Source organism: Melospiza georgiana, chromosome 24 (assembly GCF_028018845.1).
Source record: "Melospiza georgiana isolate bMelGeo1 chromosome 24, bMelGeo1.pri, whole genome shotgun sequence".
In the NCBI taxonomy this organism is placed as follows: Eukaryota; Metazoa; Chordata; class Aves; order Passeriformes; family Passerellidae; genus Melospiza; species Melospiza georgiana.
The window spans coordinates 7,651,699-7,774,170 of NC_080453.1; the positions used below are offsets into that span (position 1 = coordinate 7,651,699).

General features: G+C 49.9%; 3 protein-coding genes across 6 annotated transcripts; 2 read left to right on the forward strand and 1 right to left on the reverse strand.

The window, feature by feature from the left end:
- Positions 1-50,294: 50,294 nt before the first annotated feature.
- Positions 50,295-75,329, reverse strand: PTP4A2 (protein tyrosine phosphatase 4A2). The gene is made up of 6 exons (XM_058040298.1): positions 75,244-75,329; positions 63,561-64,267; positions 61,823-61,915; positions 56,186-56,316; positions 54,222-54,296; positions 50,295-53,274 (listed from the first exon to the last, which is right to left on the reverse strand). Exons 2-6 carry the CDS (start codon positions 63,654-63,656, stop codon positions 53,166-53,168), a joined length of 504 nt encoding a protein of 167 aa, XP_057896281.1. The 5' UTR covers positions 63,657-64,267; positions 75,244-75,329; the 3' UTR covers positions 50,295-53,165.
- A 1,847-nt stretch (positions 75,330-77,176) lies between these two features.
- KHDRBS1 (KH RNA binding domain containing, signal transduction associated 1) lies at positions 77,177-98,019 on the forward strand. 2 transcript variants are annotated; one of them, XR_009115544.1, is made up of 10 exons: positions 77,177-77,426; positions 81,936-82,063; positions 82,987-83,103; positions 84,926-85,072; positions 87,199-87,335; positions 88,481-88,697; positions 89,764-89,831; positions 90,782-90,840; positions 94,341-94,537; positions 97,343-98,019. XR_009115544.1 is itself a non-coding variant. In XM_058040288.1 (9 exons), the coding sequence occupies exons 1-9, from the start codon at positions 77,177-77,179 to the stop codon at positions 94,436-94,438; spliced, it is 1,221 nt and encodes a 406-aa protein (XP_057896271.1). In that variant the 3' UTR covers positions 94,439-95,791. The 2 variants fall into 2 exon arrangements, 1 of the variants encoding a protein (XP_057896271.1); XM_058040288.1 differs by lacking the exon at positions 97,343-98,019 and having other exon boundaries at positions 94,341-95,791.
- TMEM39B (transmembrane protein 39B) lies at positions 94,514-114,087 on the forward strand. Of its 3 annotated transcripts, XM_058040284.1 has the most exons (10): positions 94,514-94,537; positions 97,343-97,400; positions 103,803-103,987; positions 106,804-107,023; positions 107,261-107,344; positions 108,427-108,581; positions 109,979-110,315; positions 111,454-111,641; positions 113,362-113,482; positions 113,679-114,087. In XM_058040284.1, exons 3-10 carry the CDS (start codon positions 103,860-103,862, stop codon positions 113,913-113,915), a joined length of 1,470 nt encoding a protein of 489 aa, XP_057896267.1. In that variant the 5' UTR covers positions 94,514-94,537; positions 97,343-97,400; positions 103,803-103,859; the 3' UTR covers positions 113,916-114,087. The 3 variants fall into 3 exon arrangements, with proteins under 3 accessions (XP_057896267.1, XP_057896265.1, XP_057896268.1); XM_058040282.1 differs by lacking the exons at positions 94,514-94,537; positions 97,343-97,400 and adding an exon at positions 100,032-100,093; XM_058040285.1 differs by lacking the exons at positions 94,514-94,537; positions 97,343-97,400 and adding an exon at positions 100,962-100,994.
- Positions 114,088-122,472: the final 8,385 nt, after the last annotated feature.

Sequence of the window (122,472 nt, forward strand, 5' to 3'; positions counted from 1 at the left end):
GGAATTATTGCTGCGGTGCCGAGGCTGGGGAAAAAAGAGGAGAGAGAGAGAGAGGGAGAGACTTGCAGGGAGAGGGGAGGATAAAAATATAAAGGGAAGAGATAGGGAAGAACAAGATAAGTGGGTTTTGTTGCTAATGGAAGCTGGCACAGGGACAGAATCGCAACTATTAGAAGACAACACTCACTACACTACGAGTGGCTCTGAATGATCCTCTTAATTAACCACGAGCACAAAAGGAGCCCCTGCCCACCTCCAAAGCCGGCGGCGCTGCTGGAGGAGCAGCCACGGCTCCGTGAGGACGCCCACGGATCCGGGCCGTGCCCAGCGGTGACACGGGAAGAGCTGGCGACCCAATGGGGACAGCGAGAAGAGCTCCCTGTCCCCTCCTGCCACCTCGCAGAGGGGCTGGCAGCGATGGCAGCGCTGCTGAAGGGACACGATTCTCCCTCCCCGCCCGCCCCGCTTCCCCTCCATCATCTCCCAGGGCCGGATTCAAGCTGCGGATCCAGCGCGATGTAAAAATAACAGCCCGCCCTCCCACTTGGGAAATTGATTCCTTCGCTTCCCACCCGGCTCCGGCTTTAAATATCCCCATTTCCATGCAGATGGTGCTGCCTCCCTGCACCAGCCCGCTGCCGAGCCCGGGGGTGGCCGTGCTGGGACCTCGTCCTGTCCCCACAGAGCACCCGGAGGTGCCCGATGCTCCTTCCCGAGCTGGGAGGTGACACGGAGCGGTGGCAGTGCCAGGGAGCGCCACCCTGCCCGCCAAGGGAGCCGCGTTGGGGTCTCACCCCAAATCCAATCCCACAAATCCCATCCCAAATCCAACACCACAAATCCCATCCCAAATCCAACACCACAAATCCCATCCCAAATCCAACCCCACAAATCCAACCCCACAAATCCCATCCCAAATCCAACCCCACAAATCCCATCCCAAATCCAACCCCGCAAATCCCATCCCAAATCCAACCCCACAAATCCCATCCCCAGCACGAGGAGGAGCAGATGCCAGGGGTGGAGGGAGGATGAGGAGAAGCCACTTCTGGGGTCTCATCCCAAATCCAACATCCCAAAATCCAACCCCAGCACGAGGAGCAGCAGATGCCAGGGATGGGGACGGAGGATGAGGAGGAGCCACTTTTGGGGTCTGGTCCCAAATCCAACCCCACAAATCCCATCCCCAGGAAGAGGAACAGCAGATGCCAGGGATGGAGGGAGGATGAGGAGGAGCAGCTTTTGGGTCTCATCCCAAATCCAACTCCCCAAATCCCATCCCCAGCACGAGGAACAGCAGATGCCGGGGATGGGGAGGGGGATGAGGAGGATCCACTTTTGGGGTCTCATCCCAAATCCAATGCCCCAAAATCCCATCCCATCCCCAGCACAAGATGCCAGGGATCCAGGAGGGGATGAGGAGGAGCCACTTTCGGGGTCTCATCCCAAATCCAACTCCCCAAATCCCATCCCCAGCAGGAGGAGCAGCAGATGCCAGGGATGGGGAGGATGAGGAGGAGCCACTTTTCGGTCTCATCCCAAATCCAACCCCACAAATCCCATCCCATCCCCAGCACGAGGAGCAGCAGATGCCAGGGATGGGGAGGGAGGATGAGGAGGACGTGGGCAGCCGTGGCTGTGCCCTACTTTTCTAGGGCAAAAATCTGGAGAGGGGAAAAGCAGAGCTGTCGTGTGAGCGAAACCCGGCATCTGTGCCGGCTGGCAGAGCTCACACCCACGGCCCCCAGCCCTGCCAGCCTCCCCAGCAGGCCGGGAGAAGGGGGACAGGAGGTTCTGACAGGAATTTAGGGTTCTGTAGGGTCTCAGGGATGGGATAACGCCCCCATGGAGCCGGGGATGAGAGAGGAGCGGGGCCGCGCGTTGTAACTTCTGAGGGGAGGATGGGTTTGAAGAAGCCGCCGCAGGGCTCCCGGAGGGATCTCTGCCAGCTCCTCAAAGTGCTTTAATTCCTTCCCCTTAATTCCTTCCCCTCGGCAGCCGCGGGAGCAGCGGAGATTCATGGCAGCGCTCCCGAGTTATCCCTGCCTCGCCGAGCCAGGAGGCAGCGAGGGAGATGCGGAGCTTCTGCCTCGGCCAAAACCCTGCTCGTGTCTCGGGGCAGGGCCCGATGCCCCCCAGATTCCTGCCAAGAAGGTTCTGGGTTCAGAGCCTGATCCCACCCAGATTCCTGCTGGGAATATCCTGAGTGCAGAGCCTGATTCCCCCCAAATTCCTGCCGGGAATATCCCCCCAAATTCCTGCCGGGAATATCCCCCCAAATTCCCCCTGGGAAGATGCTGAGTGCAGAGCCTGATTCCCCCAAATTCCCCCTGGGAAGATGCCAAGTAAAGAACCTGTTCCCCCCCTTCAATTCCTGCTGGGAAGATGCTGAGTTCAGAGCCTGATTCCCCCCAAATTCCTGCCAGGAAGATCCTGAGTACAGAACCTGATCCCCCCAAAATTCCTGCCAGGAAAATGCCAAGTGCAGAGCTTGATGCCCCCCCAAAAACTGAGTGGAGAATGCTGAGAACAGAACCTGATCCCCCCCACAAATTCCTGTCAGGAAGATCCCCCGAAATTCCTGCTGGGAATATCCTGAGTGCAGAGCCTGATCTTCCCCAAATTCCCCCTGGGAAGATGCTGAGTGCAGAGCCTGATTCCCCCAGATTCCCCCTGGGAAGATGCCAAGTACAGAACCTGTTCCCCCCCTTCAATTCCTGCTGGGAAGATGCTGAGTTCAGAGCCTGATTCCCCCCAAATTCCTGCCTAATCCCCTCAAAATTCCTGCCAGGAAAATGCCAAGTGCAGAGCTTGATGCCCCCCCAAAAACTGAGTGGAGAATGCTGAGAACAGAACCTGATCCACCCCCCAAATTCCTGTCAGGAAGATCCCCCCAAATTCCTGATGGGAAGATACTGAGTGCAGAGCCTGATCTTCCCCAAATTCCTGCCGGGAATATCCCCCCAAATTCCTGCTGGGAAGATGCTGAGTGCAGAGCCTGATCTTCCCCAAATTCCCCCTGGGAAGATGCTGAGTGCAGAGCCTGATTCCCCCAGATTCCCCCTGGGAAGATGCCAAGTACAGAACCTGTTCCCCCCCTTCAATTCCTGCTGGGAAGATGCTGAGTTCAGAGCCTGATTCCCCCCAAATTCCTGCCTAATCCCCCCAAAATTCCTGCCAGGAAAATGCCAAGTGCAGAACTTGATGCCCCCCCAAAAACTGAGTGGAGAATGCTGAGAACAGAACCTGATCCCCCCACAAATTCCTGTCAGGAAGATCCCCCCAAATTCCTGCTGGGAATATCCTGAGTGCAGAGCCTGATCTTCCCCAAATTCCTGCCGGGAAGATTCTGAGTGCAGAGCCTGATCCCCCTCAAATTCCTGTTGGGAATATCCTGAGTGCAGAGTCTGATCCCCACAAATTTCTGCCAGGAAAATGCTGAGTGCAGAGCCTGATTCCTCCCCAAATTCCTACCAGGAATATCCTGAGTGCAGAGCTTGATCCCCCCCAAATTCCTGCTGGGAATATCCTCCCAAATTCCTGCTGGGAAGATGCTGAGTACAGAACCTGATCTTCCCCAGATTCCTGCCATGAAGATCCCCCCAGATTCCTGCCAGGAGGATGCTGAGTTCAGAACCCAATTCCCCCCCAAATTCCTGCTGGGAAGATCCAGAGTTCAGAGCCTGATTCCCCCCAAATTCCTGCCAGGAAGATGCTGAGTTCAGAACCCAATTCCCTCCCAAATTCCTGCCAGGAAGTTGCTGAGTTCAGAACCCAATTCCCCCCCAAATTCCTGCTGGGAAGATCCTGAATTCAGAACCTCCCCCAGCCTCGGGGTAACCAAAGGGAGCTAGTGACGGTTCTTGGCCAAATTTGGGTAAAAAACCCCAAGATTTAGAGCAGCTTCAGGGAAAAGGGTCAATGGTGCCAAGGGGAGTTCACAAACCCATCCCACCCCCGGGCAAGGCTCCGTGTCCCGGCATTCCCCGATCCCAAACGCCTCCCCGGGCTGAGGCTGGCAGGAAAATCATCATCATTGCTGCTGAAGGGAAGGAGGCAACAGGGCGAGCACAAACAGCATTTACATATCCTTAATTCTATTTTAGCACCTCCCGGGCTATTTCTGGCGCGGCAGAAACACAACAGGAGTGCAAGGCCAGAGAAAGGGCAAGGAGCGGGCTCGGAATGTGGGACAGGGGGAGGAAAATAAACCGCGGGCATGGGAATGGCTCTGTCCTGCTTTGTCACAGGCTCTGCTTTGCTCCTCAGCTGGGCGGGACAAAGGGACACGGATGTCCCCAAACACCGCAGTCTCGAGTGCGGTTTGAGGGTGACAATCAGCATATCCCGGCTTTCCCTGGCTGGGAAAAGCAGAGCTGGGGGGACATTCCCGCAGCCGGAGGGGACAGGCCAGGCCCGGCTCCGCAGCATCCTCGCCTGTTGCCAGGACAACGGGATGTGATGGAGCCTCCTCCTCCTCCTCCTCTTCCTCCTCCTCCTCCTCCTCCTCTTCCTCCTCCTCCTCCTCCAGCAGGGCCGGCTCCGGGGTGTTGGGATGTGGGGGGCCCAGCAGGCGGCACGTTTGGGGTGCTGGGGGAGCCCCCCAAGTCTCAGAGAACCCCCCAAAGTGCCACCTGCGCCCAGCGGGCACGGCGAGGGAGGCGGGCACGGGGCACAGCGGGATGGAAGCAGCCGGGACAAGCTCAGATCCCGCAGGATCAGCCAAGCACGGCCCCGCTGGCACAAGGCAGCGCCTCTGCCCCTCCGCCGGCGCAGGGCAGGGCCCGGGGGCTGGCACAGGGTGCCCCGTGCCCGTCGGGTTCCTGGAGCGCCGGGCACAGGGGCTGGAAACGCCCCGAGGCTCCCGAGCAGCCACAAAGGTGCAGCTCCGGTTCTGTGCTCCCGGTGCCATGGCAACCTTTCCCACTTGGCTTAATTACAGAGCGGCTGTGCCTCCGCGGGGGGGCCGGGGTCTGCTCCATCCCTGCTCCATCCCTGCTCCATCCCTGCTCCATCCCTGCTCCATCCCTGCTCCATCCCTGCTCCTTGTCTGCTCCATCCCTGCTCCATCCCTGCTCCATCCCTGCTCCATCCCTGCTCCATGTCTGCTCCATCCCTGCTCCTTGTCTGCTCCATCCCTGCTCCATCCCTGCTCCATCCCTGCTCCATCCCTGCTCCTTGTCTGCTCCATCCCTGCTCCATCCCTCCTCCATCCCTGCTCCATCTCTGCTCCTTGTCTGCTCCATCCCTGATCCATCCCTGCTCCATCCCTGCTCCATCCCTGCTCCATGTCTGCTCCATCCCTGCTCCATCCCTGCTCCATTCCTGCTCCATTCCTGCTCCATCTCTGCTCCATCTCTGCTCCATCCCTGCTCCATCCCTGATCCATCCCTGCTCCATTCCTGCTCCATTCCTGCTCCATCTCTGCTCCATCTCTGCTCCATCCCTGCTCCATCCCTGATCCATCCCTGCTCCATCCCTGCTCCATTCCTGCTCCATTCCTGCTCCTTGTCTGCTCCATTCCTGCTCCATCCCTGCTCCATCCCTGCTCCATCCCTGCTCCATTCCTGCTCCATCCCTGCTCCTTGTCTGCTCCATTCCTGCTCCATCCCTGCTCCATTCCTGCTCCTTGTCTGCTCCATCTCTGCTCCATGTCTGCTCCATCCCTGCTCCTTGTCTGCTCCATCCCTGCTCCATCCCTGCTCCATTCCTGCTCCATCTCTGCTCCATTCCTGCTCCATTCCTGCTCCTTGTCTGCTCCATCTCTGCTCCTTGTCTGCTCCATCCCTGCTCCATACCTGCTCCTTGTCTGCTCCATCTCTGCTCAATCCCTGCTGCTTCTTTGCTCCATCCCTGCTCCATCCCTGCTCCCCAGAGCCATCCATCCATCCATCCATCCATCCATCCATCCATCCATCATCCATCCATCCATCCATCCATCCATCCATCCATCCATCCATCCATCATCCATCCATCCATCCATCCATCCATCCATCCATCCATCCATCCATCATCCATCCATCATCCATCCATCCATCCATCCATCCATCCATCCATCCATCCATCCATCATCCATCATCCATCCATCCATCCATCCGTCATCCATCCATCATCCATCCATCCATCCATCCATCCATCCATCCATCCATCCATCCATCCATCATCCATCCATCATCCATCCATCCATCCATCCATCCATCCCATATCCATCCATCCATCCATCCATCCATCCATCCATCATCCATCCATCATCCATCCATCCATCCATCATCCATCCATCATCCATCCATCCATCCATCATCCATCCATCCATCCATCATCCATCCATCCATCCATCCATCCATCCATCCATCCATCCATCCATCCATCCATCCATCCCAGCAGACAAGAAGATCCCAAAGTGAATCCCAGCAAATCCTTGAGGATCCAAGGACAGAGATGAGACATCTCCACCCCCACGGGACATTCCCTGCTCAGGGCAGGGCTCCAGTGCAAATCTCTCTGTAATTAATTACACACAATTAACCTCCCGTGGCAGCTGACCCCGACCCCGTGGTGTGGGAATTAAGGATTGATTGATTCCAAAAAAATCCCAGAAGAGCCCTGTGGGAGCAGCTCCCCATACTGGGGCAGATCTTGGAGCTGATGTGGACATCCATGGCTGGAGAATCCCTGGAGAAATGCAATTTATGGCAATTTATAAAAAAAACGAGGTGGAAAGGAGCCCTCTGGAGCTGCAGAGAGCGTGAGAAATAAAAAAAAAAAAAATTTAAAAAAAGAGAGAAGGGAAAATATAAAAACCCAACCCAAGCCAGCAGCAGTACTGGGCTTCAAAGGTCACCTCTGGGCATGAATTTTAATTTCACACAGGAGTTTTGTTCATTTGTTAATTATTTTCAGATGAAAAGGGAGATATTCCTGCGGAGGGTGAGGAAAGGGCCACGGCAGCATTTGAATTTCAAAGGCGAGGCTGTTTGCAAGGAAAACACAAGGGGAGAGAAGGGAGGGAGAACTTGGGGAGGGGAGAGAGGCTGGAGAGGTCCCCCCTTGCCACAGGGACACGCTGAGGGCACGGAGGCTCCAAAAAAACCTTGGAATTGCATTAAAAAAAAAAAAAAAAAAAAAAAAAAAAAAAAAAAACCAACAAAAACCTTGGAATTGCATCCAAAATAAAACCTTGAAATTGCATCCTGATCCTCTTTCCAGGGAATATCGTGCACACCATGGAAACACTTCGTGGGTTGGAGCATCCTGATCCTCCTCTCCATAAACAGGAACACCCAGGATGAGCCCTGACCCCTTTAGAAAGCTCAGGAACGATCCCAAAACCAACTCCAAGAGGGATTTTTTGGCCTCTTTTTTTTGGAATCTCCATAGGTTTTGCAACCCCAGGAGGAGGATGAGGAGGAGGAGGAGGGAGAAGAGAAAAAGCTGTTGGAAAGCTCCAGGCAGGAGAGGGGCAGGGAACGAAGCAGGGAATGTTTTTCCTCCTCCTTTCAGCTTTTAGGGCAGCAGTTTGCTTTTTATGGAGCTGCACATCAACCACAACAGGGTGAACCAAACCTCCCCCACCTCAAAATTCCCCGCATTTCCCAGCATCCTGCACCCCAAATCTGCTCCCTCTGGGATGGAGCAGATCCGTGGGAACCTCCCTGGATGGAAGGGGAAGGGGGTCACCAACTCCCAGCCAGGCAAATCCCGCCTGGAATTTCTCCTTTCTGCTTTTCCTTTCAAGGCAGAGTCGGGAATTCCCAGGAAATCATTCCCCAGGAAAGGGCACAAGCAGTGATGGGGAAAAGCGAATTCTTTTCCCATGGATAAAGCAAATATTTCCCTTTTCCAGATAAAAGCGTGTATCCCACAAGAAGGGGTGGGAGGGAGGAATCCCAGGGGACAGGGAGAGCCTGAACAGCAGGGAAATCTCCTCTTAAACCCCCAAATCCTCCCCAGGGGCCCGTGCCTCAGTTTCCCCACCCAGCTGGGCACAAGAGGAAGATTAGGGCGAGGATTCATCCTCGTCGTTCAGCTCTTCATTTCCCACTGGAACTGCCAGGGGAGGGGATTCCACCCTCAGCTCCTCAGCCCTGCCAAATCCAGGGAAAAGCCCAATTTCCACAGTTCTGAGCCCATCCTGATCTCCTAAAACCCAGCGATTTTCTGCCTGAATGGGGAATTAAATCACGGAGGAGCGGAATGCAGGGAATGATCCCAAATCCCTGCACTGCTCCCATGTCACCCCTCCAAAAAGGGACAAAAAGGCAGGAAAGGGGCCTGGTGACCCCAAACCCCCTCTCCTGCTCACCCACAGATACCAAGAAACCCCAAAATCCTCACTCTGTATTATGGGGCTGCTCCTGGAGCTTCCCCATCCCAAGGGATTCGTGTCCCACTCCATAAATCAGCGGTTTTACCCTTCCCTGGGGGGGGTCTGGCTAATAAAGCAGCAATAAAATTATGGATAAAGTTATTAATGAAGAGAAGCAGCTCCCTTCTGGCAGCACAGAGATAGACTGGGAGATTCCCAGGTGAATTCCTGCCGCAATCCCAAAATCCCGGTGGCACCGGGGCTGGCAGTGCCACCACCCCGAGCTGATGCCACCCTCTGTCCCCACCCCCCCGGCACCTGCGCTGAAATCGCTCCGTATTTTTATGTGGCTGTAAGAAAACACCCAAAGATCGGCCGCATTTAAATGCAAATTGCGTTATTTCTGTCTCGAGGAAAAAAAAAAGAAAGAAAAAAAAAGCGTCATTAATACATTTTCTGCAATTTGGAGAAATCAGTGGCAATTATTTTTTTCATAACGAGCCATTAGCCAACTTTCATTTGAAGGGGAGGAGGGGAAAAGGGGGGGAAAAAAAAAGATTAAAAACCTCAAGGAAATCATTCAGTGACTGACACATTTCCTCGCAGGTCTTGGAGCTGCCTGCTCATCCCAATAATTACAAAGGGAAGGAGCTAAAAGTACTTCCAGGAGGAGGATGTGCTAAATTCCAAGTGTTTTTCCAAGGGGTTGATCCAGCACGATGAGGAGCATTAAACATCCTTGGGATAAATGGAAAAGGGACGCTGAGGGTTGGACATCAACCCTGAAACCACCCCAAAATGGCTCGTTATGAAAAAAAAAATAATTGCCACTGATTTCTCCAAAATGGGGTGGTTTTAGGGCTGATGGATGAGATTTTGGGGCTCTTCAGGGATAATTTTAGGTTGGGAGAGGCCTTAAAATCCGTCTGGTTTCACCTTTCACCATCCCAGGTATCACCAAGCCCCATCCAAGCAGATCTTGGGCATTTCCAGGGATGGGACATGCAGGATTTTTCCTGGAGCTGAGGATGCTGAGGGTCCAGAAGCTTCTCCAGCGTTTCCTGATGTTGGTGCCCAGACGTTGATGGGGTTGGGGTGGGATTTGAAGGGTCAGGACAGAGGGAAAGGCCTCGTGTGAGGTCTCAGGTATCCGGGTGGTGCCTGACTTTGGAACGAGCAGGTCCCCACTGGAATCGTGATCTCTTGCCTGCTCTGCTGCTAAATGAAAGGGAGCAGAGAGGAGAAAAGAAAAGAGAGATCCGTGGTGAGATTAAAGGGGAAAAGGAAAAAAAAAAAGAAAAAAGAAAAAAGAAAAAAGGGAAAAAAGGAAGGCGCCCGCTCTTGTTCGGATTCCTCGGGGTGAAGAGCGAATTTCCATAACGCTGGAAGTGCTCATTAAGCGCTGTTAAGTGACAGTCCCCACCCCCGGAGCGCAGCAGGGGTGGCTCTTTCCCCACCAGGAAAGCACATTCCAGCCTCTCCGGGGTGGGATTTGGGATAAACCAGAGGTGCCAGGCATCACCTTTTCGGATTTTCCTCATCCTCCCTCCCTTTCTCATCCTAAAAGGAGGCAGCAACCAAAGGAAAGAGCCCCAAAACTTCCCAAAACCGGGTGGGGAGTGGCAAAGTCAGAGCCACCAAGCTCTGGGGGATATCAAAAGTGGCATCAGAGCTTTGGCAATGCCGCCTTTCTGTTGGATAAAACAGGAAAATTCCTGAATTCTCCTCCCTGGGCACGCAGGAGAGGAGGCAGCAGCCCCCCACCCTCAGCACCTGGGGGCTGGGGTTACACCTGGGCCTGGTCCTGAGTCCCAGTGGCCTCCATCTATTGATATCCATTGATATCCATTGATATCCATCGATATCCATCAATATTTGATATCCATTGATATCCATTGATATCCATTGATATTCATCAGTATCCATTGATATCCATTAAAATACATCAATAACCATGGATATCCATCAGTATCCATCATAACCATCAATATCCACCAATAACCGTCGGTATCCATTGATATCTATTGATACCCATTGATATCCATCAATATCCATTGATATCCATTGATATCCATCAATATCTATTTATATTAATCAGTATCCATGGATATCCATCAATAGCCATCAATATCTATCAATATCCATCAATATTCATCAACAACCATCAGTATCCATGGATATCCATCAATAATCATCAATATCCATCAATAACCATCAATATCCATCAATAACCATCAATAGCCATGGATACCCATCAATATCCACCAATATCCACCAATACCCACCAATATCCATCAATTACCATCAATAACAACCAATATCCCCCAATACCCATCAATAATCATCAATAACCACCAATATCCACCAATGTCCACCAACACCCACCAGTACCCATCAATATCCATCAATACCCACCAATATCTCCCAATATCCACCAATATCTCCCAATACCCACCAATATCCATCAATACCCATCGATATCCATCAATACCCCCAATACCCATCAATACCTCACACTCCCACCCTCCCCACTGTCCCCCAGCCCCTCCCAGGCCAGCACCATTGGGGTTGCAGTGGGGTGTGAGCCCCTCCAGTGCTGTCCCCGATCCCAAATCCCTCCCAAGGCCTCGTCCCGTCCTCCCCACAAATCCCAAATCCCTCCCTAGGCCTCATCCCATCCTCCCCACAAATCCCAAATCCCAAATCCCTCCCAAGGCCTCTTCCCATCCTCCCCACAAATCCCAAATCCCAAATCCCTCCCAAGGCCTTGTCCCATCCTCCCCACAAATCCCAAATCCCAAATCCATCCCAAGGCCTCCTCCCATCCTCCCCACAAATCCCAAATCCCTCCCAAGGCCTCGTCCCATCCTCCCCACAAATCCCAAATCCCTCCCAAGGCCTCGTCCCGTCCTCCCCACAAATCCCAAATCCCAAATCCATCCCAAGGCCTTGTCCCATCCTCCCCACAAATCCCAAATCCCAAATCCCTCCCAAGGCCTTGTCCCATCCTCCCCACAAATCCCAAATCCCTCCCAAGGCCTCGTCCCATCCTCCCCACAAATCACAAATCCCAAATCCCTCCCAAGGCCTCGTCCCATCCTCCCCACAAATCCCAAATCCCAAATCCCTCCCAAGGCCTCGTCCCATCCTCCCCACAAATCCCAAATCCCTCCCAAGGCCTTGTCCCATCCTCTCCACAAATCCCAAATCCCTCCCAAGGCCTCGTCCCATCCTCCCCACAAATCCCAAATCCCAAATCCCTCCCAAGGACTCGTCCCATCCTCCTCACAAATCCCAAATCCTTCCCAAGGCCTCATCCCATCCTCCCCACAAATCCCAAATCCCTCCCAAGGCCTCGTCCCATCCTCCCCACAAATCACAAATCCCAAATCCCTCCCAAGGCCTCGTCCCATCCTCCCCACAAATCCCAAATCCATCCCTCCAGGTGATGGATGACCATGGGGTGACCAAACCCCCCTTCCCAGGAGGAGCTGAGCAGCTTCAGGCTCCTTTTCCCAGGATAATCCCGGGCCCTGGTGACGGTGATGGATGGAGCTGCCATCCCCGCTGGCCCTTTCCTATTGACTTTTTTTTTTTTTATTTTAATACACATCATAACCCTGGAGGGATCACAAACACCTGGATCAGCACGGGGAAGGGATGAGGAGCATAAAACATCCCTTGAGAAATGGAAAAGGTTCAGTGAGCATTCCAGAAAGATAGGGGTTGGACATCAGCCCCAAAACCATCCCAAAAATGCCTTTTTTATTTTAAAAATCAAACCCTGCATCAGCGCAGGGAATGGACGAGGAAAATAAAACATCCTCTGGATAAATGAAAAAGGGACACTGAGCATTCCAGAAATGGAGTAACAGCAAGAAAAGGGTTGGACATCAGCCCTAAAAGCACCCCAAAAATGCAATTTTTTATTTTAAAATTCAAACACTTGGATCAGCACAGGGAATGGATGAGGAGCATGAAACTTCCCTGGATAAATAGAAAAGGGACACTCCTGGATCCTGCCCCCAGCAGGAACCAAATCCCAGCTCCTGCAATCCTCCTCTGTCACTCATTGCCACCTCCCTCCACCCCAGCACAACCAAATCTCTTCCCACCCTCCCAGAACCGAATCCTGAGGGGATTTTTGGGGGTCCCTGGGGGTGTCCCCACTCCCCATGACTCCAATCCCTCATTTTCCAAAGGATCCAGCTGCTGGCTTTGGGTGAAACACATTTTAAGGGCCATAAATTCCACCTGGGTTGGCTGAGGATGCTTAATCAAAGCACCGTGAGTGATCTCCTCTCGGCTTTAGGAGATTTTTTCACGTCCTCTGGCGCTCCGATATGGATCCAATACCTCCAGGGCCGTAAAGATAAAAAATGGGATAATTGCAGTTATCGGGAGTTTTACGGGTGGGAAAATACAGGGGAAGCACCAAGCAGCACTGACAACTGGTTTTGGGGATGCTGGGAGAGAATCTCCTGCCATCCCAGCTCATTTTTTTTATTCCAAAAATCAAAGTTTTTAAAACGCCTTTCTGTTGTCCCATCTCTAGGTCAGAAAAGGCCTGATCCAACACCCTTGCTCATCCCAATGCTTTTCCCTGATAATTGTTTTTGGGGATGCTGGGAGAGACTCTCCTGCATGGATCCAGCCATCCCAGCTCCTTTTCTATTCTAAAAATCAAAGTTTTTACAACATCTCTCTGATGCTCCATCTCTGGGTAAGAAAAGCCTAATCTGAATCCGTCACCCTTGCTCATCCCAATGCTTTTCCCTGATAATTGTTGATGGGGATGCTGGGAGAGACTCTCCTGCATGGATCCAGCCAGCCCAACTCCTTTTTTAATTTCAAAAATCGAAGTTTTTATAACTCCTCTCTGATGTCCCATCTCTCAGTTACAAAAAAGCCTAATCCACCACCCTCGCTCATCCCAATGCTCTTCCCTGAAAACTGATTTTGGGGATGCTGGGAGAGACTTTCCTGTGCAGATCCAGCCATCCCAGCTCATTTTTTATTTCAAAAATCCAAGTTTTTAAAACGCCTCTTGGTTGTCCCATCTCTAGGTCAGAAAAAAGCCTGATCTGCCACCCTCGCTCATCCCAATGCTCTTCCCTGAAAACTGATTTTGGGGATGCTGGGAGAGACTTTCCTGTGCAGATCCAGCCATCCCAGCTCCTTTTTTATTCTAAAAATCAAAGTTTTTACAACATCTCTGTGATGCTCCATCTCTGGGTAAGAAAAGCCTAATCCGTCACCCTTGCTCATCCCAATGCTCTTCCCTGACAACTGTTTTTGGGGATGCTGGGAGAGAATCTCCCGCATGGATCCAGTCATCCCAGCTCCTTTTTTTATTTCAAAAATCCAAGTTTTTTAAACGCCTCCCTGTTGCCCCATCCCTAGGTCATAAAAATCCAACACCCTTGCTGATCCCAACGCTTTTCCCTGAGAATTCCTCGCACTTTCCACGCCAGTTCCTCCCCATCTCCATCCCCGAGTGCCGCAGGAGCTCCGCTGAGCCGCTCCCCGGATGAGGCACAGCGCTAATTAAAGCACCCCCGACTACAGCTCCATTACAATTAACAGACAATTAGCAGCACAAGCTGCCGCTCGGGAGCGCCGAGCAGGAGCTGGCAGCGACACAAACCCGCCGTCCCTTCCCGATGGGGATTCGGAGATCCTGGGGCTGGGAAATTCCGCCTGAGCTCCCGGGGCCAGAACAGCGCTGGAGCTGCTCCACCACACCCTTCCCTTCTCCCTTTTTTTCCTTTCCCTTCTTTTTTTTTTTCCCTTTTCCCTTTCCTTCATTTATTTTCCATCCCTTTCTGTTTTCCCTATTCCTTACCCATTTCCTTTCCCTTTCCTTCCTTTTTTCCCTTTCCCTTTCCTTCCTGTTCTCTCTTTCCCTTCTTTTTCCCCCCATTCTTTCCATTCTCTTTCACTCCCTTCCTTTTTTCCCTTGCCTTCCTCTTTTTCCCTTCCCTTCCTTTCTTTCCCTTCCCTTCCTGTTTTCCCCATTCCTTCTCCATTCTCTTTCCATTTCCTTCCTTTTTTCCCTTTCCCTTCCCTTCCTCTTTTCCCCTTCCCTTCTTATTTTCCCTTTTCCGTTCCCTTCCTTTATTTCCTATCCCCTCCCGTTTTCCCCATTCCTTCTCCATTCTCTCTCTCTTTCCTTCCTGTTTTCCCCTTCCCTTCCTTTTCTCCCAATTCCTTCCATTCTCTTTCACTTCCTTCCTTTTCCTTCCTTTTTTCCCTTTCCTTTCCCTTCCTTTTTCCACTTCCTTTCCTCTTTTTCCCTTCCCTTCCTTTATTTCCCATCCCTTCCCGTTTTCCCCATTCCCTCACCATTCTCTTTCCCTTCCTTTCCTCTTTTCCCCTTCCCTTCCTTTTTTCCCAATTCCTTCCATTCTCTTTCACTTCCTTCCCTTCCCTTCCCTTCCCTTCCCTTCCCTTCCCTTCCCTTCCCTTCCCTTCCCTTCCCTTCCCTTCCCTTCCCTTCCCTTCCCTTCCCTTCCCTTCCCTTCCCTTCCCTTCCCTTCCCTTCCCTTCCCTTCCCTTCCCTTCCCTTCCCTTCCCTTCCCTTCCCTTCCCTTCCCTTCCCTTCCCTTCCCTTCCCTTCCCTTCCCTTCCCTTCCCTTCCCTTCCCTTCCCTTCCCTTCCCTTCCCTTCCCTTCCCTTCCCTTCCCTTCCCTTCCCTTCCTTCCCTTCCCTTCCCTTCCCTTCCCTTCCCTTCCCTTCCCTTCCCTTCCCTTCCCTTCCCTTCCCTTCCCTTCCCTTCCCTTCCCTTCCCTTCCCTTCCCTTCCCTGGTTTGATTTCCCACTCCCAGTCCCTAAAATCCCAATTAACGAGTAATTAAGCTGCAATATCCCAATAAATCCTCCTTGTCCTTCCCTGGATGCCATCCCGGCGGGAGGGGACAGGGCCAGCCGGGCTCGGTGACATTCCCTTTTCCAGAGGTGGATTTGAGCCTGGCGATGGGTTGGGACACAAACCATGGGCTGTGTGACACCCCAAATTCCCAGGGGGGTGGCAGCTCAGTGTCCCTCACCCCTTGTGCACCCTCTGGGGGATGTGAGGAACCCCCCAGACCCCACCCCAAATCCCGCACCCCAGAGGCTGCACCCATCACATCCCAAAATTATCCTGGGGTTTTCCCCGCTCCATCCTCCTTCCCACAGCCCTCCAGAGGGAAACGGGATCGTGCCCTCTCCCTCCTGCCCCCCCGGGCTCCCCGAGGAGCAGCAGGCAGATGTTTGCTCGGTGCCAGTCTGCATCCTGCTGCATCCCATAATGGCATCAATTATCCCGAGCTCTCATCCACGGAGCTCGGCGTTCGCGGGGAAATGGAGATGGATGGAGCCGGGGCGCTCCTGGGGACACCGGGCTCGGGGACAGATGGGGAGGGCACGGAGCTGGGAGGGGCGGGGGCAGCCTGGGGCTGAGGAGCTCCGTGCATGGCCAGGCGGGCTGGGGAGGGACACAGAGCTTCCCAGTGCATGCCAGAGCATCCCAGTGCATCCCAGTTCATCCTAGAGCTTCCCAGTGCATGCCAGAGCATCCCAGTTCATCCCAGAGCATCCCAGTGCATGCCAGAGCATCCCAGTATATCCCAGTACATCCCAGTTCATCCCAGAGCATCCCAGTGCATGCCAGAGCTTCCCAGTTCATCCCAGAGCATCCCAGTGCATGCCAGAGCATCCCAAAGCTTCCCAGTGCATGCCAGAGCATCCCAGTGCATGCCAGAGCATCCCAGTTCATCCCAGTACATCCCAGTTCATCCTAGAGCATCCCAGAGCTTCCCAGTGCATCCCAGTTCATCCCAGAGCATCCCAGTTCATCCTAGAGCATCCCAGAGCTTCCCAGTGCATCCTAGTTCATCCCAGAGCATTCCAGTTCATCCCAGAGCATCCCAGTATATCCCAGTGCATCCCAGTGCATCCCAGTTCATCCCAGAGCATCCCACTGCATGCCAGCCCATCTCAGTTCATCCCAGAGCTTCCCAGTTCATCCCAGTGCATCCCAGAGCCTCCCAGATCATCCCAAAGCATCCCAGTTCATCCCAGTACATCCCAGTGCATCCTAGAGCATCCCAGAGCATCCCAGATCATCCCAAAGCATCCCAGTTCATCCCAGTACATCCCAGTTCATCCCAGAGCATCCCAGAGCATTCCAGTTCATCCTAGAGCATCCCAGTATATCCCAGTTCATGCCAGAGCTTCCCAGTGCATCCCAGAGCATCCCAGAGCTTCCCAGTACATCCCAGTGCATCCCATCTCATCCCATTTCATCCCAGAGCATCCCAAAGTATTCCAGTGCATCCCAGTTCATCCCAGAGCATCCCAGAGCATCCCAGTACATTCCAGAGCATCCCATTTCATCCCAGTACATCCCAGAGCATCCCAGTTCATCCCAAAGCATCCCAGAGCATCCCAGTTCACCCCAGGCTTCCCTCTCCCTCAGGGCCAGGTTTGGAGTCGGGAGTGAGGGGTGCAATGGGATGAAGGTGTCATCACCCCAAATTTCCCCTACAAACCCGGATTTCCCCAGGGGATTGTGCTGTCCCTGCTGCCCTACAAGGAGGGGGGGATCCTTTTTGCCGTTCCCGTTCCTATTTTGGCAGCACTGGAGTCAAGTAGCTCAATTAAGCAATAACTGCCTCTGTACAGCTGCCCACACAGCCTGCAGTAAATAATTAAATGCTGAAATAATCCAGCAGATGGGAAGCAGCATGGAGAGGGATCCAGGAGGAATCCTCCCTCATCCCTGCCCTGCCACATCCCCAGGACACAGAAACACGGGGGAACACCTGCAGGGGAAAATCACAACTCCCACTGTGTGTCCCCATCCCCGAGATGGGCAGCAGGAGAAGCAGAACGTGAGGAAAACGTGATGGAAAATTTTCACCCAGCCCTGGGATTGATCTGGAGGCGAAGCACATCCCCGAGCCAGCCCGTGGCTCCTCTCGCTCATCACCCGCATTTCATCGGCTCCAACGCAGGCCAGGAGCATCCTTGAGAGGCCTAATTAGCGCTGCTGATGGATAAATATTAATTACAAACCCTCAGGAATGAGGATCTGGCTTGGAGAGTGGAGGGTTTGGCACGGGAGCCCGTCCTGAGCGTGGTGCAGCAGCCACCAGGGTGGTTCTGCTGTCCTGGCAATTCCTGGCGTGGAATTGGCATCACCCCTGTGCCACCCTCCCTGTCTGCTCCCAGGGATCACCAGGGCAGCCTTTCCACCTCTCAAAAAATGAAGAGAACCCCACAAAAACCCTTTAATGTTCCCTAAAATCAGCTCCTGAGTGTGGTGCAGCCACCAGGGTGGTTCTGCTGTCCTGGCAATTCCTGGCATGGAATTGGCATCACCCCTGTGCCACCCTCCCTGTCTGCTCCCAGGGCAGCCTTTCCACCTCTCAAAAAATGAAGAGAACCCCACGAAAAACATTTAATCGTCCCTAAAATCAGCTCCTGCCCTTCCAAAATGTGACACAAGGAGCTGGCTGGGACGGGGGATGTTGTTCCAGAGAGATCCCAGCTTGCAGCCGTTCCAAAGGCTGCTCCAGCCCCATCCACCCCCAAAAAGTGAAGAGAACCCCACAAAAACCCTTTAATGTTCCCTAAAATCAGCTCCTGAGCGTGGTGCAGCCGCCACCAGGGTGGTTCTGCTGTCCTGGCAATTCCTGGCACGGAATTGGCATCACCCCTGTGCCACCCTCACTGTCTGCTCCCAGGGAGCACCAGGGCAGCCTTTCCACCTCTCAAAAAATGAAGAGAACCCCACAAAAACCCTTTAATGTTCCCTAAAATCAGCTCCTGAGTGTGGTGCAGCCACCAGGGTGGTTCTGCTGTCCTGGCAATTCCTGGCATGGAACTGGCATCACCCCTGTGCCACCCTCACTGTCTGCTCCCAGGGATCACCAGGGCAGCCTTTCCACCTCTCAAAAAATGAAGAGAACCCCACGAAAAACATTTAATCATCCCTAAAATCAGCTCCTGAGCGTGGTGCAGCCACCAGGGTGGTTCTGCTGTCCTGGCAATTCCTGGCATGGAACTGGCATCACCCCTGTGCCACCTTCACTGTCTGCTCCCAGGGATCACCAGGGCAGCCTTTCCACCTCTCAAAAAATGAAGAGAGCCCCACAAAAAACATTTAATCGTCCCTAAAATCAGCTCCTGCCCTTCCAAAAGGTGGCACGAGGAGCTGGCTGGGAGGGGGATGTTGTTCCAGGGAGATTCCAGCTTGCAGACGTTCCAAACGCTGCAAGCTGGAATACAGATGCTCCAGCCCCATCCACCCCCAAAAAAGTGAGGAGAACCCCACGAAAACCCTTTAATGTTCCCTAAAATCAGCTCCTGAGCGTGGTGCAGACACCAGGGTGGTTCTGCTGCCCTGGCATGGAATTGGCATCACCTCTGTGCCACCTTCCCTGTCTGCTCTCCAAAGGCTGCTCCAGCCCCATTCACCTCCCAAAAAATACCTCAGAGAACGCCACAAAAAACCCTTTAAAGTCCCTAAAATCAGCTCCTGCCTTTGCAAAGGGCGGGCAGGAGGAGCTGGCCGGGGGAGGGATGTTGTTCCAGGGAGATCCCAGCTCCCAGCAGGCAGCCAGAGCCTCCTCTCCATATTCACATTTCCATCACATCCTCCTCAGACAGCTCCACTCCACTCCACTCCACTCCTCCATCTGCTTAAATGCCACCTCCGAGAGGGATTGGCTCGGAACAGCTTCTCCCCCTCCTCGCTCTCCTCCTCAGGATTTGCATCCTTGAGCCCGGGAATTCGCCAAACCTTCAGATTTGTGGGGCCAGGAAAGATGTGTCAGCCTGGGGATGGGGCAGGGGGCAGGGGGTGGCCTCAAAATCTGAATTTCTTCATGGGAACAGCGGATTTTTGGGTCCAGAACAGCCTGGGGAAGGCTGAGGTGTCTGATCCCAATGTCACCGACTTGGGGACATCCCTGGGGAGGATCGAGGCCAGGAGTGATTTATTTATTTTCTGAGTGTGAATTGAATCTCAGCTGGGAACAGATTTTTTTTTCTTGCCAGATCCACCTGCCCAGTACCTGGTGAATCAGATGGGGAAAGTGATCCTGGGAATCAGATCAGGAAAGTGATCCTGGGAATCAGATCAGGAAAGTGATCCCGGTTCCAGATCCTTATCTCTGTTATCAGCTCCCGGCCCATTCCCGACCAGCCCTGAGCTTAATTCCTCACTCAGCCTGGCCCCATGGGGCAAAACACAATCCTGGCGTGAACTGGGATGCTCTGGGATGAACTGGGATGCACTGGGATGCTCTGGGGTGTACTGGGATGCACTGGAATGAACTGGGATGTTCTGGGATGCACTAGGATGAACTGGGAAGCTCTGGGATGCTCTAGGATGCACTGGGATATACTGGGATGAACTGGGATGCTTTGGGATGATCTGGGATGCTCTGGGATGCACTGGGATGAACTGGGATGCTCTGGTATGAACTGGGATTCACTGGGAAGCTCTGGGATGCACTGGGAAGCTCTGGCATGAACTGGGATGAAATGGGATGAACTGGGGTGCTCTGGGATGATCTGGGATGAACTGGGATATACTGGGATTCTCTAGGATGAACTGGAATGCTCTGGGATGCTCTGGGATAAACTGGGATGCACTGGGAAGCTCTGGGATGCTCTAGGATGCACTGGGATGTACTGGGATGAACTGGGATGCTCTGGGATGCTTTGGGATGAACTGGAATGCACTAGAATGAACTGGGATGTTCTGGGATGCACTAGAATAAACTGGGATGCACTGGGATGTTCTGGGATGAACTGGGATGAACTGGGATGCACTGGGATGTTCTGGGATGAACTGGGATGCACTGGGATGCTCTGTGTCTCTCCCCAGCCTGCCCAGCCATGCACACAATCTCCTCACCACCCTCACTGCCCCTGGACCCGCTGCCACCTCCATCCTTTGGCCAAACCCCCTTTTGTCACCTCCCGGCCTCTCCTTTGGGGTCCCCCAGGCCCGTGTCCCCCCTCTCTTTGTGCCGGGGACGTGGGGACAGCGCAGCTGCGGCTGGCAGGGGCTGTGACAGGGGCTGTGACAGGGATGTGACAGGGATGTGACAGGGTGTCACAGCCCCTCTCCCCACCCCCAGCACGGGCTGTCACAGCGCGTTTTTCCCGGGAGCTGCCGGATAATTTGCATCCGCCAGGACGCGGCTCCCGGGCCGGGATTGTCAAAGCCAATCTGCGCCTCGCTGCCTGCGGAGATCCCGGCGAGATCCAGGGCCAGCGCTCCGGGATGGCCCCGGCACCCCCCGCCCGCCCCAGGGGTGCGAATTGTTGGGAAGAGAAATCCCTGAATTCCGTAAGAATTAATAATTAAAAATGGACGTTGTACATTAGAGGGAAATCTTCGCGATCAGGCGTGTTGGGGAGTCTGTACCTCAGCCCGTGGGGAAAAACACCTAAATACCATAAGAATTAAAACTTAAAAGGGAGAGTTGTACATTGGAGGGGAATCTTTGGGATCAGGTGTTCTGGGGAGTCTGAACCTCAGCCCATGGGGAAAAACCCCTAAATTCCATAAGAATTAAAAATTAAAAGGGAGGGTTGTACATTAGAGGGTAATCCTTGGAATCAGGCGTATCGAGGAGTCTGTACCTCAGCCAATGGGGAAAAAGCCCTAAATTCCATAAGAATTGAAAATTAAAAGGGAGGAGTTTACATTAGAGGGGAATATTTGGGAAATCTTTGGGATCAGGAGCATCGGGGAGTCTGAACCTCTCAAGCACCTCAGAAAGGGGGGAAAAGCCCTAAATTCTATAGGTATTAAAAATTATAAGGGAGGGTTGTACATTAGAGGGGAATCTTTGGGAAATCTTTGGGATCAGGAGTATCAGGGAGTCTGAACCTCTCAAGTACCTCAGAAATGGGGAAAGAGAGAAGGGAAATGCAGTTGGGAAATTGGGATAAAAAGGAGGCTGCATCCTCCAAAAAATGTGAGAAATCCCAGGGGATGCCCCATGGCCTCTGCCTTGATTGGAATAAAGTTCCAGGACTCCTCTGTCTCCTTTTTGGCCACAAACCTCTGGTGTTTGTGGATGGATTTTCCTGACACAAACTCCCCAATTCCAGGGGATTTTGTGTCAGGAAATCAATTCCAGGGGAGTGGGGGCTGTTCTCACTTTGCTGTGCTATCTATAGCCCCCTCTGGATCTCTATATATAGATTCCATAGCTCCCAGCTAAATCCCTCCGCAATCAAAAAGCCATTAAATTAATTAACCGAGGGAAAGGGCTGGAGCCCCCGTGAAGAGCAGAGAGGTTGGTTTTTTTATTATTTATTATTTCTGTTATAAATAATACCCGGATTCAGGGCAGGTCAGCCCCAGGGGCTCCATGAGGAACAAATCCACGAATCCACCAGGAAAGGGCTGAGCCACCACCCCAACCTCGGCTTCTCCAGATGTTCCAGATGTGGAATAGAGCAGGGAAAGAGCTGCACTTCCCGGGATCTGCATTTCCATGGGATGGGTGGGAGGGCCCTGAGCCCATCCCCGTTTTCCCAGCTGAGAATTCCAGGGAGGTGTGAAGTGGTGACGATCCAGGAGCGCTGCCAGGCTCTGGAGGAGCCCCTGGATTGGAGGGAGAGCTCGGCGTGGGCCGATCCCCGCGGGTTTGTCACCAAATCCAAGCCCAGCTCGGCTGTTTGGGTGTGGGGAGTGTTGGCACCACGAGCTGGGCATCATTGGAGCCTTCCCTGGGAATCTGGGACAGATTTGGGGGTGAATTCGGTGAGGGGAAGGATTTGGGGGTGAATTCGGTGGGGGAAGGAGCAGCCAGGTGGGAAAATGGAAATGGGGAGAGGTGGAAATGTGGAGAGGTGGAAGCTGGGAGAAGTAGAAAAGTGGAGAGATGGAAAAGTGGAGAGATGGAAATGGAGAGATGGAAAAGTGGAGAGATGGAAATGGGAGAGATGGAAATGGGAGAGATGGAAACAGAGAGGTGGAAATGAGGAGAGGTGGAAAAGTGGGGAGGTGGAAATGTGGAGAGAGATGGAGATTGGAGATGGAGAGAGATGGAAATGAGGAGAGATGGAAACAAGGAGAGATGGAAATGGGGAGAGAGAGGTGGAAACGGAGAGGTGGAAATGGGGAGATGGAAAAGTAGAGAGATGGAACAGGGAAATGAGGAGAGATGGAAAAGTGGACAGATAGAAATGAGGAGAGAAATGGGGAGAGATGGAAACAAGGAGAGATGGGAGTGTGGAGAGAGGTGGAAACGTGCAGAGATGGAAACAGGGAGAGGTGGAAATGGGGAGAAAGATGGAAAAGTGGAGAGGTGGAAACAGGGAGAGGTGGAAATGGGGAGAAATGGAAATGGGGAGAAAGATGGAAAAGTGGAGAGGTGGAAATGTGAATCCACCTCACCTGGGCTTCCTCTGTCACCACCCCCACGTGTCCCCATTGTCACCTTTGTCCCCTCATCTCTGTGGGTCAGGGCCTGGGGGACCATGGGCAGGTGAATGTCATAAAGGGATTTTTGGGGCATTTTTGGGCTGGGCAAGGAGCAGGAACGACTCTTTGGAGAATCTCTGGCTCTCCCCTCTTTCCATTCATGCTGCCAGCTCAGCCTGGTGCCACCACACCTGTGACAAAGGGCAGGGACAGAGACCGGGGAGTGCCAGGAATGGGAATGCCAGGAACGGGAATGCCAGGATCGGGAATGCCAGGAACAGGAATGCCAGGAATGGGAATGCCAGGAACAGGAATGCCAGGATCGGGAATGCCAGGATCGGGAATGTTTCCCTCTGATCTCCCCGGCTGATGGATCTCCTGTCTCCCTGCAATCCCCGGCCGTCACTCAGCCTCTAATCCGCAGCCCTGGCGCATTCTCCTGCCTGACAAGGAGCTGACACGGTTTTCATTGCACTTAATCAGCTCTTTAAATTTAATGCCCCGATCGGCTCCATCTGCGGCGGCCGCTCCGCCCCGGCCGGGCCCGCGGGGCTGGAGGGCAGCGGGAGGGGGGAAATCCCTCGCTGGAATTTCGGGATTTCAAGGCTGGAGCTCTTTGAAGCAGCCAGAAGCTCCCCAAAAAAAAAAAAAAAAGGGAGGAGGTGCTGGTGTGGGCACAGGGATGGGAGTGGGAACAGGGATGGGCACAGGGATGGGCACAGGGATGGGCATAAGGAATGGGATGGGCACAGGGAATGGGCACGGGGAATGGGATGGGCACAGGGAACAGGATGAGGGCAGGGATGGGCACAGGGAGTGGGGATGGACCCAGGGAATGGGGATGGGCAGGGGGGATGGGGATGGGCACAGGGAATGGGGATGGACACAGGGAATGGGGTGAGGACAGGGATAAGAATGAGGGCAAAAATGGGATGGGCACAGGGAATGGGATGGGCACAGGGAATGGGATGGGCACAGGGAATGGGGTGAGGACAGGGATAAGAATGAGCACAAAAAATGGGATGGGCACAGGGAATGGGATGAGCAGAAGGAATGGGGATGAACACAGGGAATGGAATGGGCACAGGGAATGGGGATGGGCACAGGGATGGGGATTGCACAGGGATGGGCACAGGGAATGGGATGGGCACAGGGAATTGGAATGGGCACAAGGATAAGAATGAGCACAAAAAAAATGGGATGGACACAGGAAATAGGGATGGGCACAAGGAATGGGATGGACACAGGGATGGGCACAATGAATGGGATGGGCACAGGGATGGGCACAGGGAATGGGATGGACACAGGAAATAGGGATGGGCACAAGGAATGGGATGGACACAGGGATGGGCACAGGGAATGGGATGGGCACAGGGATGGGCACAGGGAATGGGATGGGCACAGGAAATAGGGATGGGCACAAGGAATGGGATGGACACAGGAAATAGGGATGGGCACAGGGATGGGGATGGGTAATGGGGACGGGATGGACACAGAGATGAGAATGAGCACAAAGAATGGGATGGGCACAGGAAAAAGGGATGGGCACAAGGAATGGGGTGAGGACAGGGAATGGGGATGGGTAATGAGGATGGGATGGGCACAGGGATGAGAATGAGCACAGGGAATGGGGTGGGGGCAGGAATGGGATGAGCAGAGGGAATGGGATGAGCACAAGGATAAGAATGAGCACAAGGAACGGGATGAACACAGGGAAGGGGGTGGACACAAGAATAAGATGAATGAGCACAAAGAACGGGATGAACACAGGAAACAGGGATGGGCACAGGGATGGGGATGGGCACAGGGAATGGGGTGAGGCCGGGGAATGGGATGGGGAATGGGGATGGGATGGGCACTGAGACGAGAAGGAGCACAAAGAATGGGATGAGCACAGGGATGCAGACAAGGCCGGAGCAGCTTCCCAGAGCCCCGGGAGCTGCTGGGATGCAGCCAAGGGCTCCCACCATGCCCAGCCAAGGGCTCCCACCATGCCCAGCCGAGGGCTCCCACCATGCCCAGCCGAGGGCAGTGTGCCCATGTGGAGCACTCAGGATTGAGGCTGGCAGAGTGGCACCTCCTGCTCCCCTGGCACAGCTGGGATCCCCAGCACCCTCTCAGTGCCAAATCCATCCTGACCCGAGGCTGGCACCTCCCTCTTGCAGAGATCCAGGGAACTGGGGGGCAGGAGCCATTTTCTCCCTTCACCTTTCATTGTCCTCCCATGCTAATGACAACAATGGGAATTAAACCTCTCGGGAGCAGCAGAACAAAGGCCTTGGCTGAGAGAGGAGATCAGCGTGACCGAGCTGGAATAACAAACCCTGGAGCAGCAGCAGGAAGGAGGAGCAGCAGGGATGGGGGGCCCCGCGTACCCCCGGAGATTTGCGGCTCATTCCGGGTGTTTCGCAGCCTTGTTACCGCTCATCCACGGCAGAAATCTTTGGGGAGGAACCTGCCGAGCCCTGGGCCAGCTGGCCGGAGCCGGAGCGTGCCGGCACACACGGACGGGCAGCGGCCCCCTCGGGCCCCCCTGCGCCCGGCCCGGCCCTCACATGCCGCGCTCCGTGCATGGCCTGGGATGCTCCAGCCTGCCCTACATTCCTCCTAAATATAGCCCGAAACGGAGCAGCCAGGTGCCAGGCTCGGCAGGGAACGGGGCTCCGGCCTGGGGTGCTGGGGTGGGGATAGGTGATACTGGGATGGCACTGGGATGGCGCTGGGATGGCGCTGGGACAGCACTGGGATGCCGGGGTGGTGCTGTGATGATGCTGGGATGCTGGGATCCTACAGGGATGATGCTGGGTGATACTGGGTGATACTGGGATGGCACTGGAATGATGCTGTGATGCTGGAATCATACTGGGATGGTGCTGGGATGATGGTGATTGGTGCTGGGTGATGCTGGGATGGCAATGGGATGGTGCTGGGTGATGCTGGGATGCTGGAATCATACTGGGACAGTGCTGGGATGATACTGGGATGGCACTGGGATGCTGGGGTAGGGCTGGGGTGGTGCTGGGATCATACTGGGATGGTGGAATCATACTGGGATAGTGCTGGAATCATACTGGGGTGGTGGAATCGTACTGGGATGGTGGAATCATACTGGGACAGTGCTGGAACCATACTGGGGTGGTGGAATCATACTGGGACAGTGCTAGGATCATACTGGGGTGGTGTGGGGTGATGCTGGGACACTGCTGGGACAATGCAGGGGTGATACTGGGGTCATGCTGGGGTGATGCTGGGGTGATGCTGGGATCACACTGCAGGGGCCGTGTTGGTGCTGGATCCCAGCTCCCACAACTGCTCCCATCCTGGAATTCAGCTCATCCTCTCCCTTTGTCCCTAAACCCCACAGAACAGCCTGTCCCCACTTGCTGCTCTCCCTAAACCCCACAGAACAGCCTGTCCCCACTTGCTGCTCTCCCTAAACCCCACAGAACAGCCTGTCCCCTGTTCCTGCTCGGCTCTGGGCCACCCCAATCCTTGAGGGGTTCACAGACCCCATCCCCAGGCAATTCCTGATGCTCCCACTCAGGGATTTTCCTCTCTCACCCCAGTTTTGCATCTCCTGCAGAAATCCCAGCTCCCCACCAACCCTTCCCTTCCCCAGCATCCCAAACCACCCGAAAATTTCGCGTTCTGGTCTGGGGTCCTGAAGCGAAACCTCTCCGGAAGCTGCCAGGGCAGGATCCGAGCCCCACCCTGGCACCGACACCCCCAGGGGGCACAGGAGGGGCTGGGGTGGGTGTGGGGCACCCTGGGGCGGGCTGGGCTCGCTTGGCCGCCCATGCGGGCGATAATGGGGCGCTGGTGCGTGAGCCGAGGCGCCGCTCATGCGGAAAGTGCAGAAAGGCTCGGGCTGCTCCTGCCCCTGCCCGCGGGCGGCGGCTGCGCTGGGAGCGGGCACGGGATGGGCACGGCCCGCAGGGCACCGGGGAGGTGGCACCGATGGCACGGCCAGCGTCAGCCCTTCCTCACTGCCGGCTCTTCCTCCCTGGCTGCTCTTCTTCCCTTCCCAGCTCTTCCTCCCTGGCTGCTCTTCTTCCCTTCCCAGCTTTTCCTCCCTGACTGCTCTTCTTCCCTTCCCAGCTCTTCCTCCCAGCCACCTCTTCCTCCCTGGCTGCTCTTCATCCCTGTCACCTCTTCCTCCCTCCCAGCTTTTCCTCCCTGCCTGCTCTTCCTGCCTTCCCAGCTCTTCCTCCCTGGCTGCTCTTCCTCCCTGGCTGCTCTTCCTCACTGCCACCTCTTCCTCCCTTCCCAGCTCTTCCTTCCTTCCCAGCTCTTCCTCCTTTCCCAGCTCTTCCTCCCTGCTGCTTTTTCCTCCCTCCTGCGCTCGCTGCCCTTTTGATCTCCGCGTTTCGTTCTCACCTCTCGCTCACCCCAAAAGCTGCCACCGGAGCGGCCTCTGGGCCACCAGAGCAGCCTCTTGGCCACCGACTGGCTCTGTCCTTGTCCCTACCCAGCAGTGATTCCACTCTCTCCTTCCCTCTCTCCAAAATTCTCCTCCTAGCATCGTGTGCGACCTCCCTGCCCAGCACGGGACATCCCCATGGATGCACCCAAGGGCCTTCCCTGCTCCTGCCCCTCTCCTCTCATTCCCCTGGCTGGGATTTTCCCCTCTTCCCCTTCCTCTCATTCCCCTGGTTGGGATTTCCCCCTCTTCCCCTTCCTCTCATTCCCCTGGCTGGGTTTTTCCCCTTTTCCCTCTCTTCCCTTTCCCCTCCCTGGGTTTTTCCCCTTTTCCTCCTCTTCCTGCCCCTCTCCCCTCATTCCCCTGGCTGGAATTTTCCTCTCCTCTTATTCCCCTGCCTAGGTTTTCCCCTTTTTCCTCTCCTCTTATTCTCCTGGCTGGGTTTTTCCCCTTTTCCCTCTCCTCTCATTCCCCTGTCTGGGTTTTTCCCCTTTTCCCTCCCCTCTCATTCCCCTGGCTGGATTATTTCCCCTTTTCCATCTCCTCTCATTCCCTGCCTGATTTTTTCCCCTTTTCCCCCTCCTCCTCCTCCTGCCGGGGATTTTCTCTCCCCGATCCCGCTGAGGGAGCGCAGCTGCCGAATGAAGGCAGCTCTTTGAAAAGCTCCCAAAAGCCCTGGCTCTGGCAGAAAGCTGATGTTCACCTTGAAAAAGCCATTTGCTGAAGGCCGGGGAGGCGATGCCCGCTCCGGTAATGGATGGCGCGCACACAAAAGCAGCAGCACGGGGGGCGGAGGGGCCCCGAGCCCTCCTTTGTCCCTGCGGCACCACCGAGGTGGCAGCAGTGTCCCCTCCCTGGCACCGAGGTGGCAGCAATGTCCCCATGGGTGTGTCCTGCTGCCCACTCTGCTCGAAATTGTGGGGTGTGCTGGCTCTGCGTTGCATCCCATAAAATCCCCACACACGGCATCCCCCCCATCACATCCCCGTTCTCCCGTCTCATCCCCCCCATCCTATCCCTCATCAAATCCCCTCTTTGCACTCGCCGTCAATCCCACCTCATCCCTCTCGTGGCACGCCCCAATATTCCCCCATAAAATCCCATAAATCCCATAACATTCCCATAACTCGTCCCCCTGTCATATTCCCCCTTTGGGTCCCTCCATCCTACCCCCATCCCATGACATTCTCTCTTTTTATCTCCCTTTTTTATCCCATCCCATCCCAAAACATTCCCCCATTTTATCCCTTTTTCATCCCACCCCATCCCATGACATTCCCCCATTTTATCCCTTTTTCATCCCACCCCATCACAAAACATTCCCCCATTTTATCCCTTTTTCATCCCACCCCATCCCAAAACATTCCCCCATTTTATCCCTTTTTCATCCCATCCCATCCCAAAACATTCCCCCATTTTATCCCTTTTTTATCCCACCCCATCCCAAAACATTCCCCCATTTTATCCCTTTTTTATCCCATCCCATCCCATCCCAAAACATTCCCCCATTTTATCCCTTTTTCATCCCACCCCATCCCAAGACATTCCCCCATTTTATCCCTTTTTCATCCCACCCCCATCCCATTGATCCCATCCCATGGATTTTCCTTTTCGGAGTCTACATTTCAGATTCTACATTTAGATTTTCAGATCCTACATTCCCCACATTAACAGTAGGGAAACAGCCAAAAAAAAAAAAAAAAAAGAAAAAGAGCAGAATTTAGGATTAAATTTTCTCCCCCAGCAGCCCTGAGGACTCAAGGGGTGGGACTGGAGGGAGTTTTGGGCTGTGAGGGAGAGGATCAGGTTTCAAATGTTTGAAATCCCGATTTCAATTGGAAATGCTTGAAATCCTGATTTCAATTGTAAATGTTTGAAATCCTGATTTCAATTCGAAACGCTTGAAATCCTGATTTCAATTGAAATGTCTGAAATCCTGACTTCAATTCGAAATGCTTGAAATCCTGATTTCAATGTGAAATGCATGAAATCCTGATTTCAATTCAAAATGTCTGAAATCCTGATTTCAATTCGAAATGTCTGAAATCCTGATTTCAATTCGCATTGTTTGAAATCCTGATTTCAATTGTAAATGTTTGAAATCCTGATTTCAATTGAAAATGCATGAAATCCTGATTTCAATGTGAAATGTCTGAAATCCTGATTTTAATTGAAAATGCATGAAATCCTGATTTCAAGTTGAGATGTCTGAAATCCTGACTTCAATTCGAAATGTCTGAAATCCTGATTTCTTCCTGCCAAGCACACACATCCGTGAGACCTTCTCATCAAGCTTCCGTCCTTCCCAACACTTTGGAAAGACAATTTCGCTTTTCCTCTCACCGGGAACTTGGTGAAAACTCCTGAAAACTCAGAATTGGGGCAGGGCTGGGTCTGTTCCAGGCGTTTTCCCCGCGATTCCCCCTCTCCCCCCGCAGGTGTTTCGCAGGGGAGAGCGCTCAGTGCATTAGCAGCGCTGTAATGAATAATTTATCCAGCTCTGGGACCCCCGGCAGCCAGCGCAGGCTGTAATTAAACTTTTCTCTGCTCCTCTTCCTCGCCGCCTCGGCCCCGCACAAGTTTGGACAAGGTGATCAATGAGGGGAGGGAATTGGAGCAGAAAAAGGGGCCTGGAGGAGCAGAAAAGGGCCCGGCCTAATGGAGCAAAAAAGGGAAGAAAAAAAGGGAATAAAAAAAGGATAAAAAAATGAATAAAAGCCCAAACGCGGCCGCTGACCCCTGGCTGAGTGCGCCAGAGGGAAACTGGGACCGGTTCCACCCGTGCTGGGTTTGCTGCTGGCACCAAAGATGCTCCAGGGATGCTCTTCTCTCCTAAATGCAGTTTGGAGCTGGAAATAATGGGGAAACAGAGTAGAATTTATTATTAAATTTTCTCCCCCCAAAAGAGAGCACAGTTTATTATTAAATTTCTCCCCCAGCTGCCTGAGGACTGATGGGATGGGGCTGGAGGGAGTTTTGGGGTCTGGGGAAGAGGAGCCACGCAGGTGATCACGTTTGAAATGTTTGAAATCCTCATTTCCAACCCAAAACATCATTAGCTAAAATCCCGTGGAGAGGGATGGAGAAAAAAAAAAAAAAATCAATCCTCGGTCCTTAAAAATGCAAATAACATGGGCTGCTGAATGTCCTTGTTTGCGGGTAATTGCAAAATTCTCCGACTCAATCAGCCAAAGATAAACTGTGTTATTTAGGAGCAATTTGAAGGCAGACGGATGGAAAACAATGGGGCGGATTGGGCTCGGGAATGCCGCCAGGATCCCGGCGGGATCAGCTGGGCCCCGCGGGATTCCCGAGCCGCCCATGGAGAGCCTGGAATTGCCGAAGGCAGCGCCCAGGGGATGCCCCGGCCCATGGGGAGCAGCATCCCGGTGGATATTCCCATTTAGAAGGGACCCACAGGGACCCCGACCCCAAAAAATCCCACCCTGAGCCTGTTCCAGGGGATGTTTCTCACAGAATTCCAAAATTTCTTCTTTCAGCGCCCTCATGGATGGGCCCATCCTGCTGCTGCGTCCCCGGAGGAGCTGATTTGGTTTTTAGGGAAGAGAAAGCAGAGAGACTCACCTGGCACATTCTGCTCCCACATGCCCCGAGTTGATTTTTTACTGAAGAGGACACAGAGGGAGCAATGAGCAGGAGATAAATCCAGGGATTTATAAAGGACGGTTTTCCTGGTTTCCATAAAAATCTGAGCTGCTGCCAAATGCTGGTGCTCCCTTTCCTGGACCCTCCTCTTTCCCTGGGTGTTCACATTCCCTGGATTCTCTCTTTTCCCTGGATGTTCTTCCTTCCATGAGTGCCATGAATGTGTCTCCTCTCCTGGCTCCTGACCTTTTCCAGTCTACTTTCCCTCCCCTGGATGTTCTCTCTTTCCTGGATGTCCCCTGGATGTTCTCACCTTTTCCAGGCTACTTTCCCTTCCTAGGATGCTCTCCCTTCCCTGGGTTCTCTTCTCCCTTCCTTGGATGTTCTTCCTTGCCGGGATTCTCCCTTCCCTTGGTGCCCTCTCTGCCCTGGGATCTCGTTTTCCCTGGGTGCTCGCCTTTCCCTGGATCCTCATCCCTTTCCTGGATCCTCACATTTCCCTGGATCTTCTCCCATCTTGGACCCTCTCCCTCCCTGAATGTCCATCCTTCCCTGGATCCTCATCCCTGGATACTCTCCCTTTTCTGGATCCCCATCCCTCCCTGGATCTTCACCTTTCCCTGGATCCTCTCCCTCCCTGGACCCTGTCCCTGCCTGGATCCCCATCCCTGGATCCTCTCCCTCCCTGGATCTCCTCCTTTCCCTGGATCTCCTTCCTCACTGAATCTCCATCCTTCCCTGGATCCTCATCCCCAGATCCTCTCCCTTTTCTGGATCCCCATCCCTCCCTGGATCTCCTCCTTTCCCTGGATCTCCTTCCTCCCTGAATCCCCATCCTTTCCTGGATCCTCTCCCTTCCCTGGATCCTCATCCCTTTCCTGGATCCTCACATTTCCCTGGATCTTCTCCCTCCCCAGATCCTCTCCCTCCCTGGATCTCCCCCTTTCCCTGGATCTTCTCCCATCTTGGACCCTCTCCCTCCCTGAATCTCCATCCTTCCCTGGATCCTCATCCCCAGATCCTCTCCCTTTTCTGGATCCCCATCCCTCCCTGGATCTTCACCTTTCCCTGGATCCTCTCCCTCCCTGGATCTCCTCCTTCCCCTGGATCTTCTTCCTCCCTCAATCCCCATCCTTTCCTGGATCCTCTCCCTCCCCTGGATCCTCATCCCTGGATCCTCACATTTCCCTTCTCCCCCACACCCCCAAATCCCCCCCAAACCCCAGCAATTCCACCCCCAAGCCCTTCCCCACTTCTCCCAGGTGCTCTCCAGGGAAGAGAGCACCAGCAGGAGCCCACAATAAAACATGGTTTGGTTTTTTTGTTTTGTTTTGTTTTGTTTTTTTTTTTTAATTAAAAAAACCCTCGGTAATTATTTCCCAGCCATCCCATTCCCTTTCCCGCGCAGACCTACAAGGATGTAAACACGACTCCCTTTAAACACATGCTTCCCAACCATCCATCACCTCATCCAGACTTTATTATGCTCCGCTCTCGACGTTATAAATTACATTTTAATGATAAATTACGCACTCCCGATGCCAACCGCGGCCTCCCGCAGCCGGCAAAAACAATAATAGATTTGTAGGAAGTGAAAATGGGAAAATGCATATTTATGAGGTCGGACGGTTTGGGGGGGAAAAAGGCAATTGTGTTCTGAAATATTTGGATTTATGGGTTATTTCCTGCTTTCAAAAGGCCTCTGTGGCTCCAAGTGCCGAGTCATTCCAGGGAAAAAAGGTGGGAATTGCTCCCGGGGGTTATTTGGGACAAAGCCTTGAGGGGCCGAGAAAATTCCAGGGGAGGTTTTGGGATTCCAGGGTGATGGGGCTGGGGCGGAGGCCGCAAATTCCTGGGGGGCAGAAAATGTCCAGAATTCAGGGAATGGTGGGGGAATAATGTGTGGGAATGGGATGAGGGGGATGAAAAAGGGGAATAAAAAGGGAGAATGGGGTGGGATGGGATGGGATGGGATCCATGGGATGGGATGGGATGGGATGGGATGGGATGGGATGGGATGGGATGGGATGGGATGGATGGGATGGGCCTGGGAACAGGGATCGGGACTGGGATGGGATGGGATCCATGGGATGGGATGGGATCCATGGGATGGGATCCATGGGATGGGATGGGATCCATGGGAGATGGAAGCAAGTTTTGATCAAAAAGAAAAGAATTGCCGAGTCATTACTGGATAACCAAGGAGGCAGAGGGTGTGTTAGTTATTAAGAGGGGGGTTTTTGGCTTATTAGAGCAAAGGATAAACACACCTCAAAACAAAAATATATTTTTACTAAGCAGAAAGATGGCATATTTATATTTGTACAAACTTTTGGGGTTTATTTTATTTAAATAAAACTTTAGATGTTTATTTTATTTTAGAATTTTATAAATTTCTGGGGATTTAATTTTATATTTTTATAAACTTTCAGGGGGTATTTTATTTCATAATTTTATAAACTTTTATTTCATAACTTTATAAACTATTTATTTTAGGGGTTATTTTATTTGATATTTTTATAAACCTTTGTGGATTTTTATTTCATTTTATTTTATGTTTTTATAAACTTTTGGGGGTTATTTTATTTTATAATTTTATAAACTTTTGGAGAATTTTTTTTTTTTTTAATTTTATTTTATTTTCTATTTTACTCCCAAGCTTGGAGCTGGCACTCCAAACTTCTGGATGGACACCGGACCAAGAGGAGGGGATGACGGAGGGGGAAAATGAGATTTAATTAAACATCCACCTTTACTCCTGTGACATTTCCGAGCCCGCCCGGTGACAGAGGTGACAGAGGTGACAACGGGCACCTCTCCCGTCCCCGCTGTCCCCACACCTGGCAGCAGCAGGATTATTGGGATTGTTCCCCTTCCCAGCCCCAGGATCACCATCCCCGAGGGATCTTCTGGGTTTAAGGGGTTTTACCATATAAAACTCCTTTTATTGGGGTTTTCTCAGGCGTTTTATCTCATTTTTATCAGGGGTTGTACCCTATAAATCTCCTTTTATTGGGGTTTTTAGCAAGGGTTTTACCTTATTTTTATCAGGCATTTCATCCTGTTTTTATCAGAGGTTTTGCCCTATTTTTGTAATGGGTTTTACCCTATAAAACCCCTTTTATTGGGTTTTTTATCAGAGGTTTTACCCTATAAAATCCCTTCTATTGGGGGTTTTATCCGGGGTTTTACCCTATAAAACCCTTTTTATTGGGGTTTTTGTCAGGGATTTTACTCTATTTTTATCAGGGGTTTTATAGGGCAAACCCCTTTTGTTGGGGTTATAGCAGGTGTTTTACCCTGTTTTTATCAGGGGTTTTACCCTACAAAACCCCTTTTTATCAGGGTTTTATCAAGGGTTTTATATTATTTTAATCAGGGGGTTTACCCTATAAAATCCCTTTTTTCCTGGGTTTTACCCTATAAAACCCCTTTTATTGGGGTTTTATTAGGGGTACAACCCTATTTTTATCAGGGATTTTATCCTGTTTTTATCATGGGTTTTACCCTATAAAACCCTTTTTTCATGGGTTTTACCCTATAAAGCGCCTTGTATTGGGGTTTTCATCAGAGGTTTTACCCTATTCTTATCAGGGGTTTTACCCTATAAAACCCCTTTTATTGGGGTTTTTATCAGTGGTTTTACCCTATTTTTATCAGGGGTTTTGTCCTATAAAGCCCTTTTTATCAGGGTTTTTATCAGAGGTTTTACCCTATTTTTATCAGGGATTTTATCAGAGGTTTTACCCTATTTTTATCAGGGGTTTTATCCTATAAAATCCCTTTTATCAGTGTTTTTATCAGAGGTTTTACCCTATTTTTATCAGGGGTTTTACCCTATAAAGCCCCTTTTATCAGGGTTTTTACCCTATTTCTATCAGGGTTTTTTAATAGAGTCCTGCCTCCAGCCCCAATGGGTTAAGCACGAGAAGAGCCCCTTTATCCCAAATATCCTGATGGAAATGGATCCCAAAGGAGTGACCTGGTAGCACATCCTGTCGCCCTGGCCACCAACCTCAAAAAAAAAAACCCTCCAAGAAAAAAAAAACAAATACAAAACACCCCCAAAAAACCCCAAGAAAACCCCTCTCAAAAAAAAGAAAAAAAAAAACCAAAAAAAACCAAAAAACACCAAACCCCTCTCAAAAAACCCCACCAAAACAACTCTCCAATAAAACCCCTAGAAAAACCCCAAAACACCAAAAAAATCCCCAAAACTCCCCCCCAAAAAATCCCCAAACCCCCTTCCCCAACTGCCTCCTCCTTTCATCTTCCCCTCAGCTGAACTTTCCTTCCCTCTAATCAAGGCCCTGCCATTAATGAGGCACCAAATTAGCCCTAATTAAAGGAACCTTTCCCGGCAGCAGCGGCGCCTTGGGGGGGGTCGGGGGTGAGGAGCCCCCACCTCAGGGGGGCAGGGGAGATTTTAAAAATATTTTAAATAAAAATAAAAGAGGTTTCGGGGTGGTTTTTAAAGTTTAAAAGATACAAATCTCACGTTTTCCCCACATGAATTTGGGGGTTGGGATCCACCCTCAAATCCCACATTGACCCCCATCAAATTTAATTTTTTAGATCCAACAAATCCAGCCCCAAATCCCACATTTTTCCCACACAAATTTGGATTTTGGATTCACTTCCAAGTCCGTTTTCCTTCACCAAATTTGGGAGTTGGATCCAGCCCCAAATCCCACATTTTCACACCCAAATTTGGGCTTTGGATCCAGCCCCAAGTCCCACATTCCCCCACTAAATTTGGGGTTTGGATCCACCCCAATCTCACATTTTCCCACCCAAATTTAGGGTTTGGATCCACCCCCAAATCCCACCTTTTCCCACCCAAAATGGGGTTTTGGATCCAGCCCCAAATCCCACATTTTCCCACCAAATTTGGGTTTTTTGGGGTTTGAACCCACCAAAACACGGATCCAGCCCCAAATCCAACATTTTCCCACCCAAATATGGGGGTTGGACCCAGCCCCAAATCCCACATTTTCCCACCCAAATTTGGATTTTGGATCCACCCCCAAACCCATATTTTCCCTCCCAAATTTATGGTCTGGGTCCACTCCAAATCCCACATTTTCCCCATCAAATTTGGGGGTTTGGGTTTTGGACCCACCAAAACACGGATCCACCCCTGGATCCCACATTTCCCCCCTCCAAATTTGGGTTCTATATCCAGCCCCAAATCCCACATTTTTCCCACCAAATTTGGGTTCTGGATCCACCCCAAATCCCACATTTCCCTCACCCAATTTTGGTTTTCAATCCACCAAATCCAGCCCCAAATCCCACATTTCCCCCACCAAATTTGGGTTCTGGATCCACCCCAAATCCCACATTTTCCCCACCCAAATTTGGGGGTTTGGATCCACCCCAACCCCCAAATTTCCCCTCACAGGGACAGAAAAGGGGCAGATGGGATTCCCCATCCCCTCCTCTCCCGGGGTTTCACTGGGGGGAGGATTTGGGATAATCCAGCCTGGAGGGAACTGTCTGGGGCAGAATTAATGGGGTTTTTATCCCCATTAAACACCACGTCTGGCAGGAATTAATTCATTTCCAGCCGTGGGAGATGAAAATTCCCCCATTTTTCAGGGGAAATCCGCTCCGCATGGAGAGGCCGGAGAAAAATCGCTCTGGCCTTGATTGAAAACGAGCCCGGCTTTGTTAAAACTGAGTCTAATTTATCTCTCCCTTCCTGCCAAACGTGCCTGGTGGGAATCCCGGGGATCCCAGGGGTTTGGGATTGGGGGATTTTGGGATCAGACTCTGGGGATTTGGGGATCAGGCTCTGGGGATCGCAAGATTTTGGGGTCGGGTTCTGGAGATTTTGGGATCAGGGTCTGGAGATCCTGGAATTTTGGGATTAGGCTCTGGGGATGCTGAAATTTTGGGATTGGGCTCTGGGGTTCCTGGGATTTTGGAATCAGGCTCTGGAGATTTTGGGATCAGATTTTGGGGATTTTGGGATCAGGGTCTGGAGATCCAGGGATTTTGGGATTAGGCTCTGGGGATGCTGAAATTTTGGGATTGGGCTCTGGAGATTTTGGTATCAGGCTCAGGAGATTTTGGGATTGGGCTCTGGAGATCCCACAGTTTTGGGAACAGGTTCTGCAGATTTTGGGATCAGGCTCTGGGGATCTCAGAATTTTGGGATCAGGCTCTGGGGATCCCAAGATTTTAGGATCAGGCTCTGGAAATGCTGGGATTTTGGGATCAGGCTCTGGAGATCCCAAGATTTTGGGATTGGGCTCCAGAGATTTTATGATCAGGCTCTGGGGATCTCAGGGTTTTGGGGTCAGGCTCTGGGGATCCCAAGATTTTGGGATCGGGATCTAGAGGTCTTGCAATCAGGCTCTGGGGATCCCAGAGTTTTAGGATCCGACCTTGGGGATCCCAAGATTTTGGGATCAGGCTCTGGAGACCCCAGAGTTTTGGGGTCAGGCTCTGGAGATTTGGGGATCAGGCTCTGGGGATGCTGAAATTTAGGGATCAGGGTCTGGAGATGCTGGGATTTTGGGATTCGGCTCTGGGGATGCTGAAATTTTGGGATCAGGCTCTGGAGCTCCCAGAATTTTGGGATCTGGCTCTGGGGATCTCAGGGTTTTGGGATCAGACTCTGGGGGGGGGCTGAAATTTTGCCAGGAGTGGCACGGGAGCTTTATATCCCTTCCCACCCCAAACCATTCCACCATTCCCCTCCTAACTTCTCCCCTCATTTTTCCTGCCCATTAATTCCTCTCTCCTCCCTTCCCTGCCCTCCTCAAGCTCCCCTCTCCCTCTGCAGATGCCGCCTCCATTATTAACTTTTCCCGTGCATCCAAGAGTTTGTTTTCCTCGCTCCTGATGGATTTTTAATTGGCCCGAGCCCGCCAGGGTGGCGGGGCCGTTCCGCAGGAATCCGATGCAAATGGGATTTTCTCCTTCCCGGGCTGCCTCGGCCGCTGCCAAATATTTTAAATAAATAAACAGGATTGCGTCAATGGAGAGCAGCGGGAGCCTCGCAGGTGCGCTCCGGCTCCAATTCCAGCCCTGAACACGGCGGGATGAGCCCGAGCTCGGTCCTAGGAAAGCCGGGAATGAGCTGGGAAAGAGCGGATTAATAAAGCTCAGCGTTAATGGCCCGCAGTGCAGGCGCTAATTAATGGCTGTTGGTCTCCAGGACCCCAAAAACCTCAGTGCCAGGATCCCCTGTGCCCAGATCCCAAACCCCATTGCCAGGACCCCCCCAAATTCTCATACCAACACCCCAAACCCCCATGCCAGGACCCTCCAAACCCCAGTGCCTGGACCCCCCAAACTCCAATTCGAGGATCTCCCAAACCCCTCAGCCAAGATCCCCCAAATCCCAGTGCTAGGACCCCCTAAATCCCCATTCCAGCACCCCCCCCGCCATCCCCGTGCCAGGCACGTCCTCCCCTCAGGGGTGCCCAGGGCCGAGTGATTGACAGCTGTCACTCAAAGCCATCCCTGGCTGCATCCTCCTGGCTGTTGAATATTCATGAGATGTTTTCCCCTCCTGTGGCCTCTCACCATTAACCATTCACAGAACGCCAGGAAAATGCAAATTCCGAGGGTTTGGCCCAGGAATGGGCACCTCAGGCCTGGCATCGGCCACCCCATCCTCTCGGGCCATGCCAGGGGCTGAAATGCTGGAAAAGGCAGGAAAATATGGATTTGTGCCTTCATCTTCCCGGATTTTGGGGGGCTGGGGGCAGTGGGACACCCAGGGGTGACCTTGGGTAATCATAATCCTCAGCACCCGGGAATATCCCTGAATTTCCCTGGAATATCTCTGAATGTCTCTAGAATTTCCCTGATTTTCCCTAGAATTTCCCTGATTTTCCCTGGAATATCCCTGAATTTCCCTGAAATATCCCCTGATATATCCCCGGAATTTCCCAGCCTGAGTCTCCAGGGCTTCACCCCAAATCCAGACCCAAAATCTGAACCCTCTCCAGGGCTTCATCCTGAATCCAGCACCCTATCCTGATCCCCCCAGATTTCATCTCTCATCCAGCACCCCAGGCCGGGCTCCCCAAGGCCTCATTCCTATTCCTGCATCTCAATTTTATTCCCCCAGGGTTTCATCCCAAATCCTGCACCAAAATTTGAGCTCGTCAGGGTTTTGTCCCCAATCCAACACCACAACCTGATACCCCAGGTCTTCATCCCTAATCCAGCACCCCATCCTGATGCCCCCCAAAGTTTCATCCTTAATCCTCCACCCTATCTTGATTTCATCCCTAACCCTGCACCTCAGATTGAGCTCCCCAAGGTTTCTTCCCCAACCCAGCACCCCATCCTGATTCCCCCCAAAATTCCATCCCTAATCCAGCACCCCATCCTGAATTCCCCGGGCTTCATCCCTAATCCAGCACCCCATCTTGATCCCCCAAAATTTCATCCCCAATCCAGCACCCCATCCTGATCCCCCAAAATTCCATCCCTAATCCAGCACCCCATCCTGATTCCCCCCAAAATTCCATCCCTAATCCAGCACCCCATTCTTATCCCCAAGGGCTCCATCCTTAATCCAGCACCCCATTCTGATCCCCCAAAATTTCATCCCCAATCCAGTGCCCCATCCTGATCCCCAAGGGCTCCATCCTTAATTCCTGCACTCCATCCTGATCCCCCAAAATTTCATCCTTAATCCAACACCCCATCCTGATTTCCCCAGAATTCCATCCTTAATCCAGCACTTCATCCTGATCCCCCCAAGGGTTCTTCCCTAATCCAGCATCCCATTCTGATCCCCCAAAATTCCATCATTAATCCAGCACCCCATCCTGATTTCCCCAGAATTCCATCCCTAATCCAGCGCCCCATCCTGATCCCCCAAAATTCCATCCTTAATCCTGCACTCCATTCTGATCCCCCCAAAGTTTCATCCCTAATCCCGCGCCCCATCCTCGTTTCCCCAGGATTTCACCCCTAATCCAGGGTCCCCTCCCGGTCCCCCAGGCCTCCATCCCTATGGAATTAACCCTTCCCACTCCGGGATGTCCCAAAAGAACCCAATAAATCCCTGATCAATCCCTGCCATCCCGCGGGGCACAGAGGGGTTGGGAGCAGAGGAGGAGGAGGATGATGATGATGAGGAGGAGGAGGAGGATGAGGAGGAGGCATCCCTCTCTTTCCCACGCTCCTCCCTCCCCAGCCCACCTTCCCGGGCACGTTTGATCCCTCAGGAGCCTCGGAGCGTTCCCTCCTCCCACTCCCTCCCGGCTCCTCTCTCTCAGTTTAAACACACGGACGCATGAAAAATAAATGTTGCCGAGGAAAGACAGCGGCAGAGGGCTGGGAAGCAATTAGCATCCAAAGAGGCGTAATTAGTGCTCAGAATGCGAGCGGCAGAGAAGAAATAAAGCAGCGTTCGGATGCAATCAGGGTCGTGCCTGAATTACAAACCGTTAACTGAATCGCTAATTAAGCGCGGGGTGTGAATCACGGCTTATTAAGGGCTCGGCGCGGGCTCTGCCAGCCGGGACCGCGCTGGGACAGACGGACAACACCGGGACAATGAGGGGACAGGGGACCGTGATGGGACAGACGGACAACGGTGGGACAATGAGGGGACAATGAGGGGACAGGGGTCCGTAATGGGACAGACGGACAACGGTGGGACAATGAGGGGACAATGAGGGGACAGGGGACCGTGATGGGACAGAGGGACAACACCGGAACAATGAGGGGACAATGAGGGGACAATGAGGGGACAGGGGACCGCGCTGGGACAGAGGGACAACGGTGGGACAATGGTGGGATAATGGTGGGATAATGAGGGGACAAGGGACCGTGATGGGACAGAGGGACAATGATGGGACATTACTGGGATCGTGGTGGGATGGAGGGAAAGCGATGGGACAATGAGGGGGCAAGGGACTGTGATGGGACAGAACAACAACGGTGGGACAATGAGGGGACAATGATGGGACAAGGGACCGCGCTGGGACAGAGGGACAATGATGGGACATTACTGGGATCCTGGTGGGGTGGAGGGAAAACGATGAGACAATGAGGGGACAAGGGACAATGGTGGGACAATGAGGGGACAAGGGACCGAGCTGGGACAGACGGACAACGATGGGACAATGAGGGGACAAGGGACCGTGATGGGACAGAGGGACAATGATGGGACATTACTGGGATCGTGATGGGATGGAGGGAAAGAGATGGGACAATGAGGGGACAAGGGACCGAGCTGGGACAGAGGGACAACGGTGGGACAATCGTGGGACAATGAGGGGAAAAGGGACCGTGATGGGACAGAGGGACAGTGAGGGGACAATGGTGGGATAACGGACGGTGATGGGACAAGGGGACAAGGATGGGACATTACTGGGATCGTGGTGGGATGGAGGGAGAACGATGGGACAATGAGGGGACAAGGGACAATGGTGGGACAACGAGGGGACGAGGGACCATGCTGGGACACGGGGACAATGATGGGACATTACTAGGACCATGGTGGGACAATGATGGGACAAGAGATAATGATGGGACAATATCGGGACAAGGGACCGTGATGGGACAGAGGACAATGATGGGACATTATTGGGACAAGAGATAATTTTGGGACAATGATGGGACAAGAGGCCCGTGATGGGATGGAGGGACAATGATGGGACAATATCGGGACAATGAGGTGACAAGGGACCGTGCTGGGACAAGGAACAATGGTGGGACATTATTTGGACTATGATGGGACAATATTGGGACAAGGGACCGTGGTGGAACAATATTGGGACCCTATTGGGACAATGATGGGACAGAGGGACAATGATGGGACAATATTGGGACAATATCAGGACCATGATGGGACAATGGAAGGTGATGGGATGGAGGGACAATGATGGGACAAGGGACAATGGTGGGATAATGATGGGACAATACTGGGACAATCGAAGGACAATGGTGGGACAGTGATGGGACAATATTGGGACAATATTGAGACAATCGAGGGACAATGGTGGGATGATATTGGGATTATACTGGGACAATGATGGGACAATATTGAGGCAATGGTGGGACAATGATGGGACAAAGGACCCTGGTGGGATAAGGGGACCCTGGAGGGACAGAGGGACAATGATGGGACAACAGGCCCAGGTGGGACAAAGGAATGTCACCCACATCCCACATCCCTGCATCTGCAAACCCTGGGAGCTGCACCCCTCATTCCCGTTCCCCGCACCCCCAAATCCCCGTGTCCTGCACCCCTGTGTCCCTGCACCCTCACCCCCATCTCCCCAATTCCCAGCCCCATTCCCATCTCAGCTCCCTCTCAGAGCAGGGAGCACCCAGACCCCAAATCCAGGGATGGGAACAGGAAGATGATTAATTAATCAATTAATTAATTATTCCTGATTTATCCAACCCAGCCAAAGGCCTGACGAGCTTCGCCCTGGCGGAGCAGCCGCCCTTGGCCTCCTCCTCCTTTTCCTCCCCAACCTTTTCCTTTTTTTCCTCCCCGGGATCGTTTTCATCTTCCCCTTTCCCGTTTTCCCCGGAGTTCCAGCACCACCTCCGAGCTCCCCAAATCCCCTCCAGCTTTTCCCTGCCGAGCTCCCAGGGATCCAGCAGGACCCTGTGGGCTCCCCAAAGCTTGGGATCCCCCAGATTTCCCGGGAATGGGGAGCAGCTCCTGGAGCAGGGATGAAAGGGAAGAGCTGAGCCGGGAAAGGTCCTGCGAGCACAGGCGGCGATCAAAGGGAGCTCATCCATTTTAATGAGAATTCCAGAGGGTTCCGAGGGAGAGGAAGGGGCTTGCCGGAGATCAAAGCCCTGCCTGAGGAGCTGGGGGGGCTCGGGGAGGGAGAGGAAGGCAGAGAGGGTTGGGAATAAAAGGATGGAGAGGCCGGAGATGCGGATTGAGGATCTGCTGGAGCTTCCCCAGAGCAGCCAAGGAATGTCCCTGTCACCAAATTCGGCGCTTTTCCCATCCTGACACTTCCAAATCTGGGAACAGAGGCCTCGGGGTGGGCAGGGACACTTGCAGATGTCCCCACTTGTCGCAATGGTGGGATGATCCCAGGAAGGATCCTGAGATCCCTCCTGCGTCTCCGCCCTCCTCGTCCCATTGGCACCTCCCAAAAAACCCCATCCCTCATTCCGGAGGGATTTTCCAGTGCCTTTTATCCCTGCCTGGAGCTCAGAGTGGGCTGGTGGCACTTGGCGATGTCCCCAGAGTGCCACCTCCTGTCCCTGGGGCTGTGCCCTTTGCCCAGCAGACATTTCCCGTGACTGTGTAAATAATGCCAATTAATCAAAAGGGGAAATCAAACCTAGCCTCGTCTATAATTAGATCATCCACAGGCTTGATTAATTATGTTAATTAATTAAGGACGAGCTAAAGTCCATCAGCGCTTCCCACACACCCCCAAGATCCAGCAGCAAATCCCAGCTCCTGTGGGACACCAAAAGCAGGGGCAGGGCCTTGGGGACATCCCCAGGCTGGAAAAAATCCATTGGGAGCAGGAGGGAATGTGGAGCTTGGAGGGGAACCCGGGATCAGATGAAGACGTGCAGCTCCAGAGCTGTTATCCCTCCCCAGCTCCTCGTGGACCCTTTGGAGATGAAATCCCTTCTTCTTTTATGAAATCTCTTCTTCTTTTTATGAAGGATTTATCAAGTTTTGTTTGGAAACCACCGAGGAAGATTCCCTGTTTGGATAAGCCTCTGGCTTGTGCTGGATTCGTGTCCCGAGCTGGGAGCTGGAGGATGCTCGGGAGCATCCTAATGAGGAGCTGCACACAGAGAAGTGATCCCACTGCTTTTCCAGGCCAGGAACTCCAGGATTTTTGGACAATTCCCTTTTCCTGACCCAGAAATGGGGCAACGGATGCCTGGCAGGGAATCCCAGAGCCCTGCTGCCCCTTGGGATGCAGGAAAACCCCAGGGAGTGCTGAAACGATGAAAATTCCTTGACCTTTTGTAACTTTGTAATTTTATTTCTTTTCCCAGAGGATGAATCCCAGCACTGCTATAGGGCAGAGACCTGGAGCTGCAGCAGCTCCACAGCCATGGAATAAAGCCATGGAATAAAGCAATTCCCAAATTTAGCCTTTTCTTGGGAATGGCTCAATCCAGCAGGGAGGGATGAGGAATAAACACGCCCAGAAAAGATGGGAAATGCTGGAGAGGGGCTGGGAAGGGCGGAAAAGGGGGTGCCCCACATGGGGGTCTGGTGTGTCCTTGTATGGGAATATCCATGGGGATCTCTGGGAATTCCAGGGGTCCGTCACAGAGCTGTGGAATGGTTTGGAAAGGATCCTAAATGGGTTGTAAAGGATCCTAAATGAGCTGGAAAGGATCCTAAAACCCATCTCCTTCCATGGACAGAGACACCTCCCACCATCCCAGGCTGGCCTTGGACACCTCCAGGGATGGGGCAGCCGCAGCTTTTCCAGGAATTCCTCCCCAATATCCCACCCCAATCTCCCCTTTCCCATTTTGGAGCCATTCCCCGTGTCCTGTCCCTCCATCCCTTGTTCCCAGTCCCTCTCCAGCTCTCCCTGGATCCTTCTCCTTCCTGGGGGAACATTCCTGGGGCATCCCCACGGCCTCCTCTGGATTTGCTCCATCAATTCCGCATCACTCCAGGGAGGATCCAGCGAGATCCTGGAGCTCCAGGGCTGTGCCCATCACCCCTGGCAGTGCCTGCGCCTCCTCCTCGTGCTGGAATTTCCTCATTCCGCTCGGATCCCGCCTCAGCGGCCGCCTGTGGATCCTGGAAGAATTAATCCCGACTGCTGCGAGCGCACTTGTAACCGCGGGCCGCTAATTAGGGCCCTGTAATTGGATCCAGCGCTGCCTGTAAATCCAATTACCTGGGATTAGAGCAGCGCCGCGGCTCCCGAGTGGGTGCGGCCACGCCGGGATCCTTCCCACTCCTTAAACTTTATCCCAGGAAAGCTGGGAAGGTCTCCAGCTCCTTATCACAGCCCCAAAACCCTTCTCTCTATTCCTTTTCTCCTGCCGAGATGAGTAAATATAAGAAAATTTTCCAGCTCATTATTACAACCCCAAATTCCCCCCAAATCCTTCTCCCCATCTCCTTTTTCCTGCCAGGTTGGGAAGGGTCTCCAGCCCCTTATCACAACCCCAAAATCCTTCTCCCCATTCCTTTTCTCCTGCCGGGATAAGGAAAAATAGGAAAGCCTCCAGCTCATTATTACAGCGCCAAATTCCCCCCAAATCCTTCTCCCCAACTCCTTTTTCCTGCCGAGCTGGGAAGGTCTCCAGCTCCTAATCACAACCCCAAATTTTCCCCCAAAATCCTTCTCCCAGTCCCAGGGAGGCTGCCAGAACGGCACAGATCCATAAAGATTAAATAATCTATATTAAAATAAATATATATTTAACTACACGGAACAATCATCGCCTTTTATTATCCGCAGATAAAACCTGGAATCGTTTCCCGAGGAGAACGAGGTAATTCTGGCTCAGCTTTTATGGAGTTTTGGGCTATAAAGAAGGGAAAGGAAAGGAAAGGAAAGGAAAGGAAAGGAAAGGAAAGGAAAGGAAAGGAAAGGAAAGGAAAGGAAAGGAAAGGAAAGGAAAGGAAAGGAAAGGAAAGGAAAGGAAGAAGGAAAGGGAAAAGAGAAGGGAAGGGAAAGGAAAGGGAAAAGAGAAGAGAAAGGAAAGGGAAAAGAGAAGGAGAAAAGGAAAGGGAGAAGGAAAAGAGAACGGAGAAAAGGAAAGGACAAGGGGAAAAGGGAAAGAGAAGGAAATGACAAGGAAGGGGAAAAGGAGAAGGAGAAAAGGAAAGGGGAAGGAAAAGGGAAGGAAAGGAATCACATCCTGCTGTGCCCACACCTCTCCTAGGACACGAGGGGACAGATCCGAGCCCAGGGAAGCTCAGCCCCTGTTCTGCTGCAGGCCCTGCGTTTCCCCCTGCCACAAATCCCCCCTTGGGAACCCAAACCCCATCCCGGGGTGCCCATCCCGCGTCCCAGAGCCCCCAAAGCCGCAGCAAAGGCTCCGGCCGCCCGCCGTGCCCGGGCTGCTGCTGCCCTCTGCCGCGGGGAGGCTGCTCTGGGAATGCTTCTCTGGGAATGCACTGCTGCTCTGGGAATGCTCCTCTGGGAATGCTCCTCTGGGAATGCTCCTCTGGGAATGCTGCTCTGGGAATGCACTGCTGCTCTGGGAATGCACTGCTCCTCTGGGAATGCTTCTCTGGGAATGCACTGCCGCTCTGGAAATGCACTGCTCTGGGAATGCTCCTCTGGGAATGCACTGCTAGTCCTGGGAATGCTGCTCTGGGAATGCACTGCTCCTCCCAGGAATTCATTGGTCTGGGAATTCACTGTTCCTCTGGGACAGCTGCTGCCAGGGAATGCACTGCTGCTCTGGGAATTCACTCCTCTGGGAATGCACTGCTCCTCTGGGAATGCACTGCTGCTCTGGGAATGCACTGCTCCTCTGGGAATGCACTGCTGCTCCCGGCACAGCCGCTGCTCTGGGAAAGGCTCCTGATGGGACCCAGCTGCTCCCAGCACGGCTCAGCTGCTGTGGGAACCATGGGCAGGCTCTGCGCCCCAAAAAAAGTGCTCTGGATCCCAGGACAAGGACGCTGTGGGATCCAGGGTCAGGGATGTTCTGGGTACCAGGATCAGGGGTGCTCTGGAGTCCATGGTCAGGCTGCTCTGCATTCCAGGACAAGGATGTTTTTAACCCCAGGAAAGGGATGTCCTGTGGTCCAGGATGCTCCAGACTCCAGGACGAGGCTGCTCTGGGATCCAGGGTCAGAGATGCTCCAGATCCCAGGGTCAAGAATGCTCCGGACTTCAGGACAAAGATGGCCTTGACCCAAGGGCAGGGATGCCCGGCCCTCCAGAGATGCTCCAGACCCCAGGACAAGGATGCTCTGGGATTTAGGACCAGGCTGCTCTGGATCCATGGTCAGGCTGCTCTGGGAGTTAGGATCAGGCTGCTCTGGATCCAGTACAGAATGCTCTGGGATCCCAGGACCAGGCTGGACCATGGAATTGGGATCTGGAAGGTGGAATTGGGGTCTGGAATGTGACATTTGGGTCTGGAATACAGATTTAGGGGCTGGGATGTGGAACAGGGGCCTGGCCAGGGAAGGGCCATTTTTCCAGGAGTTTTTCTGGGAACACCTGGAGATTTAACACCTGATGGATCAACGTGCCCACACCCAAAGCCACAAACCCCAACCCAAGGGTTACAAATTGAGGCCTGTGAGGATTTGTTTTTCCAAAAGGCAGGGGCTGAGCTGGCTGGGATGAATCCCAAAACCTGCTCCCAAGATTCCCACCCTGGGAAACCAGGTCACCATCTGCTCTGCCTCCAGCCCCTGGCTCTGTGACAGCTCCTGCCTCTGCAGGAGATCCAGGAGCTTCTCCCAGATCCCCATTCCAGCCCTGACAATCGGGGACACGAGGGCAGGGATGCTGCCAGGCTGGGGGATAACCAGGAAAATCCATCACACCCCTCAGGGCATTCCCAATTTCTGATCCTGGACGGGGTTTTCCTTGCTCTGATACCCGGATTTATTTTCTATCTTTCACCCCACAGCAAGCAGGCAAAGAGGAGATCTTCAGCCCTTCCAAACTCTGCAATTTCAGCCTTTGGAGGGAATTTTCCAGGAATTTTCCAGCGTTTTTTAACAGGAGGAAAAGCTGGAAAAGCGAGAGCCAGGGAGAAGCTGCTGCCCCTCTCAGGGAGCCTCCCGGGCCTGGCTCCAGCCCTGAGCAGCTCCAGGCTGGCTCCTTTCCATCTCCTGCTGCTTCCTGACAGCCATTCCCAGGGAAAAAAGCTGTTCCTGGATGTTTCACCTGCTCCGAGTGGCCCCTGCCTTGTCCCCATCGGTGGCACTGTGTGACAGCCCAGAGTGGCACGGTGCCACTCGCAGCTGGGATTTGGGATGGGATCCCACTGGATCCTCATCCTCCTGGATTCCTGGACCTGGCTCTGGTTCACAGAACGGTTTAAAGTGCTGAGTTTGATCCCAAAGCTCCTCTCAGGAGTGGGGGGAAAAAAATCAACAAATAAAAATCCGGAATATCAGAGAGCTCAGGGGGTGTTGTGGGGAGGAGGAAGCACAGGGAGGCTCTTCCTCCCTGGATGGAGCAGGAGCTGGGATCGGCACTGCTCCCCTGCAAGGTGTCCTTCAGCTGGGACCCTTCATCCCAGCTGGAGTCCTTTATTCCACCTGGAACCCCCTTATTCCACCTGGAACCCCCTTTATTCCACCTGGAACCCCCTTTATTCTACCTGGAACCCCCTTTATTCCACCTAGAACCCCCCTTATTCCACCTGGAACCCCCTTTATTCCACCTGGAACCCCCTTTATTCCACCTGGAACCCCCTTATTCCACCTAGAACCCCCCTTATTCCACCTGGAACCCCCTTTATTCCGCCTGGAACCACCTTATCCCAGCTGGAACCCCTTTATTCAATCTGTAACCTCATCGTTCCATCTGTTACCCCTTAATTCCACTTGTAACCCGATTTTTCCACCTGGAACCCCATTATCCCATCTGTAACCCCTTAATTCCATCTCTAAAACCCTTTCATTCCATCTGGAGCCCCATCATTCCACGTGGAACCCCTTAATTCTACCTGGAACCCCATTTTTCCACCTAAAAATTCCACCTTAATTCCACCTGTAACCCTATTATTCCACCTGTACCCCCTTAATTCCACCTTTAACCCCTTCATTCCCCCTATAACCCCATTATTCCACCTGCAAACTTCATTATTCCATCTGGAACCATGTTATTCCACCTGGAACCCCATTATCCCACTTGTATCCCCATTATTCCACCTTTAACCCCTTTATTCCCCCTGTAACCCCATTATCCCATCTGTAACCCCATTATTCCATCTGTAACCCCATTATTCCATCTGTTACCCCTTAATTCCACCTGTATCTCCATTTTTCCACCTTTAACCCCATTATTCCCCCTGGAACACCTTAATTCCACCTTTAACCCCTTTATCCCACCTGCAATCCTATTATTCCACCTGGAACCCCATTATCCCATCTGTAACCTCATTATTCCGTCTGTTACCCCTCAATTCCACCTGTAACCCAATTTTTTCCACCTGGAACCCCATTATTCCACCTAAAATTCTTAATTCCCCCTGGAACCCCGTTATCCCACCTGTAACCCCTTAATTCCCCCTGTAACCCCTTTATTCCACCTGTATCCCAATTATTCCATCTGTAACCCCTTAATTCCACCTGAATCCCCTTTATTCCATCTCTGCTTCACCTGCTACCTCATTATTCCATCTGTCACCACTTTATTCCATTTTTATCCCCCTTTATCCCCCCTGTAACCCCATTATTCCACTTTTTAACCCCATTTTTCCACCTGAACCCCCATCCCAGGTGCCCCAAAGGCAGCAGCTGTCCCCACTCCCCCCCCCCCCCGAGGGTGACACTTCCCATCCATCCCTGCATCCCGATTGTTGCCATGGCAACGCTTTGGGAAGCAGGGAGCTTCATTATCAGTTTCTCTATGGAATTCAAAAAAAAAAAGAAATAAAAACCCCTTCGGATGAAATTTTGTTCTCTCCCTGCTGCCTGAAATGTCCCAGATTTGTCCCTGACCCTGCTGTGTCTGTGGATTACCCAGGGCCGCTTCCCAAAGTGAATTTTCTGAAATTTCAGGGAATTCTGAGGGATCAACCCATCCCAGACTCGGGAATAAAGCACAGAGAGCTGGAAAAAAAAAATAAAAAATCCCCTCTGGGCCATTCCAAATGCGTGAATTGTTGTTAATTAAACAGCAATCAAGGGGAAAAAAAAAAACTTCCCCATGGGCTGGGATCAGTCCTGCTGAGGTTTTATTCTCTCACAGCCAACAGGGACAAAAAATTTGTTCTGGGATGGGAAAAATCTGATAAATGTTGGAAATCCAAAACCCATTTGCAAAGAGGAGATTTCTCCGATGGCAGCAGAGCAGAGCTGATCGTTGTCAGGGAAAAGAAACACCTGAAATTAATTTAAATAAATTAAACAGCTCCACTTCTGTGAAAAAAAAAATCCAGGAAAAAAAAGCACCTGAAATTATTTAAATTAATTAAATTGAAAAACAGCATTCCAGTGCTAAAAAAGGAGAAAATATTGGTGTTCAGGACCCCAAAATTCCCCTATTTTTACCCCAAAACAATTCCCCCATTCAGGTGCTGCCAGGTCAAGCTTTGTCCAGAAAAGTTTTGGCAACAGCTCCTGGGAAAGGTCAGAGCTGTTGTTTGGGTTGGTTCAAGGTAAGTTTCCACTTTATTTTTTTTAAGAGATAAAAGAATTTTTAAAGAAACTTTAGAGAATTTTAAAATAAAATAATTTAAAAAGAATTTTAAAAGAAATTTTAGAGATAAAAGAATTGTTCCGTTTGCCCTGTTAAAATCAGCTTTTCTCAGCAGCAACTCCAAACCACGGGGCACCAACTCTTGGAGACAATTAAACCAAATTAAAGGTGATTATTGACCATGAATGAGCTGCAATAAATGCATCGAGAGGCAGAGGAAAAAAGAGATTTTACTGCAAGAACTTTATTGCACCAGGTTCAAGAGCTGAGCCAGGAGCTGTGCCTGGGGCTCGGTGACACCCCCAGCTCCTGGGGACACCGGGACAATCTGCATTTCCCCCGCTAATTAAGGCTGGATATGATAATTAGGACATCACAAATCAAGGGGGGGGAATGAGGGGAGCAGCGGGAAGAATGTGAAGTTGTACATGGAGCATTTAAAATTTGGTTTATTTCATTGTTCTTCAGGAGGAGTTGGGGTTTGCATTCAGCTCAGCACCCTCCCCTCTAATCTGAATTCCAGAATTTATCAAATTGGTTTAAAAACCAGGATACCTTTGGCTAAAATTCCATTTTTTCCTTTGCAGAAAGGTTCATTTTATTTGAGTCCTCATGCTCTGAGGGTGGGAGGGGAAGGCAAAGGGCAGAATTGTGATTTCAGCACCATTTCCCTCCCTCCCCAGGGCAGCACCCACCCCAAAAAACACTCCCAGCTCTCCTTGATCCATGGAAAAATCAAAATATTCCACAGGGAGGAGGGGATTCAGCACAACCTGGAGGCAGGGAGGGTTTGGGGAACTCCCCTGAGGGGCTTTGACAAACACTGACATTTTCTGGGTCAATTTATAAAATCTCTGCCAAAGTTTGGATTCCTAAAATTCATTTTCTGTGTTCTGGAAAGGCTCCTGAGGGAGTTTGGGAAAAGGAGAAATCCTGGGAAAGGAGGATGAGGAAGGGATGGGGACGAAACCTGCTGCAGGTACAGCCCAAAAAACCGAAATTTCAAAACATCCTGAGGGAATAGGGCCTGAAACCAGGATCCAAACCCTTCCAAGGCTGGGTATTGTGGAAAAAATGTGGATATTATGGGAAAAATATGGGTATTATGGATAAAAATATGGATATAACGGAAATTTACCCACCAGAATGTGCAAGATCACTCCTGGGGCAGGGCACTACAAAAATGTGTCTGGTAGGAACAGCGTGGCCTGCTCCTAAGTCCCTTAATTTACTCACTGGCAGCCCCACAAAATCCAAATTTTTAGGGTTTGCTGATGAAGGGTGTCAGGATTCTGGGGTGGAAATTGGGATTCTCCCTCCCAAAAACCCCTAAAACAAATAAGAAGGCAATCAGAGGCTCAGCTAAGAAAATTCCCCCTCACACCAAGTGAGGCCTTCCCTCAAAATCCCAATTCCCTGTGCTCAGCAAGGTGGATCCAAACCCTTCCAAATACGGATATTATGGAAAAAAGATGGATATTATGGGAAAAAATATTAATATGATGGAAAATTATCCAGGAAAAGGTACAAGATCGCACCTGGAACAGCCAAAATCAAAAACCTGTTTGGTAGGAGCAGCCTAGCCAAAATGGCTCCTGAAATCCTTCAATTCGCACCCCAACAGCCCCACTAAATCCAAATTTTTAGGGTTTGCTGATGAAGGGTGTCAGGATTCTGGGGTGGGAATTTGGATTCTCCCTCCCAAAAACCCCTAAAACAAATAAGAAGGCAATCAGAGGCTCAGCTGAGAAAATTCCCCCTCACACCAAGTGAGGCCTTCCCTCAAAATCCCAATTCCCTGTGCTCAGCAAGGTGGATCCAAACCCTTCCAAATACGGATATTATGGCAAAAAGATGGATATTATGGGAAAAAATATTAATATGATGGAAAATTATCCAGGAAAAGGTACAAGATCGCACCTGGAACAGCCAAAATCAAAAACATGTTTGGTAGGAGCAGCCTAGCCAAAATGGCTCCTGAAATCCTTCAATTCGCACCCCAACAGCCCCACTAAATCCAAATTTTTAGGGTTTGCTGATGAATTGTGTTAGGATTTTGGGGTGGAAATCCAAAAAACCCCAATAAAAAAGAAATGGAGGCTCAGCTGAGAAAATTCCCCCTCACACCAAGTGAGGCTTCACTCAAAATCCCAATTCCCTGTGCTCAGCAAGGCTGGGAATGTGGACAGCAGCAAAAAAAAAAAAAAAATCAAAATAAAAAAGCCTTTTCCATCTTTCTGACAGAGAAATTAATTTTAAACCCTTGTCTGAATCGCCCCTCGCTCACCCAGGACACTTTGGAACATCAGTCTTGTGTGGCAGGATGGATTTTCTGTCTAAAATTAACATTTCAGCCGAATTCTTTGGGTAAAAATCAGAGTGACACACACAGAGAATCACACACACTCCCAAAAAACAGATTCACCACAGGGTTTAGGCAGTGAGGGTCCTGTTCAAGCCCCCCAGGAGTCAGAATTCCATGGGAAACATCCCCCAAAATCCCTGGGATGTGCCCAAAAAGGGGCTTAAGGCTGTCAGGCTGTTCCCAGCCAGCTCCTCCTCGTGTCCCTGGTTAAAAACCAAAAAATTTCTTTTTTTTTAAAGAGTTTAAAAAGGAATTCACATCTCAGGAATTCACATTCCTGCCTGGGGGTGCTTTTCTCACCTCGAGAAAATCCTTTCTGCACAAGGCAATGCTCTGCTGCTTTTCCTTAGACATAAAGTTGACTTTATTTTTTTTCTTAAAAAGTTAAAAATACAGAAGGTTCAGAAACTGCTTTTCTCCTTGCAGGTTGCAGCTTAAGGAGAAAACAATCCTTCACTGAAATGTTTCTCTTAATTGGCTTTTTTATTATTATTATTATTATTATATAATTTTCTAATTTTGGGTTTTTTTCCTCTCAATCATCATCACCCTTTTTTTTTTTTAAGGACAGAGGTTGAGGAGCACTGACTCCACCACTAATTTAATGACATTTTTTTTTCTTTTTTTTTTTTTTGATTCCAGATTCACATTTCCAGGTGCCAAGAGTCCAGAGAAGAGCCCCCCGCTCACTTCTGCCTTCCTTTTGAGATCAATATTTTGGTTTTTGTGTTTATTTATTGAACACAGCAGTGACCGTTGGCATCTTTGAAGCGTAATCTCATCTTGGGCCGGTATTTCTCCAGATAAAGCAGCTGTTTGGAATTGAAAGCTCCCCTCCTTTTCCTAAAAAATAAACCACAAAAAAATGTAGATATCAATGGAAAAAAAAAAAAAAAAAAAAAAAAAGCACCTTTATGTTCACTTCAGGCAGAGTAGTTTTAATTTTAATTCTTTTAATAATATTTTATATTTAATAATATTCAAAATGTATTGAAAGCTCCGCTCCTTTTCCTAAAAAACCACAAAAAAGATGGATATCAATGGGAAAAACCCACATTTTTGCTCACTTCAGGCAGAGTAGTTTTAATTTTAATCAACAATTATTTTAATAATAGTTTTATATTTAATAATATTCAAAATATAATAAATAATAAATATTATTGAAAGCTCCCTTCCTTTTCCTAAAAAAAACCCTCAAAAAAACCTGGATATCAATGGAAAAAAAAGCACCTTATTGGTCACTTCAGGCAGATTAGTTTTAATATTAATTAGTTATTTTAATGATGTTTTATATTTAATAATATTCCAAATATAATAAATAATAAATATTATTGAAAGCTCCATTCCTTTTCCTAAAAAAACCCACAAAAAAGGTGGATATCAATGGAAAAAAGGCACCATTTTGCTCACAAATTCATTTTCATTTCAATTAATATTTTAATAATATTTTATAATGAATAATATTCAAAATACATGAAAATATATGAAATAATCAATATTATTGAAAGCTCTCATCCTTTTCCTAAAAAAAACCCACAAAAAAGGTGGACATCAATGGTAAAAAAAAAGCACCATTTTGCTCACTGCAGGCAGATTTTCACCTCACAAAATTCAAAATATTTGAGCTTTTTCTTCACATTTAAACCCAAATTTTAATGAGACATTCTTTATTTTAGGATAAAACTCATAAAAAAACCTTAAATCTCTTCCTTAACAGGTTCAGGCAGGTGAAAAAGCACAGAATAAAAGATTCCTGGGGAGGAAAAAAAAAAAGAAGAATTTCCACTTACTGCCTTATAAACTGAACTGCATCCTCATACTTCATTCCACATTCAATGAGAGCGAGCGCCACCAGAACGGGAGCCCTGCAGGAACAAATCAATATTTAAGGGAGAAGCACAGAAATAATAAATAATAAAGAAATAATAAATGGAATCCTTCACATTTCATCCAATTCCTCTCCCCAAACAAGCACTGAAGGGTTTTTTCCCTCAGTGTTTCCCACACAAAGGTGTTTTGCCCGATGTAAAATGACTTTTTTTTTGAAGGATTCTGCTTGCAAAGGAAATAAAAATCAATAGCAGCTCTTTAGTGGTTGGGGTGTGAGAATAATTCTGGGTTTTATCTCACTTTAACCTCATTTTCTGGCTTTTGACACATCCTAAATGCTTCTGAGTGTGGAGTGAGCGGTGCAGACACTGAGCTATGGCTTTAGAGATATTTCTATATTTTTCTTTTTTAACTAATTCTGTCAAGGAGCAGCAAGAAGCAGAATTTTCTGCTGTGGGATCTTCATTTCAGAAGTCACTTAAAGGTAAAAAAATGGGGTTTTAACACCCAGGAACCCCCAAATAAATTGAATTTCTCCACCCCACAGTGCAAGGGGCACCTCTAAGGGTGGTGTAAAGAATTAAAGAGGTGCCAGAATTGGCCAATTCCAAAATTCAGGAGGAATAACTCCTATTATTACCCTGCACCTGAATACATACAATAATTATAAATAATACCTGAATAAATTATAAATACCTGACTAAATTAGAAATAATAACTGAATAAATACAATTATTCATTCTCCAAGGGGGAATTTGATCAATTCACAACACTCTGATTGACACAATTCATGATTGACACAAGGCTCCTCCAAGGTTTTTAATCAGTTATGAAATAAATTAATTAATTCATATAATGTATGAATAGAATATGCTGTATATGTATAATAATGTCATAATTAATTATTAAATTAATGAATTAATTAATATTTTTAACCTGCATTAAGTGCCTGTTGTTTGCATGACACAAATTTGATGCTGGTTTAAGTTATTTGGGAAAAAGCAAAGAAAGTTTGTTAAACACCTTCCTACCAAATACATGAAATTTATTATTATATTTATTAAATTTATTATTTAATATAGTGAAATAATTATCTGAATTGTTATATAAATGATATTAATTTATTAACAGAAAATTTAATAATAATTATATTGATTTCATATTTAAATTTATTATTTAATATAATTAAATAATTGGTGGATTTACTATTAATCATTACATTAATTATATTGATTTACTGACATAAGTATTAATAATTATATTTAGTATTTATATTTACTATTTAATATCATTATTAGTTGATTTACTATTAATCATTATATTAATTATATTGATTAATATAAAATTGTTAATAATATATTAGTTCCGTATTTAAATTTATTAATAAATTCAACACAAATTTATTTATTTTAACTAATACATTTAATATAACTAACTAATTAGTTGATTTGCTATTAATCATTAAATTAATTATATTGATTTATTCATAGAATTGTTAAAAATTATATTCAGTATTTAACTTGATTATTTAATATAATTAAATAATTTGTTGATTTACTATTATTATATTAATTATATTGATTCAGTGATACAAAATTCTTAATAATATATTAATTTTGTATTTAAATTTATTAATAACAAATTTACTACAACGTAATTTATTTAATTATTTCAATTTAGAAATCTAATTTAAATTTAATATAATCAAACAATTAGTTGCTTTAATATTAATTATTAAATTAATAATATTGGTTTATTAACACGTAATTCTTAATAATTACAATAATTTTGGTATTTACACTTATTATTTAATATACTAAATTAATAACGCCAATTAATAATAAATTTAATAATAAAATAAATTCTATTTTATTAAGATTTTCATTAAATTTATTCTATTTTAAGCCAATTTGCAGGCACTGACCTTCCCAGCCCTGCCACACAGTGCACAGCCACGCAGCACCCGGGCTCCTCCCGAAATTTGCTTTTCAAAAGGTTCAGCCAATCCTCCACGATCTGGCTGGGGGGTGGTGCTCCATCATCAAACGGCCAGTCCTGAGGGGAGAAAATCCTTTAAACCCACCAATTCTGCATTTAATACAAAAAAAAAAGGATAATAAACACAATTTTTGGGTATTTTTCAGGTTTGGTGGATAAAATGCAAAATTGAACATTTAACAACCATTATCTGGCTGGGGGGCTGGTGCTCCATCATCAAACGGCCAGTCCTGAGGGGAGAAAATCCTTTAAACCCACAAATCTCGCATTTAATACAAAAAAAAGAGGATAATAAACACAAAAAAAAAGGATAATAAACACAGTTTTTGGGTATTTTTCAGGTTTGGTAGATAAAATGCACCATTGAATGTTTAACAACCATTATCTGGCTGGGGGGGCGGTGCTCCATCATCAAACGGCCAGTCCTGAGGGGAGAAAATCCTTTAAACCCACCAATTCTGCATTTAGTACAAAAAAAAAGGATAATAAACACAATTTTTGGGTATTTTTCAGGTTTGGTAGATAAAATGCACCATTGAATGTTTAACAACCATTATCTAGCTGGGGGGCTGGTGCTCCATCATCAAACGGCCAGTCCTGAGGGGAGAAAATCCTTTAAACCCACCAATTCTGCATTTAGTACAAAAACAAGGATAATAAACACCAAAAAAAGGATAATAAACACAATTTTTGGGTATTTTTCAGGTTTGGTGGATAAAATGCACCACTGAATGTTTAACAACCATTATCTGGCTGGAGGGCTGGTGCTCCATCATCAAACGGCCAGTCCTGAGGGGAGAAAATCCTTTAAACCCACCAATTCTGCATTTAGTACAAAAAAAAAAAGGATAATAAACACCAAAAAAAAGGATAATAAACACAATTTTTGGGTATTTTTCAGGTTTGCAGGTGGAGAAAATGCAAAATTGAACGTTTAACAACCATTATCTGGCTGGGCGGGCAGAAAGGTGCTCAAATAATGGCAGAAATTCACATTTTTTGCTGTTGAATGGATAGCCACCATTAAATCCAGGCTACATTAAATATCAATAATCAAAAATTGATATTTTTGCCATGGAAGCAGCTTCCATTTTTCCTCACAGAACTTTCCTGGAATTTCACATCTTTCCTTTCAGGCCCAAGCACAACATCCCACAGTTTATAATTTAGATGTTGGGAGTGCTGGAAAAGGATCTAAAGGGAATAAAAATAGTATTTAGTAATTATAAAATAGTATTTAATAATTATTTATCACTTTTCTTTACATGACTGTGATGTATTTTAGCAGCAAAACTCATGGCAGGGTCCTGGATTATTCCACAACCAATGAAAATGGAAGAAAATTTTAAAAGTTTTAAAAAGAGCCCTCTCCCCTCTTTAGGACTAAAAATCTCTTTTCTAGAGCACTTTAAATGTGCTGTGAGGTGGGAACTCAGTAAAAAAAACCCCAAAATACCAAAATAATTTTATATGGGATTAATTCACCGAGCCTGAAGAGTGCAGAGAAATCCTTTGTTAAAGTACTTGGAAAATTAAAAATATCTGGGACAACACAGCAAAGGGAAAGGCCACAGGAATAAAACTATAAATCAGAATTTGTTCTTTCTAATAAAAGGTTTTTATGGGGTTTTCCAGCCGATCCCACAGTGCTGCTGGGTTATTTCAGGTCTGTGGCACCCCCTGTCCCAGGAAGAGAGGGACAGACAGCAGGATGCTGCTTTTAAAAAAGGATTTTCTGTGTTTAATTGAAATTCAACCTTTTCCTTCCTATCCACACAACTCCTGAATCAATCCCAGCACCGATAAAATAATTCTGGTATCAGGGATGGAATTGCAGCAAAGTTTTGCAGGAAATTTTCCTTATTCTGAGCTCTGCCACCTCTGGGTTGCTGTTGGACAGGGGGAAAAAACCAAATTATGAAGTGCACAGTGATGAAAAACCAGGATTGCACAAATGGGAGAGGCAGGAAAGGAATTTATCATTTTTTCCCTTTTTTTTTTGGGATGGCACAACAGCAACACAGGTGGTGAAGTGATAGAAGTTTGAGGTGATATAGAAGTTTTTCTTCAAAAATCTTGGATTTAGGAACTCCAAGGAATTCCCATCTCCCTGTGCCATCCTCATGGTGGCTCTTGGGGGGCAAAAAAGGGTAAAAAATCTGATTCAATAAATTAAAGAGTGAGAAAAAGACAAGGAAATATCCCTTGGATCATGAAGATTAACAAAGACACCTGTGGAAGGCAAAAACTGCCAAAAATCCCCTCAGGAAAAAGAAAATACTGAAAATGAACAATGCCACCTGTGGAAGGCAAAAAGTGCCCAAAATCCCCTCAGAAAAAAATAAATTGAAGATGAACAAAGTCACCACAGCCCTTCTGGAAGCCAAAAATCCTCTCAGGAAAAAATAAAAATACTGAAGATGAACAAAGCCACCTGTGGAAGGCAAAAAGTCCCCTCAGAAAAAAAAAATACTGGAGATGAACAAAGCCACCTTTGGAAGCCAAAATGTGCCAAAAATCCCCTCAGAAGAAAAAGAAAATATTGAAGATGAACAAAGCCACCACAGCCCCTCTAGAAGTCAAAAATCCTCAAAAAAAAACCCCAAAATTTCCTGGTTTTCCTGATTTTGTGCAGCCCAAGGAATTGAATCCATCCCTGCGGGGAATTGCCTCAGGAACAGCTCATTCCCTCTTTTCTGCCATCAAAATAAAAACTCTGGAGCCACCACATTTTACCCATGACCCAGGTTTGCCAAAACATTTCCATTTTCAGGGCTTCCACCACATTTTTGACCTCAGCAGTGCTAAAATAGCCATTAAATGGTGCTAAACGAGGCACTAATCTTGCCCCAGGCTGTGTTTTTAATGTTGAATGTTATTTTTCACAGGCAAATATTAGCCTGAAATAGCGAGGTGTTATTTTCTCAGCTGGGGGTTACTCAATCCCATTTCAGAGCAGCAAGAGGACGATTCTGGCTGGAAAATAAAAAGCAGGAATTCATGGGGAAAAGGAGCTGGATTTATCTCCCTCCTGGAGCAGCGTCCTGAAGCTTTTTAGGCTGAAATATCTTCAAAAAGGAGATTTTGCTCTCCACACCAGGGCAGAGCTGCAGCAAACCCCATTTCCAGTTTTGTTTTTAAGCAAAGCTTCCTCAAAGTGCAGCTTTCTGTTCAAAATTGAGGTTTTAAAGCTTCCTGAGAAGCAAAAAACTTGAATTATTTTAGAAATACAAACTCCAAGGCCTGGAGAAGGTGGGAATTCCATCCCTGTCTGCCCTGGGAGGAATTTCCCCTCTGGAACAGGAATTCTCTCCCAAGCCCCAGCTTAACCCAGGGCTCAGAGGGATTGCACAGCACAAATTTAATTTAATTTGATTTAATTTAATCCTCCCAGCCCTGAGGAGTGTCCCAGTGTCCTCTGGAAGGAGGAAAATCACAATTCCAGAGGGCAGCCCTGCAAGGAGGGACTTTTCCAACCACGTGGATGCCTGGAACTGGAATAAAAGCTCAGCAGGGCTGGGAGCCAGGAAATCTGGCCTGCACGTGGAATTTGCACTGATATGCCACAATAAAATTATTTTCTCCTCATGGAAAACTGCAGGAGTTTTCCATGTTTTTGGGGTATTTTTCTGCATGGAAAACTGCAGGGGTTTCCCTGTGGAAGCCAAAAAACGTGGCTGACCTGCACATGGAATTTTCACTGACATGCCCGGATAAAATTTTTTTTTCCTCATGGAAAACTGCATTTTTCCTGTAGAAGCCAAAAAACCTGACTGATGTGCACATGGAGTTTTCATTGATATGCCACAATAAATATTTTTTCTCCTCATGGATAACTGCAGGAAAATGCAGTGGAAGGTTTCTTGTGGAAACTATGAAACCTGACTGACCTGGACCTGGAATTTTCACTGATATGCCTGAATAAAAATTTTTTCTCCTCATGGAAAACTGCATTTTTCCTGTAGAAACCAAGAAACCTGACTGACCTGAATGTGGAATTTTCACTGATAAGCCACAATAAATTTATTTTTCCCTCATGAAAAACTGCAGGAGTTTTCCTATGGAAGCCACAAAACCTGGCTGACCTGGATCTGGAATTTGATATGCCAGGATAAAAATTTTTTCTCCTCATGGAAAACTGCATTTTTCCTGTAGAAGCCAAGCAACCTGACTCACCTGGATGTGGAATTTTCATTGATAAGCCACAATAATTTTATTTTCCCCTCATGGAAAACTGCAGGAGTTTTCCTGCAGCTGAGCCACAAAAAGCTGCAGGAAGGCTGAGGTGCAATACAACACCAGGCTGTTATTACTCACTCCAACAAAATAAACTGATTTTATCAGTTACTCTAATAATTCCCAAGTATTGCCTGGAAAAACACAGCCTGGAAGCTCGGGGTGAGCACACACCTCTTAAAAAAACCTCCCTGGGTCAGGCAGACACCATTGCACAATGAAATGGGAGTGAGCAGGGCAGGAATTCCACCTGCTGAGCCCCACTCAGGGTCAGGAGGGGATTTTGGGAGGAATTCTTCCCTCTGAAAATGAGGAGGGGTTTTTGGGATGGGTATTCCACAGAATTTGTGGCTGCCCATGGGGTTTTTGGGATGGATTTCCCACAGAATTTGTGGCTGCTCCAAGAGAATTCAAGGCCAGATTGGATCAATTTGGATATTGGGAGTGTCCCCCAGGCCATGGAGTGGATGAACTTCAAGAATTCCAACCCAAAACATTCCAGGATTTCATGGTTCCCCCCTGGCACAGAGATTTGTGGCAACTCAGGGGTCAGGAGGGGTTTTGGGGATGGATTTTCCACAGAATCTGTGGCTGCTCCAAGAGAATTCAAGGCCAGGCTGGATTAATCTGGATATTGGGATAGTTCATCCACACTCTGGCCAAGGTGTGGATGAATTTTAAGGATTCCAACCCAAAACATTCCAGGATTCCATGATAGCCTCCTGGCATAGAAATTTGTGGCAACTCAGTGGTCAGGAAGGGATTTTGGGAGGAATTCTTCCCTCTGAGGATGAGGAGGGGGTTTTGGGATGGATTTCCCACAGAATTTGTGGCTGCTCCAAGAGAATTCAAGGCCAGGTTGGATCAATCTGGATATTGGGGGTGTCCCTGGCCATGGTGTGGATGAGATTTAAGAATTCCAACCCAAAACATTCCAGGATTCCATGGTTCCCTCCTGCCACAGAAATTCGTGGCAATTTGTCACCCACAGGCCCAAACGTGGCACTTTCTGTAACAGCAACGAGAGGGAATTTTATCCACATGCTAAGAAAACAAAAAAATGCTGTCAGGTCAGAGACAAGGACCAAACCAAGCTTCAACCACAGGGCTGAGCACCAAATATCACCAAAATAATCCCTAAAAAACACACAAAAATATCTCAACAAATCCAAAACCACACAAAAATCCATTGAGTTTTTTAAACCCACCTTTACCTGGTGCTACATTTTTTTGGCCATGCTGGACCATCCCCCAGCACTGAAGAGAGATCCCCACATGTTCTAGAGGTGAAAATTCACATTTTTAGCCAGTTTTAAAGGCAACTCACTAGAACTTGGATTCCTTCTTTCTCGATTGGAGCTTGATCGTAAGTGGCATCACAAACTCGCACCAAGGTTGTCACCCCATATTTCTTCAGCTCCTTGAAGAGAAAATAAAACACTGAATAATGAGAAATCTCTTTTTATCAGCTAGAAAAATCAACATTTTCCACTTTTTCAGGGCACCAAAGTGAGTGCACGTGGAAGGATAAAATTTGTGAGGAAATTTAAGAGACAGAAAAAATAAGAAATGTTTCTGAGGGGGAAAAATGTCACCCTGTACTCCTTGAAGAGAAATAAAACACCTGAACACTGAATGAGGAGAAATCTCTTTTTATCAGCTAGAAAAATCAACATTTTTCACTTTTTCAGGGCACCAAAGTGAGTGCACGTGGAAGGATAAAATTTGTGAGGAAATTTAAGAGACAGGAAAAATAAGAAATGTTTCTGAGGGGGAAAAATGTCACCCTGTACTTCTTCACCTCCTGAAGAGAAAATAAAATACCTGAGGCACTGAATAATGAAATATCTCTTTTTATCAGCTATAAAAATCAACATTTTCCACACTTTTAGGGCACCAAAGTGAGTGGACACGGAAGCAGCAACAGATAAAATTTGTGAGGGACAGGAAAATAGAGAAACGTTTCTGAGGGGGGGAAAAATTGGAATTATGAGAGGAAAATTGCAATTATAAAAGTACTAAAATAGCTGTTTAAATGCTCCATGCAGCTTCTTCTCCTCTTTAAATAGAAGCTGGGACTGTTTGCTCCAGCCAGTGTTGACATTTGGAGGAACAGAACACACACCCCACCACGCTCCAGCTTCCTGGTAATGCACTAAAAGTAGCACTCAGTGCCAGATAAAGAACCAGAGGATCAAACAAAAGCTGCTCCAGCTCACTCTGAAGGCTCAAAAATCAGAATTTTCTCTGCTGTTTGGGGTGGAATTGCACCTCAGAATTAGCAGGAATATCCACTGAAGAGTGATGGAGAAAGAGAAAATTCTAAATAAAAACTCTCAATAATTGGGGTGTTGGAATCCTAGATGATACTGTGGGGAAAATGTGAAAAGTAAAGACAAAAAAAACTTAAATTTCCTTGCAGATGTGAGGAAGGACTGGTCAGCAATTCCTGGCCAGGAATTTTGAGGAATTTGGGAATTTTTGGACTCATTATTGTCCCAGGAGCAAATCCTTGGTGGCAAGGTTTGTATCCCAAAATTGAAGCCCATCCAAGCCAAAAAATGCAGGAATTGAGAATAAATCCTTGAATTTCCTTGCAGAGGTTTGGAAGGACTGGTCAGCAAATTCCTGGCCAGGAATTTTGAGGAATTTGGGAATTTTTTTAGTCATTTTTGTCCAAGGAACAAATCCTTGGTGGCAAGGTTTGTATCCCAAAAAAATTCAGGAATTGAGAAAGAAATCAGCATTGATTCTCATATTGTGAAGAGAATGTGAAAAATAAAAGAGAAAAAAAATTCTAAATTTCTTCCAGAGATGAAGAAGGAGTGTTCAGCAGATTCCTGGCCAGGAATTCTGAGGAATTTGGGAATTTTTGGACTCATTTTTGTCCAAGGAGCAAATCCTTGGTGGCAAGGTTTGTATCTCAAAATTGAAGCTCATCCAAGCCAAAAAATGCAGGAATTGAGAATAAATCCTTAAATTTCCTTCCAGAGATGAAGAAGGACAGGTCAGCAGATTCCTGGCCAGGAATTTTGAGGGATTTGGGGATTTTTTGGGCTCCTTACCTCGATGAACTTGCTGAGGGTTGCATTGGTTGGGTTGTGAGTGATCAGGAAACGCAGATTTTCATAAGTAATTTCCACGGGGGCTGGACGGTTCATAATGGCAAAAAAATCGTGTGAGGGGCCAAAAAATCAAAATAAAACCTCCAAAAAATAATAATAAAAAAATCAAAATAAAGGGGGGGGCAAAATAAAACAAAAAAACAACAAAAAAAAATCAATGACCTTGGAAACGTTTCACAGCAGAAAACATCAAAAAAGAGCACGAATAATTCCTGGGATTGATCAGAGCTTGCTTTGATGGGTTTGTTCCTAGAAAAAGCAGGTTTGCTTCCAAATCCTCAGTTGCTGGCAGGGTGGTTTCCTTCAGGCTCCCCAAATTCCCAGAGCAGAGCACAGGCAGGGCAGCCTGTCCTGCATGGAGGCACTGGTGAGGTGAGGGCAGGGGTTTGGTGTTTTCCTGGGCCAGGAATCTGCTGCCAAGGGCCAGGAGAAATCCCATAAATCTGAGCCGGCTCCAGGAGTCTTGGAGGGGGGAAAATAATCAAAAAAAAAAAAAATAAAAAAATGGGGAATTGTGGCAGCACAAAGAGGTTGGGGAGCCCCCTGTGAGCTCACTTGGCAGCCAGGGTGCTGTGCTGGGCCTGGCAGAAGTCTGCCCTGACGCTCAGAATCGCCATAAATGTGCCAAGGATCCTCCAACAGAACACCTGCAAAGGGGGAAAACACAGGGAAAAGGGTTGGTGGGTTGTGCTCCCAGCAGTGATCACACCCAGAGAAAATTAAATTAAAATTATCATTAAAAAAATTAAATAAATCAAAGTCCGGATAGGTCTAATTATAAATATTGTGATAGGTCTAATGCTAAATAATCATAAATAATGGAAACACCTGGAAAGGGGGAAAACACAGGGAAAAGGGTTGGTGGGTTGTGCTCCCAGCAGTGATCACACCCAGAGAAAGTTAAATTAAAATTATCATTAAAAAATAACCAAATAAATCCAAGTTCGGATAGGTCTAATTATAAATATTGTGATAGGTACAATGATAAATAATCATAAATAATGGAAACACCTGGAATGGGGGAAAAACACAGGGAAAAGGGTTGGTGGGTGCTGGTTCCAGAATGATCCCACCCAGAGAAAATTAAATTAAAATTATCATTAAAAAATAACCAAATAAATCCAAGTTCGTATAGGCCTAATCGCAAATATAGTGAGTAATTAAAATTAAAATAATCATTAAAAAAACCTAAAAAAACCCTCCAAATAAGTCAAAGTCCTGATAGGTCTAAGCATAAATATTGTGATTAACAAAACAATCGAAGTCCTGATATGTTTAATTAAAAATATTTTGAATTTTCTCTTAGGATTTGTTGTAATTCCTGCTCCTGGAATGGGGGAAAAACAGAGGAAAAAGGGTTGGTGGGTTGTGCTCCCAGCAGTGATCACACCCAGAGAAAATTAAATTGAAATTATCATTAAAAAAGAACCAAATAAATCAAAGTCCAGATAGGTCTAATTATAAATATTGTGAATAAATTCAAATTAAAATAATCATTTAAAAAACCCCAAAAAAACCAAAGTCCTGATAGGCTTAATCATAAATATTGGGAATAAACCCAAGTTCAAATAATCATTAAAAAACCCCAATAAATCAAAGTCCAGATAGGTGTAACCATAAATATTGTGATAGGCCTAATGATAAATAATGGAAACACCTGGAAAAGTGGAAAAATAGTGGGGAAAGTGTTGGTGGATTCTGTTCCCAGCAGTGATCCCCCAGAGAGAAACTCAAAAAAATAATTCAAAAATAACCAAATAAATGGAAGCCCTGATAGGCCTAATAACACACACTGTGATAAGCCTAATGATAAATAAAAATAAAATTATTTTATGAAAAGCCGTTTTCAGTCACCTCCCCTGAGGGACTGAAATCCAAATTTCCACCAGGAATCCTGGAATGTTTCACCCTCAGGATGGAAAATCCCCTCCAAACACACCAAGCCTTGATCAATTTATTCATTTATCAATTCACAGATCACAGAAAATTCAGAGGTGAAAGCCTAATTAGGACTTAATTAAGGCTAACCAAAATGTTTTTATAAATAATTGCATGAGGAGAAAGGAGAATTTCCTTTCCTGGATTTCCTCCTCAGCACCAGGTTTGGTTGAAGAGCCTCACCCAGAGCTCTTTGTTCCATCCTTGATTTTTGCCCTGGAATTTGTATCAAATCAGGGCCATTTTTAAATAAAAGAGGGAATTTCACTCCCAATTATTTCAAAAGGCAGTTGTACAAACTATTTTCTAAGTGGTTAAAATTGGAATATTTCATTTCCATGTGTGCAAGGAGCCAGCAGCTTCCAGGAGTGACACCAGCTCCCCTTCCCACAGGAATATTCCTGAAATATTTAATTAGCTCCCAGCTCAGGAGTGATTAAAAATGTGGTTTCAATAAAACACTGTATTTAAGGCTGAATAAAGTTATTTCCAGTAGCACACATTGCTGATTTAAAAAGTCTGGGTTGCTGACGGATATTGAGTTCAAATAGAAAAATCATGATTCTAATTAAGAAAATTAAAAATTTTGTTTACAATTTTGATTTTTCTAAGTAAATCTTTGAAAAATTCTCTGTCCCTGTGTCACCAAGAAAATTTGAATACAAAATCACAACAGAAGCAATGAGGATAAATCATAACCAGGCGTGTGGTGGCTTTGCAGGCAAGGAACTTCTGTTAATTTTCTGTTCAGATTTTCTAATCAGAAAGTGAGATAAGGAATGGAGAGGAACCCAAAATGATGAGGCTGGGCTGGGAAAGGGAGGGAAAGCAGGGCAGGACAAACAGCTGGGGATGGACAAACAGCTGGGGGGGGACAAACAGCTGGGGAGGGACAAACAGCTGGGGCTGCCAGGATGGACCTGGAGGCAGCTCCTGCTGAATTGGGAAATTCTGATCAATCCTGGTGTGAGCCGATCAATCGAGTTGTTATCTGATCAATCCAGGTGAGAATTGATCAGTCCAGGTGTGATCTGATCAATCCAAGTCCCACTTGATCAATCCAGGGGCCCCCTGATCAATTCAACTGTTATCTGATCAATCCAGCTGTTATCTATCAATCCTGCTGTGACCTGACCAATCCAGGGGGCCATCTGATCAATCCAAGTGTGACAAGATCAATCCAGTGTGATCTGGTCAATCCAGATATGATCTGATCAACCCAGGGGCCCCCTGATCAATTCAACTGTTATCTGATCAATCCAGGTGGGATCTGATCAATCCAGGGGCCACTTGATCAATCCAGCTGCCATCTGCTCCATCCTGGTCCCACTTGCCCCATCCAGGTGCCCCCTGCCCCATCCAGGTGGGAATGATTTTGGGATTTTTTAGCTGAACACATACTCAGATCCCTCCCCTCACTCCCAGCCTGACCGAGGTAAATCTGAGAGGAATTTCTTCTCAAAACTGAGCTGGAAAGCTCTGGGAAGGGCAAGGCGTTAAGCAGCATAAATTAATTAATCGAGGTGACAACTGATGAGGAGAGACATTAATTATTGCTGGAGATGGCTGGGAGTGAAATCCCAAAAATCCACAATCTCCAGTTTAGGATTCCTCAATGTGAGATTGCAGCAGAGCCAGGAGAAAGGAAACCCAGGGAATGAAAACGTGAGGGGAAAGGAAACCCAGGGAATGAAAATGTGAGGGGAAAGGAAAGCCAGGGAATGAAAACGTGAGGAAAACCAGGGAATGACAGTGTGAGGGGAAAGGAAACCCAGGGAATGAAAACGTGAGGGGAAAGGAAACCCAGGGAATGACAACGTGAGGGGAAAGGAAACCCAGGGAATGAAAACGTGAGGGGAAAGGAAACCCAGGGAATGAAAACGTGAGGGGAAAGGAAACCCAGGGAATGAAAACATGAGGAAACCCAGGGAATGAAAACGTGAGGGGAAAGGAAACCCAGGGAATGAAAACGTGAGGAAACACTGGGAATGAAAACATGAGGGGAAAGGAAACCCAGGGAATGAAAACGTGAGGGGAAAGGAAACCCAGGGAATGAAAACATGAGGAAACCCAGGGAATGAAAACATGAGGGGAAAGGAAACCCAGAGAATGACAACGTGAGGGGAAAGGAAACCCAGGGAATGACAACGTGAGGGGAAAGGAAACCCAGGGAATGAAAACGTGAGGGGAAAGGAAACCCAGGGAATGAAAACGTGAGGAAACACTGGGAATGAAAACATGAGGGGAAAGGAAACCCAGGGAATGACAACGTGAGGGGAAAGGAAACGCAGGGAATGAAAACATGAGGGGAAAGGAAACCCAGGGAATGACATCGGTGAGGAAGGAAACCCAGGGAATGACAACGTGAGGAATTCCCAGTTCCACCACGAGGAACAGCCCAGAACAGCTGCGGCCTGCAGGGACTGCAGGGAATGCAGAACAGGATCCCCCTGCAAAGGGAACCACCGGGATCACCTTTCCAGCGTCCCCGGGGCACAGGATGCACAGCACGGCTGCTAATTTGTTATTGAGAATTCAAGGGAGCCTGGGGAGGGCCTCAGGCAATCCCAAATCATTCATTCTGTTCCTCTGAGGGAAGACAAGCAATCCTAAACCATTCTGTTCCTCTGAGGATGAGCAATCCCAAATAATTTTGTTGCTCTGAGGGAGAATAAGCAATCCCAAATAATTTTGTTCCTCTAAGGGACAACGAGCAATCCCAAATCATTCTGTTTCTCTGAGGGAGGATGGGCAATCCCAAATCATTTCATCCCTCTAAAGGAGGAAGGGCAATCCCAAATCATTTTGTTTCTCTGAGGGAGGAAGGGCAATCCCAAATCATTTTGTTCCTCTGAGGGCCTCAGGCAATCCCAAATCATTCTGTTCCTCTAAGAGAGAATGAGAAATCCCAAATGATTCTGTTCCTCTGAAGGAGGATGGGCAATCCCAAATCATTTTGTTCCTCTAGAGGAGAATGAGCAATCCCAAATAATTTCATTCCTCTAAGGGAAGATGGGCAATCCCAAATCATTTTGTTCCTCTAAAGGAGGATGGGCAATCCCAAATCATTTCATTCTTCTAAAGGATCCCAAGTCATTCTGTTCCTCTAAGGGAGGATGAGAAATCCCAAATCATTTTGTTCCTCTAGAGGAGAATGAGCAATCCCAAATAATTTCATTCCTCTAAGGGAAGATGGGCAATCCCAAATCATTTTGTTCCTCTGAGGGCCTCAGGCAATCCCAAATCATTCTGTTCCCCTAAGGGAGGATCCACATTGAATTCCTGAGTTGCTGGATTTTCCTTTTCCCTGAAATCTCTGCAACTTCACACATGAAATCAGCCAGAAACAAAAAAAAAAAAAAAAAAAACAAAAAAAAAAAAAAAAAAAAAAAAATTCTAAAACATCCTCTCAAGGAGACAAAAACAGCTGGAATTGAATGGTTCAGGGTGAACTCCGGGCTGAAGGAAGCTTGCTCAGACTGCCACGTGCCTGCAGAGGGGTGAGGTCAAAAAATGTCACTGATCCACCCTGTCCACCCCCTCCCAGTCCCTCCCAGTCCGGGGCTGACTCACTCGTTTCCTCTGCAGATACGGATCTGCCCCAGCAGGAACAAGAAAGCCTCAGAGAAGCCTCGAGTGACACTCGGGAAATGGTGACAATTGTCAGCTGCCATTCAGGAAATGGTGACAATTGTCACCTCATGGAGGGGACAGGGCTGAGGCAAAGCTGAGCTGGATCCCTGAGTGGGAAATCAGCTGGAAAATCCACCTGGATGGGAAAATCAGCTGGGAAATTCATCCTGGATGGGAAATTTAACCTGGATGGGAAAATCACCCTGGGAAATTCATCCTGGATGGGAAATCAGCTGGGAAATTCATCCTGAATGGGAAAATCAGCTGGGAAATTTAACCTGGATGTGAAATCAGCTGGGAAATTCATCCTGGATGGGAAAATCAGCTGGGAAATTTAACCTGGATGGGAAAATCACCCTGGGAAATCCACCTGGATGGGAAATCAGCTGGGAAATTCACCCTGAATGGGAAATTTAACCTGGATGGGAAAATCAGCTGGGAAATTCACCTGGATGGGAAAATCACCCTGGGAAATTCACCTGGATGGGAAAATCAACCTGGGAAATTTAACCTGGATGGGAAAATCAGCTGGGAAATCCACCTGGATGGGAAAATCAACCTGGGAAATTCATCCTGAATGGGAAAATCAGCTGGGAAATTCACCTGGATGGGAAAATCAACTTGGGAAATTCATCTTGGGAAATTCATCCTGGGAATAGCTGGACACTGCCACAGCTCCTCCAGGAAATGCTCCATGCTCTTCCCTGTTGATGCTGCTCTGACATTGGGATTATTCTTTACAAAAACACCTTCCCCACCCATCACTTTAGTTTTTAAAGGACATGTTTGAATGGTATTTGCATTCCATACCCAAAAAGCTGAAAGTTGCTAAAAGTGTTTGAAGTCCAAGTTGTTTAAAGTGTTTGAAGTCAAAAGCAAAAGGCTCTGCTAAAAAAAATAATTAAAACTTGAGCTCCAATCCTGTCTAAAACTTGAGCTCCAATCCTGTCTGATTCAAGTGAAATCAAAAATAACTCTCAGCAATAAGTGTGGATATGGATCTGCCCCAGCAGGAACAAGAAAGCCTCGAGTGACACTCAGGAAATGGTGACAATTGTCACCTCATGGAGGGGACAGGGCTGAGGCAAAGCTGCCAAAGCTGGGCTGAATTCCTGACCGGGAATGGATGGAAAAATCACCCTGGGAACAGCTGGGCACTGCCACAGTTCTTCCCTGTTAGTGCTGCTCTGACATTGGGATTATTCTTTAAAAAAACACAAAACACCTTCCCCACCCATCACTTATTACCATGTTTGAATGGTATTTGCATTCCATACCCAGAAAGCTGAAAGTTGCTAAAAGTTGAAAGTTGCTAAAAGTGTTTGAAGTCCAAGTTGTTTAACGTGTTTGAAGTCAAAAGCAAAAGGCTTTGCTGCTAAAAAAAATTATTAAAACTTGAGCCCCAATCCTGTTTAAACCACGGATTACATCCAAGTGAAATCAAAACAACTTGCAGCAATTTGTTTGCAACATCAAGAAGTATTTTTTCCTAAAAATCAGAGGGCTGAGCTGTCTAAGCTGGGCTTTGAAAACAAGGCCCTGCCTAAACATCCTTACACGAAATATCAAACCCAGCAGCAAAAGCCATTAACGAGCGGAGCAGCACTTGAAAAGCAACTCCAGAAACCAGCAGCGAACACACAAAGTGCAGAGCTGAGTCACTCCCACCCCGATTCGAGTTTCCATCGGGCTGACAGCCGAGCCTGGGGCTGCCTGATAAATGTCCCTGCCCTCCACAAAGTCCCAATTGTTCCCGGGCTCGGCCCCATCCTCGGGGTTTTCAGCACAGAGATGAAGTTTTTTAGAGAAACCAGAGGTAACAAAAAGCTGCGAGTAACAGCAGAGCCAAGCCGGGAGCTCTGAGGGCTGGGAAAGGAGATTTCACACCCAGAACCAGCACGGAGAGGGGAGATGATAGCGGGGCACAGACACTGAGGGGATTTGCGATTTCTCATTTGAAAGAGCGAGCTCCACTGTTTCATTTCATCATTTCCAATGTTCTCAGGAGCTGCCACGGGAACCAGAGGCACCCACAGCACCCACACCACATCCTGGCCACCCTTTTCCTTCCCTTCCTGCCCCCTGCAGCCTCAGAAATGGCACCCCAAAAAACCCTTCACCCTTCACACATCACCTCGAGGTTTCCCTTTTCCCACCCACACAAGAATCAGCAACGCCCCTGTGCCCCTAAAAATGGGGTTTTCAAAAATGGGGTTTTCCTCCCAAAATACACAACCCACAAACATAATTTGGATTAGAACAGTTCCAGGTGACTCCAGTGGACTTGGGAATTAATTCCACAGCTTCTCTGGGAATCCCATCCTTCATCACCTCACTGGGAATTCTTCCTTCCCTCACATCCAAATTTCTGTCAGTGTTTTTGGGGTGGAAAAGGAAACCTCGAGGTGGCTGTAAACGGTGAAGGGTTTAATTTTGTGTTTATTTTCCAGCCTCAGAAATGGCACCCCAAAAAACCCTTCACTCCCTTTTCCCCACGCCAAAAAATCCCCAGATTTATCAAACTTGTTCCCCATCCACACAAGAATCAGCAACACCCCTGTGCCCCTAAAAATGGGGTTTTCAAAAATGGGGTTTTCCTCCCAAAATACACAACCCACAAACATAATTTGGATTAGAACAGTTCCAGGTGACTCCAGTGGACTTGGGAATTAATTCCACAGCTTCTCTGGGAATCCCATCCTTCATCACCTCACTGGGAATTCTTCCTTCCCTCACCTCCAAATTTCTGTCAGTGTTTTTGGGGTGGAAAAGGAAACCTCGAGGTGGCTGTGAAGGGTTTATTTTTGTGTTTATTTTCCAGCCTCAGAAATGGCACCCCAAAAAACCCTTCACCCTTCACACATCACCTCAAGGTTTCCCTTTTCCCCATCCCAAAAAATCCCCAGATTTATCAAACTTGTTCCCCATCCACACAAGAATCAGCAACACCCCCGTGCCCCTAAAAATGGGGTTTTCAGAAATGGGGTTTTCCTCCCAAAATACACAACCCAGAAACGTAATTTGGATTAGAACAGTTCCAGTGGACTTGGGAATTAATTCCACAGCTTCTCTGGGAATCCCATCCTTCATCACCTCACTGGGAATTCTTCCTTCCCTCACCTCCAAATTTCTGTCAGTGTTTTTGGGGTGGAAAAGGAAACCTCGAGGTGGCTGTGAAGGGTGAAGGGTTTATTTTTGTGTTCAGGGCTGGAAAAATGTTCAGGACTGAGGGGTGACATTTCTCAGGGTGGAGGGGGGCAGGAAAGGAAAAGGGAGAGCAGGATGTGGAGGTGTCCTTCTCATCCTGAAAATTCCCTCTCACCCTGAAATTCCCTCTAACCCTGGAATTCCCTCTCACCCTGAAAATTCATCCTGAAAATTCCCACTCATCCCAAAATTGCCTCTCATTCTGGAATTCCCTCTCACCCCAAAATTCCCTCTCACCCTGAAAATTCATTCTGAAAATTCCCACTCATCCCAAAATTCCCTCTCATTCTGGAATTCCCTCTCACCCTGGAAATTCCTGCTTATCCTGAAAATTCCCTCTCACCCTGAAAATTCCCTCTCACCCTGAAAATTCCCTCTCATCCTGGAATTTCCCTCTTATTCTGAAACTCCCTCTCACCCTGGAAATTCCTGCTCATCCTGAAAATTCCCTCTCATCCTGAAATTCCCTCTCACCCCGAAATTCCCTGCTGGCCCTGCTCCACAGGGAACAGCCCTGCAATTCCAGAGGGGACAAAGTGCAGGCAGGAGCACCCTGAGCTCTGCCCTGCACTGAGGAAGAGGAGGATGCATCTCTGCAGGGAATTCACCTCTCTGAACTTCAACAGTTTGTTTTTTTTAATTTTTTTTTTTTTTTTTTTTTTTTTTTTTTTTATTTCGAATTAAAAATCACAACCAGACCCACATTCCTCACTCCTACCTTCCCTCCAGCTGAGTTGATTAAATCCAAGTTGAGTCATGAGGAGACACGAGTTTTCTGGCTGCTGCTAGTGGTGGGTTTATCTTTATTTATTTTATTTTTTTATTTAATTTTTTTTTTTTCCTCTCCTTCAAATCCTAACTGCAGCTCTGAGTCAGCCCCTGCCTGCTTCATTCGGGGAGTTTCGAGGCGAATTTCCATTTCTACAGGAGCTTTCCAAAGCCAAATTTCTGCCTTCCTCCTCCTCCTCCTCCTCACCCCGAAACCAGCAGAGAGCACACACACAGTGCCCCGGGAGAAAATGCAGAAAAATCCCTTCGTCCTTTATAGGTGACCTCGAGGTTTCCCTTTCTCACCCCCAAAAATTCCCCCAGGTTTTATCAAACTTGTTCTTTATGTACACAGGAATCAGTAACAGCGCTCTCCTCAAAATACTGATACAAATGTCCCCCAATACCAGATAAAAATAAAATTGAAACGAGATAAAATTCCCCCCAAAACCAGGTGCAAATTCCCCCCAAAGTCAGGTACAACCCCCTCAAAAATCAGGTACAAATTCCCCCCAAAACCGGGCACAAATCCCCCCCAAAACCAGGCATAAATTATCCCCAAAGCCAGGTGGAACCCCCTCAAAACCCAGGCACAAATTCCCCCCAAAACCGGGCACAAATCCCCCCCAAAACCAGGTGCAAATTATCCCCAAAGCCAGGTGGAACCCCCTCAAAACTAGGCACAAATTCCCCCCAAAACCATGCAAAAATTGCCCCCCAAAACCAGGTGCAACCCCTTCAAAAACCAGGTATAAATTCCCCCCCAAACCAGGTGCAAATTCCTCCCAATGTCAGGTACAACCCTCTCTAAAATCAGGTATAAATTCCCCCCAAAACGAGGCGTAACCCCCTCAAAAACCAGGTACAAATTCCTCCTAAAACCAGGCACAAATTCCCCCCAAAACCAGGTATAAATTCCCCCCAAAACCAGGCACAAATTCCCCCCAAAACCAGGTATAAATTCCCCCCAAAACCAGGCACAAATTCCCCCCCAAACCAGGTATAAATTCCCCCCAAAACCAGGTGCAACCCCCTCAAAAACCAGGTGCAAATTCCCTCCAAATCCAGGTGCAAATTCCTCCTAAAACCAGGTGCAAACTCCTCAAAAACCAGGCACAAACTCCCCCCCAAAACGATGTAAAAATTGCCCCCAAAACCATGCAAAAATTGCCCCCCAAACCATGTAAAAATTGCCCCCAAAACCATGTAAAAATTGCCTCCAAAACCAAGTGCAACCCCCTCAAAAATCAGGTACAAATGCCCCCCAAAACCAGGTGCAAACCCCTCAAAAACCAGGCACAAACTGCCCCCCAAACCCGTGTAAAACTTCCCCCCAAAACCAGGTACAAACCCCAAATCCAACCCTGTTTCAATCCCCCAGGAAATGCCCCCCCTTTCCTGATCGTCCCCCCAAAACCGGCTGCAAGGGGGGGACCTGGGGGACCCCACAACGCTGGGGGTGGGCACTGAGCCCCCCCAAATCCCACAGGTGAGGGAGGACCCCCTAAAACAGCCCTGCAAGGAAATGGGACCCCCAAAACCGCAGCTCAGGGCCGAGGTCCCCAACATCTGGACCCCCAAAGCTCAGGAGGGACCTCAAGGTCTGAGCTGTCCCCAAATCCCCTCCTGGCACACAGGGAGCCCTCAAAGCCCCCCAAACAAACCCCACAGGCCGGGAATTTCCTCTACAACAGGAAGGAGTCCCCGAGTCCCAGGGCAGAGCCTCGTGGAGCCCCAAATCCCCTCCAAATCCCCCTGGAGCCCTCAGGGAGCCTCCTGCACCCTCAAGCCTTGTGGAGCCCCAAATCCCCTCCAAATCCCCCTGGAGCCCTCAGGGAGCCTCCTGCACCCTCAAGCCCACCCCAAACCAACGCCTCAGCTTCCCGCAGCCCTAAAACCCTCCCCAGAGCACAAAACCCCTCCAAAGCACCCGCAAGGCCTTGAGGAGACTCTCCAGGCCAGCGAGGCCCCCTCAGAGCGGGGAATCCCCTCCAAACACACCCGGGATTCCCCTCCCCGTTCCCCGGGGCCTCCGGCCTGCCCCGATCCCCCCGAAGCGCCTGGGCTGCCGCCTCACCGTGGGCATTGAGCGGGCCGGGGGCCGGGCGGGGTCGGGCAGGGTCGCGGGCGGGCGGCGGGGCCCGTGACGGGGCTGGGGCTGCGCTGGGCCCGGTCCGGCCGGAGACACCGAGAGCCCGCGCGCCGCCACACGGCTCCTCGCGCACAGGCCGCGCCCCCCCCTCCCGCCCGCCGCGCCGTGGTACGGCCCGCCCCTCACACCCACGGCCGCCACAGTGGTACGGTCCGCCCCCACACGCCCCGGGGCAGCGCGCTGGGCGCGACCATTGCAGGCGTGGAGAGAGGGGTGGGGAAGTGAGAATAGAGGGCTGCGTGAGGAACTCGCAGCACTTTGCAGTGTCTGGAGGGGCCTCCAGGGAAATCCTTCGTCACGAGCTGCAGTGATAAGACAGGCGACAATAGAGGTTAGGTATTGGGAGGAAGTTCCTCTCTGTGAGCGTGGCGAGGCACTGGCACAGGGCGTGGAATGCCCCGAGCCTGGAATTGTTCGCAGCCAGGTTAGATAATACCTTGAGCAACCCGTTCTAGCGGGTGGTGCCCCCCTCTGCACGCATCCTTCAATCCCGCTGCTTTTATAGCAATTCCCCCTTATATCCCGTGGTACAGGCCTCTTCCCCCCTTGGGCACTGGTATAGCCCGGGGGCGACTCGTCCTCTCTTGGTACATCCCGGACCCCCCCGCAGCCTTCCCACACTTGGACCGGCCCTCTGGCCGCACGTGCACAAGGAGCCTTCCACGCCAGCGTCCCCCCCCGCCAGTGCAGTGGTACAGCCCGCTCCTCCCCACTGCCGTCAGTGGTTCGGTCCGCCCGGTGGGTTCCCACGGCTTCCGCTTCCCTGAGCCTGTGGTGGGACCGGGATCTGGGAACCGGGACCGGGATCTGGAGACCGAGGGACCACACTGAGCCCTCACAGCAGCACTACCCCTGTACCTCAGGGCAGCGCTGCAACCCGGGCAGGCCAAATCTCGGTCCCCATGGCCTGGTCCCGGTTCCCCCTCAGCCCCTTCCCGCCCCTCAGCGCCGCCGCCTGGCGGGAATGCGGAGCGCGCATGCGCGGTACCGCCGGGGCGCAGTGCGGGCAGAGCCGCGGGTTCGAGTCCTGCACTCGGGGGTTCCCGTGTGGCCGCGGGTTCGAATCCCGCCCGCACTCCCCATGCCGTCGTCGGCTCTCTCACAACTTTGATTTTATGATTCTATGGATAAAGATTATATATATAAAGATAATAACTGGACTCTAGTACAGTTTTGGGCCCCTCAAAGGTGAAAGATCGAAGAAAATGCCTTGTGAGGAGCGGCTGGGGGAGCTGGGTTTAGTCTTAAGAGGAGGCTTAAGGGAAACCTCATTGCTCTCCACAAGCACCTGCCAAAACCATGTACAAAACCAGGCACAAAATGCCAGGAGCTTGTGCTGAGGCAGGGCCGATCTCTTCTACTGTGTGAAGAGTGAGAGGAAACGGCCTCAAGCTGAGACAGGGCAGATTCACAGAATAATTGAGATTTTTTTCGCCCTCCGAGCGACCAGACACTGGGAGGGGCTGCTTGGAGAGGCGATGGAGTCCCCGCGTTTAGAGGCGCGGTTGAGGGATTCCAACAGCAGCGCCGCGCGGACTTGATTAATTATTCTCTTCCCGCATCCACGATTCCCTGCGTCCATCACCCCCCTTTTCAACAGCTCCCCTCACGCCGCCGCTCCCGGCTCCGCGCCATTCCCGCGGGGGCACGCGGCGCATGCGCGGGGCTCTCCCGCCGCGGATCCCCCTCACACACACACACAGAGACACCGACACCGGGAGGGGGCGGAGCTTCCGGCGTGGCACTTCCGGCCCGGGCGCTGCGCGGGCGGTGTGGCCGCTGCGCTCCCGCCGCCGCCGCCGTCCCCGGCCCGGCCCGGCCCGGCCCGGCCGCCGCTTCCCCTCCCCGCCACCGCCTCATGCAGCGTCGCGACGACCCCGCCGGTCGCTTATCGCGGGGACAGGGCCCCGGTGGCCGCGCGCCGCCGCCGCGCCGAGCGCCCCGTGGCGGAGGGGCCCGCGGGGCCGCCAGCGGAGCGCAGCCGCCGTCCGGTGGGGCCGCAGGCGCCGGGAAGATGGAGCCCGAGAACAAATATCTGCCCGAGCTGATGGCTGAGAAGGACAGCCTGGACCCGTCCTTCACGCACGCCATGCAGCTGCTGACCGCAGGTACCGGCGCCGGGCACGGGCGGGGCCCCATGGCCGTTCTGGCTCCGGGGTTAAATGAGATATTTCCCTGTTAAAATGAGATATTTCCCTGTTAAAATGAGCTATTTCCCTGTTAAAATGAGATATTTCCTTGTTAAAATGAGCTATTTCCCTGTTAAAATGAGATATTTCCTTGTTAAGATGAGATATTTCCTTGTTAAAATCACATATTTCCTTGTTAAGATCATATATTTCCCTGTTAAAATCATATATTTCCCTGTTAAAATGAGATATTTCCCTGTTAAAATGAGATATTTCCTTGAAATATTTCCCTGTTAAAATGAGCAATTTCCCTGTTAAAATGAGATGTTTCCTTGAAATATTTCCCTGTTAAAATGAGATATTTCCTTGTTAAAATGAGCAATTTCCCTGTTAAAATGAGATATTTCCTTGAAATATTTCCCTGTTAAAATGAGAAATTTCCCTGTTAAAATGAGATATTTCCCTGTGTAATCGCAGCTTAATCCGCAGAGCCGCGAGTTTTGCGTGTGTTTTATTGGTGGGTTTTGCTGTGTTATATTATGTTGGCGCTTGTGGTGTGGCCTCAGGCAGATGGGAGAATGAAGAGAATCAAAACCCTTGAGGGAAGCGTTTAATAATTGAAATAAAACGCGATGATAACGATAAATACGCTGATAAATAATAATTGTGATGTCGGCAGGGAGTAGAAAGAAGTGATGCCCAATTCTTCATCACCCCAGATGATGGGTGATCATCAGATCCAGGGTGGCAGTGAGAGAACCGTTTAATAATTGAAAACCTGTGAGAGAAACGTTTGATAATTGAAACAAAACATGATGGTAATAGTAAATATGTTGCTAATAATGCTAATTATGATGTTGGGAGGGAGTAGAACCATTGATGCCAAATTCTTCACCACCCATCCCCGAGCTCCTTGCAGATCCAGGGTGGCAGTGAGAGAACCATTTAATAATTGAAAACCTGTGAGAGAAACATTTAATAATTGAAATAAAACATGATGGTAATAGTAAATATGCTGATAATTATGGTAATTGTGATGTTTAGAGCCAAATTCTTCACCCTCCCTCCCCAAGCTCCCTGCAGATCCAGGGTGGCAGTGAGAGAACCATTTAATAATTGAAAACTTGTGAGAGAAACGTTTGATAATTGAAACAAAACATGATGGTAATAGTAAATATGTTGCTAATAATGGTAATTATGATGTTGGGAGGGAGTAGAAGCATTGATGCCAAATTCTTCACCACCCATCCCCAAGCTCCTTGCAGATCCAAGGTGGCAGTGAGAGAACCATTTAATAATTGAAAACCTGTGAGAGAAACGTTTGATAATTGAAATAAAACGTGATGGTAATAGTAAATATGCTGATAATTATGGTAATTGTGATGTTTAGAGGGAGTAGAAGCATTGCAGATCCAGGGTGGCAGTGACAGTCCTGGGCATGCGATGTCCCTTTGGACCTGTCCTGCTTTGGGGACATCTGCTCTCATTTCCCCACAAGGGTTAAACGCAGCCGGCACACCAGGCTGTTGGAAACGTGATTCCCATCAAAAATCCCTGCAAGCAGCTGTCGGGAAGAGCAGGAGGCGAAATCAGGGCAGCCCTTGCAGCCCTGGGGACAGAGGAGCTAAAATAGAACCTGAGAGAGCCGCGCGGGGAATTTTCCCTGCTGGAAATGCAGGGCTGGAATGGAAATGAAAATGGAAATGGAAATGGCAGCCTTTGTTCTGTGCCCAGCCGAGCTTTCCTTTTTCTCCTTTCCTTTCCTTTTTCCTTTTTCCTTTTTCCTTCCCTTCCCTTCCCCTCAAAAACGGGAATCAGTTCAAAAATTCCCAGTCTCTGTCTGCTTGCCATGCAAGGATCTGTTCAGATTTCATCTCCATCCGTGATTTTTTTTAGTTATTTTTTCCTATTATTATCATCATCATTATCATTATTTCCACCAGTGCTTTATTTTTTCCACCTATTATTATTATTATTACCATTACCATTATTATTATTTCCACCACTGCTTTTAAAAATTATTTATTTTTCCCCTGCTTTTAAAATTATTATTATTACTATTGCTATTATTATCATTACCATTATTACCATTATTATCATTATTATTTAATTGATATTATTTTTATTTTATTCTTACTATTTTATTGTTAATAATATTATTGCTATCATTGCTATCATTAATAAGAGTATTAGTAATTTAATTAAGTGTCTGTGTGACCTTCCTTTTCCATAGGAACAAGAAAATCCTTTTTGAAAGAGCAGGGGAGGTGTGAAGGGCGCAGCTCTCTCTGCTTTCCCTTTGGGAAAAAGGAGATATCCCAGCTGTGGGATTTGGGATTTTTGGGAATTTTTGGGAATTTTAGCCGGGTTTATTTCATGCTCCAAGCTGGATTTCCCAGGGGTGTGTGAGCTGTGTCATTCCAGGATGGTTGGGAAGGGGAGCAGGGAGGGGCTGGGGGATCCCCCAGGAATTCCCTGCTGGATCCAGGCTGGGCTGAGGTCGCTGAGGGCACAGGGCTCACCCTGGAGCTCCTTCAGTGCAGGGCAGGCTCCTGATGGAGATTCCCTCCATCCCTGTCCTTCCACATGGAAATCCTGTCCCCACACTGCCACCTCACACTGTCCCCTGCTGCCTCAGGCTGGGTCGTTCTGAAACCATTTCAGTTTGCGCTTTTCAGTTTTTGTTTTGTTCAACCGTGGTGACGTTCTCAACAGCTGGCACTGCTGTGGCCACTCCTGTTCCCACCTCAGGGGCCATTCCCCTTCATTCCTGCTGTGGCCATTCCCATTCCCAGAGCTGTGGCCGGTCCTGTTCCTGCCTCAGTGGCCATTCCCAGAGCTGTGGGGCCATTCCCATTGCTGCTGCTGTGGCCATGCCCATTCCCTCAGTGGCCATTCCCACCTCTGTGGCCATTCCTATTCCCACCTTTGTGGCCGTTCCCAGAGCTGTGGCCATATCCCTTCCCACCTTTGTGGCCATTCCTGCTGCTGTGGCCATTCCCACCTCAGTGGCCACGCCTGTTCCACCTCTGTGGCCATTCTCATTCCCTGAGCTGTGGCCATTCCCATTCCCACTTCAGTGGCCATTCCTGTTCCCAGAGCTGTGCCCATTCCCACCTCAGTGCCCATTCCCACCTCAGTGCCCATTCTCACCTTTGTGGTCATTCCTATTCCCACCTTTGTGGCCGTTCCCACTTCAGTGGCCGCTCCTGTCCCACCTCTGTGGCCATTCCCATTCTTACCTCAGTGGCCATTCCCAAAGCTGTGGCCACTTCCATTCCCACCTCAGTGGCCGTTCACCTTCCTACCTTTGTGGCCATTCCCACCTCAGTGGCCATTCCCATTCCCAGAGCTGTGGCCATTCCCCTTCCCACCTTTGTGGCTATTCCTGCTGCTGTGGCCATTCCCGTTCCCCCCTCAGTGGCCATTCCTATTCCACCTCAGTGGCCATTCTCACTTTTGTGGTCATTCCTGTTCCCACCTTTGTGGCCATTCCCACTTCAGTGACCATTCCCAGAGCTGTGGCCATTCCTGTTCCCTCCTCTGTGGAATTCTCCCCTCCGTGCCCATTCCCATTCCCACCTCAGTGCCCATTCCTGTTCCCATTTGCCATCCCAGGAGTTTCTCCCACTGTGCCCCATCCCAAATCTCACCTTTCCTTCCCAGAGCCTAGAATTCCCAAAGCTTGGAATTCTCAAACTTGGATTTCCCAGATCTTGGAATTCCCAAAACTTGGAATTCCCAAACTTGGAATTCCCAGAGCCTGGAATTCCCAAAGCTTGGAATTCCCAAAGCTTGGAATTCCCAGAACCTGGAGTTCCCAAAGCTTGGCATTCTCAAACTTGGATTTCCCAAAATTTGGAATTCCCAAAATTTAGAATTCCCAAAACTTGGAATTCCCAGAGCCTGGAATTCTCAAACTTGGATTTCCCAGAATTTGGAATTCTCCGAGCCTGGAATTCCCAAGGTTTGTAATTCCCAAAGCCTGAAATTTCCAGATCTTGGAATTCTCAAAGTTCCCAGAGCCTGGAATTCCCAGAGTTTGGAATTCCTCCGCTGCTGCTTTTTAAATTTTGTTTTCTTTTCATCAAATTCTTCCTGATTTTTGTCCCGATTTAGCAAAAAAAAAAATTGAATTTTAATGTATTTTGGGGTGGTTTCATCTGTGATCTGATGTTTGTTTAAGGAAAATAAAAACCAGCAAATTTTTAGATCATTATTTCTATTATTTATATTTATTATATTTTTATATTTATATTACTAATTATAATGTATATTATTAATTATGCATGATTATTTACAATACTATCATTTCTATCTATAATAATATATTCATTTTGTTTTTATATCATTATTTATATTATTTTTATAAATTTTATAATCCTATCATTATATTTATATTTACCATTATAATATTTTAATGTTATTCTAATTTTATATTATTATGAATATTAATTTTATCATTTATATTGATTTATTTTTATTTAGAAATTGAAAAAATTCAGAAAGGAGAGACCACAAAGAAGGAGGAGGAGGAGAACTACCTGGATTTATTTTCCCACAAGAATATGAAGCTGAAGGAACGAGTTCTGATCCCTGTCAAACAATACCCCAAGGTGAGGCCAGAAAAAAATCAACCAAATCTCTGAGATTTTCTTCTTTTCTGTCAAATTTTGTGGCAGCAGGAGTTAAATCTTCATTTTCAACCAAAATTCAAGAGGTTTCTTTGGAAAAATAAGGATTTGGGTTTTTATTTGTAATATATTGAATTTTTGGAATATTTTGGGATGAGTGGTGATGCACATTGGGATCTTGGGTTGCTGGAACAGACAATTCCATGGCTGGAGCTTTTTTTATATTTATTTTACATTTAATTCCTTAAAGATTTGCTGGAAAGCTGCTGCAGATGTTGGGGTTGAACAACTTAATTTAACTTATTTTTTTTCTGCTAGAACATTTGGCTTTTTCATTAAAAGAAAGATTAAAAACCTGAATTTTCCTCTTGAAACTTGAATTTTCCTTTGGAAACAACTTGAATTTTCCTTTCAAAGTTTGATTTTCCTTTTGAAACTTGGATTTTCCTCTATTAACTTGAATTTTCCTATTGAAACCTGAATTTTCCTTTCAAAGCTTGAATTTTCTTTTCTAAATTAAATTTTTCCTTTGGAATCCTAAATTTTCCTTTAGAAACTTGGATTTTCCTTTGGAAACAACTTGAATTTTCCTTTCAAAGCTGGATTTGCCTTTGGAAACTTGAATTTTCTTCTGAAACTTAGATTTTCCTTTTAAAATTACAACTTTCCTCTTGAAACTTGAATTTTCCTTCGGAAACTGAATTTTTCCTTTTGAAATTTGAATTTCCCTCTTGAATTTTCCATTTGAAATTTCAATTTTCCTTTCAAAACTTCAATTTTCCTGTGGGAATGTGATTATTTTTTTTTTTATTTTTATTTTTTTTTGTCAACCAACAGAACATTCAGAAACATTTTTGGAGCTCTGGAGCTGATTTATTTTTGTTGTTTTTTCCTTTAATTTTTAGTTCAACTTTGTTGGGAAGATTTTGGGACCCCAAGGCAACACCATTAAGAGACTTCAGGAAGAAACTGGTGCTAAAATCTCTGTGCTGGGGAAAGGCTCCATGAGGGACAAAGCCAAGGTGAGGAAAAATAAAAAAAATAAAAAATAAAAAATAAAAAATAAAATGCCATTTATTTTGGTGAGAATTAACAGCTCTCCAAGCGTTTTATTGAAAATTAAATTAGAAAAAACTTCAATTAAAGATTAATTAAAAAATTGGTAAAATAAGGATTCTTCTCCTCAAGAGCCATTCATTAAAAGGATCTTTTTCCTGTCTATAAAAAGATAAAAATCCCTTTTTTAGCTGCTCTGAAATCTTTAAATTCTTCTGGTTCAGTGGGGATGTTGGAGCAATGTGTTCCTGGTAATTTTTGGTCACCAAAATTTGAATAATTTTGGGTCACAAAGTGCCAGGAGAGGTTTTCAAACAGCAAAAAATTATATTTAAAAATGGGAAAAATATTATTTTTATTTTTTCCTGCTTATTTTGAACAGAGCTGTAGCTTAATTCTGATTTTACTTGAGCAGCACAAAAAGGTTTTATACTTTCAGATTGTAGCTTCTTAAATAACTGCAAAACAGCCTGAAAAAGAGAAATATCTTCAAGGTATCTTGAAAAAAAAAAAAATAAAATGATGAATAAAATTAAATAAGTAAAAAGTAACATAATATAAATTAAATATAAAATAATAAAATAAGAAGAATAAAAATACATCATTAAAAATAAATAATAAAATTTAAAATTAAAAATCTTACCTCAGTGTTTACACACAGATGTACAAAACCATGCAAGCTTCCTATAAAATTTAAAAACTATTTACAAACTCTATTTTTTATAACTCTGCTGGGTTTTTGCAGGAGGAAAAGCTCTGCAAAGGGGAGGATCCCAAATAAAATTAAAAAATAATAAAACCTAATTTTAAAATTAAAAAATAGAAATTAATAAAATTAATAACAATAATATTAATAAAAATAAAAATAATTTTAATTAATAAAAATTAAAATTTAAAAATAAAATGGTTTTAAATAAATAAAATTTAAAAATAAAAATAATTTTTAAAAAACATTCTTTAATAAATAAAATTTTAAAATAAAAATTTTATCTCCGTGTTTACACACAGATGTACAAAACCATATAAAATGGTTTCCTGTCAATTCTCATTCCTAATTAATATAAAATTAAAAACCTCTTTCCAAATTCCATTTTTAATAATTTTGTGGGGTTTCTGCAGGAGGAGGAGCTGCACAAAGGAGGAATCCCAAATACAAAAATATCTCAGTGTTTGCACACAGATGTACAAAGCCATCTAAAATGGTTTCCTGTCAATTTTCTTTCCTAATTCCTCTAAAATTAAAAAACTCCTTATAAATTCCATTTTTAATGAATTTGTGGGGTTTTGCAGGAGGAGGAGCTGCGCAAAGGGGAGGATCCCAAATATATTTATATCTCACAGATATACAAAACACACAGATATACAAAACCATATAAAATGGTTTCCTATCCATTCTCATTCCTAATTCCTATAAAATTTAAAAACTCCTTACAAATTCCATTTTTAATAAGTTTGTGGGGTTTTGCAGGAGGAGGAGCTGCACAAGTGGAGGGATCCCCATCTGAGTGTTTGCACACAGATGTACAAAACCATATAAAATGGTTTCCTAATTCCTATAAAATTAAAAACCTCCTTACAAATTCCATTTTTTCTGAATTTGTGGGGTTTCTGTAGGAGGAGGAGCTGCACAAAGGGGAGATCCCAAATACAAATATATCTCAAATATATATACAAATATATCTGTTTACACACAGATGTACAAAACCATCTAAAATGGTTTCCTAATTCCTATAAAATTAAAAACCTCCTTCCAAATTCCATTTTTTCTGAATTTGTGGGGTTTTGCAGGAGGAGGAGCTGCGCAAGGGCGGCGACCCCAAGTACGCGCACCTGCACATGGACCTGCACGTGTTCATCGAGGTGTTCGGGCCCCCCTGCGAGGCCTACGCCCTCATGGCCCACGCCATGGAGGAGGTCAAGAAGTTCCTGGTCCCTGTGAGTTCCCTGCTCCTTCAGGGAGCTTCTTCCAAAATCAAAATTCAAATTCAAATTGGGTGTTAAATTCGCGGGGGGAATGGGGAGGTTCGCGCTTCGGCTGGGAGATCATCACCGGGATCTTCGGGGAGCTCTGGGATGGTTCAGGGACCACTGGGATGGTTTGGGGGTCTCCAGGAAGCTCTGGGATGGTTTTGGGATCACTGGGATGATTTTGGGATCTCCAGGGATCACTGGGATGGTTCTGGGATCTCCAGGGAGCTCTGGGATGGTTCAGAAAGCACTGGGATGGTTTTGGGATCTCCAGGAATCACTGGGATGGTTCTGGAATCTCCAGGGATCTCTGGGATGGTTCAGGGACCACTGGGATGGTTTTGGGATCTCCAGGAATCACTGGGATGGTTCTGGAATCTCCAGGGATCTCTGGGATGGTTCAGGGACCACTGGGATGGTTTTGGGATCTCCAGGAATCACTGGGATGGTTCTGGAATCTCCAGGGATCTCTGGGATGGTTCAGGGACCACTGGGATGGTTTGGGGATCTCCAGGGATCACTGGGATGGTTCTGGGATCTCCAGGGAGCTCTGGGATGGTTCAGGGACCACTGGGATGGTTTGGAGATCTCCAGGGATCTCTGGGATGGTTCAGGGACCACTGGGATGGTTTGGGGGTCTCCAGGGATCACTGGGATGGTTCAGGGACCACTGGGATGGTTTTGGGATCTCCAGGGAGCTCTGGGATGATGATGGGATCTCCAGGGTTCACTGGGATGGTTCAGGGACCACTGGGATGGTTTTGGGATCTCCAGGGAGCTCTGGGATGATGATGGGATCTCCAAGGAGCACTGGGATGGTTTTGGGATCACTGGGATGATTTTGGGATCTCCAGGAAGCTCTGGGATGGTTCAGGGACCACTGGGATGGTTTTGGGATCTCCAGGGAGCTCTGGGATGGTTTTGGGATCACTGGGATGGTTTTGGGATCTCCAGGGAGCACTGAAATGGTGCTGGGATCACTGGGAACCACTGGGATGGTGCTGGGATCTCCAGGGAGCTCTGAGATGGGTCTGGGATCTCCAGGGATCACTGGGATGGTTCTGGGATCTCCAGGGAGCTCTGAGACGGTTCTGGGATCTCCAAGGGGCTCTGGGATGGTTTTGGGATCGCTGGGATGGTCCTGGGATCACCAGGAAGCTCTGGAATGGTTCGGGGAGCACTGGGATGGGTCTGGGATCACTGGGGTGGTTTTAGGATGAACACAGAGCCCTGGGATGATGCTGGGATCTCCAAGGAGCTCTGGGATGGTTTTGGGATCTCCAGGAATCACTGGGATGGTTCAGGGATCTCCAGGGAGCTCTGAGACGGTTCTGGGATCTCCAAGGGGCTCTGGGATGGTTTTGGGATCGCTGGGATGGTCCTGGGATCACCAGGAAGCTCTGGAATGGTTCGGGGAGCACTGGGATGGGTCTGGGATCACTGGGATGGTTTTGGGATCTCCAGGGAGCTCTGGGATGGTGATGGGGTCACTGGCAATCACTAGGATGATTTTGGGATCTCCAGGGACCTCTGGGATGGATTAGGAATCACTGGGATGGTTCTGGGACCTCCAAGAACTGCTGGGATCACTGGGATGGTTCTGGGATCACTGGGATGGTTCTGGGATCACTGGGAATCACTGGGATGGTTCTGGGATCGCTGGGATGGTTCTGGGATCACTGGGATGGTTCTGGATGATCTCCTCTGGCCCTTGGTCCCCAGGGAAGGGGTCTGCAGGGATCTGCCCGGCACACTCTGCACCCCTCAGAATTTGAAACCCCCCCTTGGGTTTGGGAAGGGATATCTGCATCCCACCCTTTCCTTTGGGAGTGGGAGCACTGCAGGGTCACCTTCCATGGGCTCTCTGCCCCTTTAACAGGAGCTGTGGGCTCAGAGCTGCCTGGGCTGTCCCCATAAATCCTCCTGGCATTCTGGGAACACCACCTGGAGCTGCAGGCCTTGGAGAAAGCTGCAGCCAATCCCACTAAAAGCAGATTTTCCTGAGGCCCATGCAGTTGTTTCATGCCAGGCTGTGATATCCCAGAGCTGTTCCTTTATCTCCTTATTTACCCTCATTTTTACCCTCCTTTCAGGACATGATGGATGATATCTGCCAGGAGCAGTTCCTGGAGCTCTCCTATCTCAACGGGGTCCCGGAGCCCAACCGCGGCCGAGGCGTCCCCGGGCGGGGCCGGGGGGCAGCCCCGCCTCCCCCTCCCCCTGTGCCAAGGTATTCCCAAGATGCCAGCCTGGGCATGCTGCCCTCACCCTCAGCTGGGCTCTCACAGGGGTTAAACTGCTGCTTGGCCAGGCCTGGCTTTGGCCTTCTGGCTCAGGGCATTGTGTTTGGGGTGGCATCCAACGCTGGGGGGGGTTTGGGCTGGGTTTAAGCAGTGGTTCCATCAGTGGTTCCATCAATAGTTTCATCAGTGGTTTCATCAATGTTTCCATCCATGGTTCCATCAGTAGTTTCATCAATAATTTCATCAGTGGTTTCATCAATGCTTCCATCCATGGTTTCATCAATGGTTTTGTGCATGGTTCCATCAATAGTTTCATAAGTGGTTCCATCCGTGGTTCCATCCATGGTTTCCATCAATAGTTTCATCAATAGTTTCATAAGTGGTTTCTTCAATGCTTTTATCCATGGTTCCATCCATGGTTCCATCCATGGTTCTATCAATGGTTCCATCCATGGTTCCATCAATGGTTTCCATCCATGGTTCCATCAATGGTTTCCATCCATGGTTCCATCAATGGTTCCATCCATGGTTTCCATCCATGGTTCCATCCATGGTTCCATCAATGGTTCCATCAATGGTTTCCATCAATGGTTTCCATCCATGGTTCCATTAATAGGTTCATCAATGGTTTCCATCCATGGTTCCATCAATGGTTTCCATCCATGGTTCCATCCATGGTTCCATCCTGGAAAACATGACAGTGACACATGCCCATCCTGGGGCTCTCCAGAAGATGTGACAGTGCCACTTCCCCATCCTGGGACTCTCCAGAGAACATGACAATGACACATCCCATGCTGGGACTCTCCAGCAAACATGACAATGACACATCCCATGCTGGGACTCTCCAGAGAACATGACAATGACACATCCCATGCTGGGACTCTCCAGCAAACATGACAATGACACATCCCATGCTGGGACTCTCCAGAGAACATGACAATGACACATCCCATGCTGGGACTCTCCAGAGAACATGACAATGACACATCCCATGCTGGGACTCTCCAGCAAACATGACAGTGACACACCCCATGCTGGGGCTCTCCAGAGAACATGACAATGACACATCCCATGCTGGGTGTCCCCAGAGCAGCAGCAGCTCCTGCCCAACCTCTCTGTGTCTCCGCAGGGGCCGTGGGGTCGGGCCCCCTCCTCCTCCTCCTCCCAGGGGTGCCCTGGTGCGGGGCGCCCCCGTGCGCGGGGCCCTGGCCCGGGGCGCTGCCATGGCCCGGGGGGTGCCCCCGCCCCCGGCCGTGAGGGGAGCCCCTGCCCCCCGGGCACGGGCAGCTGGCATCCAGAGGATACCCCTGCCCCCGCCCCCCGTGCCGGAGAGCTACGAGGAATACGTGAGCGGGGGTTCATTCTGGGCATTCGGGGGTTAATGGCGGCGGTGGGGGGGTGGTGGGATGGGGGTCAGTGGGATCAGCGGGGTGGTACTGGGATCACTGGGGATCAGTGGGATCAGCGGGATCAGCGGGGTGGTGGTGGGATCACTGGGGATCAGTGGGATCACTGGGGTGGTGCTGGGATCACTGGGGATCAGTGGGATCAGCGGGGTGGTACTGGGATCACTGGGGATCACTGGGATCAGCGGGGTGGTACTGGGATCACCAGGGGTCAATGGGATGGTTCTGGGATCACCAGGGATCAGTGGGATAGGGTTGCGATCACCAAGGATCAGTGGGGTCACCAGGGATCAATGGGGTGGTGCTGGGATCACCATGGATCAGTGGGATGGTGCAGGGATCAGTGGGATGGTTCTGGGATCAGCTGGGATCACCAGGGATCAGTGGGATGGGGTTGGGATCACCATGGATCAGTGGGATGATGCAGGGATCAGTGGGATCACCAGGGATCAGTGGGATGAGGCTGGGGTCACCAGGAATCAGTGGGAATGATGTTGGGACCATCAGGGATCAGTGGGATGGTGCTGGGATCAGTGGGATCACCAGGGATCAGTGGGATGGAGCTGGGATCACCAGGGATCAGTGGGGTGGGGCTGGGGTCACCAGGAATCAGTGGGAATGATGTTGGGACCATCAGGGATCAGTGGGATGGTGCTGGGATCAGCAGGGATCAATGGGGTGGTGCTGAGATCACCAGGGGTCAGTGAGATGGTGTTGGGATCACCAGGGATCAGTGGGATAATGCTGGAATCAGCAGGGATCAATGGGATGGAGCTGGGATCACCAGGGATCAGTGGGATGGAGCTGAGATCACCATGGATCAGTGTGATAATGTTGGGATCAGTGAGGTGGTGTTGGGATCACCAGGGGTCAGTGGGATGGGGCTGGGATCACCAAGGACTGCTGGGAATGGTGTTGGGATCCCGCTGACTCCTGGTTCTGGGATCACCAGGGACCACTGGGATGGTGTTGGGGTTGTGACACTTTTCTGTCCCCGTGCTCACAGGGCTACGATGACACGTACGCAGAGCAGAGCTATGAGGGCTACGAGGGCTACTACAGCCAGGGCCAAGGGTGAGTGGGATTCCCTTTTCCCAAAGCAATCCTGCGTGGCCTTTCTTTCCCTTTTTCCCCCTTTTTTCCCCTCTTTTCCCTTTTTCCCCCTTTTTTCCCCTCTTTTCCCTTTTTTCAAATCCCATTCCAAGCCAATGGAAACATTCCTGAGCTGCTACAGCCAGGGCCAAGAGTGAGTGGGATTCCCTTTTCCCAAAGGGATCCTGCATGGCCTTTTTCCCTTCTTTTCCCTTTTTCTCCTCCTCTTTTCCCTTTTTTCCCCTCTTTTCCCCTTTCCCCCCCTCTTTTCCCCTTTTTCCCCTCTTCTCCCTATTTTTAAATCCCATTTGAAGCGAATGAAAACATTCCTGAGCTGTTACAGCCAGGGCCAAGGGTGAGTTGGATCCCCTGTTCCCAAAGCAATCCTGCATGGCCTTTTCCCCCTTTTTTCCCCCCTTTTTTCCCTTTTTTCCCTTTTTTTTTAATCCCATTTGAAACCAGTGGAAACATTCCTGAGCTGCTACAGCCAGGGCCAAGGGTGAATTGGATTCCCTCTTCCCAAAGGAATTGCATGGCCTTTTTCCCCTTTTTTTCCCCTTTTTTTCCCCTTTTTTTCCCCTTTTTTTCCCCTTTTTTTCCCCTTTTTTTCCCCTTTTTTTCCCCTTTTTTCCCCTTTTTTTCCCCTTTTTTTTCCCCTTTTTTTCCCCTTTTTTTCCCCTTTTTTTCCCCTTTTTTTCCCCTTTTTTTCCCCTTTTTTTCCCCTTTTTTTCCCCTTTTTTTCCCCCTTTTTTTCCCTTTTTTCCCCTTTTTTTCCCCCTTTTTTTTCCCCTTTTTTAATCCCACTTGAAGCCAGTGGAGCTGCAGAGTTCTGCTGGAATCCAGGGCTCAGAGCATTTTCTCTTTCCCTGTTTTTTTGGTGGCAGTGTGGGAATGGGATTTCCCTGTGTGTAACCACCTCGTTGTTTTTGCAGGGATACAGAATATTATGATTATGGACATGGGGAGGCACAGGAAACCTATGAAGCTTATGGTATGTCTGGGAATTTTGGGATCAGGGAGGGGTTGGGAATTGCTTGTGGTCAGTTTTGCTGTTTTCCAATGTCTGGATATAAAAAATTGAGGGGTGTTTTTATTTAGGTTTGAACAACTTTTCTGTGGGTTTAGGTTCTTCTCAAGCTTGATTTTCTCAAAATCAAGATTTTTTTCTTTTAAAAAAAATCCATTTTTTATCTTTGGAAATGTTTAAATTTCCTTGTAGCTTTAGAATATTTCAGGAGGTCTGGATTTCCACCCACAGCACTTGTGCTGCAGTCTGATTTTCATGAGCTGGGTTTTATGTGGTTCCATCTGCTTCCTTTATCCTCACAAACCCTGACTCTGTGAATCTGCTCAAAAATTGGATTTAAATGTCACGAGGGAGCCTCTCCTTGGCTCTCTGGAGCCAGTTTGACTCAGTAAGCAAAGCTTAGCTAATCTCAATTACGTAAAACTCCCGATTTAAGCTGGGCTGAGCCAAAATTTGGTGATTTAACCCCAAAGGGCCACCACGCCCTGCTGTCACTCCCCACCCATAGGGACAGAATTGGGAGAGTAAAAGTGAGGGGAGGAACGAGCTGGGATAAAATTCACCAAAAAAAAAAAGCAAAATAAACCAAGGAATTCCTTGGGAAGACATTCCAGAGGTCCCTCCCTGCCTCCTGCTGCCTTCAGCTGTGGCTGCTTTGATTCATTTTTGGGGGCAGTTCCCATCTCCAGGCTGGGGATGGCATCTGGATGTGGCACTGAGAGGGAACCATTGTCCCCTGTCCCCATTTATTTATTTTTGGGGGCAGTTCCCATCTCCAGGCTGGGAGTGGCATCTGGCTGTGGCAATGAGAAGGGGGAGACATTGTCCCCTGTCCCCATTTATTTTTGAGGGAATTCCCAGGCTGGGGATGGCATCTGGATGTGGCACTGAGAGGAAACCATTGTCCCCTGTCCCCATTTATTTATTTTTGGGGGCAGTTCCCATGTCCAGGCTGGGGATGGCATCTGGATGTGACAGAGAGAGAGGGAACCATTGTCCCCGGTCCCCATTTATTTATTTTTGGGGACAGTTCCCATGTCCAGGCTGGGGATGGCATCTGGATGTGACACAGACAGAGGGAACCATTGTCCCCTGTCCCCAGAGCTGCTCTGGGCTGGCCAGAGTTCATTTCCCTGTCCCCAGGGCTGCTCTGGGACTGGCTCTGGAGTTTTGTTGTTGCTGGGCAGGGTTTGGGCACATCCAGAACCGTTGCTGCTCCTCACACAGGGAATTTGGGAGGAGACCCCAAATTTCCAGCCCAGGTGACATCCCAGATTGCCAAAGGTGTGGAGTTCCATGTGGCTGGAACAGCCACAGGATCAGGAGGTGTTTGGGGGATCAGGAAGTGTTTGGGGGCATCAGGAGCTGTTTTGGGGCATCTGTTTTGCTGGATTTGGGGGGATCAGGAGCTGTTTTGGTCAAGATGTTTTGCTGGGTCACAAGCTGGATTTTGGGGAATGGGGAGCTGGTTTTAGGGAGCTGTTTTTGGAGGATTAGGACCTGTTTTGGGGGAGCTGTTTTTGATGATCAGGAGCTGGTTTTGGAGAGCTGTTTTGAGGAGCTGTTTTGGGGGGATCAGGAGCTGGTTTTGGGGGATCAGGAGCTGTTTTTGAGGAGCTATTTTGAGGAATCAGGAGCTGTTTTGGGGACCTGATTTTGGGGATCAGGAGCTGGTTTGGGGGAGCTGTTTTTGATGATCAGGAGCTGTTTTTGGAGAGCTGTTTTGAGGAGCCATTTTGAGGAATCAGGAGCTGGTTTTGGGGATCAGGAGCTGTTTTGATGAGCTGTTTTGGGGGGAATCAGGAGCTATTTTGAGGAGCCATTTTGAGGAATCAGGAGCTGGTTTTGGGGGATCAGGGGCTGTTTTTGGGGACCTGATTTTGGGGATCTGGACCTGTTTTGGGGGAGCTGTTTTGGCGGACCAGGAGCTGTTTTGAGGAGCAGGTTTTGAGGGATCAGGAGCTGGTTTTGGGGATCAGTAAGCTGGTTTTAGGCACCTGTTTTTGGGGGATCGGGAGCTGTTTTTGGGGACCTGATTTTGGGGATCTGGACCTGTTTTGGGGGAGCTGTATTTGATGATCAGGAGCTGGTTTTGGAGAGCTGTTTTGAGGAGCTATTTTGAGGAATCAGGAGCTGGTTTTGGGGGATCAGGAGCTGTTTTTGAGGAGCTGTTTTGAGGGATCAGGAGCTGTTTTTGGGGACCTGATTTTGGGGATCTGGAACTGTTTTGGGGGAGCTGTTTGTGATGATCAAGACCTGTTTTGAGGAGCTATTTTGAGGAATCAGGAGCTGGTTTGGGGGGATCAGGAGCTGTTTTTGAGGAGCTGTTTTGAGGGATCAGGAGCTGTTTTTGGGGACCTGATTTTGGGGATCTGGACCTGTTTTGGGGGAGCTGTTTTTGGAGGACCAGGACCTGTTTTGAGGAGCTATTTTGAGGAATCAGGAGCTGGTTTGGGGGAGCTGTTTTGGGGGAGCTGTTTTGAGGAGCTGGTTTGGAGGAATCAGGAGCTGGTTTTGGGGGTCAGGAGCTGGTTTTAAGCACCTGTTTTTGGGGGATCAGGAGCTGTTTTTGGGGACCTGATTTTGGGGATCTGGACCTGTTTTGGGGGAGCTGTATTTGATGATCAGGAGCTGGTTTTGGAGAGCTGTTTTGAGGAGCTATTTTGAGGAGGAATCAGGAGCTGGTTTGGGGGATCAGGAGCTGTTTTGTGGGTCCTGTTTTGAGGAGCTATTTTGGGGGATCAGGATCAGGAGCTGTTTTGGGGGATCAGGAGCTGTTTTGGGGGATCAGGAGCTGTTTTGGGGGATCAGGAGCTGTTTTGAGGGATCAGGACCTGTTTTGAGGAGCTATTTTGAGAAATCAGGAGCTGGTTTTGGGGGATCAGGAGCTGTTTTTGAGGAGCTGTTTTGGGGGATCAGAAGCTGTTTTTGGGGACCTGATTTTGGGGATCTGGACCTGTTTTGGGGGAGCTGTTTTTCATGATCAGGAGCTGGTTTTGGGGATCAGGAGCTGTTTTGGGGGAGCTGTTTTTGATGATCAGGAGCTGGTTTTGGGGAGCTGTTTTGAGGAGCTATTTTGAGGAATCAGGAGCTGGTTTTGGGGATCAGGACCTGTTTTTGAGGAGCTGTTTTGGGGGGATCAGGACCTATTTTGAGGAATCAGGACCTGTTTTGAGGAGCTGTTTTGGGGGGATCAGGAGCTGTTTTTGAGGAGCCATTTTGAGGAATCAGGAGCTGGTTTTGCGGATCAGGAGCTGTTTTGTGGGTCCTGTTTTGAGGAGTCATTTTGAGGAATCAGGAGCTGGTTTTGAGGATCAGGAGCTGTTTTGTGGGTCCCGTTTTGAGGAGCCATTTTGATCAGCCATCCCCACCTTCCCTCCTCCATCTCCCACCCCATTCCCACCCCTTCCCCACCTCCCTCCACCCAACCCTGACCTTTTCTCTCTCTCTCCTTCTCCCCACAGGCCAAGATGACTGGAATGGAACCCGGCCCTCCCTGAAGGCGCCCCCAGCCCGGCCAGTCAAGGGGGGCTACAGAGAGCACCCCTATGGCCGCTACTGACCCCCAAAAACGGGGCCAAAAACCCCAATTTAGGAGCAAACTCTTGTTTCTGGTTCTTGTATCTCCCAGGATTCCCGTTGCTTTACCCACAGCAGACAAGTAATTGTCTCCCTGTTTTTCTTCCCGGCCCTTTTTTTCCTCCCACTCCATCCTCACCTTGCATTTTGGCTTCTGTACGTAGTGATTTCTTGATGGATTTTTAAATAGATTTAGAAGGGGGGGAAAAAAAAACAACAACAAAAAACAACTTTTTTAATTTTTATTATTTTTAATTTTTTTTTTCTTCTTTCAGTGTGTAGATGGCTTTTCTTTCTTTGTCGTGTTTAGGTTAAAAAACAAAAAAACAAAAAAACAAACTGTACCTTTTATAAGGAAAAAAAAGACAAAAAAAATATCCTAAAAAGCGAGTTAAAAAAAAAATGTTAGTTTCCAAAAGTGACATGCTTTGCTTAGTGCTGAAATTAAGGTTTTGTTAAAACTTTTAAAGTTTGTTTTAAAGGAACCCATAAAGGTTGTAGTTGCAGAATCCCAAAGTAGGCTACATTTCAAAATTCAGGGTTATTTTTTAAGAATTAAAATCATAATGTAACAGTAGTGGCTGCCACCATTTAAAAAACAAAATACAAAAAAAAAAAAAAACATAACTTCAGATGCCAAACCTTTAAAAGGAGATTGCTGGTGAATCTTGAAGTTTAAATTTTAACCCAAAGGATCCTCCAAACAAATTAAATAGCATTTTCTAAAGAGAATTGACTTAAAAAGAAAAATTAGGTTGGTAAAAAAATTGACTTTTCTTATGTGGATTTTGAAATCTAGCCCCCCCTGCAGTGTTGAGATATGCTTGGGAATATTTTTCCAGTGGAAAGGGGTTTTAGTTTAATTCTAAATTAACAATTTTTGAGGGAAAAAAACCAAAATATGGCTCTGATTACCCAGTGTTTGATAAAAAGAATATTCCATGTGTAGACCTGTAAAATTCTGATTTTTTGTAGCCCATTGAGGCAGAAAATGATGAAAATTTCAACCTCACTCTAAAAAAATCTCATTTTCAAGCAGTCCCAGCCACTTCTTCAAGTGTATCTCAGCACGAGCTTTGCATAAAAAGGGACACTGCAGCTGTAAAACAAAAAAAAAAAACAAAATTAAAAAAAAAAAAACAGACAAAAAACAACCCAAATTTCACTTTGTACATAAAGATAAAGTCCTAATTGGATTTGTTACACTGTCCTCCCACTCTGTTCTGGAAGAGAAAAATGCAACATTTTGTGTAAAGTCTGCCTAACTAGGTAGCTCAAAACGTGTCAAAATGTCTGTCTCAATCTGTCAATAAAGTTTAGTCCTTTTTTAATCAAAGTAAATGTGATGAATTGTCATTTGTTTTTGGAGGTTTTCTTTTTTTTTTTCAAACAACTCTAAATCTATGCTAAACCTAATTTGTCTTTTATTATTATTATTATTATTATTATTATTTTATTATTATTATTTATTTAAAATTGTGGAGGCATTTCTAAAAAATGGTGGTTTTTTGGTAATTCTCGTGACAAAACAAAAATTTTTCAAGCTTGTTGAGCTTAAATTTACTTTAAAAAATATGAAAAATACCAAAAAAAAAAATTGTTTTTCACCCCCTGGAAGTTGCTGAAAGCAGTTTTGGAGCCAGAAATCTGAATTTGGGGAAGCATTTGATGGTTCTTTCCTTGATGATTCAGATTTCAGGTGGCCTCAGAGAATATTCCAGAGGCTGGTTTAAGTAGGAATGCTGAGAATTCCAAGGAATTTCCTTTCTGTAACCCCCCCTTTGCTGCTTTTCCTTGGAAAAGACCCTTAAAAAATGAAATTTTTTTGTTGGCGAACAGTGCTGCAGCTGCTCCTTAAATCCTTTGTGAGAGGGTGTGCATGTAGAGATATTTAATTAAAAAAATATTTTTATTTAAAAAAAAAAAATCAATGCTTCATTGGTTTGTTATTTCCCATCCAGCAGATGAATTTGGAATGTTAAGGGGAAGAGGATTAAACTGCTCGGGGGTGAAAAATAAAATTTTAGGGAAAAAAAAAAAAATCACAAAAAAAAAAACCAAAAACTGCAGCGCATGAACGGAGGGGAATATTTAAAAATAATTAAAAAAAAAAAAAAACCACACACAAAAGTTGTATTTGTAGATTGTTATTAAAATGCAAATAACTGAATTTTCAACACTGGTTTGGAGTCAGCTTTCAGGGCATAATGTGATGAAAAGCTCAGCCTATGCCCCCCCTTTTAAAGGAAAATTATCAGCAGGAGAATTCAGGATGTGTAAAACAGGCACCGCAAAGCCCAAAAGGTAAAACCCTAAATGTCTGATTTTAATCCAGCACATTTCTCTTTTCCATAAACCTGTGACGTAAACTTCTTACCCAGCCGACCCTTCAGATGGTAATTTCATGTAAAAGGGGAAAAAAAAACCAAAAAAAAGGAAAAAAAAAAAAAAAAGATGTTTTAAATATAAAGATTTAAACCAACCCACGTGGCATAAATTAGCAATAACTTTTAATAATGTGCCCTTGGCAGATGCACTGGGATGGAATGTGGGCCAAAAGGGATCTTTAAATATCCTGCATTTTGAAAGGATAAAAATGTAAAATGAACGTGAATCCAAGCTAGTCCTGCTACTGCCAAAACAACAACAAAAAAAAAAACCAAACCCAAATTCTGCTCAGTTGTTTGAAAATCTCAATTTTTAGCCCCCCAGAATTGCTGTTTCCTGTGAAATGTCCATAGCTCAGCTGAAGTTGCATGTTTTTCCTTCATGTGTAATTGCATGCAGGAATCTCTCTCTTTCTTTTCCCTTTTTTTATTTTATTTTTAATTAATTTTTTTGCATCCCTTTATGAGGATCCTCACAATTTTTTTCCTTTGATTTGCAGGAATTTGGGGCTGTGACTCAACAGGAGGAGGAGGAAGAGCAGGGCCAGCACCAGCTGGGTGAGTTTTGAGTTTTGGGGGATTTTTTTACAACCCCTTGTTGAGTTCCCAGCGTGGGGGTGGCACCATCTGAGCTGCCAAATTCCATTTTTTTTTTTCCTTGGATCCACACCAAAAAATAAAAAGGGAGAAGCTGCTTCCCTGAGGTCACAGCGTGGAGGAGGCTCCTGAGCTGAGTTTTTGGGGGATTTTAAGGGATTTTTGGGATGGGATTTGTGCTTTGGGATGCAGGAATTTCATGGAATCACAGAGAAATCTGGAAGGTTCTGTGCTTCCCAAATTTTGGGATTTTTTTTGGAATTCTGCTCCCAAGTGCCAGGGATTTTTTCCTCTCCCTGTTTTCCCATCCACATCTTGTTATTTTTGTAGGATTTTGGGCAAGACCCCATTCCAGAGAGAATCCCCCCATTGTTCTTGGCTCTGTTCACATCTCTAGAAATGTTTCCCAATAAAATCCTGGTTTTGTCAGGCTGGGAACACCCCCCTGCTCCATGGCTCAGCATTCCCAGGCTGTTGTGGTGTTTGTGAGGTGAGAAATTGGAATTTGACTCCATGTTTTCAGAAGGCTGATTTATTATTTTACGATATTATATTTTTAAAAAATTATATATTAAAACTATGCTAAAGAAAAAGAGCCATCAGAAGATTAAACAAGAATGATAATAAAAACTCATGACTGACCAGAGTCTGACACAGCTGGCTGAGACTGATCATTAATTTAAAAAAATTAACATGGAACTAATCAAAGATGCACTTGTTGGTAACCTCCAGACTACATTCTAAGCAATCAGATAATTATTGTCTATATTTTTTTCTGAGGTTTCTCAGCTTCTCAGGAGAAAAATCGTGGCAAAGGGATTTTTTTAGAAAATTTCATGGTGAAATTTCATTTCACCTTTTCCCTGGGTGGGAACAGCTCCAGTGCCTCCAGTGCAGCCCTGGGGTGTAAAACCCCAGCCTGGCCTTGCTCTGAGCTGGCCCAAAGCTGCATTTTGTCCTTTGTGAGGAGTGAATCCAAGGAAAACGCTCCAGCTGGAATTCCAGAGGTGTCCCCAGCAGCTTTTCCTGGAAGGAGCCTCATCCCCTGCCCCTTCCTTACCCCTGCCTTCCATTTTCTGTTTGCATTATTTCAATAAAACCAGTGGCTCCGAGCTTTATTTTATGGAATCATGAATTTAGAGAATGCTCTGGGGTGGGAGGGACCTCAAAGCTGCTCCAGTCCCATGGCAGGGCCACTTCCACTATCCCAGCACTCCAGGAATGGGAATTTCACAGCTTTTCTGGGATTTTTTTTATCTCCCAGCCTCACTGAAAGCACAGTGGTTTGATATTTTACCCCCAAAATTCCAGCTTGGATCAGCAGAGCTGGAGAGTACAGCTGGATTCCCTGTCCAGATCTGAACAAATTTGAATTTTAGATGAGAGCATCTGCCACCAGCAGAGCCAAGGAAAAAAATGTGCATTTTTACCTCCTTAACCCCTCCTGCTGCTCTCCCAAAGAAAATTTGGGATCAGGGGGGTTCCAGCAGCATGGAGAGACCCTGGAGGAGGAGGAGGAGAGCAGGGAAGGCTCCAGCTGGAGCTTTGGGAAGGAAAATTTCTCAGGGAATTCATCCTCCATGGATCGGGGAATTTCTCCCTCATGGATCAGGGAATTCCTCCAAGAATCAGGGAGTTTCTCCACTGTGGATAAGGGAATTTCTCCTCCATGGATGAGGGAATTTCTCCCTGATGAATCAGGGAATTTCTCCTTCATGGATCTGGCAATTTCTCCCTCATGGATCAGAGAAATTCTCCCTCATGGATCAGGGAATTTTTCCTCCATGAATCAGGGAATTTCTCCTCCATGGATGAGGGAATTTCTCCCTCATGGATCAGGGAATTTTTCCTCCATGGATAAGGGAATTCCCCCATGGATCAAGGAATTCTTCCCTCATGGATCAGGAAATTTCTTCTCCATGGATCTGGGAAATTCACCCTCATGAATCAGGGAATTCCTCCTCCATGCATCAAGGAATTTCTCCTTCATGTATCAAGGAATTCCTCCCTCATGGATCAGGGAATTCCTCCTCCATGGATCAGGGAATTTCTTCCTCATGGATCAGGAAAATCCCCCTTCATGGATCAGGAAATTCCTCCCTCATGGATCAGGGAATTCCTCCCTCATAGATCAAGGAATTTCTCCTCCATGGATCAGGGAAATTCTTCCATGGATAAGGGAATTCCTCCATGGATAAGGGAATTTTTCCTCCATGGATCAGGGAATTTCTCCCTCATGGATCATGGAATTTCTCCTCCATAGATCTGGGAGTTTCTCCCTCATGGATCAGGGAATTCCTCCCTCATGGATAAGGAAATTCACCCTCATGGATCAGGGAATTTCTCCTCCATAGATGAGGGAATTCCTCCCTCATGGATCAGGGAATTTCTCCGCCATGGATCAACCTCCGGCCCCTCAGATGAGCCGTGGGTGGTGAGGGGGAGGAATTCCTGCGGGCTGGGCAGTGTCCATGGGGCTCCCAGCTGGCATGGAGATGTTTTTCCCTCATTTTTCCCCTCAGGAATCTCCCTGCTGTGAGCACAGCTCAGCTGAGCCCTCCATATGTTCCCATGGGAATGTTTTTCCACGCTCCTTTTGCTCCTTTTGCCAAGAGGGAGCTGATTCCAGAGGATCGGTTCAAGCTCTGTTTGCTGTGAGTGGAAAATGGGAATCTGCCAGTTTTTTTTTGGGAGTGTTGGAGAACACCAGAGCCTCCCTTGGATCCTGGGAACTCCCCTGGATCTCCAGCTGCCTGTTGGAAAACTGAAATATAAACTGTTTCCCGATGGAGGTGTTCATTTTACCGCTGAATTTGGAATTTTACCACTGATTTTGGACCAAAAAAGGTTCATCCATCATGTTCCAGATGCATTTTTTGGCCTGACTGGGTTTTTAGGGATACCCTGGTACCTTTAGAGGATTCTCTTAAACATCAGGTGTGTGGCCACTCCTGATTTTTTATGCTTTTGTACAGAATCAATATAAGTTGGAAGAGCCCTCCAAGCTCTGTGACCAGTCATTCCTTGGACACCTCCAGGGCTGGGCGCTCCAGCTAAAAAAAGAAATACCAAAAATCCAGCAAACTTTGTCTTTGTGCAAGTCCATTCATTCCAGGGCTGATTTTCCTCCACCTTAAGCAGGGCTGCCTCTCATCTTTGTGAAACCATCAGTGCTGAACCACCAACCCCACAAATCCCAACAAATAATTGGGGTAAAAAACCCAAAATTGCAGAGATGCTGAAACCCCTCCAGGAGCGGAGGTGGAGCCGCGCAGGTGCCAGGATTACTCATCCCTTGCCATAACGGGTTGCTGGGACATCTGGCGGCTGCGATTGCCGCCGTTCCCATCGGTGACACCCGGAGGTGACACCGGGAGGTGACACCGGGAGGCGACACCGGGAGGTGACACGGCGCTGCCCGATGGGCGTGGCCACACAGAGGAGGCGTGGCTTTCCGCGCGTTCGCGCCCCGCACCAGCTTGTCCCACGCCGGCCGCCGTCGCGCCCCGCCCGCCATATTGTGCCCGGCGCAGGCGGAGCGGCGGCCGGCGATGGGTGAGGGAGGCCGGGCCGGGGGCAGCGCGGCCGGGGAGGGAACGGGCGGAACGGGCTGAGGGGGGGAACCCGCCCGGCAGCCGGCGGGGAGCGGCACGGGCGGCGGGCGGAGCGCGGGAGAGCCCCGCGGTTCGCCCCGCCCCGCCGCGGGGATGGGGGCGGCTCCCGCGCTGCGGCCTCGCCCGGAGCCCCTCAGAGCCCCGCGGGCTCAGGGAGCCCTCACGGAGCTTTCCGTGGCGCTCCCGGGCGGGTCCGGAGCAGCCCGGTGGGGTTTTCAGAGCCGCTGTGGGTCCCGGTGTGCCCTCAGAGCGCCAGGGCCCCTCTGAGCTTTTGTGCAGCCCCACGTGTGCCCCCAGATTTCTCCCTCAGAGCTCCTGGGGTCCCCAGAGTTCTCCTGCTGCCCCGCTTGTGCCCCTAAATTTCTCCCCCAGAGGTCCCAGTGCTCTCCTGCAGCCTCACCAGTCCCCCCAGATTTCTCTCTCAGAGCTCCTGGGGTCCCCATTGTTCTCCTGCAGCCCCACTTGTACCCCCAGTTTCTCCCTCACAGCTCCCTCAGTGCTCTCCTCAGAGCCCCCAAATTTCTCCCTCACAGCTCCTGGGGTCCTCAGCGTTCTCCTGCAGCCACATTTGTGTCCCCAAATTTCTCTCTCAGAGATGCTCCTGTGGCTCCCAGTGTTGTGCAGCCCTACCTGTGCCCCCAAATTTCTCCCCTAGAGCTCCCAATGTTCTCCTGCACCCCCATTTGTGCCCCCAGATTTCTCCCTCACAGCTCCCCCAGAGCTCCCAGTGCTCTCCTCAGAGCCCCCAAATTTCTCCCTCAGAGCTTCTGGCTCCCCATTTTTCTCCTGCAGCCTCACCTGTGCCCCCAAATTTCTTCCCTAGAGCTCCCAATGTTCCCTGTACCCCCATTTGTGCCCCCAAATTTCCCTCTCAGAGTTCTCGGATCGCCAGTGTTCCCCTGCACCCTCATTTGTGTCCCCAAATTTCCCTTGCACAGCCCCAGCTGCTCCCCCAGACCCCAAATTTTACCCCCAGATTTCCCTTTACAGCCCCCACATTTCCAGTTTCCCTCCTGGCTCCTTCCTGGACCCCAAATTCCCCTCATTGTTTGCCCTCACAGCTTCCATCTCCTCAGAGCCCCCAAATTTCTCCCTCAGAGGCCCCAAATTTCTCCCTCAGAGCTTCTGGCTCCCCATTTTTCTCCTGCAGCCTCACCTGTGCCCCCAAATTTCTCCCCTAGAGCTCCCAATGTTCCCTGCACCCCCATTTGTGCCCCCAAATTTCTCCCCTAGAGCTCCCAATGTTCTCCTGCACCCCCATTTGTGCCCCCAAATTTCTCCCTCACAGCTCCTGGGATCCCCAGTGTTCCCCTGCACCCCCATTTGTGCCCCCAGCTGCTCCCCCAGACCCCAAATTTTACCCCCAGATTTCCCTTTACAGCCCCCACATTTCCAATTTCCCTCCTGGCTCCTTCCTGGACCCCAAATTCCCCTCATTGTTTGCACTCACAGCTTCCACTCTCCTCAGAGCCCCCAAATTTCTCCCTCAGAGCTTCTGGCTCCCCATTTTGTGGCTCCAGCTGCAAATTCCAAAGCTGGATATGATCCAGCAGGAGCAGGAATGTGCCTGAGTTCCCCTCCCAGCTCAGGTTTCACTGGGAAATGGGGATTTTTTTATCGATTCTCCTGAGGTTCACAGGATCCAGAGGAAGTTTGGAAAAGCTTGGGATGAGTTTTGTGTGTGGCAAACAAGGAGTGGGAAAGCTGAATTTGGGCTCACCCCATTGACCTCAGTGCCATCAAAACAAAAATCAACAAATACCCTAAAAATGTGTTGTTTCTTCCCATCCTAAAGAGCCAAAAATAAAATAACAATTTTAAAAAGCTGCGACCTTCAGTTCCAACACTAAATGATACCAAAATATCCCAAATTTCTGAATTTTGGGGGCAAATTGTTGAGCATTTCTTGAGTCTGGAAAACAGGGATGACACCACAGGGATGCAGAGGGAATTCCTTGTAGAGTGATGAATTCTCAACCCCTCCTTGAGGCTGCATCCTTGACCTGGAGAAATGTGGGAGATTGGGAAAAATAGGTGGAGAAATTTGGATTATCCTGCAGCAATGAGCTCCAAAAATTAAATTTGGAGAAATTTGGGTTATCCTGGAGCAATGAGCTCCAAAAATTAAATTTGGAGAAATTTGGGTTATCCTGAAGTGATGAGCTCAGAAACTAAATTTGGAGAAATTTGGATTATCATGGAGCAGCAGGCTCCAAAAATTAAATTTGGAGAAATTTGGATTATTTTGGAGTGATGAGCTCCAAAAATTAAATTTGGAGAAATTGGGATTATCCTGATGACAGCAAGGCCTGGAATGCTCCTTAAGAAATGCTAATTAATACATGCTCATTAATATGGGAAACAGGGATGACCACACACCCTGATGATTCCACCACAGGGGTGCAGATGGAATTCCTTGTACAGTGACAAATCTCAGCACCTCAGCAAGGCTGGAGCTCCCTGATTTTGCATCCTTGACCTGGAAAAATGTGGGAGACAAGGAAAAAATAGGCGGAGAAATTTGGATTAACTTGGAGCATTGAGCTTGAATTGAATTTGGAGAAATTTGGATTATCGTGGAAGTGATGAGCTCTAAGGATTGAATTTGTGGAAATTTGGATTGTCATGGAGCGACGAGCTCCGAAAATCGAATCTGGAGAAATTGGGATTGGCGGGGTGGTGACAGCGAGGCTCCACAAGGAACGCTAATGAATCCCTGCTAATTAATCCCTCTGGTGTGTCCCTGCAGTGGTGGGGGCTGAGCCCAGCCCGCAGTGAGCAGCCAGGACCCCCCTGAGTCCCGGGCATGGCCGGGGGACGCCGGGGTCCCAACAGGAGCTCCTACTGCCGGACCCCGCTGTGCGAGCCCGGGGCTGCCGGGGCTGCCGCGCACTCCTCGGGCTCCTCGGTCACCGGCGTGCGCTCCCGCACCAGGTACGGCTCGGGCAGGGCTGGGGCTGGGGCTGCTCCTCATCATGGGCCCTGCTCTTAAACCTCGTCCCAGTCCTCAGCCTTAAAGCTCATCCCACTCCCTGACCTTAAAGCTCTTCCCATTCCCTGACCTTAAAGCTCTTCCCATTCCCCGACCTTAAAGCTCATCCCATTCCCTGATCTTAAAGCTCATCCCATTCCCCGACCTTAAAGCTCTTCCCATTCCCCGACCTTAAAGCTCCTCCCATTTGCTGACCTTAAAGCTCTTCCCATTCCCCGACCTTAAAGCTCATCCCATTCCTTGAGTTTAAGTCTTGTCCTTCTCCCTGATCTCAGAGCTCATCCCATTCCCTGTTCTTAAAGCTTATCCCACTCCCTGACCTTAAAGCTCTTCCCATTCCCCAACCTTAAAGCTCTTCCCATTCCCTGACCTTAAAGCTATTCCCATTCCCTGACCTTAAAGCTCCTCCCATTCCTTGAGTTTAGGTCTTGTCCTTCTCCCTGATCTCAGAGCTCTTCCCATTCCCCGACCTTAAAGCTATTCCCATTCCCCGACCTTAAAGCTCCTCCCATTCCTTGAGTTTAAGTCTTGTCCTTCTCCCTGATCTCAGAGCTCATCCCATTCCCTGATCTTAAAGCTTGTCCCATTTTCTAAGCCTAAAGCTCCTCCCGTTCCCTGTTCTTAAAGCTCATCCCATTCCCTGACCTTAAAGCTCATCCTATTCCTTGAGCTTAAAGCTCATCCCATTCCCTGATCTTAAAGTTTGTCCCATTCCCTGACCTTAAAGCTTGTCCCGTTTCCCAACCTTAAAACTCATCTCATTTCCTGACCTTAAAGCTCATCCTGTTCCTTAAAGCTCATCCCATTCTCTGACCATCCCCTTCCTTGATCTTAAAACTTGTCTTGTTCTCTGGTCTTAAAGCTCTTCCCATTCCCTGATCTTAAAGCTCATCCCATTCTCTGACCATTCCGTTCCTTGATCTTAAAACTTCTCCCATTCTTTGGTCTTAAAGCTTGTCCCATTCCCTGACCTTAAAGCTTTAAAACTGATCCCATTGCCTGATCTTAAAGCTCATCCTGTTCCCTAATCTTAAAGCTCATCCCATTCCCCCACCTTAAAACTCATTCCATTCCATGGTCTTAAAGCTCAGTCCATTCCCTGATTTTAAACCTTGTCCCATTCCCTTAAATCTCATCCCATTCCATGGTCTTAAAGCTCATCCCATTCCCTGATTTTAAAACTTGTCCCATTCCCTGACCTTCAATATCATCCCATTCCCCAGCCCTAATGCTCATCCCCTTCCCTGGTTTTAAAACTTGTCCCATTCCCTTAAATCTCATCCCATTCCCTGATTTCAAAGCTCATCCCATTTCTTGATCTTAAAGCTTGTCCCATTCTGTGACCTTAACATTTATCCCATTCCCCAGCCATAAATCTCATCCCATTCCCTGATCCTAAAGCCCATCCCATTCTCTGACCTGGATGGGGCTTGGAGCCACCAGGGACAGGGAAGCTGTCCCTGCCCGTGGCCTGGGTGATCCCTGATGTCCCCTCCAGCCCAAAGCACTCTGTGATTCCCTGGTTTATCAGTCCCTGACTTTGGGAATCTGGGCCTTTCAGGGAGACTCCTCAGCTTTCCCCTCACTCATGGCCTTGTTTTGTGTTCTCCATCTCTTTTAAACCATGGCCTGATCCCCCTGCATCCCCCTGCATCCCCAATTCAATCTGGGAGTTTACAGGGACACTTTGTGCTCTGCAGTTCCTTTGAGGCCCACGCCCAGATTCCTTTGCCTGTTTTTATTTAGAGATTGCAGCTCAATCTGGGAGATATTAATTCCCTTTGATGCAGAGGATCAGTCTGGCATCCTGTGCCTGCTCACACACGAAGAGGCTCCTCTGGCTAAACTCGTTTTTCCTCCTCAGGTGAACAGAAGGTGAAGAATGAACAAGGGCTTGTGTGTAATTGCTCTGCCTTTCATGTTCAAGCACTCTTAGATATGTAAACACCAACTTGAGCTCTGAAAGCTTCCAATTAATTAAGAGAGCCACTGAGTAGCACAACACAACCCTGGGTCTGAACAGCACAGGGGATTTAATATCAAATATCCTGGGTCCAAATGTTGCTTTGTGTGGGCAAATCCCTGCTCACATCTGATTGAAATTTGTGATTTGTGCCAAACAGCGATAACTCAAGTTTCCCCATTGATCTCAGAGCTGTGAGGGGAGCTGGAGGACATCCCCCTGCTCAGCCCTCTGAAGTACTCAGGGGATTTAATATCAAATGTCCTGAATCCAAATATTGCTTTGTGTAGGCAAATCCCTGCTCACATCTGAGTGAAATTTGTGATTTGTGCCAGCCACTGATAACTTGAGTTTCCCCATCAATTTCAGATTTGTGAGGGGGAGCTGGAGGACATTCCCCTGCTCACCCCTGGGTCTGAACAACTCAGGGGATTTGATATCAAATGTCCCAAATCTTGTTTTGTGTGGGTAAATCCCTGCTCACATCTGATTGAAATCTGTGATTTGTGCCAGCCACCAATAGCTCAATCAATTCCCCATCAATCTCAGAGCTGGAGGACATTCCCTGCTCAGCCCTGGCTCTGAACATCACAGGGGATTTGATATCAAATGTCCTGGGTCCAACTATTTCTCCCTCGTGGATCTGGGAATTTTGTGTGGGCAAACCCCTGCTCGCGTCTGATTGAAATTTGTAATTTCTGCCAACCACTGACAGCTCGAGTTTCCTCATCAGTCTCAGAGCTGTGGGGGGAGCTGGAGGACATGCCCCTGCTCACTCTTGGCTCCCCCTGGCAGGAGTGGCTCGGGGACAGGCCTGTCCAGCCCCCCTCTGGCAGCCCAGACCGTCGTCCCCCTGCGGCACTGCAAGATCCCCGAGCTGCCCGTGGAGAGGAGCGTCCTGTTCGAGCTGCAGCTCTTCTTCTGCCACCTCGTCGCCCTCTTCGTCCACTACATCAACATCTACAAGACAGTGTGGTGGTACCCTCCCTCCCACCCTCCCTCTCACACCTCCCTGGTAAGCACCAAAGGGCAGCTGGAGCTCCCAGGCTGTCTTTTAGGTCACAAAACCTAAAGTTTTAGAGATAATGTTTGATAAAAACTTCAGCTGACCCTTCACTCCGTTTCCCACATTTTGGGCTCTGGTTGTCTTTTTGGCATTCTCTTGGAAGAGAGATTCCCAAAAGAGAATAATTTGGGACTATTTCTGTGTGTTCCTGGTGGAAATGGAGTAATTTTGGTTTTGTCCCCACAGAACTTTCACCTCATTGACTTCAACGTGCTGACGGTGACAACCATCGTCCTGGCACGGCGCCTCATCAGTGCTGTCGTCAAGGAGGTAAAGGCAGAGATTTGGAAAGCTCTGGGTCCCTTTTGCCATTCCAAACCCCTCCATCCTCCCCTAAACACCTCTGTGGTGTTCCCAAGTCAGAATCTCAGGTGGGGTTTCCAGTGGGAGGAGAAGAGAACAGAACTGAGCTCCCCAGACCTGCTGGGTCTGTCTCTGAATTTCTGTCTCAGCCAGACTGTAGTGACTGATTCTCTCCTTCCTTTTGCCTCTTTTCCTGCTCTCTCCATCACTCCAGCTTTCCCCAGGGATGCTCACTGGAATCATCCCATGGGGAGCAGTGCCAGGAGACTGTGCTGGGCACTGGTGACAACCAGTCCTTACCTGGAATCCCTCCTCACTCCCAGATTCCAGAGGGGTTTTGGAGAGCCCAGATTCCACAGAAACCCTCCAGACCTTACCTGGAATCTTTCTTCACTCCCAGATTCCAGAGGCTTTGGAGAGCCCAGATTCCACAGAAACCCTCCAGACCTTCCCTAGGATCTCTCCTCACTCCCTGAGCAATGCAGCCCAGATTCCAGAGAGGTTTTGGAGTGCCCAGATTCCACAGAAACCCTCCAGAGCTTACCTGGAATCTCTCCTCACTCCCAGATTCCAGAGGCTTTGGAGAGCCCAGATTCCACAGAAACCCTCCAGACCTTACCTGGAATCTTTCTTCACTCCCAGATTCCAGAGAGGTTTTGGGGAGCCCAAATTCCACAGAAACCCTCCAGACCTTCCCTAGGATCTCTCCTCACTCCCTGAGCAATGAACCCCAGATTCCAGAGAGGTTTTGGAGAGCCAGATTCCACAGAAACCCTCCAGAGCTTACCTGGAATCTTTCTTCACTCCCAGATTCCAGAGAGGTTTTGGAGAGCCCAAATTCCACAGAAACCCTCCAGACCTCACCTGGAATCTCTCCTCACTCCCAGATTCCAGAGTGGTTTTGGAGAGCCCAAATTCCACAGAAACCCTCCCTGTCCTGGTGCCAGCTGGGCACTGCCATTTCCTTCCTAGCCATGATTTTACACAGCATTTTCTCCTTAAGAAGAGGCAGTGCCCAGCTGTGCCCTGATGTCCCCTGTGTCCCACAGGCTTCCCAGAGTGGCAAGGTGTCCCTGCCACGCTCCATCTTGCTGGTGCTCACTCGCTTCGCCGTGCTCACGGGCACGGGCTGGAGCTTGTGTCGCTCCATCATCCACCTCTTCAGGACCTACTCCTTCCTCAACCTCCTGTTCCTGTGCTACCCGTGAGTATCCCTGCCTCAGGGATGGGGGATCCCCCCCAAAAATCCAGGGGGGAGGCTCCCTGCAGCAATGTGGGGTTCTTGGAGCAGCCTGGGCTTGTGGAAGGTGTCCCTGCCCGTGGACACAGAGTTTATCCTGCACCTCTCCACATTCCATGGTGGCAGGACACATCTGTGACACTCACCTCTCTTTCAGCTTGATGTCAGCATTAATTATTACTCACTAAAAGGGTTGTGTGCTTTTCCTGTGGCGCTGACAAAACTCAGGGCTTTGTGTTTTCCCTTTGTTCCTGGGCTCCTCTGCCAGGTGGAGGGGTTCAAACAGCTCCTGGGTTTTGTTACTTATCAGAAGGAAATGTTGGGAGTGGAAATGGATCCCTCCTCCCTGGTAGATGCAGGAGGAAACATCCAGAGATTTGCTGCAGGAGGAAACATCCCAAAGATTTGCTGCCGGGGGAAACATCCACAGGGATTTGCTGGCAGGGGAAATATCCCCAGAGATTTGCTGCCTGTGTTTGAGCTCAGAGCTCTTTTTGGGAGTTTCCCTTTGGAATTATGAAATCCCAGACTGGTTTGGGATTATTCAGCAGTAGCAGGGGCACCTTCCACTATCCCAGGTTGCTCCAAGCCTTGAACTCATCCAGCTCAGAACTCCACAGGGGAATTGGGGATGGGATCCCAGTGGGATGGGATGGGATGGGATGGGATGGGATGGGATGGGATGGGATGGGATGGGATGGGATGGGATGGGATGGGATGGGATGGGATGGGATGGGATGGGGTGGAATGGGATGGGATGCATATCCCGAGCTCTGTGCTTTCCAGAACCCCGCAGGAGAACTGGGGATGGTGATCCCAGTGGGATGGGATGGGATGAGATGGGATGGGATGCAGATCCTGAGCTCTGTGCCTTTCCAGCTCGTGAGCTCTGTGCTTTCCAGAACCTCACAGGGAAATTGGGGATGGGATCCCAGTGGGATGGGATGGGATGCAGATCCTGAGCTCTGTGCCTTTCCAGAACTCCACAGGAATTTGGGATGGGATCCCAGTGGGATTGGAAGCAGCTCCAGAGCTCTTTGCTTTCCAGAACCTCACAGGGGAATTTGGGATGGGATCCAAGTGGGATGGGATGCAGATCCTGAGCTCTGTGCTATCCAGAACCCCACAAGGATTTGGGATGGTGATCCCAGTGGGATGGGATGGGATGGGATGGGATGGGATGGGATGGGATGGGATGGGATGGGATGGGATGGGATGGGATGGGATGGGATGGGATGGGATGGGATGGGATGGGATGGGATGGGGTGGAATGGGATGGGATGCAGATCCTGAGCTCTGTGCTTTCCAGAACCCCACAGGGGAACTGGGAATGGTGATCCCAGAGCTCTGTGCCTTTCCAGGTTTGGGATGTACATCCCCTTCCTCCAGCTGAACTGTGACTTTCGCAAGGCCGGGCTCTTCACCCAGGTCACCAACATTGGCCCCAGGGACACGGGGGAGGTGACAGCCCGGGGCAGGGACTACCTGACAGTGCTCAAGGAGACGTGGAAGCAGCACACGAGGCAGATGTACGGCATGGAGGCCATGCCCAGCCACGCCTGCTGCCTGTCCCCGGACCTGATCCGCAACGAGGTGGAGTTCCTGAAGATGGACTTCAACTGGCGCATGAAGGAGGTGCTGGTGAGCTCCATGCTCAGTGCCTACTACGTGGCCTTCGTGCCTGTGTGGTTTGTCAAGGTGAGGCCTGGCTGGGAGGTGACCCTGGGGCACACTGAGGGGCCACAGTGCTTGGTTGTGGTGGTTGTGGGACAATGAGGGGTCACAGTTCTTCGTTATGGTGACACAGGGGCACAATGAGGGGCCACAGTCTTTGCTTGTGGTGATTGTAGCACAAGGAGGGGCCACAGTCCTTCCTTGTGGTGGTTGTGGCACAATGAGGGAGGACAGTCCTTGCTTGTGGTGGTTGTGGCACAGTGAGGGGTCACAGTCCTTGATTATGGTCATTGTGGCCAATGAGGGGTCACAGTGCTTGATTGTGGTGACACTGGGGGACAGTGAGGGGCCACAGTCCTTCCTTGTGGTGATTGTAGCACAAGGAGGGGCCACAGTCCTTCCTTGTGGGTGGTTGTGGCACAATGAGGGAGGACAGTCCTTGCTTGTGGTGGTTGTGGCGCAATGAGGGAGGACAGTCCTTGCTTGTGGTGGTTGTGGCACAGTGAGGGGTCACAGTCCTTGATTATGGTCATTGTGGCCAATGAGGGGTCACAGTGCTTGATTGTGGTGACACTGGGGGACAGTGAGGGGCCACAGTCCTTCCTTGTGGTCATTGTGGCACAGTGAGGGGTCACAGTCCTTGATTATGGTGATTGTGGCACGATGAGGGGTCACAGACCTTCCCTGTGGTGGTTGTGACACAATGAGGGGTCACAGACCTTCCCTGTGGTGGTTGTGGCACAATGAGGGGCCAGAGTCCTTGCTTGTGGCACAATGAGGGGCCAGAGTCCTTCCTTGTGGCACAATGAGGGGTCACAGTCCTTGCTTGTGGTGACACAGGGGCACATTGAGGGGTCACAGACCTTCCTTGTGGTGGTTGAATTCTGAATGTCTGGTGCTGAATGGGGTGAGTCCCTGTGCCCTGAGGTGCTGGTGCTCCATCAGCTGAGCATCAGGAGCTGCCTCCCAGGTGTTGGTGCTGATGGCACCAATATTTTGCAGGAATTCTCCATCCCCCATCCCACGCGGGCTCTTCCTTTCCGCGCTGTACCAACAGCTCCGCACAGCCCACGTTCCACCTACCTGAGTGCTTTGTGTGGTGACACCTTGGGCAGCTGAGGCTGTCCAGAGTGTCCCCCAGTGTCCCACTGTGTCCCCCCAGAACACGCAGTACTACGACAAGCGCTGGTCCTGCGAGCTCTTCCTGCTGGTGTCCATCAGCACCTCGGTGATCCTCATGCAGTACCTGCTCCCTGCCCGCTACTGTGACCTGCTCCACAAGGCTGCAGCACACCTGGGCTGCTGGCAGAAGGTGGATCCTGCCCTCTGCTCCAACGTGCTGCAGCACCAGTAAGGAATTCTCTCCTGCAGTTCTCCCTTTGCTGAGATGTGCCTGAGTTCCCCTCCCAGCTCAGGTTTCACTGGGAAATGGGGATTTTTTATCGATTCTCCTGAGGTTCACAGGATCCAGAGGAAGTTTGGAAAAGCTTGGGATGAGTTTTGTGTGTGGCAGACAAGGACTGGGAAAGCTGAATTTGGGCTCAGCCCATTGACCTCAGTGCCATCAAAACAAAAATCAACAAATACCCTAAAAATGTGTTGTTTCTTCCCATCCTAAAGAGCCAAAAATAAAATAACAATGTTAAAAAGCTGCGACCTTCAGTTCCAACACTAAATGATACCAAAATATCCCAAATTTCTGAATTTTGGGGGCAAATTGTTGAGCATTTCTTGAGTCTGGAAAACAGGGATGACACCACAGGGATGCAGAGGGAACTCCTTGTAGAGTGATGAATTCTCCCTCCTTGAGGCTGCATCCTTGACCTGGAGAAATGTGGGAGATTGGGAAAAATAGGTGGAGAAATTTGGATTATCCTGCAGCAATGAGCTCCAAAAATTAAATTTGGAGAAATTTGGATTATCCTGCAGCAATGAGCTCCAAAAATTAAATTTGGAGAAGTTTGGGTTATCCTGGAGCGATGAGCTCAGAAACTAAATTTGGAGAAATTTTGGAGCGACGAGCTCCAAAAATTAAATTTGGAGAAATTTGGATTATCCTGGTGACAGCGCTCCTTAAGAAATGCTAATTAATACATGCTAATTAATATGGAGAACAGGTATGCAGAGGGTGGGTGGGTGGGTGGGTGGGGAGCTCAGCCTGAAATAAACCAGGGAAAAGTGAGAGCAGAGGTGTTGGCTGACACATCCAGCAGCACAAACACTCTGGGCACTGTCCCTGCCAGGCAGGGCTGGTTTCTGGCACGGTGCCTGCTGCTCCTGGCCACGGCTGCCTCCAGGTTGTCACTGCCATGGTGACAATTCCAAATGGGAGCACAATTCCCATTCTCCTCACTGCTGGCAGGGAGGCAGCAGAGCCCCCGTGTAGGTGGGATGAAGGAATTTCTTGTTCCTTGCAGGTGGATTAAGGAATTTCTTGGTCCCTTGGCAGGTGGAATTAAGGAATTTCTTGTCCCCTTGCAGGTGGGATTAAGGAATTTCTTGTTCCCTACAGGTGGGATTAAGGAATTTCTTGCTCCTTGCAGGTGGATTAAGGAATCTGTTGGTTCCCTGCAGGTGGGATTGAAAAATCTCGTGTTCCCTGCAGGTGGATTAAGGAATCTGTTGGTCCCTTGCAGGTGAATTAAGGCATCTCTTGGTCCCTGTAGGTGAAATTAAGGAATTTCTTGGTCCCTTGCAGGTGGGATTAAAGAATCTCTTGTCCCCTTGCAGGTGGATTAAGGAATTTCTTGTTCCCTGCAGGTGAATGAAGGAATCTTTTGGTTCCTTGCAGGTGGAATTAAGGAATTTCTTGGTCCCTTGCAGGTGGAATTAAAGAATCTCTTTTCCCCTGCAGATGGATTAAGGAATCTCTTGTCCCCTTGCAGGTGGAATTAAAGAATCTCTTTTCCCCTGCAGATGGATTAAGGAATCTCTTGTCCCCTTGCAGGTGGATTAAGGCATCTCCTGTCCCCTGCAAGTGGGATTAAACAATCTCTTGTGCCCTGCAGGTGGGATTAAAGCATCTCTTGGTCACTAGAGGTGGGATTAAAGCATCTCTTGTGCCCTGCAGGTGGACTGAGGAGTGCATGTGGCCTCAGGGGGTGCTGGTGAAGCACAGCAAGAACGTCTACAAGGCCGTGGGTCACTACAACGTGGCCGTGCCCTCGGACGTGTCGCACTTCAGATTCCACGTAAGGCCCCCTGTCCCTCCTGGCACAGGGATCCCCCAGCAGGGCCCTGCTGCTTCCTGCTGGCCTGGCCACCTCAGGCTGGCCGAGCTGAGGGTGGCAGTGCCCAGGGTGGCATCTCAAGCACCATCCAGAGCCAGAGCCATCCTCACGCAGAGCTTTCCCCTCCCGCCCGGTGCCTCACCCCGCTCTCCCACAGTTCTTTTTTAGCAAACCGCTGCGAATCCTCAACATCCTGATCCTGCTGGAAGGAGCTGTCATCTTCTACCAGCTCTACTCGCTGATTTCCTCGGAGAAGTGGCACCAGACGATCTCCCTGGCTCTGATCCTCTTCAGCAATTACTACGCCTTCTTCAAGCTGCTGCGGGACCGCCTGGTGCTGGGCAAAGCCTACTCCTATGCTGCCAGCAGGGACTCAGAGCAGAAGTTAAATTAAAACAATTGCACTGATGCTCTCTCTCAGCCTATTACAGAACAAACAAAAAAACGAGAAACCCTCAGAGCTTTGTATTTTTGTTACCACTGCTTTTTTTTTTTGTTGTCGTTTTCTTTGATAACTGATGTAATTAAAAGGAAAAAAAAGAAAAAACATATTTTTTTACTCCCAACAAGTTGTTTGTGTGTTTGTTGTTTGGATTGGCCTCTGACAGAAGGTTTGCTGCTGTTTGGGTGTGAGGAGGGGATTTTTTTTAATGGTGGAGAGGGAGGAGGAAGGTGAGAGTTACAGGTGTGTTAAAGCTCCCAAATGAGTTCCTTTAGGAGGGGGTGAACCCTCATCCTGTCCTTTTGGGGGTCCCCATGTGCCCCCTCCCCATGCCCTGTGTAAGGAAAGGTGATGTAATTTCTCTGAGATGTTTATTTTCAAATCACTGAGCCCCAACTGCTGCAGTGCCCTGGTTTGAGGGGTCCCCTGTGGGTGAGGGGACGCAGTGAGAGCTGAGGGGGTTTGGGGGACCCCCAGCGCCCCCTTTGCTCCTTTACCGCGCTTTGGGTGCTCTCCCCATGCTCCTCCGGCCCGTCAGGATCGGGGAAGGAGGAGGAGGAGGAAGAGGACGAGGGGGAGGAAGGGAGGAGGAAGAGGAGGGGGATGAGGAGGAAGGGACGCAGCGCATCCCCGAGAGCCGCGGCCCGGGGACCGTCCCCGCTGCGGGGGCTCCGGGCTCCCCCTGCCCTGGGAGGGTCCCGAGGGGTCCCAGAAGGGGTCCCGGGGGTCCTAAAGGGGTCCCGGGGGTCCTAAAGGGGTTCTGGGGGTCCCAAAGGGGTCCCGGGGGGCTCGGGGGGGTCCCGGCTCCGGCCTTTGTTCCGGCAGGGCCACGCGGCCGCCAGGGGGCGCCAGGGGCGCGTGTCCCGATCCCGGTCCCGGTCCTGATCCCGGTCCCGATCCCGGTCCTGATCCCGATCCTGGTCCTGATCCCGATCCCCATCCCGGTCCCGATCCTGATCCCGATCCTGATCCCGATCCTGGTCCCGATCCTCATCCAGGTCCCGGTCCCGATTCCCACCCCCATCCCAATCCGGATTCCGATCCCGGTTCCCGTCCCGGTCCCGATTCTCATCCCGATCCTGGTTCTGGTCCCGGTCCCGCCTCCGACACCGCTCCCGATTCAGCCCCGACCACGCCGGGGGAATTTTTGCCGCTGAAAGCGGAGAACGAGCATCGGAACGGGTCCGGGGAACCGGGACCGGGAGCAGAACCGGGACCGGGACCGGGAGCAGCATCGTCCGTGGCCCGGGGAGCGGAACGGGGGTGTGGGTGCCCGGCAGAGCCCCGAGGGACGGCGGGGACACGGCGGGGACACGGCGGTACCGGGGGCCACCGGAGCGGAGCCGCCGCCGTTTCTCAGCGCTGCCGTCAGCGGGCCAAGGGCGAGGAGGAGGAAGGAGCAGCGGGAACGGCGAAGGCTGGAGGGGAGCCAGACTCAGCCTCGCCCTCCGTGGGATTGCACCTTCCCTCACCCCACCCCGCACCGGGACCGGGACCGGCACCGGCACCGAGCGGGATCCCCCATTCCCGGGGACACCGAGCGGCTCCGCTGCTGAACCCCCCGAGCCCCCCGGCAGGTGCTGCGGGTTTGGGGGCGCAGAGCGGCCCCCCCGCCTGTCCCCGTTTCCCGTGTGACCCCAGCAGCACCGAGCCCGGTGTCCGGCCGGGATTTCCACCCCGGCGATGTCGGGGCACGGCGGGAGGAAACGGCCGTGTCCAGCCTTTCCCGAGGATGAGGATTTCCTTCCTCCCATTGAGCGGGGACCCTGGGGTTAGCACGCAGCCGTGGGGCACAGGACGGGACGGGGGGCCTGGCTGGGAGTTGGGGGGCAGAGCCCCCCGACACAACCCTGGGGGCATCTCCTTATTCCCCTCTCTTCACTCCCGAGAACGAAGGAGCTGGATTTGGGGAGGGGGCGCAGGATGGAGACACGCGGCCATTTCCTCCTCGCCTTCCCTCCTTCCCACCCCGAGAGCGCCGCGGATATTTCTGGCTGCGCACGGGGATTCTCGGCTTTCCCAGAAACGCCGCGCAGCGCTGTCACCGGGGGCCGTCACCGCCTCATTTCCCGTGAACCGGGGCTTTCCCGGGGCGGGGATGATGCCCCGGGATGAGAGGGGGATCCCGCTGGGAACTCCCCCGGCACACCACGGAGGCGGCTCCGCTGCCGCGGTCACCGCGGGGGTCGCGGGCTGTCCCCACGGTCAGGGGGGGTCCCGGCTCCATCTGCCGCTCCCGCCCCGCTAATCCCGGGATTAGCAGCCAGATGCCCCGGGCGGGTTTGCCGCAGGTAGCGAGGATCCCTGGGGAGGAGGAGGTGGCATCAAAGTGCGGGAATTGCGGCCGATGCCACCCCAGGCTGGGGTCCCAGCAGGGAGGTCACATCTGCCAGGAGCCAGCCTGGGGTGTCCCCAAAGCGCAGCGGCCGCGCTGGAGCAAAATTGCCGGCAGAAATTCCCTCCAAAAATGGGAAAGCTTCACCCTCCTGCTGCCCCCGGGAATCCCCTCCCGCTTGGCAGCGGATGCAGCTGATGAGAAATGTTTGTTTTCCCCTAAAATCCCGTCCCAGCATTCCTGGGAAGCCGCGGTTCCCACCCTTATCCCAATTCCTGGGAGTTTCAAGCACCAATTCCAGCCTGGTCCCAGCCCAGCTCGGCACGGATGGAGGATTGCTGGATTCTGGGTGATCCTGGGCTGCTGCACCCCGCATTCCTGGGGGATCCTGCAGCTCAACCCCCTCACTGGGGACCTCTCAAACCCCCCAGCCCATCCCTGGCCGCTTCACTGCCAAATCCAGCGCCCAGCAGCTCCTGATGGGGACAAGAAGGTGGGAAAGGACAGGAACATCCCCCAAAACTCAAGGTGATGCCACCTGAACTGTGCCACCCTGCACCCAGAGACTGGCAGCTTTCATTCCTCGCTAATAAATATAATAAATATATTTTATAATAAATATATTTTACATTAATAAAGCCAAATCCCCGACGTGGTTAATTAGGGATTCATTTACTCACGCTGCAGCAGGTTTGGGGTGAGACAAAGGTGGGGGAAAAGCATCAGGGAGGGGAAAATACCCCAGAGCTGATCCTGTCAGGGGACCCCTGAGCATCCCCAGAGCCGCGGGGTCCTCTTGGGACACCCAAATTTTGGAGCTGCTGCACCGAGCCGGGCTGGGTAAAACCTGGGCAGGCCATGAACCCATCCTGCCGTAATTACAAACCCTTAATTAGCATCCACACATCCTCATTAACAATCACACCCACGTCCTCACTCAAAGGAGCCCCAGGAGCTGCAGGGGACCCGAGGCCACCAAACCCCTGCGGGACAGCGGGGACAGCGCCCGCAGCGCCCCGGCTCCCCTCAATGGCTCCTGGGGACCAGATGGCGGCTCCGGGCCGGGGCCAGATGGATCCTCCCGCTCCTGGTGCCCCCTCCGCATTTCCTCCGCTCTTCCTCCGCTTTTCCGCCCGGCCCGGAGCCGCCTTCCTGCCCCGGCCCCGCTTCCTGCCCGCCGGCTCAGCGCTCCCGGCTTCTCCATCCTTCCCGAGCCCCGCACGGGGGGATGCGAGGCCTCGATGTGTGTCCCCAGCGCTGTCCCAGGTCCCTGAGCCCTTCTGGAACCCCAAAGCTCCAACGTGGGACCTGTCCCCGTTCCTCCCTCAGCTTCCTCCCAGCTCACCGGGAAAAGCACGGATCTGTCCCCGGGTTTACCCCGGGGAGCTGCAATTCCCAATCCCAATCATTTTTGGGGCTCCCCCGCTGCCCCAGTTTCCAATCCCCGCTCGGGGGTGCCTCGCAGGTCGCTGGGAACGAGCGGGAGCTTTCCCAGAGCATCCCCACCCTCCCAGCGCGCAGATTTTGGGGAGCTGAGACCCCCAGGGCCGCTCAGGGCAGGACATTCCGGCGCTGAGCCCCCCAAACCGCTCACACGGGGGGGACACGGTGACAAAAGCGGTGACTCAGCCGCGGTGACAGCGGCAGGACGGGACCCGCCAACAGGGAAGTGAAAATTTTTTTCCTTTTCCTTCCTCCCGCCGAGCTGGGTGTCACCGCCTTGGGGTGACCTTCCCCTGCCCCCGGCTGAGGGCTGGGCCGGGCTCTTATCTCCCTCCCAAGATTTGCGCATCCTGCTGCTCCCCAGGGCCATCCCCGAGGGTTCCGCGCTCCGTGTGCGCCCCCAGCCCCTCCCGAACCGGGACCAGCCGGGTTTTCGCCCCTCCCGAACCGGGACCAGCCGGGTTTTCACCCCTCCCGGTCCCAGCCGGGTTTTCACCCCTCCCGAACCGGTCCCAGCCGGGTTTTCGCCCCTCCCGAACCGGGACCAGCCGGGTTTTCGCCCCTCCCGGTCTCTGGTTTTCGCCCTCCCAGCGCCCTGCGGGTGTTGGGAGCGGCTGCTCCAGCCAGGAATAAGTGGATTAGGAGCCAATCTCGTTATCGCTGCTGGCAGTGTCGCAAGGGCCGTGGGATGGGGACAGTGACAGGGCTGGGGGGGGGGTGACAGCGGTGCCCGGTGCTTGGCACGGGTGGGACGCGGTCGCCGTGCGCTGATAACGGGGCTCGGCCGCCTGCTGCTCCCAGGATGCGCATCCGGGCTCTAACGAGGCGGGACGGTTAATTAATCAGTGTCATCTCATGTTAATTAGTCGTGGGGGGGAGTGGAGACGCTGCTGGCGCTGCCACCTGGCTGGGGAAGGGGGGGACACGCGTGGGGCTGGGGGTGTCCGCGCAGGAGCGCGGAGCTCCCAGGGCTGAGACCCCGCAGGAAGCCCCCGGGATTTCCGAAACGCCCCGGAAACCCCCGCGCTGCGATTTCCTCATTTCTGAGCCTGTCCGGGCGCCGGCAGCAGCAGCACTCGGAGGCCAGGCTGGGAATTTGGGAGGGAGAAGGATGGGAAACGCGGATCCGGAGTTGTTTACTCCATCCAGCTTGCGCTGCTGCCGCTTCCCGAGGTTGATTCTCCTTCTCCAGACAGGGCTGTGACCGCAGGAACAAAGGCGAAACTTTAATCCTGCAAATCCTCCTCCCTTCCCAGCCGTGTTTGTGCCTCTCGGAGGGGACGCCGGGGTCGGACACAGCCCCGGGGGTGGCTCGGCCGCAGCCGGAGCGGCCAAAAATCCCCGCGCGTCTCCAGGCGCGATCGGCCACGCAAAGAGACCCGAATTCAATTCATGTTAACCCTTGCCAGCCCGGGGGGGCACACGGGGGGCTCGGTGTCCCCCCCGCTGCCCCTCCCGGCTCGCTGCCATCTGCTCCGGGCGTGTTGGAGGCGAGGAGGAGCCGCAGAGAAACGAGGTCAGGGCTGGGATGGCTGTGCCAGGGCCGTGCCACCCTGCCGTGCCACCCTCCCTGGCACCGAGGAGCTGGGATGGCGCTTTGGGGTGTCCCTGGAGGTCTCTGCTGACATTCCGGGGGGGCTCTGCCATGCCGTGCCCACATGGTGCTGCCAGCGGCGCCGTGCCACCCCCGCCAAATTCAACCCAAACCCCGCCAGCCCCAGGGGGAAAAACCTCACCCCAAAATTTGCTGCGAATTTTGGGCAGCCAGAGCATCGCACCCCCCTTTCCCTCCTTCCGTTCCCTAAGGGGCTCCCCCGTGCCAACCCCGGTGCCCACCCGAGTCGCCGGTGCCCACGGAGCCCCCTCCCGTTCCAATCCCGGTGCCCACCCAGGTGCCCACCCTCCCATTCCAGCCCCGGTGCCCACCCTCCCGTGCCCGCCCCGGTGCCCACCCTGCCGTGCCCGCCGCGCTGCGTGTGCAGCCCCCGCCTGCATTTCATGCATTTTTCAGCAGAAGAAGGTTAGTGGGTCACTCCAGCGCCGCAGGCTTTTCTCCAGCTGAGCCGCTGCGCTGCCAAACGCGGCCGGGGCTGGCGGCGCTGGGGCTGGCACGGGCAGGGGGGGCGGGCAGGTTGGCAGCGCGGGGCTGGCACTGCCACCCCCAGCGTCCCCGTGGTGTCCCCAAAGCGGGGAGGAGCGCGATGCCCTCGGGGATGCTGTTCCAGATTGTGGGGAGGGGTCTCTGCAGCTCCCGTGGTGTTGGGGGGGTTAAGGGGGGCAGCACCCCGAGGTTCAGGGCAGCACCCCGAGGTTCAGAATCCTGCGGGTCAAAGGGAGCGAGGAGCCCGAGCGCGGCCGCGCCAAAGCAAACAGCTTTGGCGGCTTTGGGGGCACCCATGGGTGCCCTCTGTGCCTTCTGAACCCCCCCGGACCCCGGAACGGGGCACGATGGGGGCACACCCCGTGTGGGCGCTGCGGAGGGCGGGGAACCCGCCCGGGGGGACACGGAGAGGGGACAAGGAGGGTTTGGGGGGGTGGCACAGGTGGGGTGAAGGGAGGCCTGTGGGGGACAGAAATGTGGGGTGAGCCCAGAGCTGGGGAGAGCCAAAAGGGGGACGAACCCAGAGCTGGGAGAAGGCAGATGTGTGGGGGATCCTGATGTGGGGTGACCCCAGATGTGGGGGGAACCCAGATGGGGAGCAAAACCAGACCCGGGCGAGCCCAAAACCTGGGAAAAGCCAGACCTGGGTTAAACCAGACGTGGATGAATCCAAAAATGGGTGAATCCAGACCCGGGAAAAGCCGGATCCAGATGTGAGCAAATCCAGATGTGGGGTGACCCCAGAGGCGGCCGAGCCGGCCCTGGGTGCGATGGCAGCGCTGCCGCCCCGCTCTGCCCGGTTCCCCCCGGTTCCCCCCGGTTCCCCCGGTCCCCCCGGTTCCCCCGGTCCCCCCGGTCCCCCCCGGCTCTCCCGCATCCCCCCCCACCCCCCGCATCCCCCCGCGCTGCCGTTGCCATGGTTACGGCCGAGCTGCATCCGCCGCTGCATCCCAGCGAGCCGTGGGGGCGGGGACGGCCCCGCTGCCCCCAGCCCGGCCCGAGAGACCCCAAACCCTCCTGGAGACCCCTCGGGGGCTCCCCCAGAGCCGGGGGGAACCGGTGGGGACCCCCCGACCCTGAAAGCCGAGCGGGAATGGGGGGGCTGGGACCCCCTCCGTGCCCCCCTCGCAGGGGGATGGAGCTCACAGGGCACGGCTGGGAGGGCAAAGCGCCCCCCAAAACCCCCCCGGAGCCCCCCGCGAGCTCTCGGAGGCCAAGGGGGAATTGTGAGGGCGGCGATGGAGCAATCCCGGCCGGGGACAGCCCGGCATGGAGGGAAGGAGGGGATTTCTGGTGGGAAGTTGCAGCCAGCCCTGGCACGGCCGGGGTTCCCCAGCCCGGGCTCCGCTCACGGCTCCTCTCCAGCCCCCGAACTCCACCCGTGCGGGGTTTTTGGGATTTCGGGGTGAGGTTTTTCCCTGGATTTCCCTCAGGACCTGGGGGAGAGGGAGCAGCAAGGGGAGCGTTGGCGGTGTCGGTGTCGCAGGTTTAATTTGATAATTAATATTCCACCAGGATGAGCGGGGTGGGAACTCCGCGGCTCTCGGGGATGATTTCCCAGCACCACAAACAAAATCCCACCCACCAAACGCTCCTCAAACTCCTTTCCAACCCACATCGAGGTGATTTTAGGCTCCAGCATCCCTCTGCTGACACCCAGGGTCGGTCTGTGCGTCCCTGTCCGTCGTGCTGTCCCTTCCCCCCTCATGGCGGGCACACAGCGGCCTCTTCCCCGCGCCCGGGCCCGTCAGATGTGGCTGAAAGGGAACAATGGCTCCTATTGTCTGGCCCCGCTCGGCGCTATCGGCCCCGGCAGCGCAACAAAAACCCGCATTGAGACCGGGGAGAAAGGGGCCCTCACACGGCGGGGCTCCCGGGGGAGGCAGAGCGGGCCCGGTCCCTGCCCGGTCCCGGTCCCTGCCCCGATCCCTGTCCCTCAGTGCCCGATCCCCGTCCCTCAGTGCCCGGTCCCGGTCCCTGCCCCGATCCCTGTCCCTCAGTGCCCGATCCCTGTCCCTCAGTGCCCGGTCCCTGCCCCATTCCCTGTCCCTCAGTGCCCGGTCCCTGTCCCTGCCCCATTCCCTGTCCCTGCCCCGTTCCCTGTCCCTCAGTGCCCGGTCCCTGCCCCATTCCGTGTCCCTCAGTGCCCGGTCCCGGTCCCATTCCCTGTCCCTCAGTGCCCGTTCCCTGTCCCTCAGTGCCCGGTCCCTGCCCCGTTCCCTGTCCCACAGTGCCCGGTCCCTGCCCCATTCCCTGTCCCTCAGTGCCCGGTCCCGGTCCCTGCCCCGTTCCCTGTCCCTCAGTGCCCGGTCCCTGCCCCGTTCCCTGTCCCTCAATGCCCGGTCCCGGTCCCTGCCCCGTTCCCTGTCCCTCAGTGCCCGGTCCCTGCCCCGTTCCCTGTCCCTCAGTGCCCGGTCCCTGCCCCGTTCCCTGTCCCTCAGTGCCCGGTCCCTGCCCCATTCCCTGTCCCTCAGTGCCCGGTCCCTGCCCCGTTCCCTGTCCCTCAGTGCCCGGTCCCTGCCCCGTTCCCTGTCCCTCAGTGCCCAGTCCCGGTCCCTGCCCCGTTCCCTGTCCCTCAGTGCCCGGTCCCTGCCCCATTCCCTGTCCCTCAGTGCCCGGTCCCGGTCCCT

Coding starts and splice junctions, on each gene's coding strand:
- PTP4A2 (XM_058040298.1), bottom strand. CDS start 63,656: ATGAACCGTCCAGCCCCCGTGGAAATTACTTATGAAAATCTGCGTTTC. Junction 56,317..61,822: donor AAGAAGGAATCCAAGTTCTA/GTGAGTTGCCTT, acceptor TTCTCCCCTCAG/GACTGGCCGTTTGATGATGG. Junction 54,297..56,185: donor TGTGTGGCAGGGCTGGGAAG/GTCAGTGCCTGC, acceptor TTGTTCCTGCAG/GGCTCCCGTTCTGGTGGCGC.
- KHDRBS1 (XM_058040288.1), top strand. CDS start 77,177: ATGCAGCGTCGCGACGACCCCGCCGGTCGCTTATCGCGGGGACAGGGC. Junction 88,698..89,763: donor CGGAGAGCTACGAGGAATAC/GTGAGCGGGGGT, acceptor CCGTGCTCACAG/GGCTACGATGACACGTACGC. Junction 90,841..94,340: donor GGAAACCTATGAAGCTTATG/GTATGTCTGGGA, acceptor TTCTCCCCACAG/GCCAAGATGACTGGAATGGA.
- TMEM39B (XM_058040284.1), top strand. CDS start 103,860: ATGGCCGGGGGACGCCGGGGTCCCAACAGGAGCTCCTACTGCCGGACC. Junction 103,988..106,803: donor GGCGTGCGCTCCCGCACCAG/GTACGGCTCGGG, acceptor TCCCCCTGGCAG/GAGTGGCTCGGGGACAGGCC. Junction 108,582..109,978: donor CTCCTGTTCCTGTGCTACCC/GTGAGTATCCCT, acceptor GTGCCTTTCCAG/GTTTGGGATGTACATCCCCT.